Raw genomic sequence first — 122,109 nt, 5'->3', positions numbered from 1 at the left:
TAATATGCAGCATAGGCGACTCTTATGCTTATTTCACAGTCTGTGAAAGGATGGTCGGTCAAAAACTTTAGTAACAGGACAATGTTATATGGAGCCCAATCCCAACCATGAATATGTAAAAAAGTGGCATAGCAATGGATCCCACTTTTGCCACCTCCTCTTTGCAACACAACAGTTCTTCAAGTCAGGGTATATTGTATATTCCTGTCATGTTGTTCTGCAATCACAAACTGGAATTTCATGAACTATGTTATTAGATCAACAAACTATAATAACTGCGAGTTATAAGAACATACCCAATCAGTGAATTAAAAATAGGAGAATTTCGAGTGATGTTTGAATATTGGATAAGTATACATCCCCCTCAAACATCAGACTCTAAATCTTTTCATTTCACATGCTCAGAGGAAGCTGAAGTGGCTTTGTGATGTTTAGAAGTAACTTTAAAAGTCACTTGCTTTCTCACCAGCAAGACCAAAGTAATGTCATACATTATGTCTTCTCTAGCGTCACAAGAGAGTCACATGTGCTTAATTTTCCAAGAAAACTAACTGTCAAAAAAAATTATTCAAAGCCACCTCGTTATTGATTTTCTGAGCTCAACCATCCAGACAGACTATAAATGTCAACTTGTAACTGGTATCATATATCAAATATAGTCATATTACTTTGTTAAACAGAATATGTGATCAACTCTGTTCAGTCAATGATACTTCTCTCTTCTTCTCCACTGAGTAAATGACAGAGATATTAATATTTCTGATCCATATCGTTAGTTTTATGTAAGTTATTACTTGGGTTTCTGTATAAACACAACATCAAAGTTATTTTATGACTTTCCCCCCACACTTTTAACTTTGTGAAGTTCTTACATACTGTTCATTCACAATAGCTACTTTTGGCCTCCATAAACTTAATAGCTTTTGCTTGAATATAAGAGGCGCACTGTGTCCCTAAATTCAAATGTGAGACAGATGCTGTCCCTCCCCACAACCTCATCATCTGCAGAAATAAACTGGCACTCAATTACACTAAAATACACGACAGACATAAATATTCTTCATAACACCATTAAGTTTCTATACAGCACTCTCAAAGCGTGGTTCTTTATGGAATGGAACCTTATAAAAAATAGATTATTTAACACCAAAAAAAGGGTTCTGCTATTGTTACAAACTGAAGAATCATATCTGGTATCATAGACAACCATTTCAGTGTAGAACAAATGTCCGTAGTGAAAACTGGCAGTAAATTTTGACCGCACTCTTAAAAATCAAAGGTGTTTGTGCAGCAATGCCGCTGAACAAACATTTTTGGTTCTCCAAAGAAACCTTAAGTGAACAATTCTTTCCTAGTTTGAAGAATATTTTAGTAATCTAAAGAAACTTTTTTCCCACTCTAATGAACCTTTTCTGCAATAGAAAGATTCCATAGATATTAAAGGTTCTTCATAGAACCATAGATGCCAATAAACCTTTATTTTTAAGAGTGCGTAATGGCAGATGCTTCATAATCTGGACTCATACTTTATGCTCATGCAGTATATCTTACTCTGCATTATCCATTTAATAAACCGTACAAACAGTGACATAAACATGACATGACAAGTCATACAGTAATACATGGAAGAAGGTACATAGATATCATTTAATTTAATGTGGAAATATTTTTCCCAGTAATGATGAAACATTTGTTCGCTTGGTTCTTCCTTTACGTACTTTCAGTTATATTTTTACTTAAAAAAAAAAGAGAACTTCAACCAAAAAAGGAAGAACACTAGTTATAATTTAGAATATGATTTTTTCACAACTAAATGCTTTCACTGCTTGATAGAGAGAGGAATTATCCTGCAAAATGGCACTTTATTTGAGTTTTAATGGGTGGTGGTGATGGCGCAGTGGATAAGACACATGCCTTTGGTGTGAGAGACCCGGGTTCGAATCCACTGTGAGACACCAATGTGTCCCTGAGCAAGACACTTAACCCCTAGTTGCTCCAGAGGCGTGCGACCTCTGACATATATAGCAATTGTAAGTCGCTTTGATAAAAGCGTCAGCTAAATGAATAAATGTAAATGTAAATGTTAATAACGCAGATATAACAGTTGTAGTTATATTGGCAGAAGCGGAGTTCCAGCATATTAATAATAATGAAAAATAGCTGCAACAGCATCTGTACGTCATTCATACTGTATTTTAAAACTCAAAGTTGGTTCGCTGCAATCTGTAAAATTACTTGAGTTTTCTCTTAGTACATTGAACCCAGCGACTGATTTTTTGCCGGTGTGGCTTGACTGGAATTGAGTTTTTTTTTTTTTTGAAAGATCTTCTGCAGAATAATTTTTAAATGATTCCTGAACTTTACGCCAACAAATACATAAAACACAGGGTTCAAGCAACAGTGGGAGAAAGCGATCATTCGGCAAGCAAAATATGCATAGTCGACACTTTTGCTTACTTCACAGTCTGAGAATGGATGGAAGGTCAAAGATTTTAGGAACATGACAATGTTATATGGAGCCCAACCGATAAAAAACACTAGTGCGATGCAGAATATTAGTCTAACAGTCTTGTGTCTCTTATTAGTCCTTGATTTTGTAATAGTCCGAAGCATACTCCCATAGCAATAACCCATGATTACAAATGCAATGAAGAAAAAAGCATTTTGAAAATAAACAATGCCCGATTTCCATTCGACACTGCCATATTCACAGTATTCGCTGCCAGATTCTATCATGACTTTGCTATGAAGTGAACCGAGCAGTGCAGCCGTTCCACTCAGGATCCAAATGATAAAAGGAGATACAGAAAGGGCTCTGCATCTATCCCAGTCGGACAGAGGATGAACCACTGCCATGTAACGCTGAATGGTCATTAGAGTCAAGAACAACACGCTGCTGTAAAAGCCGGCATAGAAGAAAAACTTCACAGCTTTACAGCCAATTTCTCCAAATGTCCAACCCCAGATATAGTACGAGGCCCAAAACGGAAGTCCAAAAGTGAACAGCAGATCTGACAGAGCTAAATTGACGATGAAGACGTTGGTCAGGCATTTGAGGCTCTCATAGAGAGCAAGTATTACCAGGACCAGGATGTTGCCGATGCAGCTCAATACAACCACTGCTGTGAAAAAAATTGGAATAACAATGGATCCAATTTTTACCACCTCCTCTTTGCGACACAACTGGTCGTCATAGTCTGGGACATAGTCGTATGTTATATTCTCATCAGTCATGTTGTTCTGCAACTGCAAACTACCAGATCAGGCTTGTTCCGGTTCAATTCTTTATTCCCTACAAACGTTTTCTGTGTAGAATATACTCCCAACATAAATCTGCCTTTCAATAAGACATAACAAGAAAAAAAGTTATATTAATCAATTTATCTACATTTATTACAGTGTGAATACACTAAATTAGTTTACTAAACATTTAGTTCTTACCTGTTGCTCTTTCCACAGTCAGTTTGCAAGATAATAAACTGTGTCTCTTCGCAAACTAGTCTGATATGAAATATAAACCATTGTCCCCAAAGCTTTTTGAGTTGACCTTCTTGTCTTGTTGACAGCTGATCAGCGATGTGGAACATGCATTTGGGTCGTTCTGAATTTATACTGACAGAAGATTTTGCTTCCTCTTTCTCCTTATAGGAAAATTATGGGGCATATAAAACAAACCAAATGGACCATTTATAACATGTTTCTGCAGTTGTTTTTGAAATACAACCCCTCCTTGTGAAAGATCTGTAATGTTACATATACAGTGGGTACGGAAACTATTCAGACCCCCTTAAATTTTTCACTCTTTGTTATATTGCAGCCATTTGCTAAAATCATTTAAGTTCTTTTTTTTCCCTCATTAATGTACACACAGCACCCCATATTGACAGAAAAACACAGAATTGTTGACATTTTTGCAGATTTATTAAAAAAGAAAAACTGAAATATCACATGGTCCTAAGTATTCAGACCCTGGATCAGAAAGTAATACTGATTTGGCCCGTCAAAGTTTAAATCCGTCTGATAAGTGTGCAATACTTGCTGCCAAACACTTCTTGCTGTTACAAAGTAAACACTTACTTTACAAAAATACTACAACACAATATTGTATTCTGCCCCATTTGACAAGATTGTAAATCTCAGGTGTCCCCAGAATGTGTGTGTGAAGTTTCAGCTCAAAATACCCCACAGATCATTTATTACATCATTTTGAAAATGCCTATTTTGAGTGGAAGCAGAAACAGGCTATTTTAAAAGCAAATGAGCTGCTGCTCCCCGCCCTCTTTCCCAGAACATGGCTGTGGAATTTTAGCTCATATCTCAGATCTCTGCCAAAAAACAGTTGTTTGGTTTTGATTATCATGTATATCCCGCTGAAATCATGCGTTTTAAAGGCATATCAGCTGAAATTTCTGATATATGTTTTTCTGGACGCACACATCTGAAGCACGCAAGCGGTTGCCGCACGCATGTACTAAAAAGTACTAAAAGTTGTCTTTCACACACAAGTTTATGTTAAAAACACGCTTAATTTACAAAAACACAGTCGATATGTCTGTGAAGTTAAACAGCTGGTAAAGAAATCGAATGTCTATAATTAGATCGGTGTATTACGTGACAGCAGCATACAGTACCTATACTGACCGCTGTTTGAATCTACGATGTTAAAGGTGGGGTAAGTGATTTCTGGTAGCCAACGTTGATATTTAAAATAACCAAAACAAACACACCTGTACCCCAAAAAGGTCTCACCCCTATTTTAATAGCTCCGCCACACATATGTACGCATCTCAGGCAACGAGTAGTTCTGTGAAATAAAGCAAAACCAATGTTACGCCCCTATCGAGAAGAAACAAAACAACCTCTGCGTCCAATTGCAGGCCTTCCTGCTCCTTGAGTTCTTGTTACAGGGTAACCTGTTGTACTGCTTAGGCAGCAGCTCCACCTTGTGGAAAACATGGGTATGTTAACATGTAACAGGAAGTCAGCAGTTTTGTGCTATGGGTGCATGTGAGTTCTGCAATATATAAATACTCAGATCTTAACCCGCTGTATGCGTAGCGTCCTTATTCACCAACTTGCAACATGGTGTCAGATAGATTAGGACCCAAAAGTGAGCTTATGTAGCCTTCGCTAACGCAACGCGTTTTGTTTGTTTACTGAAAGTTAAGTTCGCGGCAAACCAGTTAACATTAGCCATAACACTGTGACTGTAAGATGGCGTCGTCCATTCCGCCACTGGAGCCGATGAAGATGACTGGTGACCTGAGCAGCAATTGGGCGAGTTTTCGAGCAGAGTTTGACGATTACTTGCTGGCGACCGGACCTATGTGAGAAAGATGCGGACGTGCAAGCGGCAACACTGAGACGGCTAATGGGCAGTGAGTGCCGACACTTATACAAGCACAACCTGGGCCTCACACAAGACCAGCAGAAAGACGTAAAAACCATACTGGAATCACTTGAAGACTACTTTACACCCACTAAAAATGTCATCTTCGAGAGCTACGTCTTTGGAAATCTTAGACAAGAGGAGGGTGAGACTATTGATGCATTTGTTATGAGACTGAGAGAAAAAGCGGCAACATGTGAATATGGTACCTTAAGAGACCAGCTCATAAGAGACAGGCTTGTTCTTGGAATAACTGATGAGGGCGCGAGACGCCGCCTGCTTAGAGAAAAAAGACCTCACATTGGCAATGGCGGTTGAGATTTGCCGCGCTGCAGAGATTATGGACAGTAAGTTGAAAACTATGGCGCTGGACACCTCTAGGCCTGGGGAAAGCCTTATGTGGCAGAGGGACAGCGACGGCGACCTACCAGCAGGCCATTTGAGCAGACCATCAAACCGGCACAGAGCATGAGAGGGACAGGCGAGTACAGGTACTGTGGAACTCAACACAGACGTGGGCGGGACCAGTGCCCCGCTTTTGGGAAAACATGCTGCTCGTGCGGCACCCCCAATCACTTCGCTAAAGTGTGCATGAAAAGAGGCCAAAACACACGCCAGTTGCACACTATGGACGCCCCCTCTGAAGAGGACCAAGATGATGATGGCGGCAATCTGGGTCAGATCTACACAGCAATGAGCATAGGAGCAGTGAACACACAGGGTAAGAAGTGGTTTGTCAACCTCCCACTGCAGAATGGGCCCCAAAGATGCCAGCTCGACTCTGGAGCAACCTGCAACGTGATGAGCATCAAGGACAAAATGAGACTATCACCCAGGACGGCTCTTCAGCCTAGTCTCACCAGACTGAAACTTTACAACAGTGCTTGGATGAACTCAATGGGTCTGTTCAGTACTCAGTGCATCATTAGAGGCAAGAGACACAAACTTGACTTTGAAATCGTGAAATCCGGCCAGAGGCCACTGCTTTTGGGCTCCACATGCGAGAATCTCGGTCTGATACGCTTCACTATTCCAGAGGAGCTGAATAGTGTAGAGCACATCAAGTTGAGCATGCTGACTAAAGAGAGCTTAATCAGCACGTACTATGATGTCTTCAACGGCCCCATTGACTCTCTGCCTGGCGACCTTCACTTTGAGCTGGACAGCACTGTGGCCCCTGTGCAGTGCGCTCCCAGAAACGTACCAGTGGCCCACAAAGAAGCCGTTAAAGCGCAGTTGGACCAGTATGAAAGGGATGGGCACTTAGTCACAGTCACACAACCCACTGACTGGATAAGTAATCTGGTCATAGTGAAGAAGCCAGAGAAACTTAGGCTCTGTATTGACCCCAGACCCCTGAACCGAGCTCTCAAGCGGTCCCATTACCTTATGCCCACCTTAGATGATGTGCTGTACAAACTGCCAAAAGCACGTATCTTCACGCTGGTGGACGCGCGGGATGCGTTTCTACAGTGCCGCCTGGAGGAGGAGAGCAGCCTGATGACTACATTTTGGACGCCGTGGGGCAGGAAACGCTGGCTGAAACTCCCTTTCGGCGTGTCGGTTGCGCCAGAGCTGTACCAGAGGAAGCAGCACGAGCTCCTGGTGGGCTTGAAAGGAATTGAGCCTATAGCTGACGACATCTTAATTGTGGGCTGTGGTGACACAGAGGAGGAAGCCATTCGAGACCATGATGCAAACCTCACCGCACTGATGGACAGATGCAGGGAAGTAAAATTGAGGCTGAGTCTGAAGAAGCTGCAATTTCGAGTTAAGGAAGTCCGCTTTCACGGCCACGTGCTCTTGGTCGAGGGCCTCAAAGCTGACCCTGACAAGGTCAGAGCAGTTCTGGACATGCCCAACCCCACAGACACTAACGGTGTGCAGCGTTTTGTGGGGTTTGTTAACTAACTATCGCACATGAACAACAGAAGGAGACCATGATGTCACACCCACTACCCACACGTCCCTGGCAGATAGTGAGCATGGACCTGTTCAACCATGCAGGAAAGGATTTCCTGCTCGTGGTGGACCATTACTCTGACTTCTGGGAGGTCGATTTGCTTCCTGACCTCTCAGCTGAAACTACGGTCCTGAGGTGCAAGGCTCAATTTGCACGCCATGGCATACCAGACCGGGTCATTTCTGACTGTGGATGTCAGTTTGCATGTGGAGCTTTCAGGACATTTGCAAAAGAGTGGTCTTTTGAGCATATTACCTCATCGCCAAGACACCCAAAAGCCAATGGCAAAGCAGAGTCGGCAGTAAAGATTGTAAAAAACCTGTGCAGAAGAGCCGCGTTTGCTGGCGAGGACCCATGGAAAGCTATTCTCCATTGGGGAAACACACCCACCGAAGGACTGCACTGCAGTCCTGCACAGCGGCTGATGTCGCGGAGACTGAGGATGCACCTCCCTGTGGCAGACCAGCTCCTGGTGCCCCGGGTCATCAATGAGATACCGGACAAACTGTGTGTGAAACGCCAGGTGGCGAAACTGAGCTATGACAGATCAGCCAAAGATTTACCTGAGCTGAACATCGGCTAGCCCATCAGGATGAGACCACTCCCTGGGGATAGGACTAGCCGGTGGAGAAAAGGGGTGTGCCTGCAGCAGGCGGGCCCCAGGTCCTATGTTGTTAATGTGGAGGGGACAACATACCGTTGCAACAGGGTCGATCTTAGACCTGCGGAGAGAGTCCCCTCGTTCTCATCAGGGCATCTAGATCATTCCCCGGAGCATCCCGGGGATGCACATGCCACAGAGGAGGGCTCTGCGAGTGAGGACAGCAGTGAAGAGACAGGCACCAATCATGGGGGGGCAACCCATTCATCACAAACCAGTTGCACGCCACACCGAGCGGAGCAGGGCCAGGCATACTCCCGGAGTGGCAGGCTAATTAAGCCTCGGGATAGATTGAACCTGTAAGTGGGGCAAACTGAACAAGGAAAGTTAACACTGGAAAACAAGAACACTGCTAATAGCTGTCATATCGGTATTTGTGTTTCAACAGCTGTGTTAGGTAAATTAGGTTTTGTTCTGTTCATGGTAATAGCCTGTTCATAAGTTGGGGTGTTCTTTGCAGAGTTAACAGGTAGAGTTTAATGAAGTTCAGGTTTGTGGGCAATGCCATTTAATGTTTGGATATCTTACAACAGGAAGGGAGATGTTACAGGGTATCCTGTTGTACTGCTTAGGCAGCAGCTCCACCTTGTGGAAAACTTGGGTATGTTAACATGTAACAGGAAGTCAGCAGTTTTGTGCTATGGGTGCATGTGAGTTCTGCAATATATAAATACTCAGATCTTAACCCGCTGTATGCGTAGCGTCCTTATTCACCAACTTGCAACAGTTCTCTCCAGCACTGGATCCGATATTTACATGGGTCCTACTACTTGCCTTATCGTAACACCATGTCGACACTGGACTCGGGCGGCGACACGACAAATCCCTGACAGTAAACCAACAGGAACGAGCGCACATGACCATGAATGAAATTAAATATGCTGTGCTTCTGCCAACTGGCAACTCGGGGTGCCGAAATACAATTGGGTAAACTGGCAGTGGGCGGGTTTCACAAACCAAAACAGAGACTGACATTCTGGGCCAGAACGCACATTTTCAAAGGAGAATAACTGACTGTAGTTGTTTTTCAGATAAACAAGTATGTTAACTTGGCATGTTTCTTAAATATCTGCAAACATATTATGGAATTGTAATGCTTTAGGAGAGTCAAAATCTTACATACAGCACCTTTAAAAGTGTTTGTTTTCAAATAGATGGAAACAATTTGGCATTAAACTATGGTACATTGGCCATGTTATCCCCATGAATTAAAATTAGGAATTTCGGTCTTTTATAAAGTGAATTTTACATAAGAAGCTGTTTTTTTATATAAAAATGTATTTAAAAAAAAATATATATATATTTATAATAAATTATTATAAATAATATATAACATATATATTATGTATTTATAATTCATAAATCATCATAAGGATAATAAATCCTCCAAACACTTCACAAATGTGGAGAGAGAAAAAAAAACATTAATAAACTGAGTAAAAATACATTTGTTTTAAAAAAAAACAATTATTCTGTTACAAAATTACTCTCTGGAGACCCCAAACTGTATGAGTGTAACTCCCAAATGAACAGAGTACAGGGGTTAATTGTTTGATCACTATAGGGACAATTTAGTAGTCGCTGGGTATTGTAAGGACATGCACTTAAATTCCTACTAAAGTCTACACCCTTGAATTAGGTAATGGCTTATTCTTGGTATTCTTTTTTAAAATTCTATTCTATTCTATTCTATTCTATTCTATTCTATTCTATTCTATTCTATTCTTATAGTATTTAATTTTATTATATTATTATAAATTATTAATAAATGATATATTTTAATTATTTTAATTATAAATCATATAAATACAATTAATAAACAATTTATAATATATATGATTTCTTTGCTCGTTTAAGTTCACGCCCTGCGTCCCAATATGCATACTATCCACCCTGTCTGTCCTAAATAGTATTGAAAATTACTAATATAACAGAATTTAGGATGGATAGTATGCTGATTGGGTTGCAGGAAGTTCTCGAAACCAAAAAAGGCGGGGCTATCGCGGTCCAATAAAAAATGTCTTTGGCTCTCAAGCCCGCCGTCTATGGCGAAAATTTCTGTCAATCAAAAATCGTAGCAAGGTTGTTTGACGATGTAAACTAAAAGTGGTGGACCTTCTCGGATCCTTACGAAAGCTAAAGTATGTCAGCTTCTCTTTTTCACTTTCAAGACATTTATCACGCATTTAACAACTTCCAGCTGTAATACATACACGCTAACCTCAGTCTAAAACCGCGTTTATCCGGAATAAACATCCTGCGCGTGACTGGCTGTTTAAGTTACGTTACCCCTGTGAATTGTTGACAGAATTTATACAGTGTAACATCTGTTCCTAATTCTGTAAAAATCCAGTTTCTAGAGCAACAAAAGAACTTTTCATTTGAATTCAAACCAAAGGAATGTGTGGGAGATGTTTGTTTACATTTCAAATACAGCTGTCTCTGCTGTTGTTGTGTAATCGAACAGTAAGTTGAAGTAAATAACGATTCATGTTATTGTTTCTCTCAAAGGTCTTTCTGTTCCACTCGGATGGTTTAGATGTCATGTGTGATCATTTTGTAACTTGATATTTATAATTCTGGGTAACGTTAGTCATAAATTCCCATAAACAAACAGTAGACGCTGAGAATATAATCTTAATTAAGAAGAACTAGTGAAGTTAATACATTTCTATCTATCTATCTATCTATCTATCTATCTATCTATCTATCTATCTATCTATAGACGTTTGCTAAGTAGGCTATATATAAAAAGTTGGTTATTGGTTCTTAGTATTTTTGTTCCTCAGAATCGTCACCAAACCACTTTATAAAGCAGCTGTTAAAATAGATTAGAGAAGTTTATTTGTCTTACCATATTTTAAATTATCTTTAGCTTGCAATTGGTGCAATTTTAGAAGTTCGTTGTAGTTCCTTTATAGCTTTGGTATACACCAGATATAGTATTTCTGCTTAAGAGATGCTTAATTTACCACAGACATTCAAGACAGCCGATACAAGACATCCCTCTGTATTTAAGCATTCACTGCAGTTTTTGTCTTGCCAGCATTACTGTCACTCTACATGATGTTGCACATTGTTTCATTGTAATGAGAAAATAGACATTTTGGCCTTAACTATAGTTATTTGTATGCTAAAACCTTGGTCAGCATCAGAGGGCAATACTGAGATCCTTGTGAATTCAAGCAATGAGCCTGATTATAGCCAATAACCAATATAATCAGCGACAATATTTATCTGTGCTATTTTAAAAATAGGTCATTCATACATTGACCTCCCAGAGTTTGACTTGCATCAGGCTTTAAAACATTATAATGTACAATGAAACTTAAAGGAATAGTTCACCAAAATGGGTGCCGTCAGAAACAGCTGATTAAAAACATCACAGTAATTAACAAGTAATAGACACATCTGCAGTCCATCAAACATCTTGTGACGTGAAAAGCTGCGTCATTAAGATATTTTCAATTTAACACCGTCACTTCCGGCTAAAATACAAGTCCTTTATCCATAAAAGTTTACAAGCGGTCCAAAACATTTCTAAACAAATATGTCGGTGGATTTTGATGTAAGAGGACAACAGGGAATGACAATTAAAATCACTATTATGACTGATACATCATGCTTCTCTATAAATAAATATGTGAGTTATCTGTTGTCACTGTGAATCTTTTACTCAGCAGACTACAGATGACCTCTTGACCCCGTTGGCAGGAAGCTAGTCAGACCATGGCCGCTGGTGCTGCAGTCGGGGAGGGTCAGATCCAACGGATTATCAGAGATCTGCATGGTACGGATGTGCTTTGGCCTTCATGAGAGAGGCAGAGCTATTGTTTAGAGAGTAAAAAGAGGCACGGTGGTCCATGTTGGAGCACGTGCAATTGCGATTCTCAGGGTGATGGCTTTCAACATGGGGGAAAGAGAAATGCAAAACAAGAGAGACCTGCGTGTCAGAGTTCATCCCTCATGTGTGCCATTTCAGTTCCTGAGGTGGATGAAAGGCGCGTGGAGTAAATATAACCAAGATGGGCTAAAGAAGGAGAGAAAAACTTCTTAAACCCTTGAAAAACGTTTTTTTGACTGTGATCATTGTTAATTACAGTATATTACTCTGAAATTGTGTTAAAATGTGATCTACAGTAGGCATTTTTGACTTGCTCTATTCTCATGATCTTTCTTTATAGATGCTGTATCAGAACTGACAAAGGAGTATAAGGAGAACGGCGAGCCCATTACAGATGACAGCTCCAATCTGCACAAGTTCTCCTACAAACTGGAGTACCTGCTTCAGGTCAGAGACACATAGACACAGAAAACATGTGATCACATTGCATATATTGTGTAAACTCTTATGCATCCTGACCAACAAAACAGTACCGCAATACTCACCTGCCAATCAACCATTGTGTTAAAATTAGGATTTAAGCTTTACCATTATGTGTGGGTTTAAAAGAAAAAAAAAGTGTAAAAAGTGAAAAAAAAGGGTTTTTGCTGGTCTTAAAAAGTCTTATGTCGCACTTTCACAAATTAAGGCCTTAAAAGGGCTTTAAATCAGAGCATGCTGCATGCTTTGGAAAAAAAAACATTCTTCTTCAGTATTTTTGTTTTTTAATACAAATATCTAAACATCCTTAAATCCAGACACATTTACTGGTGCAAATGTAAAATGTCTTGGTAAAATTAAATACAATTAATTGAGTTTATGCTTAAAACAAGAATATCAGTCAGTGGGTTATGAAAACTTGTTTTGAGCCCGCTATTTTTTTTCTACTTTTTTGATCAGTTTCACAGAAAACAAGACTTGTATGTTATTTTGCTTCTCACATAAATGTATGTTGATTAAATAATCTATAGATATTTCTACTGGAAAACAAGACAAAACTACTGAGGAAGAACATTTTTTTTGCAGTAATGTAGCATCGGAATTACGCTTTTGCACTGAGATTTGGCAGCAAAAGTGCTTTATTTATGTTTCTGGTGCTTTAATTTTTGTGTATGATGTGCCAGACTGATCTATTTAGTCACATAATGGGAAACCTTGCTTTGATTAAACCCAACCACAAAGTGATCACAGGAGATGCATGTTAATATCAGGTGTAAATGACAGTTGTCTCTGCCGACCACTTGGGATCTGATCACCCGCCACGGATGCTAATACCAAGTGTGAAGCGGGCCATATGGATGTACTCAAAATCCCTAATCATGCAAGATGAGATCTCACGCTGTCCCTAGAGGACTTGAAACTTTTCCACTGAAACCTCTAAGAGTCTGTTTTTGATGTTTCTCAGACATTTATCTGAAGTGTTATGTTGTTATTGTGTTGCTCAGTTCGACCAGAAGGAGAAAACAACATTTTTGGGATCCAGAAAAGACTACTGGGATTATTTCAGTGACTGCCTGGCCAAAATCAAAGGAGCAAATGATGGAATCCGCTTTGTTAAATCAATTCCAGAGGTAAACATCTTCACACTTCTAACAGTAACATGCAACTGAGCAGCATTTTTCTGTGTGACATGCTAAATATTGCATCTAAAACTTTTAAAACTATATTTCTGTTTTTAACCTACTCCTATTTTTGTTTTTATTGTAATAAAATAATTTATTAATAATAACAATAATGTAGTTGTATAATATATAATATGGAAATTTGATATATTAATGTAATAATAAAAATAAAAATATTTATTAATAATAATTCATATAAAGCAAACACCATTTTATAATATAATATAATATATAATATTACTAATAACAATCTTTATTTAAAGCACCTTTGAAAGTAGCATCTCAAAGCACTTTAAATAATAAATCAACATGGTTAACAATAAAAACATTGCAAACTAATGCAAATACATAAACGTAATAAAAAAACATAAATCTGTATCATTCACATTCACTTAATATTAACAATAATAATTCACTAATATTACTAATATTTTGTTATTCATATATACTAGTAATAATAATCATTTATTGTTAAATTTTTTAGTTTTTTAATTAATAGTGATTTATTATTCTTTTTGTTGCATATGCATGAAAAAGCGGTAAATGTCCATGGTAACTACTGTTTTTTTATTATGTGTTGCACAGTATTAGTGGTTATCTCTTACCAAAGCATGTCTGTAGGCACGCACCTTTTGTTTAAACAAACCTTCCTATCAGATTTGTACAGTTATGTTTTCTCACTGAAATACAAACGATTTTAGTGATACTGTTGATCAAGTTGTTCCTTGTCTGTCTGCATGGTACGCGGGTCTAAATGCCATGTTCTTTTTAAAAGTACCACTTCCACATTACCACTGCCTGATATTGTCCAGTGTCAAATTTGTATTTGTGTTGTCTTGATTCTGAACTCTGCTAGAGTTGTGATCAGCTTCCTTCTCTTATTGTGTGGTTACTTTCGATGGCAGCTACCTAACTTTGAACATGTTACTGGTAATAGTCTGTGTATGCGCAAATGTATAAAAAAAACTGCATGTCCTTTACTTTAAATTATCTAAATTATCTAAATTATTATTTATCTAATTTACTGTGTAAATTAGATAAATATTTCTTCTTATTAAAGAGATACTCCACCCTAAAATGAAAATTTTGTCATTAATCACTTACCCCCATGTCGTTCCAAACCTGTAAAAGCTTCGTTCATCCACAGAACACAATTTAAGATATTTTGGATGACAACCGGGAGGCTTGAGACTGTCCCATTGACTGCCAAGTAAATTATACTGTTAAGGTCCAGAAAAGTATAAAAAACAACAAAATAGTCCATCTGCCATCAGTGGTTCAACTGTAATGTTATGAAGCAACAAGAATAATTTTTATACAGAAATAAATAAAAAAGAACGACTTTATTCAACAATTTGGCACCGTAACGTCACTGTAGCGTCACGGTAATTCCATTTTGGAGAGTATCGCTGCACGCAACATGCGTACGCTCTTTCGTGACAGCTGCTACACACAGATATGTTTTCTACGTGGATTTACGCTTTGATTTGAACGCAAACAGCGCATCCCTATGTCACGGCTGGCACGGAACAGCGCACGCATTTTGCGTGCAGTGATACTCTCCAAAATGGCACTACGGTGACATTATGTAGCCGAATTGTTGAATAAAGTCGTTATTTTTGTTTTATTTCTGTACAAAAAGTATTCTCGTAGCTTCATAATGTTACGGTTGAACCACTGATGGCAGATGGTTATTTTGGCGATGTTTTTCATACTTTTCTGGATCTTGACAGTGTAATTTACTGCACATAATTTAATTTGCTTTAATTTAATTTACTGTAATTTGCAGTCAATGGGACAGTCACAAGCCTCCCGGTTTTCATCTAAAATATATTAAATTGTGTTCTGAAGACGAACGAAGATTTTACGGGTTTGAACGACATGGGGGTAAGTGATTAATGACAAAATTTTCATTTTCGAGTGGAGTATCCCTTTAAAGTTACAAAAGTGATTTAGTTAAGAGCAATGAGAGATTTTCTCTGTTTTGTTTTTTTTGATTAACATGAATGACAGACAGCAGGAATATTAGACTGCTGTCACTTTAAGAGATACCCGGATCCAATATTCTGTTACACGTGTTTTCTTCCTCAGCTGTTTGCTTTCACTTAAGACCTAAATTACTGTGTTTACGAGGATACTTTCAAAGATGGGCATTTTTTTTTACACATACAAATGTGTTTATTCAACCCTTAATGGCCCCTAAAGCGGCAAAAATAGCTCCCAAAAATAATGTTCAATACTCCTGCACTCTATGAGCACTGTCTTCACATATACACATCTCTCGGACAGCGCACGGATACAGCGAAATGAGTTTCGCTGCTTATTGCGTTACAGTGGCTTAAAATCACTTGCTTTAAAACAGAAATGCATAAAAACGCTTGCAAACTAAATGTTTTCATGACCACGTAGCATAGCAACGTCACGACATAAGTGTGTAACTGAGAAAATCTCTACCAGTTGACAAATTTCTACCAGTTAATCGTGTCTACCGGTATATCGCCCACCCCTAATATCCATCACTTTAATAGGAAAATAATACTGTTGAAAAAGCATTAGTTAATATATACGTAAAAAGTCCACCCAAAAATAACCACCTAAAATGTCCTTGCAACCACTTGGAACACCTTGGCATCTTCATAAAAAAAAAAATATATTGTCATTCATATTTGTAAAGGGGTCAGTGGGCCACTGTAGATACTTGAGTGGCAGTAAAAGTGTTTTTCTTTTTCTCTCTTAGCTGAAGACATCTCTGGGTAAAGGCAGAGCATTTATCCGTTACTCGCTCGTGCATCAGCGGCTGGCTGACACACTCCAGCAGTGCCTCATGAACCACAGGGTCACCAGGTAACACTTCACTGTCTCCTCATCTGTCATGTTACCCATCTTTTTTCATATGCATGGAATTTAGTATTCTGACCCTAGTCAGTCTTTTGATTGTTCGAGTTCCAAATATTTTATTGAAATGTTGTCCTTATGATATTATTGAATTGTTTTTGTTTTCAAAATGAAACCGTGTATCTGTGCAATATTTTTATATGTAGGTATAATAATGTATAATATGGATTGATACAGTACTTGTCTAAAGTTTGTAAACGTTTCCAAATCAGAAGTCTTTCCAACGCTGCATTTATGTTTTCAAAAATACAGTAAAAAAACAGTAATATTGTGAAATAGAATTACAATTTAAAATAAAAGTTTCTATTGCAATAAAATGTCATTCCTGTGATGCAAAGCTGAATTTTCCACATCATTACTCCAGTCTTCAGTGTCACATTATCCTTCAGAAATCATTCTAAGAAGCTAATTTGCTGCTCAATAATAACATTTCTTATTATTATCAGTGATGAAAATGGTTGTTTTACCATGATATACTACCATTCAAATGTTTGGGGTATGTTTGTTTGTGTGTGTGTGTTTTTTAAAAGAAATTAGCAAAGTACAGGTGCTGGTCATAAAATTAGAATATCATGAAAAAGTTGATTTATTTCAGTAATACCATTCAAAAAGTGAAACTTGTATATTAGATTCATTCATTACACACAGACTGATATATTTCAAATGTTTATTTCCTTTAATTTTGATGATTATAACAAAATAAACCAAATTCAGTATTCCAGAAAATTTGAATATTGTGAAAATGTTAAATATTGAAGACACCTGGTGCCACACTCTAATCAGCTAATTAACTCAAAACACCTGCAAAAGCCTTTAAATGGTCTCTCAGTCTAGTTCTGTAGGCTACACAATCATGGGGAAGACTGCTGACTTGACAGTTTTCGAAAAGACGACCATTGACACCTTGCACAAGGAGGGCAAGACACAAAAGGTCATTGCTAAAGAGGCTGGCTGTTCACAGAGCTCTGTGTCCAAGCACATTAATAGAGAGGTGAAGGGAAGGACAAGATGTGGTAGAAAAAAGTGTACAAGCAATAAGGATAACCGCACCCTGGTGAGGATTGTGAAACAAAACCCATTCAAAAATGTGGGGGAGATTCACAAAGAGTGGACTGCAGCTGGAGTCATTGCTTCAAGAACCACCACGCACAGACGTATGCAAGACATGGGTTTCAGCTGTCGCATTCCTTGTGTCAAGCCACTCTTGAACAAGAGACAGCGTCAGAAGCGTCTTGCCTGGGCTAAAGACAAAAAGGACTGGACTGCTGCTGAGTGGTCCAAAGTTATGTTTTCTGATGAAAGAAAATCAAGGTCCCAGAGTCTGGAGGAAGAGAGGAGAGGCACATAATCCACGTTGCTTGAGGTCCAGTGTAAAGTTTCCACAGTCATTGATGGTTCGGGGTGCCATGTCATCTGCTGGTGTTGGTCCATTGTGTTTTCTGAGGTCCAAGGTCAACGCAGCCGTCTACCAGGAAGTTTTAGAGCACTTCATGCTTCCTGCTGCTGACCAACTTTATGGAGATGCAGATTTCATTTTCCAACAGGACTTGGCACCTGGACACACTGCCAAAGCTACCAGTACCTGGTTTAAGGACCATGGTATCCCTGTTCTTGATTGGCCAGCAAACTCGCCTGACCTTAACCCCATAGAAAACCTATGGGGTATTGTGAAGAGGAAGATGCAATACGCCAGACCCAACAATTCAGAAGAGCTGAAGGCCACTATCAGAGCAACATGTGCTCTCATAACACCTGAGCAGTGCCACAGACTGATCGACTCCATGCCACGCCGCATTGCTGCAGTAATCCAGGCCAAAGGAGCCCCAACTAAATATTGAGTGCTGTACATGCTCATACTTTTCATGTTCATACTTTTCAGTTGGCCAACATTTCTAAAAATAATTTTTTTTTGCATTGGTCTTAATTGATATTCTAATTTTCTGAGATACTGAATTTGGGACTTTCATTTGTTGTCAGTTATAATCATCAAAATTAAAGGAAATAAACATTTGAAATATCAGTCTGTGTGTAACGAATGAATCTAATATACAAGTTTCACTTTTTGAATGGTATTACTGAAATAAATCAACTTTTTCATGATATTCTAATTTTATGACCAGCACCTGTAGTGTGGAAAACTGGAGTAATGGTGCTGAAAATTCGGCATTGCATCACGGAAATAAATTACATGTTAAAAACATATTCAAAAAGAAAACAATTATTTGAAATATAAATATCATCTATATCATCAACTATTACTAAAATTATTTGAATATAAATATAATCTATATCATCAACTATTACTGAACCTTTAAAAGTCGCGTCTTAAAGTACTTTTCATAGTAAAAACAGCCTTAACAATGCAATAAAAAAAAGTGTATATGTACATATGTATATGTTGCAGTGTGTGATTGTATTTTAGACATGGTAGTAAATTATATCTGTTACTTTATAAATCATTTAAAATTTATTTAACTTGATATTCTGTAAGAAGGTTAATCATTTCATCAAATGACCTTAACCTTTTGTAATTCAACATTTGTGTGCTAAACTTTATCAAACATTAATTTCGGCGATTATGGGGAAATGGCACCTCTGCCCTCAGTGTAGACTCACGTTGATGTCCGTGTTCACCATCTAAACCAAAAAAGGCGAAAACTCGTGCATAAGTTACCATTTCCCCATGTTCTATTTACGGTATTTTAACAACACACAGCTTAATTCAGTAGAAACAGTACTGAGCTTCCCACACAGAGTTTTACTTCTTTAAATTCCCTTCCCTGTTTTAAGAAAACACTAGTACTCTTTACTCCAGGTTAATGGGTCTGTACTATGTGTATACAAGCTTAATGCGACCTTCCTTATTTTTAATACTGATCGATTAGGCCTATTTCTTAGACAGTGTTTGTGATGAATACATGGCGAGATTGAATTAATATGGCCAAAACAATGTAATTTGCTTCTTGTAAGCGTGCACTGGCAGTCTTCTTTCAGATGCATGCCTAATAGGTACTTGCGATTAAAGTTAACCTGCGATAAAGCATCCTAGTTCATATGCTTCTACAATGCACTTAAAGTATGTGATTATCCTGGTAATGCTGATGTAGTTGAAGCAAACTAAGTTAACCGAGAACTGTCATAAACTGTTGTGCAAGTGGTTGTTGTAAGTTACATTAGCCAAAAGTGCTTGCATGAATGAACATACATTTTGAAATGCTTTTAAAATACTGTAAAAGTCTTGGGTTTCTGCAAGTCTTAAAAAAAGTTTTAAATCAGAGATGAAAATTGAAGATATGAAGTCTCGTTTTGAACAAAATTGAACAAAATTAAGAGAGCTTAATATGCTTAAAACAAGAATGTGATTTTGCTTTTCAAGTAAATGTATCTAAGTGTGATTTAAGAATCACATTTGCACTGGTAAACAAGAAGCAAATTATGACAAAGAACATCTTTTTTTTGTGATCAGAAGGTACAATAAACATTATTTCCATATCCTAGCTTTATTCAAGGTTAAGATTTTTTTGTAAAATGAATTATAAAGTAGTGGAGATGTGTTGGAAGTTTCATTTTCAAACTTTGAAGCATTGCTAATACAAGACATTTACACTTAGAGTACACATTGAAGTGTTTAATTGGTCTTAAAGTAGAGTTTTAGAGCACCATCATTTATATATCTCATTGGAGAGCTAGACTATGTTTTCCAATTTTTTTATTTTTATTTTTTTTACTGGTGTTCCTTTTTAGTGACTGGTATAATTCCCGGAGTCCATTTCTCAAACCCCATCTCAGTGTGGACATCATTAATTACCTCTATGAGCTGAATGATGTTCAATTTGATGTGGCATCCAGGGGTCATGACCTTGACTCAGATTGGCCCTCTTTTGCAAGGTAAGAGTATGCTGTAATTTTGTGTAATTTATTATATAAATACAACATCAAAAGTAGATTAATACAGACACATTGGTACAGAAATAATGCTACTAATTTATAATCCATTTGCCAGTCCATTTGTAATGACTGATAATAGTATGTGTGTGAATGCATTTGAATAAGCTGACTGATGTTCAGTTAAGTTAATTTTAAATTATTTAAAAAAATGTCTCACAGGAGGACACTGGGAATGACTAGCTCCCCCAGTCACACTTGGAAACCTCCGAGTCGTAGTTCCAGCATCAACAGTCTAGCCAGCACATACTCACAGGTAACAGCACACCTTTAGAAGGTCTCATGTATATTCTAAGCTTACTGTAGAAACATTTACGCTACAGTTTTATGTCCAGTAGATGGCAGTGTTTGTCTCGAATCTGCTCTGATTCAACTTGAAGAAATCTGTCTTTATTCTTTCTGTTTATGTATATTCCCTCTCACAAACATTAATTCTGTCAAACCTTGTAGCAGGCCCATGAGTTCCCTGGGAGTCCAGACTTTGGACCTGGGCTTCTATCAGACATGTCTGTCCTAAACTCCAGTGGACTAAATGATTCTTCCATCAGTGCTATAGATGAGCTCCGTCTGGAGCTGGACCAGTCTGAATTAAAGCAAAGAGATCTCCTCTACCAGGTTCAGCAGTTAGGCAGCGAAGCGGGTGAACTTCGCGGGGTTGTTGTAGAACTCCAAAGGCAGCTGGACGTCTCTCTAGCTGCCCAAGGTAACCATCAGGAGCTCCAGTGGAACCTGGAGGTGCTATCTGAGAGTGAACGAGCACTATCCCGTGAGCTGAAGGTCTTGAGGGGACACGAGACTATCAGGGAAGCCTCCTATAAGGACCTCCAAGACATGTTGACAGCCGCAGAGCGTAAAAATGAGGAATTGATGGCAAGGCTAGATGGAGTATTGGATGAGAAAGGCCAGAGGGCGGCCAGTGACTTCAACTCTGCCCAAAAGATTCACGAGCTGTTAAATGAGTTGAAAGAGGCTGAGAAGCGAAGGATAGATGCTCTGGAAGAAGGAGAAGAAAGGAGGAGGCAGGCAGAACAGCTGGCTGAGAAAGTCAGAAGGAAGGATGAAGCACTCAAGGAGGCTGAAGTAAAAATGGCAGCTTGGATGGTGAAGGGTGAACAACTGCAAATGAGGGCGGAAGAGCACCGTAATGTCATGGACAAACTTCAAGGGGCACTTGCAGTGCGAGAGAAGGAGACCAGCAACCTGCAGAAGCAACTGCAAGATCTCCAGCACTCTCTGGAAACTATGGAAAAGCAGGCCAAAGTGGAGCGGAAGGAAATGCAAGAGGACAAAGAAGAGCTTGAGAAGAAGATGAGTGGTCTGGAAGAGCAGTTGCAAACATTGCGGACACAGCTGAAGGCTAAGGAATCCAGTCTTCTCTCCGCTACCAAGAGAGTACAGTTTTTGGAGAAGGAATCAGAGAAGCTTAAAAGCGACAAGCAGAGTCTGAGAGAAACCATGTCTGAACTGGAGAACAACACCAAAGAGCAGGCCAAAAAGATTGGAGAATACAAAGATAGCTGTGCCAAGCTAATGGAGGAAAACAGTAAGCTCCTCCAGATGTTGAAAAAGAATGAAGAAACTAAGAAGGAGTTGCTTGAAAATAAGTCTTCCCTGGAGAGTGAGCTGGCCGGATTGAAGGCTTCAGAGAAGCAGTTGCGAGCACAAATTGATGATGCCAAAGTGACTGTGGATGAACGAGAGCAGCGGCTCAGAGAGGAGAACAGAAGTCTGGATGAAAGTCTGCATAAGGCCAACATGCAGTTGGAGGAATCCGAAAGGTCAGTTCGCCAACAGAAACTGGAGAACAAGGACCTCATGGAGGTTCAGGTCACTCTTAAAGCATCTCTCACAGCCATGCAGGAGGAGATACGCAACATCAACAGCCAGATTGCTGAACTTGAGAAGAGTCTTGGAGCTGCGAGATGCAATGTGGCAAACCTGACAGCACAGATTAAAGATAAGGATTCCCAGCTTGAGGATCGGGAGAAGCTCTGTGAGGAGCTCCAGGGAAGGGTGGAAGAACTTGAAGGTCACGAGAGGGATTTGGAAGTGGAGAAGACGAAGGCAGAAAAAGCCTTTGCTAAACAAACAGAGATGATTAAGAATCTGGATGCCCAGAGGAAGGCTGCAGAGAAGGTCCAACTTGAGCAGAGTGCATGCCAGGCTAAAGAAACCCAAGTGATTGCTTCAAAAGTGACTCTCCTGGAAGATCAGCTGGGGCTGAATGTGACAGAGGTGTCTAGGCTTCAAGAGGAGGTGCTCAATGTCAGGGCTAAACTCCACAGTGCCGTGGAAGAAAAGGACAAGACCCAAGCAAAGCTGGAGGTCACCGAGGCTTCCTGTGCAGAACTACGAACCTTGACTGAGCAGTTGAAAAAGCAGGCAGAGGAGCAGAATCGACTACATGTGAAAGAGCTGCTGCAGTCTAGCGAACAGGTAGATGCAATAACTTCGCAACTGAATCAGGAGACATCCACATGCAAGAAAACAACTGCCGAACTCACTTCAGCCCAAGAGGAGCTGGCAGAGCTCAAGGCCCAGAATGAAAGGTTGGTTCTGGAAAATGCAGAGACCAGAGAGGGTCTCCATCGGGTCAACACAGAAATGGCAGAGTTGGGAATGACAATTTGCAAGCTCACCGCAGGGCGGGAAGAGGCCCGGGAGCAATGGGCTGCCGAAGTTGCTCAGATCCAAGAACTTCAGCAGCAGGGAGTGAAGGAAACAGAGCGACTTAATGCCAGCTTGGTGGCTCTTCACCAAGAAAACTCTAGTCTACGAGAAGAGCTCCAGCAGACGGAGAAACTTTCAGAAACTGTGCTGGAGCTAAAAGAGCTGCTGGACAAAACTGAGAGTGAACGGGATACTGCTCGAGAAGAGATCACCGCAGTGAAATTTCAGATGAGCACAGAGGGCATGACTCTCAAAAAACAGATAAAGGTAGAATGAGTTCAGAATCATCAATCACTATTACTTCAAAACTATTGTCAAATACTTATGCTGCGTTCATGTCATGGTAGAATTACCGTAATTACAAGTTGACATCTCTACTCTGTACAAGCTCTCTGAAATAATTTGTTTCTATGGAAACAGTCTTAATGCAAAATGCATTAAATGTATGCTGATTTGCATTTTATATATATATCTGCTTACTGTATTAATTACTAATAGTAAAATTTTAAGAAATATAAAACAGAAATATGCAACATATTTCTATCACAGCCTTTTTGGTTGTTTTTACGTCACAGCAGTTAGATAAATTGCTCTCAATTCAGGTTCAACAATGTGAATGCATTTTACAAGGCAGGAGCTCATAATTACAGTAATTCTGACTTGATACGAATGCAACATTTCCAGTAGACTTTAGCAATGTTTTATCTGATTTATTTTGTGATTAAAAGGAATCCAAGTACTTTTCATGTAAAATTGTGACTAATAGTGACTGTTTAAATTTTTTTTTATACTTTATGTATAATTTCTTGATGATATAATAATTTTTTTAACCTAGAGCCTTAATGAAGAGTTTGAGGGCTTGAAAACTCAGTTAGACGTGGAGTTGAAGAAGACATCTGAGCTGGAGGCCAAATTATCAGTGTTAGAGGTATGTAAATGTTAAGCCAGGTGACGATAGACTAACAGCGTCACTTTTAATACTTTCATTTCAATTATCTACATGATCATCAGATTCTTTTTGCATACCAGCATGTGAATGATTATTATTCATCTCTGTTGGCTGATAACACTGATATTAGTAGGTGATGAATGTCTGATCTCTTGCTGCTCCTTTTGTTCCCGTTCATTGGAGACCAACTGTGCGAGACAGTGGAACAGAAGACAAGAGATTGGGGTTAATTGCCAGACAGTGATGAATAATTTATTTCTCATTAAGTCTATAATTAGGAACAATGCAGACTGTTACCTGCAGATATTTGTCAATTAAAGTACAAGTGCCACTGTAATTCTTTTCTAAAATAATGTTCCTCCACTTGTGCAGATTTTTGGAACAATAAAACTTATGCTGTTGTTATTTTTTCACTCTTTTATTTTGTTTTGCATTACTGTTGAGTTAAAATATTTATTTGCAATTATTTCTTTTTGAAAAACGGTCTATTGTACGGTGATGGTATTTGATGGTAAAACCAAGATGCTATATTTACGTGGTATCTAAAAGAATACTACTATACTACTATACACTACTATACCGTGGTATAGTAGTGATTTTAGGTGGTAATACTGTTGTGTCTTAAAATGGGCCATAATGTCAATATTACAGTAATGAGTTAAACATTATATTATATTCCTTGGATAAGGTGAAAGTCGAGATAAGATGAGACAAAGTAACTGTACAAAGCATTGTCAGTGTATGCAAATGTTTGATGTTTCTGTGTACAGATTGTGTTCATGCATTTGGCTGTTTGTTTGTGTGTTTAGGCAGTAAATATTGAATACTCTCATCTGATTGAGGAGAAAGACTCTCACATCACTGACTGTGAGACTCAGATGCGAGAGAGAGAGTGTGAGAGACAGCAACTGCAGGAAAGTGTATCAAGGTGAGCGTTCAAAAACACAATATGAGGTTCAATGCAGCACAGATAATGGATCTGCACTAATGGATTTCCAGATGGATCTTCATGAGGATTTCTTGGGCCCGGGAAGAGATTCAATTTGAGTAATTGTTGGTCATGTTATATTTGTATGCATTATTATGAACTTTTATTTTCTTTTTCTCTCCTTTAGTACCAATGAGGCTCTTAGTGAAGTACAGAAAGAGAAGAAAGAACTAAAGCAGAAATTGGATCAGGTTTTGACAGAGGCTCAGAATCAGCAACTTCGGATGTCTGCTGAGCTGGAGGATCTGGGCCAAACCAAAGTAAATCTGGAGGAACGGCTCATCGAGCTTATTAGGTCTGTATATCGCTTGCACTTCAAGGTTAACTTCTTTTTCCTTACCTAAAAACAAGGTTATTTCATTGTTTATGATTAGCTAGCGTGTTTCATGATTATAGGTATCCGGTTTTCCTAACATCATGTTTAGTCATGGCCGTAAAGCTCTGTCACACCTTGTTTTGCCGCAAAAAAAAAGATTCAGTGCATTTCTATGGACCTATTCATACTGAGGATGATTCATTTCACTCTTACTGTAAATAGAGTTGGTAGAAAAATTGTGATTAATGCGACTCGTTTTGATGCAAAAATATATATTTTTTGTTGTTCTTTTAAAGGTTAGATGTCAAAATCATTTGATTTTTGTGGGAGATTGTTTTTGGTTTATCATTTTGATTTTTTTTTTTCTCGCTTAATTCTTTAATTTTGTTTTAAAATAGTTTTAGAATGAAAATGGTAGAACAATTTTTGCTGGAATTTAAAAAATATTCTATATATTTTTATACATTTTTCTTAATTATGGAAGGCCCTCAATTTCTTTAACTACTTTGGTCTTGCATGTAATCTTGTGCTGCTTGAAATAAAAAGCTCCGGTCACGCTTCATGGAAGAGAAACTAAAAAAAAGACTAAAAACAATTTCACAGATGAAGCTACTTGAATTCTGAATGAGATGTTAAGAAAAACTGATAATGGTGGTGTGAAGTGTCTGTATATCAAAATACAAGAAACACACATAAAACCAGGTCAAGGGCCTGTTCTCGCCTGGTCTCGGTTTGTTATTTGCTCTTTTTAAGTGTATGGATTATGAAGTTCTCAAGGTTTGTAAGGTAAATCTCTTGAATTCTCAACGAGAGCCGGACAGCTGGATAGAAAACCCAATCGAACAAATATAAAGGTGCTGCTGCCACAAAAGTATCTAAGATACTCAGGAACTTACATAAGCATTTATTTTTTTTGATGAAATATGCAGTTCAGTATGAATAAAATTATTCACATAATCAAACAGCGGTAGATGTTAAAAAACTTTGAAAGATGAAATGAAACATGAAAGGTGCTTTAAGACATTGAGGACCCAAGAGACAAAAGAGACACCTCTTCCTTTGTCTCTGTCTTTCAGGGATAAGGATGCTCTGTGGCAGAAATCGGATGCTCTGGAGTTCGAGCAGAAGCTGAGAGCGGAGGAGCAGTGGTGGCTGGTAGATAAAGAGGCCACACATTGTCTGGGCTGCCAGGGCCAGTTCACATGGTGGCTGCGGCGCCATCACTGCAGGTGAGCAATCTCACGAACACCCACTCTGATCTCAAATTAGAAGTGAAGTGAAACGCAAAAGACTGCAGAAAATACATTAAAGTTAAGGAAAGTAGAAGCATTGTACACATTTGTTGAAGAAAGGCTCTTAAAGACTTGGCAATCATGCTTTGTTAGAATATCACACAATGCTAATGCTTTTTGTGAAAAATTTTAATATTTCTTTAAATTAAATGAATATAATGTTAAATAATTTTTAAATGAGTTTTGAGTGTCCAAAAACTTTTTGTTTCATCTGTATGTGCAGGTTTAGCACTGGAGGTTTAAATGAAATTATTATCTTTTTTCTGGGCAAACACAACACATTTTTGGCTGTTTGCTTTGCTACCTGATCTGCATAATGACTTGAGTCAATCTAGCTGAAACAATGCAGACAAAACATGCAAATAAATACCATTACTGAGAGAAATTCATTCTTAGTCAATCCTCACCTCAAGTCTTTTAGACACATCCTGAGGTTTTATTGCAATTCTTTGAGTACATTAAATGACTAGTTCACCCAGAAATGAAAATTTGCTAAAATGTACTCACCCTCATGACATCCAAGATATAGATGAGTTTGTTTCTTCATATATAAGAGCAGATTTGGAGAAATTTAGCATCAATTGCTTACCAGTGGAACCTCTGAAGTGAATGGGTGCCGTCAGAATGAGAGTCCAAAGAGCTGATACAAATATCACAATAATCCATAAGTAATCTACACAACTAATCCACACAACAGAAGCAATGATTTAAATGATGTTAAAACGCTTAAATGATGGTTTTGTTTCTTACTAACACGCACCTTTTTGCTTCACAAGACATTAATTGATGGACTGGAGTTGTGTGGGTTACTTTTGGATTATTGTGATGTTTTTATCTGCTGTTTGGACTCTCATTCTGACGGTAGTTAGAAAGTCTGTTCTGATGAAGAAACAAAATCTACCATCTTTGATGGTACATATTCTGCAAATTTTAATTTTTGACAAACTGTGTCATTAAATAGTGTGCTGTTTTCAGTACTTATGATTATATGACCTTTTTTACAATATGTAAAAATGTAATATAAATCATATTTTAATACCTGATAAATGGTCTGCCAACAATTGTCTGCTACAGAACTATATACATTGAGTCAGAAATGTTCATCAACCTCAGCAAAATATGTTTGGAAATCATAGTACAAGTTCATATTAGTACAGTATTTCAGACTCTATATTAGTGATGCATTGTTTGGTCTAAAAATATGTCCTTTGTGCCAAATATTTGGAGTTCTGTTATTCTGTGTTCCTGGCAGGTTGTGCGGCCGTATCTTCTGCTACTACTGCAGCAATAATTATGTGATGACAAAAAACTCAAAGAAGGAGCGCTGCTGTCGCGAGTGCTACACACAGCACAATGCTGTGGTGGAAAGATTTACAAAGGCTGAACTCAACAGCTCTTCAGAGGATCAACCACCACCTCATGCAAACGCTGCCAGTCAATCACCACCACCTTATATACCCACACCAAGAGTTACAGGTACAGATACAGCCCGAAAACAGACCCTGAAAAATACTTACGAGTTGATTGCATATGAATGCCACCTTAAAGGGGTCATGACTTGAGAAATCAAATTTCCCTTGATCTTCTGGCATATAAGAGGTCTTTGTACCTTTAAAACAGCCTGCAAGTTTCATATCTTAAGATGTCCTCCTCATTATAAACAAAGCATTTATTTAACCAAGCTCCAAAAACGTCTCGTTTTGGATCCAACGGGACAAGGTGACGTCACTTAGCCCATGTCGTTTGCATAAAACACCACCACATCGACACAGACCCCGCCACTGGCATTCAGCCGCTAACGACACTAGATCACGCTGAATGCGAGTGTCACCTTGCATCAAAAGCAAATAGAAATTATAATCACTGCCACTATCTAGTCTACACTGGAAACAGTATACATATATACTGTACGTTGACTTTCTGACAGTCCACGGCACACACTTGATTCTCTCATCAGGACAAATGGAGTGAAAGAACGTTCGCTTTACACAGCTCGTTCACGTCTTTGTACAGATATCAGAAAGAACCCAGCGTAAGGAACAAGTGGATAGTTTATTTTTAATGGCATCCCGGATCACGTCAGAGGATTGGAGTGTCATGGAGAGTGCTAGATCTCACCAGTATGGGTGGTGATGGCGCATTGGACAAGACACATGCCTTTGGTGTGAGAGACCCGGGTTCAAATCCACTGTGAGACACCAATGTGTCCCTGAGCAAGACACTTAACCCCCTAGTTGCTCCAGAAGCGTGCGACCTCTGACATATATAGCAATTGTAAGTCGCTTTGGATAAAAGCGTCAGCTAAATGAATAAATGTAAATGTAGATCTGATCGCAGCTGCATCACGTTGTAAGTAAATGATTTGATAATGCTTTGTCTAGAAACCGTTTTATTTGGATTATGTTATCAAAGCACTCAAAACATGCAACAGCGAGGGGGCGTTGATACTGTTTCCTATGTAATGACGTTAGCCAATCATAACAGCGTCCAATTCCTGAGAAGCCTTAAAGGATATGCCCCTTAAAAACAGCCTGTTTCTGAGAGAAGTTCAGAATGAGGATTGAAAATAATTTTCCCACATATTTATTTTTGTTTTTGTGCAAAAAACTTGATTAACATTATAAGTAAACCTCAGAACATTGTTAAAATAGTAAAAAAAAATTCATGTCATGTCCCCTTTAACAGTTGTAATTATGTTGCAACTGTCAATGTTAGTTTGTATGCAATTTGTTGATGATGAGTAGCCCTAAAACACTACTCATTTGGCTGATTCATGAGAACAGACTTGTGCAATCAACTTGCATTTCCCATGATAGATAAAGCTTAAATTACTCACCAAATGTGCATCCTTTGCTCCTCATTGTGTTGCATTAGTGCTAAAAAGCTTTCTTCCTCTTGACAGTAAAAAAAAAAGAGAAATTTGTCCAAATGTCCATTTTATTCTTTATTATATCATAGTTTCTGTCTTGTGAGTAGGAACTTCCCAGGAGGTCTTGAATGTAAAATTACTTGACTTGTTATTCTTTAAGTTTTAAATTCAGGAAACCTTTTCCATTTAAGAGCACCTCAAAACTCCCTTAGCAAGCATAAAAGTTACTTTTCTTTCCTGTAAACTCTCTAAATAAGTGCTGATAACAAAGGTGCTGTCAATGTCGAGCAGGTTTTTCATTCTGAGTATGTGAATACAGCAGCACGTATGATTGAGAGAACCTTCAAGTCCTTAAATATATTGTTCTGCCTGGCATTCATCTTTTGTGTCTAATGATTGTCTTTATGAATGGATTGAATGGGCAAGAAGTCCATTCTTGAATGCTAAAAGACCAGGATTTTGCTACAGAGAGCTTTGTTTTTAACATGCGTCATTGTAATTGACAGGAAAAGGTCACAAATTTGTCTTGACTAACAAGCAGTCCTGTTATTCATGTATTGGACGGCAAATATTGCTTGTTAATAAATGTTTCTGTAGGTCTTTCTCAAGGGGACGCTTGATGGTTCAAATAGCCAGATTCAATAAAAACCCTGACATTTGAAAGGAGTATAACAGACAAGTTACATATCATGTGACAGCGCCATCTATGTATCATTAGTCATTCAAACCTGAATAATGATCATTAGAAAGCACCACCCAGTATTGTTTTAGTATTATTTATATACTTTTATAGTGAGGCTGATAATGTTCTGTCCTGGTTTGCAGTTACAGATCCTGGTGAGAGACCGGATGATGGAGCATTTGACATCATAACGGAGGAGGAAGTGAACGAGATCTATGACAGCGACTCACGCACCACCACCGGGTCACAGGAGGAAGAAGGAGATGGAGGGCAAACTGGAGACCTGTAAGGACACAAACACACACACAAACAAAAAATCCTAGACAACACCAACTGTAAATACACTAATGTTAGGAAATTTGGGTTCAGTAAGAAAAAAAAAAAAAAAAAGAATACGTTTACTCAGCAAGGATGCATTAAATTGATCAAAAGTGACAGTAAAGACATTTATTTCTGTTTAAAAAAAATGCTGTTCTTTCTGTCTGAGCTTTCTGTCCATCAAAGAATCCTGAAAAGAAAAAGAACAACTGATTTCAACATTGGTAAGAAATGTTTCTTGAGCAGCTAATTAGCATAGTAGAATAATTTCTGAAAGATCATGTGTCACAAGACGGTAGTAATGATGGTGGAAATTCCATTTAAAAAATGTAAAAAAAAAAAAAAATATATATATATATATATATATATATATATATATATATATATTTTTTTTTTTACTGTAGTTTTTGTTCAAATAAATATAGACTTTGTGAGCAAGCATAAAATACTTCAAAAACATTTTTAAAAAATCAGACACCAAACTTTTAAAAGATACTGTATGTGGTGAACCAATTTAGCTCAAACTTTAAACTTGTCTTTCAGATATGCTTCTGCCTTTTGAATAAATGTAAAAGTAAACAAAAATACACTTATGTCACATATACAGTCTGTGTAAAATCTCAGTTTTATAGTACATGCTGCTTAAGATGTGTAGTTTTTGCAAATAAAGATGCTTTTAGGCTTGTTACTGCAATAAGGCTATGTGATGCTAGATGCATATTTTTATTGCAAGACATTTTCCATTCTTTTAACTTTAAAAGAATCATTAAGGGAATAAACAAGAAACCACATTTATTAAATGAAATCAAATAAAGAATTGTTTATTTCTGTATGAGAAGTGTTAAAAAGAAGTGACCAGAGACAATAGATGCGCTAAAACGTTCCCATGTTCACAGTCACACTCAGAATGGTCCAATTTGTAGCAGTGTTATCAAGATTCCCCAGGCTGCATCACCAGGCCTCTGTTTAGAAAATTGTGCTGTGATGCTTCCTCAAATAAGTGTTACAGACAGACAGGAAGTCCTGCCGGGAGACTGATTGCGGGGGAAGATGACTGTCAATTTATGCATTTCATGCCATCTTGCGTACATTTCCTAACATTTGTCACTCTGAGATGAGCACCTGCCTGGCATGTAATTCTAAAGCAACCTCAAAAGATAATTTTCCTGTGGGTGAGTGAGGTTTCTGTAATTAGACCCACTCCCCGGGAAAGGAGAGGGTTTCTATGGTAAGATTTTTATTTTTCATTTATTTTTTTAGTGTTTTTCCCTTATTATTTCTATCAAATACATCATATGTGTGCGCATTAAAAGCCTTTCAGAGCTTGATGCATACACCATTTGTGCATTTGAAGTAAAAATGGTTCTTGCTTGCAGGTTTGCTGTTAGGCCCAATTGAGATTTTGGCTGCTCTATCCTTCAATAACAGTCTCCCTGCAAAGCTACTTTACTTTTCCATAGCAATCAAAACTGAAATGTGCCACACAACCTGATAAGTTCACACTAAAAAAATATGTATAACAGCACAACTGTTGTTTGGATTCAGCATGAATTTGCATACTAGAATGATTTCTGAAGGATCCTGTGACACTAGCTGTGTTTCCATTCATCTATTTTTATGAACATTTTGGGATATCGCATAAAAAATGTTGGATAGAAATGCCAAGATGCGCATAAATTCTAAAAATGTGCATAAAAACTTATATGCTCAGCTAAGTCGGATACATTTCTCATCTGGTAAGAAAACATGCATATAAACTACGATGACAACACTTTTACCGAATCAATTCCTTATTGCGCATCAAAAAAGATGTGTGACTTGAAAAGCAGTGGGACAGCATATAACTGGACCAACCAATGGACTGATCTCACTGCACAGCATCCGAAATGCTAGTTTTGTCATTCTAAAATGCTTGAGCAAAATCTCATCAAAGTGCTTCATTGTAATTAACTGTTCCTAAACAGCAGGCGCCGAAAATAACATAACATGACCGTCTGCACACTCTGAAGCTTGTAATTTAATATATACAAAAAATATACAGTGCCATCTCCTGCAGCAAATTCAAATTTTCTTTGTGAAAGTTAATCAGGAAGTGACGATTTTGTTCTCTTCAACTCAACTGGAAACGGTGCTTTATTCGCAAGTTTTATGCAATATTCCAATTTTGCGCAAAAGTTTAATTCGTAACTTCAGATGGAAACATAGCTACTTGAGACTGGAGTAATGATGCTGAATTTAGCTTTGCATCACAGGAATAAATAACATTTTAACATATTCAAATAGAAAATTATTTTAAATTGTAATAATTATCTACAATTACTGTTTTTACTATTTTTTGATCATATAAATGCAGCCTTATGAGCAAAAAAGACTTTCAGAAATTTTACCGACGCCAAATTTTTGAACAGCAGTGTAAATCTGAGTTCAAATGTATTGATCTGCATTATATAATTAATAATACAGCTGCACACATTCACAAGGACTCATTTTTGCAGCTTAGTTTTTGTATTGGGAAATTTTGAGATTCTCATTCTAAAATAGAATGTTTTAAAAGTTCAATAAACTTATAAAAAAAAAAAAAAAATAGGACAGTTAAATTATTGTGATTTTTTATTTTATTTGTATAGTCAGTTTATACATAAGAGCAGATTTTTCTTTTTGACATCAAGCAACCACATAGCAACTCATTAGCAGCATTCAGACAACTATTTAAAAAAATGTTCCATCTAGTTATGGTTGAGCGTGATTATTGTTTTTTACAGTAGCATAACGAGTGACGTGACCCCTGATGAACAGGAAGAGATGGTCCCTGCTGTACAGGATGCAGAAATCACCCTCCTAAAGTCAGGAGAACTCACGTTAGTATATGCCTACAGAAAACCACATGCACACACATCTGGCTATTATTATTGATGTTGATTGGGTGCATGTCTTTCTGTAGTGCCTCTGTGCCTCTGGATATAGATGAGATTCCTCATTTTGGCGATGGTTCCCGTGATCTGTTTGTCAAGTCCAGTTGCTATAGCGCCATTCCCATCACTGTGGGCGACTGCGGGCCCATCATCAGCTGGGTTTTCTCGTCCGAGCCCAAGAGCATCTCCTTCACTGTGGTGTACAGAGAGACACTTGACACACCTGTTGAGCAGGCCAAGGTAACAAACACACGCATACATGCCCTTCAACACCTGTTTGGTATGCAGAGGTTGCCATGGACAATGTGCACTCATGCTCATTCACATATGCACAAGCACAAGTTGACCGTAAAGCTGTAAAATATGGCCTTGTTAGTGTGCTGCTCGAATGGTTCATGAAAAACCTAGTTATAGGTGTCTCTTTGGGTTTTAAATATCCCAGATTTAAATATTGCACCACTTTTAGTGTTGGAGAGTAACAAATAAATCAGAAGAAAAATACTAATATTATAATTGTCATTATTTATTTTTGACTTGATTCTGTGGAAAAGGAGGTCTTTTTAAATTATATGGAGAAAATCTAAAGAACTTTTTCCAAACAAGAATGGAAAACAAGGATTTCAAGGATCATAAAACCTTTTTAATAGCGAAATAATATTGAGTTAAATACTGTTGTTTTTAAAGAACTGATTGAAAATTCTGTTTATTCATTTAATTTTATTTTTAGTTCAATTTAGTACTATTTGATGTGTGCACTTTATATGCATTCACCTAAATTGAAATTCTTATTGTTTCTCAGTAAGTTAAATTCTTATAAATATTACATTATGAAAAACGCCAGAGAACAATTGTCTTACTAAATAATGCCTGGTTTAATGAATTTGCTACTTTGTGTTTGTTAACTTGTAGTCAGTGTTATTTTAGTATCATTTATAAACCGTTTAGCATTTATTAATATTATGAATTAACTTATATCTATATATTTTCACTTTGCATTTAAATTTTAGTTTAAGTTTTGGTAATTTTGTTCTTTTGTCATTTATATTAGTTGTGTTTTTTAATTTAAACATTGTTTCATTTATTTATATTTCAGTTGTATTTTAGTTTAAGTATTTCATTTTTTATTTTTTTTTTAGTTGTAGTGTTTGAACTTATTTAAGCTGAAGATTTATAGGTTTTCATTGAATACTTAGATTACTTTATTTCAGCTTTATCTCAGTTAATGAAAACTATTTTTAATTGGTAGTGTAGTTTCTCCAACATTGACTGTTTGTTATTTACAGTAAATTGGACAATGTATGATAACTCTATGTTGGATAATAATCAGTTAGGGTCATTCAAACTGCTGCAGGCTGCATGTCTTCACAAACATCACATATACTCGCAGACGTTGCATCAGTTTGCATTATTTCATCTCTTCAGTGTGCCAGCGTCTCAAATGCATCCTTCTTTTCATGTTCTGGAAGCTGTTCTCACTCCTTGAAATGACGAGCATAAATCCTAGCAGCGCTTTTACTTCATAGAGTGCTAAATCTATTTTATGTCCCTGTGGTTCAGGTTCTGATTCCTCTCACACGCTGTAACTCACACAAAGAGACCATACAGGGCCAACTGAAAGTCCGCACTCCGGGAGTCTATACGCTCATCTTTGATAACTCGTTTTCCAGGTACAGTAACACACAGCTGACATTTACACACTCAAGGCAACCTTTCAGAGCTTTTGTGCTTCTCAGAAAATATCTACCCTTTTGACTGATAGTATTTTGCTGATGTTTACTACAGTTTCACATGCAGTGCATTTTACAGGGTTTCCTGCGGGTCTTAAAAATATTGATTCAACCATCCACAAATTAGAGCCTTAAAAAGACAGAAAGTCATAGCATTATATGTTGCATGCACTGCAAAAAATGATGTCCGTCCTCTGTTTTTGTCTCGTTCCAAACATTTTTAAATCAGGATACATTTACTTGAGATTTATAAAGTCTTGTTTTTCTGCGATACTCATCAAAATTAAGTGAGATTTTGCTTAAAACAAGAACAAATAAGGAGTAAAAACTTTGAATTAAGTTGATTTTTGTGATCACATGTATTTTAATCATAAAAAACTCCCTTTACATTCACATTTGGAGAACATACTGACCCCTTGAATTTATTCCTTAAATGCTCTTTACTTGGTCTTAAAAGGGTCTTCAATTTACCTGCAGAAACCTTGATTTTACTTTTCTGCAAAGCCTGTTCCAAAAATGAGTTGAGAAAAATACACTAGTTTAATTTAATACTGAGAAGTATAATTTAAATAAATAAATTGATTTTAAAATATTTTACATAAGATAACATTTTTATGTATTTATCCTTGCAGCATCAAACTCTGTATATTGGAAACAATATCAGTACTATTTATTGAGTTATTGCTTATGCACTAAAATTATAATTACCTTGTTTAGTGCATAGAAAAAAATGGCGTAGAAACAATATTCATTAAGAAATTCTAGTAAATTTGCACACAGTTACTAAAAAAACAGTAAGCAAGACATTGAACCCTTGAAATTTTGAAGTTGAAACATAGAAATAGTCTTTCTTTTCAAACATACTGCAGTAATCATTGTTTTATTTATGTTCAAAAAATCTTTTTTTTTTTTACAGTGTAGTTATTAATAGGAAATATGGAATGCAACAATCACTGTTTCTCCTGTGTTTTCTTTTCTATAGATTTCTCTCCAAGAAGGTCAACTACCACCTGACCATTGAGAAGCCCATCATCTATGATGGCAGTGACTTCCTTTAAATGTTGCTTTGTGGTGTGTAGCGTCCTCGTGTGAACTTGATGTGTTTTATTTTTATCCTTATTCATCTCAGACCTGTTCCTGTGTGCCAATGATTTCTGTTTTAGAATTTGATGGGTTAGTATAGTATTAGTTGTTATGTTTTAATGCTGATAGCATTAAGGTTATCCGTGGTGACCTGAGTTAAGTGTTATGAAGAGGTTTCTACTGCACTTTCTACAGTACTTATTGGAAGATGATTATTTGCTTTTGATTAATCTTTTTCGATGAATCGTTTTATTTTACTTGTGGATTCAGTATTTTAAAATGATTTTTACAAACACTACAGATGAATTTAAAGCACCAGGGTTACAGTGGAAGCTCACATGGGTAAATATGCAAAGAAAGTGAGACAATCGCAAATTAAGCTTTAAAAAATAATTGACTCAAAATTTTAAAACAAAATGCTGAAAATGTACTCACCTTCAGGCCAAGACATTACATTAGTTTCTTCTGCTGAAAAGATTTGGAGAAATTTAGCATCACTTGCTCACCAGTGGGTCCTCTGTAGTGAATGGGTGCCGTCAGAATGAGAGTCCATACAGCTGATGAAAACAAAACAATAATCCACAAGACAGCAGTTCATCAGTTAACTTTTTGTGAAATTAAAAGCTGTGTGTTTGTAATAAACAAATCCGTCATTAAGACATTTTTAACTTTAAACTGCTTCCAGCTAAAATACTGTATGAGTCCTCTATGGATAATATTGCTTTTTCAGAGGAAAACATTGTCTTTTCTGAATCAGGAGAGAAATATGCACAGATCAAGCACCATTTGCAAGCAAAAACTTCTACTCAAATATGTGGGTGGATTTTGATGTGAGAGGACAATGAGAGATGGACTTTTTCACTGCAGGAACTATTACTATGGATTATGGACTCATAATTTGTCCAGAAGCAACAAATTAAAACCTCTTAATGATGGGGTTGTTTCTTATAAGCATGCAGATTTTCAACTGACAAGATGTTACTTGATGGGCTGGAGTGGTGTGGATTACTTGTGATGTTTTTATTAGCTTTTTAGACTCTCATTCTGACGGCACCCATTTACTGCAATGGATTCATTGGTGAGCAAGTGACATAATGCTACATTTCTCCAAATCTGTTCAGATGAAGTAGCAAACTCTTCTATATCCATCTTGAACTGGCCTAAGTTTTCAGTAAATTTTAAATTTTGGGTGAATTATTCCTTTAAAAGATATCACACTACACTTCCACTACAGATGTTTTTGGTATTTTGGGGTATTTTTTTAAAGAAATGCTGCATTAGTATTTTTATAACAAACATGAGAATTTCATACAAGGTACAACTATAGTTCATAAAAGCAATAAGCGTCTCGTGTTTAGATGCGTTTAAAACACTAGTTTTTTTTTTTTTTAACTCAAAGCTGGATGCTAAGATATTGTGTCATAACAGAGTCCTGTAAAAGTATATATTCTTGGGTCATCTACATTGTTTTATATTCACCATATATAAATACACAAATGGCACTTTTTTTATTTAGTCTACTCCATGCAGTACTTTTTGCATACAGTACATTGATTAAAATGGCATATATACTTTATAGTCATTTAACTCTTGCACAGAGTATATTTTTACGAATGTAAGGCTGTCAGTTTTTTGATCTGATAAAATTGGTTTACTGATGCTCAGATACATAATATTTTTTGAGATGTTCAATTCGAATGCCTCCTTTCTGTATATGCATCACTGAATCCTCATCCTGGTAGATCATCAAACATTAGTAATATGAACACTAAGGCTCTTAAATGTGCGTTTAATTAACTGTCTCGCTTTTTTTTTTTTTTTATGCAACAACTAAAGCAAATATGCAAGACACGCATGCTTATTCGGGTGTATGGTTCACATAACTTTCCAGGTGACAAAGCTGAACTAGGCTGCTGCTCTTAAGATGATCTGTTTATATTTATATCTCAAGCTCCTTTTTGAACTATGTGCAATTTTCAATATTTTCCTAATGCGTTCTTTTACAAGAGTTTCTAAATGGTATTTTAAATAAATGGATACTTTTGAACTACTTTTTAAAAGCGGCTGTTCAGGAAATTGTGAATAGGTAATGAATGTCACTGAATTTAATGATATCTGTGAATCTATGCAATCACAGGGCAATGTTTACAAATTGCAGAACCCTTTAAGTGTAATAAAGTTGTATCAGTTAAACATTCAGTGCGAATGTTTTACTTGTTATAAGCAATCACTTCTGTATGCATGCACATGATGAAAGACAGACTGTTTAATCTGGGAAGAGCATGCGATGCGTGTTGCTCTTTAGATCTCTATATAGATCATACTTCTGCTAGTAACTTTTTTTTTTATTTTCGTGACATTGCTGGTCATGTGATGTCAACATGAGGGGGCGACCTTCTCCACATAAAATAAAACCGCATTTTCCAGGGGGTGTATGCATCTCATGCAAGTGTACATAAATCGTTTAATATTTTTCAAAAATGCTGTAAATTTTTTTGTGCAAATGTTTTTATTTACCAAAAAATTGTGAGTCCACCATTTAAGTGCATTTAAAAAGTACATTTACATGCAGTTTTCGCATCAATATTTTTTTTAAGGGAATTTAAATTACTTAGGTAATTAGGAAATTATTTTATCACCTTTTTTTCTTCTTCTCAGAATCTTTTTTCCCCCTCAGAATTCTGAGCTTGCTATGGGAGAATTGCTAGGAAAAAAAGTGTGCAGCAATTCAAAAACAGGTTCTTGTCTGTCTGGTTTGAGGAAAGTGTTGGAATTCCCTGTCTGCAGCAGATATGCAATGGTTTTAAAAGCGACTGCGGGATTATGAATTATGTGCGCGCTCTCCTCTCTCTCTGATTGGTCACATTCAGTCTATAAAGCATTTGATCCAACTACTGCTGTCAGCGCGCGCTGTGGACACGACTGGAGACATGCGCTCGTGGGCTAGTGGGATCCTGTGGTTGTCATCTTTTACAATTGTGAGTACGCACAACCTCATGTATTTATTCACGTATTTACAACTATAGAATGCACTTTTTACAATGCACGTGTGTGAGAAGCATCTTTATAAGTAGATCAGACTTTTAATCGGTTGTTTGTGGTCTAGCAGGAAAATTATTTCACGCGCTAAGAAGGAGACTGAGTTTTGTGTTTTATCCGTAGGCCTATCTCCTGTACTAACTTTTTGTTTTGCTAAATATAATTTTGGCCCCTGTGAGAGTATGATCGCAATCCGTGTGATCTTAATTCATTATATTGCACGTTTGCTCACCAGATGATGCGCTGCTTCAAAGGTGGAGTAAGTGGTTTTTGCACACCTGTTTCACTAAACATCGAACAAGAGAACGGGGAGCCAATTAGAATACCTGGGCAATCAAAAAGGCTCTTTGCGTGTCAATCATTTTACGTGCTGGAGTTTTCTGTCAGCAGGTCGAAAAAGAAAAGAAAAGAAAGGCTACTTGGTTAAATTAGAATACAAGTGTATCATACTGCATAGTACTTTCTGTTGCTTAGCCTACTATTGTAGTTGAAACAGTGTGCATCGAAAATGATTTGCAGTGCAGAACTCTTTTTTATAGGTCTAGGGGAGACCGGGGATGGTTGTAACATTTTTGACATTTGTGTCTGTATCTTGGAGTTCTTTTTATCAAAATGTGATTCAAACTAGTTACAAGTGCATGCTGTTATCTTGCAGCACAAACAGAAAATGCATAGTTTGGTTTCAAACACAAGGAGTGAAATGTTACAATTCACCCCATAGTCCAGGTTAATTACCCTGGGGTGAGATGTAATATTATGATATCCACCAGGGTGAGATGTAACATTATGCAACAAGGATTATGACCAAAAAAAACATTTTCAACATTTACTTTTCAACATAATAAGAGACACCCCTTGGTTTGTCTTTCTCTTCCAAGACCTAGGAAATTCTTACTGAAATTAAAGGGGTCATCGGATGCAAAATTCTCTTTTCAAGTTGTTTGAGCATAAATGTGTGTTGGAAGTATGTACACATCCATCCTATAATTTATAAAAATCCACCCAGTGTTTTTTTTTTTTTTTTTTTAATCCCCATTTTAAAATCCCCTTGAAGAATGAAGTTCTGCACAAGCCCCTCCCACGATAGTTGATTGACAAGGCTGTCTTAGCCCTAAATGGCTACCTTAGCCCTACAGGCTTTCTTGTAGCTCAAATAGTAGAGCATGGTGCTAGCAACGCCAAGGTCATGGGTTCGATTCCCAGGGAAAGCAAGAGCTGATAAAATGTAAAAACTGTAACTTGAATGCAATGTAAGTCACTTTGGATAAAGCGTCTGCTAAATGCATAAATGTAAATGTAAATGAGCTGAGTGAACTGAGTGAGCTGTAAACAGTCCGACCGCCATTGTGTTGACTCCAGTGCAGGGGAAGACAAGATGTCTGAGATTGAGCGATTGAGGTGTTTTGTTGTTGGATGTAATAATGAATATAGCAGTCTTCATTTACTCCCAACATCTGAGCCGCTGAAGACACAGAGGATTAACGTTACTTTCGCTTTGAAGTGAATACGACCATCCTCGATCTGCCTAAATGCATCTATGTTCGGGCGAATCATTCCTGATCCAGCCTCACTTACAGAAGAAGTGAGTATAAGGGTTTTTATGAATCTTTGCAAATCGCCTTTCCTAATAATGTACTAGTTTACCAGTTTCACACCTAAAGTAAACAGTACTGCTCGTCGCCCACGGAAGAGAGGGGCGGGGTCAGCAGAGCTCATTAGCATTTAAAGGAGCATGGACTAAAAACGGCTTGCTGAAAACAGAGCTGATTTTGACAGGCTAAAAAGGGTGCTTTTTTTACTCTACCATTGAGAAATTTCAACCAAAGTATGTTATAGACTTCTAATTAAGACCCTAAAGAATCATATCAACTTGTGCAAACTGGGCATTCAATAACCCCTTTAAAAGAAAACCTATAAATAAAACAAAAACTAAACTGTAAGTTCTAATATGTTTCATTGTTGTTACAACTATCCCAGAGTCTTGCAGCCATAAACTAACTCACCTTACAGCTAACAGCCAAAACATTAGCAGCTTGCATGAAAAATATCTACACAGACACACAATAAGCATAATTTAACTTCAATTAGTTTAACTGCAAAGCAGGGACTCCCATCACAAAAATCAATTAAATATAAAAAGTTGCTTTTTAAACTCAAAATGAGTTTTTCTCCTCTAAAATCTGCCGTGCTTGCCACATAGCTCTGTTTCCTCACATTTTGGAATAAGGACTAAACTGAGAATGTGGGAAGTGAATTAGGTGATTTGTAGCTTATTCCTTATTTGATAATTTTTTTTTAAATTTTTTTTTTGAGAAATTTATTTGAGAAATTGGAAGTGTCACAACTGTCCTGTGTTGCAACCATCCCTGGTCACCGCTACTGCACATTTGGGTAATATAGCGAAATAAATGCACAGCCATCTTTAGAATTTTGTCTTTGAACTTCTGTTTTTAGGGTAGCTCTATCAGAGGTTGTCTGATTGTCAGTTGCTGTTCACGGATACCATAGGAATGAATGACAAGTGCTGTAAGCTGAATCCCAGCTGTCACAAAAAGTCAGTGACTTCTCTTATAAAACAGCATTTTTGTTGTGGTAAACTCTAAAAATAGTTCAATCCAAAAGTATTGTTTAGTGTAAAACATGTTGAAGATTAGCAGATAGGCTGTCGATTCATTAAATGATAAGCCGTTTCCTCTAAAAAGCTGTTTATTCAGCGTGAGGAAGCCTCTCCTCTATTGGCATCCATTAAAAAAAACGGCCTCTGGTCTCCTTTCCCGTGTACTGCCAAAGCGGAAGCGTTAGCTTTAGCCGTTACACTTTTTTTGGCTAAAGGTTGCAGACTTGCCTTCTAGTGGCTTTGGCTTTTAAAGAGTAATTAATTAGCTGGTGAAGTGGATTTACTTATTGTAGAGTTAATGCAATCATGTGCATTATAATGTTTGAAGCAGATGCCGTAATAAATGGGAAGACTTTAAAACGAGTGATCCATTCATAAATTCACTTTACCTTCACGCTGTGGAAATACAGAAAGAAGACATTGAGGGCAGCGCTACATAAATAGCGGTTGTCAGTGTCACAATGATTGAGTTGACCAGTAACATGAAAGCAGGCAGGACTTTACTGTTGACAGAAATGGAAAATGAATTCCAGCGCCATGCTTCAGTTTTTAAGGGTAAAAGAGAGTGAGGTAAGATGTAAGCATCTGTTTTGTGATACAAATGTTAAATGAGCAGTGATGTAAATTACTCAACTTTGTCAAATATTGCCATTTTGAATTGATGTAATTCATAGCTGAATGTGACGAGACTGGAATCATTTTGCAACATATTAGCCATATACGAATCAAAGTGAATGGGTGCATATATTTCTAAGATAAAAATGCTATTTGCTAGTAGTCCAGCTCAAAATGGTTCAAATTGATTATATTACCAAAAATTCTTATCTTTGCTCTTTTACAGCCCCCATGTTCAAGACTTGGTTTATAGAGTGCAACAGTTGGGTTCTGGAAGTAAAAATGGCATTCATTTTCTCCTTAGGGAAACAACTTATAAACATTAAAGACAGACCTACTGTGAGCTCCAAGGTCATTAAGATATATGGTTTTTGTTTGTTTTGTTTTGCTTTTTGAAGCCATCAGCCCACATAATGCAATCTTATGTTTTAAATAATCATGTTTAATATAGCAGAATCCCCGGTGAGAAATTACATTAATTACATACAATTCCACCAATCAGAAAATCACAGCAAGGAAATCGCTTTAGAGCTCCATCCACTCCCATGAAACATTATCAAACGTCCACACTCTCAAAACACTTACATTTTGAAATAATCTTAAACTATATTGTTTCTCAACAACTTTGAATGGATAGTTATTTAAATTGTTATTTGCCATAGTTCATGGGATTGTAGTTCTTTCCCTCATTACAGCGGTAACATACACAGTCTTGTACCTTTGTCTTTTTGTCTGATTTTCACATACATTTTTGCTTCAAATAAAAGTTTGTGATTCACCTCGTAGCAGGTTTGTTTGGTTCATGGCTGATGGGGCTTTAATGAACATTTTTTTTTTTTAAAGAAAATGAATCTGCACCGCTGAGAAAGCGGATAGGCACTGTTACATTGACCTTGTGTAAAGTATCAAAAGCCAGAAAATGCATCCTTTTTTTCCCACCTGTGGCAGCGAATGATCTGCATCCGTGTGTTTTAGCCACTCGAAACCCTAGCACTGATGGAAAACAGAAATTGCAACACTTCTATTGTCAAGGTTGCTATCTGGGGTTGAGCTTAGAGAATACCCTTTGCAGTTTCTAAGAAAAGAGAAAACACTCTTTTGTGGAGTGTTCAATTCTCATTTGTCAGTGTGGGTTTGAGAGTGAGTCAAAATGACTTCAGATATTTTTGGACACATGTCTAATTTAACCTTCTCTCAAAAAAGGGTGTCAGCTGATCTCTGTGTTGGATATTTTGTCTTTTTCTGTGTTTCACAATGACTTTTAGTTTTTGAATGATCCATTACGTCTCCTGCAGCAGCTGGTAAATGCAGGTGTATGTGAATTTCGTCACTAGGAGAAGGCTTTGAAATGATCTCAGGCTTTCTCGCTGTCAAAAATAAGTAAGCACTCAACTTTCCTCTGGTGCATTTGGTTGTGCACTTGTGTGCCCATTTCCTTGACAACTGCACCACAAAACCTCCATATGAAGTAAATGTGGAGGCACAAGCGCCATCTGCGAACTGAACTGGGGGACCCTTGGAAACAGCGCAGTTAATGGATCTGTGTGCTGTCCTGTAGAATGGAGATTAATGTTCTCCAGGGAGGATGCACAGTATAATAGAGCTCTCTGTAAGCGAGGCAGGTGGTTTGATATGGCGCAGGTGTTTTTTTCTGAGTGCCTGCAAAAATAAGTGTTTCCTTTTACATTTTCTTTGCGGAAGTACATTAACATTTCAGCCCTTTGGAATTCATCATTGGAATCAGTAGTTCGGTTGTTGTGACATTTTCAGATTATTTGTTGCATTCATAATACAAAGTTTTATTCAAGATGCATTTGTGATTCTCAGATCGGTATATGCTTATCTTCATTGGTATATCATATAAAGATTTATCAATAAGTGAAATAAAATAAGATATGACACTTATTTCACCTTCATCATTTCTTGTTTTAATTTAGTTTTACTAAAATGACTAAAAACTACAATTAAAACAACTATGGATATATAGTAGTAGTTTATATATAAATTACAAAAAAAAAGACTAAAACTTGAAAATGAAAATGGAGAATATTAAAATATAAATATTAATAAAACCAATAATCATATCTCAGTGATGCCAAAATTACACTCTTATTCTGCAAACTGATGCTTTTCTTAAAATTGTTTTCAACATTAATAATAAATATTTCTTGACAGCAAATCAGCATATTCGAATGATTTCGGAAGGATCATGTGAGTTTTTGAAAACAGAATTGTAATAATATTTCTGTTTTAACAGTATTTTGGATCAAATAAATGCAGCCTTGTTGAGAATAAGAGACTTTAAGTGTATAATTAGGTGAATTTATGACTGAATACTGTGAAGTGCTCAAGATCAAACCCATAAAATAAAAGGCCATAATAGTAGTTAATTGTTTTGATGAAATGCGTTCTTTAATAGCAGGAAGAGAGAAATAAAACCACAGACAGAAGAGCATGCTGGGTAAAATATCCACAGGGTGCAGCTCTGAAATCCACAGAATTCAATTATGAGTGATGTCATAGTAACAGCGTGAATGCATTAATGGGCTCTCTTTTTCTTTCATGCCCAGAGAATCAAAAGCATTAGTGACAAAAGCACCGGCTCTCTTCTATTCTTTTTACACTAATCAAACTGATTGTGGCTTTGAACACGGCGGAGCGTCCGGGTCAAGTTTAGCAACTGCCAGTATTAGATGTAAATGAGCGTGGAACATGTGGGTAGACGTAAATATTTCTTTTGTGTAATGAAGAGGACGTGAGACTTTATGAATGGAAAGAGACCTTAAATATGCTGCTTACACAAATCAGCTCTGACTAATATATTAGAAATACTTTATAGACCCAGAGTCAGTACTGATACAGTTACTGCTTACACTGTCAGTTATTATGAGCAACATCTCAGACAGAGGTTTGATTCATTTCATGCTCGTGCATATATCCGCTCAAAGGATTCCATTAGTTTAAACGGCATGATACTACATGAATGACTCTTAAAAAGAAATGTCACAGTCATATTTCACTTCACATTCAGATTATGTAAGCCTGTTTTTTGGAAGATTTTTTATTCTAACTTTATTTACATGACAATTAAGCAAATTTTCCTTCCAAATTCTTAATACTTTAATAAAAAAACTAATGCATTGTGATGATCATAATACAACCAGAGGCGGACACCCATTAGGCAAAGGCGACTGCCTTGGGCCCCCAAAAGCCAAGGGCCCCCTAAAATGCTTTTCATATACGAGATGTGCATTAACACTGTAAACACTGTTTACTGTGTTTATTACCACGACAGCCGTCTGTGTGTCTGAGTTGAACGTGCTTCTTGTGTATCCTGCTTGTAGCAAATGAAAATATGATGCGTCTGAAGCTGACTGCCGCACGAGCGCGAGGTCTCTCTTTCCCAGCGTGCACACACCTCTATCTCTCTCTCTCTCTGCGTTCAGCGAGTGGCTGAAATGAACTGCGTTTTCAGTTAAAACACAGATATGTTGCTTCTCTAATTTTACATGTAAGTATAGCTGAAATCACAGCACAGCTATTGTCTTTATCTTATTTGATTTTATCAGATGACGGCACGATTATAAATCAGGATTTTTGTGCAGATTAACATCTTGGAAGGGAGAGCTGGTTATGTAGTCTTAATGGGTCGCGTTTCAGTCAATATTTCATATTCATTCCATTGTCTGACAACAAAAACAGTAAAATATACCAATGAAAACTGTTTTATTGAGAATTTAGCTGCATCATAATACAGTATGTGGCACAGAGAGGCAAACAAATCTAATATTAAAAAATAAATGTACATTTTGCATTTTCAGAAGAAGTGAGCTGTCATGTCCTGTGAAAATGTTGCTCAGTGCAAAGAAAGATAAGAGAAACCTAGTATTTCTATGTTCTTTTTTCATGGGTCTAATAGACATAGTTCTTTGAAAAACATCTATGACCTATGAAACATGTCTAGTCTTCATGCTCTATTTTAACTATGGTTTCACTGTACACATATTTTGCATAAAGCATCCATATTTGTCCATGCCCATGTTGATTAGAGTATTAAAAACTTGAAAAGTATTAATTTAAGGTACATTTAGAACAGATAACAATTTTAATTTTACCTGATAAAGTATCATTTATGAGCTGAGCACTGCTTTGTTTACAGCCATTACCGTGGAAACCGCTATATTTCTGATGTTCCAAAAGCACCTCCTACTGGCAGAGAATGAATGTGCATTTTCAATAAAGCAGTCTGCAGTTTTTGTTCAGACCAATGTGAAAATCCACCCACATAAATCCGTTTTAAATAATATAATAATTTATACTTCTGACTCATCCCTTCTCTTAAAAGATGGTTTAAAGGTTCAATTATGAAGTTTATCATTTTGTAATTTATTTATATATATATATATATATATATATATATATATATATATATATATATATCTTTTTTTTTTTTTTTTGTTAAAACTTGTATCTCAACGGTAAATCAATTGCTGTTTTGTGATCTACAACACGAAAGAATAAAGGTGTCTGCTAAATTAATAAATGTAAATGTAAATAATGAAATTAAATAATTCCTTTATAACATGTACATGAAAAATTTAGAAACATTGTACACAACTATGCATCAAGCATCACGACAAAAAAGAAACCTCAAGGTTGATCTAGGTAAATGTATGCAAACGTATAGGGCCCCATTCCTATATTTGCCTGGGGCCCCCAATTCCCCTGAATACAACATTAGAAATCAGCCTGTCTGGACATGGGACATGGGAAACATGAGCAGAACAAATTGTACAACAAACCAAATTCATAATACAATTTTAGATTATTGGATAATTAATGCAAATATGAAACCAAATTAACATGATGTCACAATGCACAAAATATAAGTGCTGAAAAATAAAATGCAAATTGAATGTTATACTAATCAATAAATAATATACAAATTTTATTTATTAACAATGTTACAATGCACAAAATCTAAATGCATTGAAAAAATAGGTTTCATGTACTTAACCTACTGTTTTTGGATTTACTGTAATTTACTGTAATGTATTTTTAATGTGTGTGTATATATGTATGTGTATATATATATATATATATATATACAGTATATATATATATATAATATATATATATATATATATAATAAAAATAAATGCATTTTAATGCATATATATATATATATATATATATATATATATATATATATATATATATATATATATATATATATATATATATATATATTAGACAGAGAGAGAGATACAGAGAATTTAAACATTTTACAATATTTAATATTTTTTTAAAAGTTAATGTACACTTTTAAAGTAGAAATAAATACATTAAAATCTAAAAAAAATCCAAGTGCTCAAAATCTCACAGAATCTAGGTGCTGAAAAAATATTCTTCTTGTTCTTAAAGTAAAATGTGATTTATTGCTTTTTCTTTTGATTTTGGGGGAGAAATATGACCCAGACAGCATTCATGAGCTTCACCCAAATAGTAACCTAATTCTGCTGTTTCCCCACAGATAACGTAACTTTGAAGAAACAACTCGAGGTAACACTCATATAAAAGCACTCAGGGGAGGCCTGTCTCACAAACTCAATTCAAGTCCAGGGCGTTTTGGGATGTTTCTAGTCTTGCTTTCTAAAAATAGTATAAAGCGTCTAATGGTTCCAGAGCTCTGTCTGGATTACTGTTATCAGAGCAGAATTTGGGCAGCTTAGTGAACCTAAAGAGGTGATGTTGGGGGGATAGTGAGTTGAGCTTGACCTGCTTTCATAAGCACTAACAGTACATTGTTTTTCTGCTTTATTTTCACCTTTCCTTTCTGCTAGCAGAGAATGCAGGAAAATATCTGGTGAGGTTACACACCTGACCTGAGAAGTTTGTTACACACACGCACTGACTCACACACGCACAGCAAAACAGTGAGTGTTTCTACGTTTCATCAAATTTTCAACTAGTGTTTCTTCAAGACGTAGAGCAATAGAACAATGTCTAGGATACACTGCCAGTTCAGAAACATGCTGCTGCTGCTGCTGATAATGACATGGATGTGTGGCATATTTTCATTTGGGTTTTGGATAAGGGATGCCAAGAGAAGGAGACAGCAGTGTTCTTCTTCAGAAATCCTCACAGACAAAACCACTATATAACGGCACATTTTTGTAAATGTGAAAATCGAATCTGATCCGAATTTTTTTATGACGGACGAAATTTTCGGAGGCAGTGTGGAAACGTAATTGACACAACATGAGGTCGTATTTATTTTTCAACATGCAAAAATTTCAGATGAAAATTTTGGACTCGGTGTGCAGTGGCCTTTACAGTTCGTTATTCGCGGTAGGGAAATAACAAGAAGAATAAAAAAGTGCAGTAGCTACTATGATGAGACAAATAACCGTTAACTAGATGATGCAGGATTTTCACCAGTGCTGTTGTTTAGCTTCTTGAAGTGGTGGCTAATACGGGTTGACTGGGCTCCTCAGAGGACAGAAGTCCAGAGCTTGGAGATTGAGCTTCATGTAATCTCGCTATGGTTTGAATCATTTTGAAGAGCTCTTCATAGTTTTTCATCATGTGAGATGAATAGAAGAATTAGATTTATTAGGCCGCTGTGGTTTTTAGGGCAGCCTTGTAAAGAATGTTGCAGGACGGGGGTTTTTGATCGTAAGTGCTGCTACTTTGGTTCAAAGCGGGACAGAATGAACTCCTGGTGGAAAGTCACCCTTCAGCGGCTCTCCAAAGCTGTCATCTCTGGAAGACCTCTCAAGAAGCCTCTGCTTCATTTTTATAAACATTAATCATCAGCTTGCTATTTCTCTGCCTGGCTTGTTCTCTCTCAATATTATGTATACACTACCAGTCAAGATAAAGATTTTTTTAAAATGTTTTTTGAAAGAAATCTCTTATGCTCACCAATTTTTTTAAATCAAAAATACAGTAAAAACATTTAATCTGTGAAATTTTATTAAAATTCTAAATGACTGTTTTCTGTGTGAATATATTGTAAAAATGCAATTTATTCCTGTGATGCAAAACTGAATTTTCAGCATCATTACTCACATTCAGAAATCATTCTAATATGCTGATTTGCTCCTTAAGAAATATTTCTGATTATAACTCCTTAAGAAATATATCTGATTATCAATGATGAAAACAGTTTTGCTGCTTAATATTTTTGTGGAAACCATAATTTCATATTTTTGATGACTAGAAAGTTCATAAGAACAGCTTTTATTTGAAATATAATTTTTTATAACATTAAAAATGTCTTTATTGTCATTTTAAACAATTTTATGTGCCCCTCTGAACAACAATATTAATTTCTAAATAAATTCTGTTATGTATTTTTGTCATTTTTAATATTTTTTTTGTTTAATTTTTATATTACTATAGAGTTCGTGTATTTTTATCGCACTTTGTTTTCATTTCAGTTTTCCTTTCAATTTATATTTATTTCACTTAGTAATTTAGGTGCTTCAGCTTAAACATATTTTAGTTAGTTGCCAAGACACCAAGGTGACCTTTTTACATTTGAATTTAGTTTAAGTCTAAAATATCTCTCTCTCTCTCTCTCTCTCTCTCTCTCTCTCTCTCTCTCTCTCTCTCCTCTCTCTCTCTCTCTCTCTCCCTCTCTCTCTCTCTCTCTCTCTCTCTCTCTCTCTCTCTCTCTCTCTCCCTCTCTCTCTCTCTCTCTCTCTCTCTCCTCTCTCTCTCTCTCTCTCTCTCTCTCTCTCTCTGTATGTATGTATAGCTATGTCAGTTTTAGTTTTCTATAATAACCCTGGTTGTATTGTGCAGGAACAGAATTTTTCTAAAAACAATCCACTTTCTCATCCTCCCTCCACTTCTGTTTTCCAACTGTGCTTTATTTCTTCCTTAAGACACTGAAAGTGGCAAGTGATAATATCTGTCTTCCTGCAACTCTAAGGATTGAGGATAAGAAAAAAGCAGATGTAGAGAGATAATTGTCGAGAAAAACCAGCGCATATGAGATGGTTAGAATGAGATAGAGCTTCTGTATGAGACTAAAGAACCTCACCCAGATAGGAACGCACACACACCGTCTGCCTTCGCTGTAGACTTGTTTACAGTCTTGAACGGCTCAGTGTTTTTGAAGACATCTTTTAGTGAACAATACCCAGCCGCTGACCTGTATTTTTCATTCAGTGAAAGCTTCCCCTTGTAGCAGAGAGACGTGATCACTTTGGAGATGATTTAGCTCTAAAGACAGACTATAAGCACGTGCAACCACCTTATCGAGCGGCCTGTGAAGAGCATAGTGTTGAACTCTTACCTTCTCTTGTGTAAAATAGTATTTTTTTTTACTTTTCAGAATGTTATTGGCGAAAACTTATATCAAAGTAAATGTTATATTGGAGTAATTCTCTGGGAATTGTGCCTTTTGTGTGCTATGTGTGTGTCATTGACTTACTATTGATGTGAATACACTGCTGTTCAAGTTTGGGGTCGGTTTTTAACAGCAAAGACATTTACAACATTGCAAAAGATTTTTGTTTCAAATAAATGCTGTTCTTTTGAACCTTCTATTCATCAAAGAGTCCTGAAAAACGTATGAAGCAACAACTGTTTGCAACATTGGTAATTGTTTCATGAGCAGCAAATCAACATATTAGAATTATTTCTGAAGGATCATGTTACACTGAAGACTGGAGTAATGATGCTGAAAATTCAGTTTTGCATCACAGGAATACATTTCTTTTTAAGATATATATATATAAAAACAACATTTATTTAAAATAATAATATTTCACAATATTAAGGTGTTTTTTTTGGATCAAATAAATGTAGCTTTTAAGACTTCTTTCAAAAAAATGTATAAATATGGATATAAAATGATTAATACATGTGCATTTTGAGTAAATATTGTGTAAAATTAGTTCTCTTTTCATTTCAGCAACTGAGTATTATGAACTATTGGTACCACATGTTTAATAGTTTACTAAAGGGCTATTGAAAATGTATATTTGTTAAACAGAGATCTCCCTATGCTGCTTCTGTAATATCTGGACCTGTTACTTTGAGCCTGAGGTGCTGCAATACTAGTTTCTTGAACCTTTTTGAACAATAATAGAAATTTCCCTGAGCGTTTCCTGAGAATAACCCATGAGTCTTTGATTGTGATTGCTTTCAAAAGCTGCTAGAGCTCATAATAACTTTTTAACTCTTAAACTGCATAGATTCACACTGAAGTGTTTGATTGGAGACAATCACTCTGAATCAGCGCTGTAATCACGTTCATAGTTAATGCATGCATATGTTTGTGCATACCGTATGTTGAAATGGTTTTTGACGAGGGCTACTTCATTAACAGCTGCTATAAAAGAAACAATGATTTGAAATGAAACACAGTGTATTTTTTAAATTGCATATCTGATTTCTTTTCACTAACCTCAATATGGCGCAACAGCTATCCATCGAAAAGAAGAAATTTCACCTTTGTGCTAATGCAATCAGAAGTAATGTGCTGTTATTACCATTACAATTTCAATCTATTTTACCTTGCACATAAGCACATGCTCTCTCTGCATCTGGAAAGTGGGTCAGGATTGTGTCCGCAGTTTTTAGAGCGCGAGTTTCTGAAGAGAGATCTTTAAGTGTTGTGTTATAAGGCATTTTTATGCATCACTCACTCATTTAATTTTCTCTCTCTGCAGGTGTTGTCTAGTTTGCATCCTGAATGTGAGTATATCTTTCAGCTGGCAAGAGATGAACAGCGGTGTCTCAGAGAGATCACAGATCTTGGGAACCTCAGCAGCTCTTCAGGTAGAAATAAACAGACGCTCCTGATGAGATGTTGAAGGGGTTTTCCCCACAGAATGTGAGATGCATGCTAATCAGCAATGAGTTTCAATCGAGAGCAAATGGAGACCTGTGTATGGGATTCTACATTTCTGCAATCAAAAGCCAGAGGCTTGAATATGCACTCAAATATTTCTCAGTTTAAGGCTAAATTACACGACCGTTCAAAAGTTTGGTTTCATTAAGATGTTTTTGAAAAGAAGTCTCTCGTACTCACCAAGGCTACATTTATTTGATCACAAATACACTAAATATTATGAAATATTATTACAATGTAAAAGAGCTGTAGTCTATTTGAATATATTTTCAGAATGTAATTTATTCCTGTGATACAATGCTGATTTTCAGCATCATTACTCCAGTCTTCAGTTCTAATATGCTGATTTGTTGCTTAAGAAACATATCTTATAATCAATGTTGGAACAGTTGTGGTGCTTCATATTCTTTGTGTGGAAACCATAATAAAAATTCTTTCAGGATTCTTTGATCAATAGAAAGTTCATAAGAACTGCAGATTTTAAACAGATCTTTACATTATACATGTATATTGTCACTTTTGATCAATTTAATGAATTCTTGTTGAATAAAAGTAAGAAAGTCTTCATTCATTCTTTCAAAAACTGACCCCAAACTTGATAAATTAGAAATATTCAGCTACTATGAAATAATATACTATATTTTTTATTTTTCTGTTATTTCAAAAATGCATTAACATCATCAGTAATTTCTCCTGTCAAGTGTTTTAACGTTTTGACATTTAAACTCTACATTTTTTATTTTAAATGACATGAAAACAGGTCACAAACCCTTGAGATGTCATTTAAAATAAATCACCTCTGCATAGCATTGAAGAGTGCCATAAGCTGTCAGTGGTGACATTCAGAGACAGAGTTTAGTAAGAGATCACACTCATTGTAATGCAGTGCCTTACGTTTGCGTTTCCCAGTGGATCCCAGAAGTGAAGTCGTGTTTGGCAGCAGCTTTGCAGGAGATTCGCATGCACAGATGTACTTGTGTTGATCCAACATGGCAAACTGGACATTGATAGAGCAAACTCTAGCTGTTATGTGCCACAGAAAGCCTTTCGGATACATTGTTTTCTTGATGTTTGGTGCTTGAGTGCATGGGTAAAAACATGCTCTGTGTGTGTGTGTGTGTGTGAAGGTTGTCTGCCAGTATGGGATGCTGTGGTGTGTTGGCCCAGAGCTGCAGTGGGAGAGACGGTCCACTTGCCCTGTCCTGCTGTTTTCTCTCTCTTCAACAACAACACAGGTGCGACACACATACACACCATCCACATCAAACTTGTGCATGATTCAAAACTGAAGTAAAAAATTACAGTTCACTACCTGAATCATGTGAATTAGGTAAAGGTGGCAAACTGGATGCTCAATTGTAATCTGAATTTAAACTGAAATACATAGATAAATAGGATTAATAACCAACATTTGAGAGATATAGTAACATTCATATAACATTGTTTGGCAAATAAATAAAATTAAACATTTAAATTTATCAAATACAACTGATACGTCATTTTTTTGTTTGTACAAACACACACACACACACACACACATATATATATATATATTAGTGCTGTCAAACGATTAATCGCGATTAATCACATTCAAAATGAAAGTTTTTGTTTACATAATAAATGTATGTGTACTGTGCTTATTTATTATGTATATATAAACACACACACACACACACACACATATATATATATATAATATTTGTGTGTGTATCATATTTTATGTATATTTAATTAAGAATGAAATTAAAACTTTGGATTGTATTAGTTATAATTCAAATGCAAACAAATGTATGTACTATATTATTTGATTAATTCAAATGTTATTTTTTTTAATTAAATATCCATCCATGTATGCATGTTATTATTATGTTAATAACCAACATTTCAGATAACAATTCATATAACAATATTTGTTAAATAAAAATATTGCATTATTAATGAAAATATTGCATTATATAATAACCAATTAAATTTGATTAGATGTTTAAATGTGAGTTATCCATGCACATTATTTTATAGCATTAAATTAAAACATTGAATTTTAATAATAGCTGACATTTGAGATGTACCAATTCATATAACAATATTAATTGATAAATTAAATTAAAATATTTTTTCATTATGAATTGTCCATGTATGTTTTGAATTATACAGCATTAAATTAAAATAATGGATTTTTTAATAAGCAACATTTGAGATGGTAACTAGAGAAATTTGTATAAATTTCCCCATATTTAATAATACTTAATTAACTAACTTCAATTTAATGGACTTTTATTAGTTGAAAACTGTTAAAAAGAATGTTGTGGGCATTTTGTGGTGCTATTTGGCAAAATTAAAACATTGTTTTGACTTCAATTAACACTTGAAAGTACTTAATGAATTACAGTAATAGTAGCATAATTGGGCAAATTATGTGCTTATTTTTGTTTTGATAAACCGTAACTCAAAATGTCTGGGACAGAATGTCAAAGAGACTTATTGTTTGACTCTTTGGATTCAAAAAATTGAAATGTTTCTGTCTAATGAATCGAAAGAGTGTTTGCTCAACCTTGCTCCATACATGCATTTCCACATTAACAGCTTCTGCGAGCAAACCAGTTTGTCTGTGAGCTTTAACAATAGACGCATCTACCTTGAGAATATAAATGGAATCCACAAAAGGTAAAATGCACTGCCTCAATTTCAAGGCTTTGTAAGTTTGGACCAAAGAAAGCAGGTTTTCATATTTGCCACTGTAATAACGTCTCAGAGTCTCCACAGATCAAACTAAACCCGGTCCGAGCCTGGCCAAACACTGCATTCAAATCTGAAAGCTCTCAAATGAAACTGTGCTGCTGCAGTTTCGTCTGATGGCGACTAAAGCAGCACTCCATCATTGTTTCTTTGTGTCGTGTAGAAAAGGATACAGACCTCATTTCACATTCAGCTTTAGCACAAGCCAATTTTATGCATTGCATCTCATTCTCTAGAGAAAAAGTCAATGCAAATTGCATGAAATGCCAACTTGAGTTTATTAATTTATTTTCAAGAACCTTTTTTATTTTAAAAAAACCTTTTTTGAAAAGCTTGCAGAGATTGTTTTGAATTCTTGTCATTGACCTTTGACCTTTAATTCATTACTGTAGGTATAGTGAGTCGTAACTGCTCGGCTGGCGGCTGGTCACATCCGTTCCCTCCTTACCACGAGGCCTGCATTGTTGAGGATGAAATCCCCGAGGTCAGACATATTCTGAAATTCATATTTGCATATATTTGATAATCATTTCCTATTTATCCATACGCTTTTGCTTAAATCCCCCGCTTCCAAGGTTGTTCTTCCGAGTAAAAAACCCCAGTAATCTCACATGAGCCTTGTAGCAAATTAGCCCAAAGTGAGATGAACATAATTAATCATAACGGGCTGTTATCAATTTAATATTCATCTTCAGGAATTATAGCATTAATAGTACAATAAGATGGTTTGTTTTTACGCAGTACGGACAGTTTTAATCGTCTATTGACTCTAACGAAAATTATTTCTCTGGCCACGAACAATAATTTCCCTAATACATTGCTCATAGAGGATGTAACAAAACCGGAACGTTGAAGTGACCTCATTCTGTGAGCAGCAGACACAGACACCCAAGCGTGAATACATATGGATGTTTATTAAACTACACTACAGGGGGGAACATGCAACATCGAACTGGACACAAACATACACACATTAAACATAGATGCCAACGCAAGGAAGGCATGGAGAGAGAGAGAGCGAGAGAGCGCTTGCGTGCAAGAGAGTAATGTAATAGCAGGTAAACACATCAGCTAAACACAACCTATTAGAACCATCGGAGAATCACATCACCTTAATTAAAAGGGGTCGAAGCCTAGAAGCGCATCTAAATAGTTAACAAGCGCTTACTTGCATATTGGTTTTGTTGGTGCTGAGTAAAGTGTCCTGTTGCATGTATAATGCATAGATTCTTGATGAATTCCTTTAGGAGTGAAAGCTTCGTCATTCCAGCCACGGGTTGACTGGTCCGAAGTGAATCGACAAAGTTACTGGACTTAAAACTGCCAGAAGCTCGGACTCCCCCCGAAAGGGGAGCCGCGAGATTTCCAAGGTGATATGTGTCTCCAGGGCACTGAAAATAAAGAGAAGACCTCACCTTTTGGGTGTATGAGAAGTTTTATCTGGTTTTATCTGGTTTACCAATAACAAGGCACATAGTTTCAGCGGGAAAGTGTTTCTTTGTCCCACTTGACACCTCATTTGCATGTTTTATGAGTGTTCTGGCGAATCGGTGTAAATTTTCTCACAGTACAGTAAAAATAGTATGATGCATATCACATAGTGTACATCATTGTTTGAGAAATAAAGAGCAGATCATTTTGATATCAAGAAAGAAACATCTAATAGATATTCAACCAGAGATACGCCTGAATATGAGTGTTTAGAGCTTACTAATATGAATAACGAGTGGTAACTAGGCTAATATAATAAGAAAACATACAAACAACACATGCATATACCAGATACCTTTCTGACTGATTAATTATGGTCTAAATAAAGAAAATGTCTCTATGTGTGTGTGTGTGTTATGTATCTTGTAATCGTGGGGGGTAGCCCACTGGTCAGCCAGGTCTGGTACTGAGGGTCTCTTTGGGATGTGTTTGAAGTCTGATGGAGAGGAAAGACAGGCAGTCAGTCTGTTTAGCATCTTTTGACAGTGGGGGGGACAACCATTGGCAATTTAGCACCCATATAACGGTCGAATGTGGAGCCAGGTCTGTGAATTATATGCAAACGTCAAAAGGCTAAAAGGGGTCTCTTAAGACATAAAGTCCCAGCGACCATCAAGGATCATAAGCAGATGTTACAGCCTCCTCTAATTTCAGAAGAGATCTCAACGACTTCTCAGACTGTGCTTAGATTTGTAAAGACAGTGAACTCAAACATTTCACATCAAATTACTCCAAGACCAATAGCTCTATAGTCGTACTGTATTTCAACAATTGTATTTTTTTGTTTACAGTTTTAGACATCTGAGACAATTGAAACTTAAATGAAACATAATTAAGATCTTCATTAATAATAATATCCATATGCATACAGTATAATTCTCACTCGGAAACGTACTTATAAATGGCTTATTGTTTTAAAAAGTTTTTGAAAGTTTTTCATTTTATGATGAAATAATTTTTTGTTAATGTACAGTAAATAAATTAATACATTAAGAAGTATTTAAATTTACAAAATAATTGTATTGACTAAATTTATATCAAGTAACATTCCTTAATTAAAAAAAATATTTTATTATATTTAATATTTATATTCATGTAATATTATTTAATATTTCTTTCTTTCTTTCTAAAGATTCAAAAATTATATCAAATGTTAGTACATATATTTGAATTCTTATTTTTCAGATTCTTACTTTTCTAATTTTTCTTATTTTAGGCTTTCACAATCATGTCTGTCTGCCATAATTATAGTTGGCTCATAGTTCAAAAAGTTTTCAATTTTATTATGAAATAAATAAATTCATTCATTATAAAGTAACTAAAATTACAAAAAAAAAATATTATTTTTTTTTTTTACATTTATAAAGTTATTTAATATTTAGCATTTTTACTAAAAATGTTAACAAATACATAATATTTTAGTATGCTTATTTTGAGGCTTTGAACTTTCACAGCCAGTCTGTCTGAACTGGTAATTCAATTAAATCAAACATTTTTTCATTCATTCATCATTTCATCAAATGTTGGATTTATTGGCTGACTGATGTGCAGATTGAGGAATGTTTATTATATTTGAACAGACTCTCTGAACTGAACATGGTTATTCCGATGTAATTGATTTCTGCTCGTTTGTCCCTCAGGAGTCATATTTTGCCACTGTAAAACTGATCTACACTGTTGGTTACGGAGCATCACTGCTGTCGCTCTCTGTTGCCGTGGTAATACTGCTGCTCTTCAGGTAGGCTACTGCACTTTACAATGCTTTCTTACTGATGGACTAAAAAAAACAACTCTCAGATCTAACACGCGTCACTGATAGAACCTAAGTTATTAGAAATAATTGCTTTAATATAGTTAGAATTATGTGAGTACCCTTTAGCATAGCTACCTTTTTACACAAACTTGTCACCTTTACCGTGTTAAATAAGCTTGTAGCTTGGAAACTATTTTTACTGCAACACTGGACAAAGGCTCAACTGTTGTTTGTATTCTATAGGCGATTACACTGCGCTCGAAACTACATCCACATGCAGCTGTTTTTCACCTTCATCCTGAAATCGGTGGCTGTGTTTGTCAAAGATGCTGTGCTGTTCTCCAGTGACGACACAGATCACTGCACACTCTCTACAGTGAGTCCATCAACGCCTCTGATCTAACAGCCTTTAAATATAGTTTCCTATGAAAAGAACAAAACACATGCTGCTTGTGACCTCAATGACTCATGGAGGTGTGACAGAATTTATTTTTTTAATATATATTTTTAACTGTATTTATATTTGACATTTCTCCTGACTGCATTCACTGTCTTAGATGATTTTTGTCAGTAGTCACAATGCATTCTGGGATTGGAGTCTTCAGGAATGAAAAATGCGATGCTGTGCATCTAAACCAGGCACAATGTGACAACAACAAAATCACAGCCAATCAGAAGACTATGTTTAGTGACAGAATAATAAAAAAAATATATTAACTGAATTTAAATCTCTTGCAAAGATGTTCAAAAGTTTGGGGTCTGTAAGTTTTTTTTAAATGTTTTTGAAAGAAGTAAAAAAAAAAAAAACCGAAAATACCAAGGATCGGGGCCGTACGTAGGTTTTTATAAATACCGAGGTCCCAAAATGGAGATTGGTAGGTTTTTTTTTTATTTTCCTGACCTACATGTGTGCATTTTAAGATGTTGTAAGGCTCATAAATTGGATAATAATATAGGTTTAAAACCAAGTCAGTGGGCAGTAGTAGCATAAATAATTTTTAAAGATTCTTAAACATGAGAATCAGATTAAATGTTGCACATCGTTGAAACAACAATTACTGTATTATAGCAGACACTATATAACGCACAACCCTGCTGAGGCATCTCAGATGAGAAGATCTGTTATCTTGGCTTTTTATCCTTGCAGCACCAACGCAGAATTAATATGAGGTAATTATTTTACATCTTCTGATATTGGAAAAATACCTAGGTCCAGACCTCGGGGACTTCAATGGTGGGTACGGCCCTGCCAAGGATGTATTTATGTGATTAAAAATACAGTAAAAACATTAATATTGTGAAATATTATAACAATAAAAAAAAAAACAGTTTTCTTTCTGAATATATTTTAGAATGTCTGAATTTTCAGCATCATTACTCCAGGTGATCCTTCAGAAATTATTATAATATGCTGATTTGCTGCTCAAGAAACATTTCTGATTATTATCAGTGCTGAACACAGTGGTGCTGCTTCACATTTTTCACATTCAGGATTCTTTAGCGACTACTAAGTTTAAAAGAACAGCTTTATTTAAAATAAATCTTTTGTAAGATTATAAATATCTTTTAGTGTCACTTTTTACAAATTGAATAAATTCTTGTTGAAAAAAGTATAAATTCTTTATTAAATCAAAATTCTTTATATATACATACATATATATATATATATATATATATATATATATATATATATATATATATATATATATATATATATATACATACATTTTTGTGGAATAAAAGTATGAATTACTTATTAACCCCAAACCTTTGAATGGATTAGACGCAGTGGTTCTCAAACCTGTCCTGGGGACCCCCAACCACAGCATATTTTGTATTTCTCCCTCATTTAACACACTTGTTTCAACTCATCAGCTCATTAGTAGAGTCTGCAAGACTTGAAATGAGTGTGGACTATGAGAGAGACATACAAAATGTGTGGTGGCTGGGGGTCCATAGGACAGGTTTGAGAACCACTGGATTAGAGCTTAATCACCTCTGAAAAACTCAGAGAAAACACACACACACACACACACCCACCTACTAAAAAAGAAACATTTCAGAACCTATTTTCAAGGAAAGCTGCATTAACTTTTAAATAGAAATTTTCACCTTCCTTTGTTTCCTGTTGAGTTTCTACTTTCTCCATCTGCTTATGTCTTCCTCTCTTGTTTTTTTGCCGTCATGCCCTGTTTATCATTCTCAGCATCTCTCTCTTTTTCTTCCTCTCTCTCCGCAGGCGGCCTGCAAGGCGTCAGTGGTGTTTTGTCATTATTGCGTCATAACTAATTTCTTCTGGTTGCTGGTTGAAGCTGTGTATCTGAACTCTCTGCTGGTCTCGGCCTCCCCGCGCAGCCGCCGCTGTCTCTGGAGTTTCGCTCTGCTGGGCTGGGGTGAGACGCTCATATCTCTGTTCCTAGAGCCATCCGGCCCTGTCCTCTCTCACGCTCTTTCCTCTGGCCATCACAAATGAGGTTTATTTAGTGTAGACTATGTGAGGTTTTGAAGGAACAAAAACAGAAAAACTGAAATTTAGATATTAGTTTGTAGTCCTGACATGATTTCTTGACTGAAGGTTCATTCACCCCAAGAACGATAATTATAAAGGCAACTATATTAGTGTTAACATTGTTTATTATAAGCACATTAATATACATTGAATAATATACGCTAAAATACACTGCATTTTTGTCTTCTGTCCCTTTAAATGGTCAAGCTCTTTTAAAGCAGGATGGATTCTGATTGGCTGTGAATGTTGTTATTGTTCCTCAGTGGGGAAAAAATTATTTTTAAGTGATTTTAAGTGATTTAAGTGATTAAGTGATTCCAACTATACTGTTGTCAAGCCTCTGGAGTCTGGGCTGTCTCTGTGTGTTTTTCTCCCCATGTGCTCTCCGTGACCCAGTTTCTCCCTTGTTTGATTGCGTTCATTGGGTTCAGGTGTGTCTCATTAATTACCCTTGTTTAGTCTTGTATATAAATCAGAATCAGAATCAGCTTTATTCGCCAAGTGTGCGCAAGCACACGAGGAACTTGTTGTGGTTTTTAAGAAGCTCTTTGTACATACATACATACATACATACATACATATCTGACATGAGAACATAAATATTTAAATAAGACTTAACAATAATAATAATGTGTAAGGATCTGGAACAGAAGATTTATGTACAGATGTGTGCCTCATTTACTCTGTATATACAGCTGTTTAGAAAAATATGCATATATGTTTACAAAGTACGAGGAAGAGAGTCAATAATTAGATATGGGGAATGAATTACAGGCATGCATTACAGAACACAGGTAATAATTCCTGTGTTAATTGTTTAGGCTGGAGATGGCATGGGGGAAAAACTGTTTTTATGCCTGGATTTTCTAGAGCACAGAGATCTGTAGCGTCTGCCTGAGGGGAGAAGCGCAGACAGGTCGTATACAGGGTGAGAAGGGTCTGTGATGATTTTACCTGCCCATTTCTTCACTCTGGAGTAGTACAAGTCTGGAAGGCTGGGCAGGTGGACACCAATGAAACTTTTTGCTGACCTAACAGTCCGCTGCAGTCTTCTTATATCTGGTTTGTTGGCTGACCCAAACCATACAGTTACAGAAGAGCACAGGAACGACTCAATAACAGCAGAGTAAAACTGTGTCATGTGCGCCAGTGGCAGGTTGAACTTTTTCAGTTGACGAAGAAAGTATAATCTCTACTGAGCCTTTTTCACGATGGAGTCGATGTGAGTATCCAACTTCAGGTCCTGGGACATGGTGGCGCCCAGTAACCTGAATGACTCCACTGCAGCCACAGTGTTGTCCATGATGGTAAGTGGGGGGAGTGCAGGGGGGTTTCTCCTGAAGTCCACTATCATCTCTACAGTTTTGAGCGCGTTCAGCTCCAGGTTGTTGTGACTGCACCAGACAGCTAGCTGATCAACCTCCTGTCTGTAAGCAGACTTGTCACCGTCCTGGATGAGGCCGATGACTGTAGTGTCATCTGCAAACTTCAGAAGTTTGACAGAGGGGTCTTTAGAGGTGCAGTCATTCGTGTAGAGGGAGAAGAGCAGTGGGGAGAGAACGCAGCCCTGAGGAGCTCCAGAGCTGATGGTGCAGATGTTGGATGTGAGTTTTCCCAGCCTCACTAGCTGCTGCCTGTCTGTCAGGAAGCTGGTGATCCACTGACAGATGGAGGTGGGGACGGAGAGCTGTGTCAGTTTATTCTGAAGGGTGTCCGGGATGATGGTGTTGAAGGCGGAGCTGAAGTACACAAACAGGATCCTTGCATAAATCCCTGGTCTGTCCAGATGTTGGAGGATGAAGTGCAGTCCCATGTAGACTGCATCATCCACAGACCTGTTTGATCGGTAAGCAAACTGCAGGGGGTCCAGCAAGGGACCAGTAAAGTCCTTCAAGTGAGCCAACACGAGCCTCTCAAATGACTTCATCACCACAGATGTTAGAGCAACAGGTCTGTAGTCATTAAGTGCTGTGGTTTTTGGTTTCTTGGGTACAGGGATGATGGTGGAGCGTTTGAAGCAGGAGGGGACTTCACACAGCTCCAGCGATCTGTTGAAGATCAATGTGAAGATGGATGATAGCTGGACAGCACACACTTTGAGGCAGGCAGGAGAGACACCATCTGGGCCTTTGGCTTTCCTTATCTTCTGTTTCCTGAAGACTTTGCTTACATCTTCTTCACAGATCTTGATTACAGGCTGAGAAACAGTAGGGGGGAGGGAGGGGGATGGTGTTGATGGCTCTGTTGTGAGACGGTCAGAGTGGGTGTGGGGTGTCAGACCAGGCTTTTCCCCCATTGATCCCTTCAACCCCTTATCCCGTCCTGGATACCTCCTCGTCCTGCTGAAGCAGGGGAAAAGATTGGTCGAGGGCCATACCAGACTGTTCCTGGATATGGCTTATTTTACCAGATAACTGGACGACGCACTCTGCACATTCTATGATGTTAGCATGAACCCTGCGTTCAGAGCGCCATCGTCCGAAAATGGCTCTCGAGAGGATTTTGTCGCCTTTGTGGAGTGGATACTGGCAAGAAACGGATCGCCGTTCACTGTCTGTTCTGAGGATGATCTCACCAGCTCCACTCCAGACCCAGAGCCCAGCCCACCATCACCTTGCTGCACGGAGCCTATGCCCAAGTCCTCCGATGATGGAGAGCCCACGCCTGCCGTGACCGACGAGCCATCGCCATATGGGGCGTCAGAGCTGAGGGTCGCCGCGGAGCCAGAGCTGCTTATGACGTCAGAACAGGTGAGAGAGCCGTTTTACAACACCCGCCATGAGGAAAAGAGCCGTGGACAGTGAAATCACAGAGAGGAGCTCCGCCCACTGCACCATGGCTGAGAGTGAGCATATTGTGGATCTGGGAATGTGGAAAGCTGAAGGGGATCCTGAATTGGATTTATGGGCCAACCTGCCCCCTCTGTAAGTCCTGTTACCACGTCTGGCCCAGGGATGTCCTCAGTTCCCGAATCTAGCCCAGAGAGGGCTCCTGTTTCCATGTCCAGCCCAGAGAGGGCTGCAGTTTCCACATATGGCCCAGGGAGGGCCTCAGTTCCCGAGTTCAGCCCAGAGAGGGCTCCTGTTCCCATGTCCCGCCTAGAGAGGGCTCCTGCCCCCACGTCAAGCCCTGAGAAGGATCCTGTTCCCACATCCCGCCCAGAGAGGGCTCTCGTTACCGAGTATAGCCCAGAGTGTGCTTCAGTCCCCGAGCCTGGCCTGGAGAGGGTTTTTTTTCCCGAGTTCGGCCCGGAGAGGGCTTATGTTCCCAAGGGCAGCCCAGGGAGGGCTTTTGTTCTGGAGTGCAGCCCTGAGAGCCCGGAGGCTCACAAATGCCCAACCAACCACCCGCCCGCCCGCTCCTGCCTTCTTCCACCATCCCCCTTCCCCGCTGTCATCTGGCAGCCCCTCTGCTCAACCTCAGCCCACCATCTGTGCAGTGGGATCACCGCAGGTCTGCGAGTCTCCATCAGCGTCATGGCTGGTGGATCCCCTGTCTCCGCCACCAGCCTCTGAATCCAGGACTCCGCCTTGGCCTGTCGACCCAACGGCTCCACCATGGCTCCTAGCTCCCTACTCTCCGCCGTGGTCCAGCAGTCCACTGGCTCTGCCGGGCTCCCTCGTCCCTCCAGCTCCACCTTGGTCTGTCGTCGACTGGGCGATATGTCACACCTCTGGACTGTCTGTGTGTTTTTCTCCCCGTGACCCAGTTTCTCCCTTGTTTGATTGCATTCATTTGGTTCAAGTGTGTCTCGTAAATTACCCTTGTTTATTCTTGTATATAAAGTGTTGTCCTGGTTTCCTTTGTCCGGTGTTACGTCTACATTCATGTGCTAAGTGTGTCTCCTGCCTGCCTGGAGTTACTCTTGTTGTGGACTATTAAAGACTGTTATACTGAATTTTCCTGTCTCTGCGCTCCTTGCCTCCTCATAGTAGCACCCTGACAACTGTTTTTCTGTGTCAGTATCGTTACAGTTGTGTGACAAAAAACTGAGCAAAAACTAAATTAAATAGCTAAAATAATGACTAACACATCCCATCTGCCATTGGTCAGATTAACATGTAGTCCCGCCCCAAACTCGCGCTATTGGTTAAGTGATTGTTGCTGTGTCAGTGTTTATAATTTTTGGTGGAATTGACCTACATGTATTTTATAAAATGGGACGAAGTCTTTCACAAAGTCTTTTCACTGCCATTGAAATGCATGATTTTCTTTTTTTGAAAAAAATATTACTTTCATTCAGCAAGGATGCATTAAATTGATCAAAAGTGTCAGTAAAGACTTTTATAATGTCAATATGTCTATGAAAAATTCTGTTAATTTATCAAAGAATCCTGCAAAAGTTATGGTTTCCACAAAAATATGAAACCGCACAACTCTTTGGAACATTGATTATAAGAAATGTTTATTGAGTATAAAATCAGCATATAAGAAAGATTTCTGAAGGATCATGTGACACTGAAGACTGGTGTAATGATGCTGAAAATTCAGCTTCGCATCATAGGAATAAATTCCATTTTAAAATATATTAAAACAGAAAACAGCTATTTTAAATTGCAATAATATTTCACATTATTACTGTTTTTACTGTATGTTTGATCACATAAATGCAGGCTTGGATAGCATAAGAGACTTCTTTTAAAAACATTAAAACATCTTACCAAATCTAATCCTTTGAATAGTAGCATATGTATGTAAAGAATAATGCACATACTTTGTGTCACGTCGTGAGCAGCTCCTCTAGGGTTTATTTTTGCAGTAATGTCCAATTTATTACTGACTACATTATGATCTTTATTCCTGAAACCTATTATTTTTCTCATGTTAGCAGCTATTACAGTCTCACTGACTCCAATCAGTGAGGTACAGCATGATCCTTTTGTTGCTCTGTTACTCAATTTCCATTTATAATCTCTCTCTCTCTCTCTCTCTCTCGCTCTCTCTCTCTTGCTCTCTGTTACCCTGGGAGGGCTGAGGAGTGTCAGAACAATTCTTGTGATTGGCCTCTCTATCGTCTCTGATTTGAGCAGACAATTGATAGAACAAACAGTTCAAATCACATTGTAGATGCAGTTCTCATCACAGAGATGTGCAAATCACTGTTCTCGTTCGTTTACATGTTCCTGGTTTTATCGTGAACAGTGCATCATAATTATTTTTAGTTTTAACCTTTTATTAAAACTGAGATATTCTGGTATATAATGCTTTTCAGTACATATCTAATTATGTCCTGAAGGATTAAATTAAGGCCCAATCCCAATTTTTTTTTTATACCCCTTCTCATACCCCTCTGCCTACCCCTTCCCCATGTCCCAGAGGCAGAGTGTCAAGGAGTAGGGGTGAAAATATTCCCCTAAGATTTGGGAGACCACTGCTATACCGTCACGTCATCATACGTCGTCTAGCTCCTACAATACCCACACCTATATTGGTGTGCATTACAGCCTTACCATTCTATATTAATGCGCTGCTTACTGACTGTTACGAGATGCTGATGTAGGAAGGCAGGAAGACGAGGGATTCTGAATAATCGGGGGGGCGCCCTGGAGGCTGGAGCAGGGCCAGGACAGGGAGGAGACAAGGGAAGCCTCCAGGGCGGATCAGGAGACTCGGGAGGCCATGGCGGGACAGGAGACCCAGGGAGCCATGGCGGATCCGGGGGCTCGGGAGGCCATGGCGGATCAGGGAGCTCTGTGGCCTTGGCCCTTGGCCTTGCCACACAGGCCATGACTATATGGCCCCCCCAAAAAAATTTATTGGGGAGGTTCCCCTCTGGGAACAATTTAGGAGAAGCGGACTCTTGGGGGCGCTCAGGCAGCGCGGAGCTGGGCGGGACCAGCGGAGACATAGGAGGGCGCTCTGGAAGCACGGACACTTGGGGGCGCTCGGGCAGCGCGGAGCTGGATGGGACCAGCGGGGACATAGGAGGGCGCTCTGGAAGCACGGACACTTGGGGGTGCTCGGGCAGTGCGGAGCTGGACGGGGCCAGCGGAGACATAGGAGGGCGCTCTGGAGGCGCGGACACTTGAGAGGCTCTCGGGCAGCGCCATGCTGGACGGGACCAGCGGAGACATAGGAAGGCGCTCTGGTAGCGCGGACACTTGGGGGCGCTCAGGCAGCGCAAAGCTGGACGGGACCAGCGGAGACGTAGGAGACCCAGGAGGACTGGACGGGTCCAGCGGAGACGCAGGAGGGCTGGACGGGACCAGCGGAGACGCAAGAGACGCAGGAGAGCTGGACGGGACCAGCGGATTCATAGGAGGGCTCAGGCGAGGAGCAGGCACTGGAGGGCACTTGCGAGGAGCAGTCTCCTGCGGCCGCTCGGCCTGCGTGGATTTCTGGGGGCGTTCTGTCAGCACTTTCACAGGAGGGAATGGCCCTGGAGAAGCGGGCACTGGAGAGACTGGCCCTGGAGAAGCGGGCACTGGAGGGACTGGCCCTGGAGAAGCAGGCACTGGGTAATGCTGACGAGGAGCGGGCACAGGAGGGCACTGTCGAGGAGCGGGCACAGGAGTCCAAGTCATCCCCTCATAGACTACGAGTACCCCCAAAGGCACGTTGAGTGTCCGTGTGCGACCTTGCCTTACTCTCTGGCGGCGGGCTTGGTTTCTCCTAGAACGGCGGTGGCACAATCATCGCCGTGGGCTGCGGCACAAACCTCGCCGCGGGCGGCAGCATAAACATCGCTGCGGGCAGCGGTTCAAACTTCGATGCGGGCGGCAATTGGCTGATGGCCAACCTTACGGGGAACTAATCTCAGCCTCCTCATCTTGTCGGTAAGGTCGTGTCTTCTGTTACGCGATGTTGATGTAGGAAGGCAAGAAGACAAGGGATTCTGAATAATCAGGTTCTTTAATGAAGTAAACGTATTCAACAACAGGATAAACAGCGTAAACATAACTTTAAGACACGACGAAGATGACTACCGAACTCAAGGCTTATAAAGAACACAAACTAATGAAGAAACAGGATGATTAATACAAGACAGGTGAATGGAATAAACGATGATTAACTAATGACAGGAAACCAACCAAATAAGGACAAACAGGAACTAAACAGAAACCAAACCGTGACACTGACACACACGCGCACACACACACACACACACACACACATCGGAGATCGTGCAGGTCACACATCCAGGTCCTCACTGCAGAACACAAGATTCAGGGAGCGAGGTTGGATCCAGATCCAACTCCTCCCACCTTACATATACCTAAACCCACCCATCTCCACCCCCTAGATGTGATCCAACCCTGCCCCCTGGATCTTTGTTCTGCAGTGGTCCCGAAAAAACTTAGTTTGCTGGCCCTTCCCCTTCCCCCTACCTCTCCAGCCAAAAGAGAATAGAGACACCCCTACCCCTTCACGTGAACGTGCGAAACGGAGGGGTTGGAGAAAGGGGAAAGGGAAAGGGGAAGGGGAAGGGGGAGGGCTAAGGGGTAGAAATGGGATTGGGCCTAAATCCCATCCTACATTTTTTTTCTCATTAACTCTTTCTCTGCCATTGACAGAATTTTCTGGCTTTCTATTTTTTCACTGTTATATGGCAGGAGGAGCTATTACACATCTTCTGAAACAGAATGTCTGGATCAAAACACAGCGAAGAAGCAGATGCACATATGTGAAAGAACACAATCATAAAACCTTAAACAGCATATAAATCAAAACAGCCAAATAATACAGGGTGAAATGTCGAGCCAGGAAGTGGTTTAGGACTGCGCAAGATGATGGAAGCGATCTACTCCATCTGTGTTTTGAATTTGATCTGGATATAATCTTCGACAAAAATGCAATTTAAAAAAATAAATAAAAAATGTATGAACCTTACCCACATTCAATTGTTGATAAAAAAATAATGCATGAAGCCATATTTGTTTTTTTTTTGTTTTTTTGTAATAAATCAAAGGCTCTGTTCTTGTTTTTGTCATAGTGCATATTCAGATATTCATACAACAAAATATTCCAGGGGCCAAGAAAATTTTGTGAAAATGATCAAAAATGCTGGTGGTGTTTGGCAACTGTTTTTACTGGCGGGGAAAGAGTTAACTATTCTGCTTCACATACTTTTGCCTCACATTAGGAAAATTATGGAACGTTTTATATATATAGAAAGCTCTTGAAACTGGACATTTTCTTGTTTCTCGTGCAAATATGTTTAATACTTAATGAACACTCTCTAAGTGCTGTCCAATTTTCATAAACATATAAGCTTATTTTCATAATTGCTTAAATTATTAATTTTGGATTTTGTCAAATTTTGGTAATTTAACTAAAAGGCACTTAATATTTCATACAACATAGCTCTGATTCTTTTAATGTGCTTCTATCTGGGTATCCCTGCTTCAGATTCTACATTTAGTGACATTATCATGATCATCACTGATAATAATAGCTTCTAAGTTTATTATCCCTGCTCTTTTTTAACAGAGTTGCATTGAACACTCTCTGCAAGATTCCCTTTCACTAACAGCATAACCTTTTTTGCCTGTCTCTTTTCTTTTCTCGCAGGCTTTCCGCTGGTCTGCATCGTCCTCTGGATCTGCTCCAGACTCTATTTTGAGGACACAGAGTAAGTGCACATTTTTCCCTACCTTATTTAGTGGTGCTTGTTCATACTAGGGTTAGGGATTCAAGCAAGCCCCTAAAGCCAAGTGCACACATCAGAACTCAATCTCATTGCCTTTGATGTTTTCAGTCCAAGATTGACACCCATGTGATGAATGACAGCCCTATGATAAAGCAACGACTTTTGTCATTTGCTGCTTTATTGTAAATTACTGGTTAGGACATTGAGGGTGTCCATCTAAAAACCAGAATATCACAAGACTTGGGTTAGTAAGCAATGACCCAGAACACCCTAGCAGAACTCCACATAGAACACAATAATTTCAATAATAAGACAGGAAATTAGTCTTTTAATGGATTGTGAGAGCATAAAAGGTGCAGATTTTAATCAGCTCTGTCTCATCCAGGCTTTTGGGTTTTTTCCAGGTGCTGGGACATAAATGAAGACTCTCCTTATTGGTGGATCATCAAGGGTCCCATTGTAGTTTCCATAGGGGTGAGATAAAGCACGAGGACATGGATGAATGAGTTTGGCTCGAGCATGCTTATTTTCAGCTCATATTTTCCTGTTTTCCTGCCCAACCAGGTGAACTTCCTTCTCTTTATGAACATAATCAGGATTCTGGTGCAGAAACTGAACCCTCGCTTGATCCAGTTCAACAATTCAACTCAATACAGGTACAGAAAACAAGACAACACCACAATCCCATGAGCAGGGCTATCAGAAACGGGACAGGAACGGCATGTGTCCTCAGTCGTGGCGATGAGTGGGTGCTTTCAATTCATTCTCCGTGGGAGCTGAGCCGCAGGTCTGTGTGGGGAATTGTGGGATTGATAGTGTGGCTCAAAGAATGAGAGCTTTAAAATAACTTTATTAAATGCATTAGGTGTTATGAACTGAAAGGCAATATTAGTTTATAAATATACATATTCAGCTTAGTGCCTAATGTTACAGAGTGAAATGTCAATTCAGAAATTGGTAAAGGCCTGTGCAAGCTTTGAGAGTAGGTCTACTGATGGAAGCCACCTACTGTGTCTTTGCTTCGATAATATTACTGAATATGATCCAGAAGTAGTATTGGGTAAAAATGCAATTTTCTTTTGGCTAAAAATGTTGCTTCTTTTATTAAACCTACCTACTGTCACATGTTGGTTTCCGTTTAGTTCCTGTTTGCCCTTATTTGGTTTGTTTCCTGTCATTAGTTAATTATCGTTCAGTCTCATCACGAGTTTTATTAATCATCTCGTTTGCTCATTAGTTTGTCTGTCTTTATAAGCCCTCTGTTTCTGTTCAGTCTTTGTCTGCTGTTATATGTCATTCAGATGTGTTTACCTGTGTTCCTGTGTTATTCCTTGCCTTGAGTCATTAAAGACGGTGTTATTTAAGTTGATCTCCACGTCTCCTCGTTCCGTGCTTGGTGCACCGTGACAGAACAGCAGACCAAACAAGATAACAGTGGCTAAAGACAGGCTATGGTGTCTACGGCAGGGTGGTTGGGAGTTGGTGAGGTATGTGGAGGACTTTCTTGAAATCACTAACCAGGTGAGCTGGATCAATGCCACGCTCGGTGTCTGTTTTCGGTTGGGGCTGGATGATGACATAATCAGCTGCGATCTGCCCACGTCCAGTTTCTTCCTGATCAAGTTGGTTAATCATGTCCTCTATTTAAATGGTATAAGTCTCGAAGTAGAAGTGATTCCGAACGATCATCATCCAACCCCTCCTGAAAACCACCTGGCCTCGCCAGCTCACCCCTCGCCAGGACCCTCCACATGCCCAACCAAATGTTCCGACCACCCATCCCTTCCCAGCACCGTCTCTGTCCTCAGCCCAGAAACGCCGCCGTCCGCCTGCCGTTCGCGGGAAGCCAAGCCCGCCTGCCAGCGCTGTCTCAAGCCCGCCGTCTGCGGGGAAATCGGCGATATATTATTGAATAATAAGATTTCTCTCGCTTTCTTATACTATGTATATACACTGGCAACCAAAAGTTTGGAATAATTAAGATTTAAAAAAATATATTTTTTTAAAAGAAGTCGCTTATTCTCACAAATGGTGCATTTAATTAATAAAAAATACAGTAAAAACAGTAATATTGTGCCATTTAAAATAACTGTTCTAAATTTGATTATTTTGTAAATGTAACGTATTCCTATGAAGGCAAAGCTGAATTATAAGCTAATAAACTAATTTGTGGCTCAGTTATTATTGATGCTCAATTTTTAATGATGGTTCTTATGTTGAACACAGTTTTTGTGGATTTTTTTTTCCAGGATTCTTTAATGAATACAAAGTACAGTGAACCACCTTTATTTGAATAAAAAAAAAAAAAAAAAAAAAATATATATATATATATATATATATATATATATATATATATAAATGTCTTTGCTGTCACTTGTGATCAATTTAATGAATCCTTGCTGAATAAAAGTATTGATTTTTTATTATTTCATATTTACCTCAAACTTTTGAATGGTATTGTATCATGTTTTTTCTTCCATGAAAATATTAAGCAGTTTTAGTTGTAGTAACTTTAGTACTATTTCAACTAATTGCCAAAACATACGTTTTTAAATTAAAAACAAAAAGTAATATTTAAACTTTCAATGAATTAAATAATAATTAACAAAAAATAATACAGCCCACAACAAACCCAAACAGGACCATCTCAATACCATGGTTGTCTTTTAAATATTTTGTTGTACCCTATAAATACCATAGTATTATGAAAAAATGTCCATGGCATTACCATATCATGTGGGTATTGTATCATGGCAATTCATGGTATTCTTTTAATTACTCTGGTATACGATTATGGTAATCAACTGAAAACGTTTTCATAATGACAGTAATCAAAATAAACAGTTCTTCTGCCAGTTCCTATAGTCAAACTGTAGGCTGTTGCCAAGCAACATAATCAAATTTCAATACTGTTTTTATATCCATGTGTCAGAGGATGATTTCTAGTACATTTCTGCCTGGAACAGCTCGTGTTTAAGAGCACTGAATGACCGTACACAATATTTGGAGGGAGATGTGTGTATGTGTTTGGTTATGTGTCCCGTTAATGGTGTTATCACGAAGAGACTCTTTGTTTTTGCCAAAAATGAGTGTTTGCTGCTGTTACGTTTATATTCATACTCATACATATGCATATTTCACACAGGTCTGTGAATGACAGCTACGCTCTGTGTTTTTAAGAGTTTCTGTCAAGATTATTTGATGGTTTTGCATAAAAACTGTGTGCAGTGGTGCTAATATAGTAAAACACCGCGAGTTCATTGATCTGTGAGTGATTTTAATTTTGAATTTTAATACATTAAACAATGAGGGACCTCAAAGTAAAGGAATAGCTCACCCAATATGAAAAAAAGTTTTTGGCATCAAAACTCATTGAATAAACTTTCAATTTCACACAAAGTTGACTTCAGAAGACTTGGAATATAGAGTACAAGTTATATAGACTATACCTTTATACTACAGTCCTTGATACAGATTGGTTTTATGAAAAAATCAACTAAACCACTCCATACTGCATTCATCCATCATTGATGGCAAAACAAAATGCTTTCTTGCAAATAGTGTGATCAGTTTGAATGTGCAGGATTTTCCACACAATAAAATAAAGCCTACAAGTCAAATAGACTACTTTAATGATTCTTTTATAATGCTTTCTGCTCCTTTCTGGAGTCTTCACAGCGCCTGTCCCCATTCACGTTCTTTGTACATGGAAAAAATAACAGCATGCAGGTTAGGAATGACAGGGTGAGTAATATTGACAGTATTTTGATTTTTTCGTGAACTATTCCTTTACGGTGTTGTCTGAAGTCATACCTTATCATGTTCTTACTCGTTTGAATCCATAAAGTCCACTCACCAGAATCTCTCAGCACTAATCTGCCCAGTAACACTCTTACCGTTCCTCCTCTTCATCCTTTATCTCTCCTCCCCTCAGGCGACTGACCAAGTCCACCCTCCTCCTCATCCCTCTCTTCGGCACTCATTACATGGTCTTCAACTTCCTCCCAGACTACTTCAACGTGAGCCTGCGGCTTTGCATCGAGCTGTGTCTGGGCTCCTTCCAGGTTATTCAGCCTGCTATCAGCACAACACAGCTTAAACACAAACACAGCACACAGCCCAGATTTTGCCCAGATAGACATGTTGATGCTAGTTGGCAAAAAACAGAAGCAGTCGGCACTTGGAGTTCATGGATTTAGTGTGTGATTCACAAACAAATGACTCTTTCTGATTAGCTGTTGTTAGTGAATCAGAAACATGCAGCACAAACAGTTATAGTCCAATTCATGAACAAATTAATATTTTCAGTCTGTTCTTTTTATTGAATCAAAAACTTCCAGAAACCAGTGTAGGCTGATTAACTAACATATGTTTCTTTTAAAACGGTTCTCTTCAGTGAATCAAAAACATGAAAAGCAACCTGTGTAGTTCACAAAGAAATGGTTAAGACCAGTTCTTTTTATTAAATCAAAACACACTTAGTTCATTCAATTAATTAACAAATGACTCTTTTAAAATAGTTGTTTTTAGTGAATCAGAAACATATGCTAGTCACATGCTAACAATGAGCCGCATATTTCTGCAAGAGTTTGTGGTCGGTGTGCTATCCCCAGTCGTTTAGTATATGATGGCCAGTTTTTCTCCATTTTCAACCATTTACAAAATCCAAAAGTGTGTGATGCCTAGTATTCTGTTCAGATTCATGTATTCCTGTCTTCAAGTGAGCTGAGATCAAAACAACCTCAGAGCAGACCTCATTCTCACCTTTGATCTGCTGAGACAGGAGATGGACATTGGGGCTTTAGAGATATTACTTAGTTAGATGGAACACTAATTGAGTTTCCTGAAGGGCCGGTGACTAATTTTAAAGATTAATTTCATGCAGGAGTTCAAGAAACATAACAGGAAGGCTGTTACCTTCTTGTAAAGGTTTAATATGATGTCCGTGATGTGCGTTTTTTAGTGCTAATTACTTTCTGTGAAGGCTAAAATTGAAGAAAGACTTTGTCAATTATCTTGACTAGTCAGACATGTCAACTCACTCCGAATGTGTAAAAATGACTGACAGGCAGAGAGACACCTCAAGTTTTCAGATTACTATTTGCTGTTTACAGAGCCTACGGCGGTCCTTGTGACAGGTTTGATATCTTAGGACATCTATTTTAGTGTTCTCAGTTATAGCCTGTATATATAGTATTGGTGTGTGTGTGTGTGTGCTGGAGATTGACATGTCAGACTGCTCAAAAAGAGCAATATTTAGATTTAGCTGCCTTCAAGGCTATCACTCACTGATCCTAGGACATTTGAAATCACCTCTATAGCAGCATTTATCTGCCATTGCACCAGCAGGCACACTGTAAAAGAAAAAAAAAGTGGAGCCAACTTAAAATTTTAAGGCAACCAGCTAATCAAATATTGACGTCAACCCGATTTTCAACCAAAATGCAACATCTGCCTGACGTCATGTCCAACGTCAACCTGATGTTATGTAGACATCTGGTGCCTGCTGGTTGATCTGGCAGTACAGGGATAGTTCACCTGAAAATGATAATTGTGGCATTATTTACTAATCCTCATGAATTAATGAACGATTCCTATCAGGTTTATATTCAGAGTAACACTTGCAGAATATTGAAAACCACAGATACATCCATGATTGTGCATGAATGGTGTACTATGGGCCTGCAAAACAGCATAAAATTGTTTTGTCTCCTAACACTGAGATGAAAGGGAGAGGAAGACAGATGGATTTATAATATTTCTAGATATCTGATCTGAGGAACATTTTATTCAATTTGCAGAAACTGACTTTCTCTTCATTGATTTTCTTAAGGGCCTCATTGTGGCAGTTCTCTACTGTTTCCTGAACCAGGAGGTGAGTGATTATTATGTGGCAGCTCTCACACACCATAAAAATACAAAATATACACCAACAAATAATGTGCTGAAAGCTAGATTCCAAAAGTGCAATGCCCTTATGCTTTTACCAACTGCAAAAATGCATGCAAGTCCGATATCTGGACTAACCAGCTTGTTTACTGTTGATTCTGCAAGTCAGGTTTGTTTTTGAATGGAGAGAATCAGCGTTCTCATGTGCCTGAACAAGATTTGAACTCAAAATCTGGCCCAATAAAATCCTTAACAAACATGTTTGCCAGTCTTTGTTAATTTGATTAAAAAACAGACTGGATAATTAACAAGAGGACTGCTTAAAGGCCAATACGCAATTAAGGACGAATAATAATAATGCATTGCATTTCAGTCTTGTATTTAATGAAAATAATTTTTAACAAAGCCAATATATTAAAGGCACAGTTAACTCAAAAATAAAAATTCGCTGAAAATGCACTCACCCTCAGGCCATCCAAGATGTATATGTGTTTGTTCCTTCATTTGATTTATAGAAATTTAGCATTATATCACTTTGCAGTGAATGGGTGCCGTCACAATGAAAGTCCAAACAGCTGAAGAATATAAAATATATACATACATTTATAACATATGTTAGATTTAGGTTTGATCAAAGTCTCTCCTGAGATTTTGTGTTTATATATTATACAGTACATGTGTTTGTCTGTCAGGTTCAGAAAGAAATACGCCTACGTTGGATGCGATATCAAGAAGGGAGTTACATTGTCGTCCCTGTTGGAGCCAAAGGAAGTCAGATGGACACTCCATTCTAGAGTCATTAAAACTCACCAGTGCCTCTAACACCTCCAGAAAACATGAACATCTGAATAAAACACAGTTTGATTAAATGCAGATTGTATTGCTCAGTTGATATGACAACAAATGGCTTAAAGAGCCAGAATATACAGTATTTGGGCTGCAGTATATCTGGTAAAAATTTGTGAATACTGGAATTCATCATAGCAAAACTGCTGCTTTTGGGGGGGATTCTGGGTGGGTTTAATCAAAGTATGTATATATCTTTTTATTTCACAAGTTGTTTTGTGTTTCATAACTATTGCTGTGTATATTTAGCTGAAACGCCTGTTTAATGGCAAGTTCCCATAGTGTGACAACATGCCCTGCAATTTGCTCATCATATATCTTTTTTTCCCTGCCAGTAATGTTCAAAAGCATCTTTGTAGCAAAGACTGAAAGGTATGTATTTATAAAGACACTGACTTTCAAACTAAACTCACTCTCAAAATTATTATTTTGAGCTAAAATTGTAACAACTAGCCCCGGTTTCTCCTTTCTGCTTGTTGATTCTTTTCTTTTTACAACTTCAAAATGAATTAAGTATTGAAATGAATTAAGTATTGAACCATTTGTTATACTTTTAGTTATTTATTTACCTGTAGTGACCATGAACAGAAGTCTGGTTCATTTAAAGATAGCTTATTTCGCATTTTAAAACAGAGCAGAGATTGAAATGCCAAATGCATTTAACAGTGGCATGGTTTAATGTGTCCAAAGACTGCTTTATATGTAGCCTTCTCTTCTAATTCTCACCAAATGTGCATTTATACTCTATTGCCTATAAACAGCTTGTAAAATCATTTCAACTTTTTTTAAATATTGTATTATACTGTATATTTTCTAGCTGTAATACATTATTTATTTATCTGTCTGTTTTCACATGCTCTTTGAGTGGCCTTAAGTGTATTAATGCATCAAATCAGAGTGCTCAGAGATGGAAATATCTGTAATGGATTTTATCCATTTTTTTAAGATTTAATAGTGCAATTAAGCTGCTGTCGTCACTCATGTGCTTGCTATTATGTTTGTGCATGTATGTAAACTGGCCCAATGTGTACGTGTACCTATTTTTGAGCTCAAGTCTTGATTTTTCTGCATTAATGTCTATAATATAATTACATTTTTAAAAACAGGAAAAATTAATACATAAAATGGATTTAATAAACACTGACCCCTGCTGGTCAATACATCACACTACTTACTCACAATAATTATTTTAATGAGATTTGAGTCATGTTTAAGGTTTTGGAAGTCCTGTTTTTTTTCTTTCTATATTTATTTTTGCTAATAATTAGAACCAAATTGAGTTGCAGACAAAAATGGTCCTCCTTCGTTTATTTATTTGTTTATTTTTATTTTTGAATATTTTCACAAACATTTTCATCTAATCTGGCACGAAATGTTAACCCAACTTAATAAATTTTGCCAAGTAATTAATACATTTTGCCAAGTAATTGCTTGGACGTCCAATTCATTTTAGCGAATCGATACTTTCAGATAATCCAATGAATCGATTCACCGCGAGTCATCGCTTAATTTTATTCCGCTTTATTTGTATTGTTAAAATATTTATTTTTGGATTAGTTTATGTGTGTTTTAACAATTCTAACAGTATTTCTACCGTCATTCCAAAAGTTTTAGTCTAAAACAAAGTCACATATAATCAGGAAAAGTACAAATATGTATATGAAATCATTTCAGCATTAGTTTGTTAATAATAACAACGCTAATAATTATTAGTAACAATTCTACAATATTGCTCCCCCTTCTTTTTTCAGCGATTTCTGAATCGCTTTGCGAATCGGTTCGACAGAATCATTCAAAAGAATCGATTCGTTCGCGAGCATGACTTCAGCGCTGAAGCATTATGATGGCGAGGCGTGGCGTTTACAAACTCCTGTGTAATGATTGGCGTGCCAAAGTAAAAGACATTTTCCTTTTTTCCGATAAAAAAAAATATAGTTAAGAAAGGAAAGTGTCTTGAGAAAACATGGCGGAGTAAGAGAAAGAAACTTTACCGATGCTTCTTCAAAAAGCGAGAAACTCTCCCACCGCAGGACATGTAGCGCGATACTTTAAAGCTCTTCAAATCTGAAAGTAAGGCAAGTTATGAGTTTGATTTCGTTTCTCTTCGGCATTATTTTGTTTGTGCCTGAACAGCTTCTCCTTTCCTGAACTATTCTGTGTTGCATAGTACTTCCTTGTCTTTTTAAGAAAGTTATTTTTTTTTTACTTCTATGGCAATTTCACGAAAAAATGACTTTCTACTAGTCAAAATTATCTTTACAGTTTATCTCCAAGACAAGCCAGTATATGCTGACCATGCCATAGTAGTATCAAAACATCTCCAACGTTATATTAGAAAAAAATAGTATCAAAAAAGGTGCTATTGTGCTATTATTAAGCACATTTTTATTGTCCATTAATGTAAGCCCCTAAAAATAAAGATATATTTACATTTTAATGTATTTATACCTATAGGCCTGCTTTAATATAAAGTAATATATAGAATTGTATTCTATGGCTATTTTAATTGTCATTTTTAGTTTATTTTTTCCTTTGGTGATGTTCATCAATGAGACTCATTGACATGAGAATTACAATAATTAGTAAATAAAATTAAAATAAGACTTGAGTATGTTCCTAATTCTTTTGAAAACGTGTAAGTTAAGCTGCTTGGGATTTTATGAGAAACACCTGGAAAGGTTCCGGACACAGCAGCTCTTGTGTTTGTGTGCTTGAATCTTTTAATGAATTGCAGGCGTTTACAGTGTACAAGCTGCACCTTTGTGTTTTATTCTGTTCACAAAGCTATTGTCACTCGTGTAGAGCCTTTGAATAAGTGGCTCAATGACTCTGGAACTGTTAGCATAAAGAAAACATGAACTGAAATGATGGTGCAGTTGTTTCTTTGTGATTTTGTATCAGGTTAAATATTCCGGCCATGATTGTTTAGTGAAATTACCCTGCAAAGGAAGTTGATATGTCAAACAAAAAGGAAAATTCATAGAGCGTGTCTTTATCACATGCTTGAGTAAACATATGGTTGGACACTGCCTGGGCTTTGCTGGACCAACTGGCTCAGGACTTTAGGAAAGGAGCCACAAAACCACCGTGTTTGGCCTATTGTGGTCTAAAATAGGGAAGTGTTTACAATTTTGTTAGCTCAAGACATTGCAGAGATGAAGGTCGCAGCCCTTTCCTGAGTATTCAGATTGTTGGTTGATCCAGTTTTGAATGTGAACAATGCTTTTAGATTTCTGCTCAATACAAGGAATTCCTGAAGTACAAACAAATATGATTTATGTTGTGTTTTCCCACTGTTGTGTTTCTGATCAGGATAAAGTTCATTCAAAGATGAAAGTTTTGTCATTGTTAACTCACACTCTTGCTTTCCCAAACTTAGGATGCTCTCCTGTGCAGTGTTATTTTAGTATTGTTTATACATTTACTATTGAATAATTGAATTAGCTTTTATTTTTATACTTCTTGTTTTTCATTTTAGTTAAAATTTTAGCAATTTTGTTGTTTTATTAGTTTTTTAAAAATCTTATTTTTTAGTTTTTCAGCTTAAGCATATTTTATAGTAATTGCCAAGATAACGTTTCTAGTTTTCATGTGTTTTTTTTTGTTTTGTTTACATTTTTAATTGAATATTTATATTTTAGATTTATTACAAAATTATTTAAACTTTAATTCAGTTAACAAACTAATAATAATATTTATTAAATCATCTTAGTTTGTTAACAATGACATGGCTGCGTCTGTGGAATGCAAAAGGAAATATTTTACATATGTCAGTCATCAAAAATGATGATAAAGATCATGCACCTCAAGCATTTTGAAGTCACGTGTGAGCAAAACATTGAAATATAAGTATTTATTTTCTCAAAAAGCTCCCTTTTACCATATTTAATTTGCACAAAAGCATAGCCATATTCAAACATGTTGCATGAAGAAGCATCGCACCAGGTTTAACATCAGCAGGACCAAGTGGCATTGAATCCTTGGGTTTTTCCTCACACAAACCTATCATATGACTTCAAAAGATTTGGAATGGTTTGTGAGTCATATGGACTTTTTATAATGCTTTTTTGTCAACTTTGTAGCTGGACAGGTTCTTGCCACTGAAACGTTTTTGAAAATGTCTCCACTTGTGTTTCTTGGAACAAATGAACTCGTATGGGTGGGCCTGAAATGGCGTAAGGGTGAGTAAATGGTATCTAATGTGTCGGCGTCCCTTCAGATGAAAGCATTAATCAAGATTATAGATGGTGCTGTTGGTCTCAGTCTTCATTTTAAATTGAAAACCCTTTGTTTTTCCTCATGCACTGGCTTATCCGACACTTGCCTGGGTCACGTCAAACAGCCACCGCAATGCAACAACTTTTCATCCTGGAAAAAAGTGTCTTTTGATGATCGGATGGTTGCTCACGAGGAAGTCAAGAGACTTCCTCATGTTCACCCATCCACATGAGATGCAACATGATACATACTAAGTCAGAATTAGGTTGTAGGGTGGAAGTGTTGCATGTTGTGATTAATCAGTCATTGACTGTTTTCTTAGTGAGAGCATTAGTTACTTACACCTCGGTGTGTGTGAGTGTGTGTGTGGGAGAGAGAGGCTCAAATTACTTAGACTCTTTCTTTAGTGTCGCTCGCCTGTCAGATGGCGACGGTTCAGATCCAGTGAAAGCATGGACATCTTCGCTCTTTATGTTTGTCTTTTGTTGTGATGACATGATCTTAGATTTATTTCCAAATCTGCATGTTTGCTGTTGGGTTTTTGTTTTAAACTTGGACTTTTACTATGAATTTAAATGGATGTGATCACAAAAGATGAGGATCAAGCGTTTCATGTTCGCTCCAGGTAGGAGAAAACACCTGTCTTACCATATGTTAACTTGTTTAACATTGCATCCGTTCTCTTCTACCTCTATCTTTATCTGGTTTAAGCAACCAAAAGACTTCAAATGTCGTCAAATAGGTCGTTTAGCGCTAGAGTTTGTCATTCTTTAGCAGATGTGATCCATTGACGTGTACTTGTTTTTCCATCAGATAAACGGGGTTTGAAATGTAATACAGTGTGCGGGTGGAGGCGAGTGAATGAGGGCTCAGGTTTGTCGAGAGATCTCCTGTGTGTACATTTTTAATAGGCGTATTTAAAAATTAAAAGGGAGGGTCAGCAGTTGTTGCACTATTTTGTCTCTTTTATTGCTGTCGGACATCCAGAAATACTGCAGGAGCATCTCACACTGGACCTGAAAGATGAGTCAAGGGCCTGTGTTCCTTTCCACACATACAGCTGTTACAGAAAATTTTGGAGAGAGCGGGAAATGGGACTGAATTTGGCAGGATTTGGAGCACATGCACAAGCCACTAGGCCATGGCCCCAACAAGCCTTGACGTTTGGATGGGATGGTTCATCTAAACTTGAACTTTTCTGTTAATTTCTTGATCATTTGCTCACCTTTATATAATTGCAAACCTTTCTTTTGTACAGAAAAGGAGATCTTTGAAAAGATGTTCATGATGGTTCCGAAAATTTTTACAGTGAACTGTCCCTTTAAAGTCGGAGTTTTAGAAATGAACAGAAATAACGAGCAACATATGCCTGGCGTTTCAGTAAGTATCAGTGAAATTCATGACTTCATCAAAAGTATGAGTTAATATACGGTGCGAATTAGTCATTTGTATCGGTCAGTGGAGAAATCTCGTCAGCCGTTCGGCCCGCGTCCCACCACCTCGCTGAGGATAAAGAAATTAGAACATGCGAACGCCGCCAGCCTTCCCCTGAGGACACTCTGGGCAAAGCATGGGATTTAACTCGGTCTAATGGATTTTCCCAGCGTGGCCTTGGTTACCTGAGTGTTTCTCTGGCTGGAGTCGATTCGTTCTTCACGATAACGTCTCGCTCTACTTCAGCAGAAGATTAATCAATTCTGGCAGGTTTTCTTGGATTGCTTTATTCCTTCACAGCTCTAAAGCCTTCCTACCTTCTCTTTCACCTACCTTCTAGATATTTACATATTCTGAAGAACATTGTGCACTTGTTTGCTTACTGGCCCAAGCCAAAAGCCTAGACTCTCATGCCTAGTTATGTTTTAGGTCCCTCATTCAGTGTACTGTAGATTCATGTTTTTTAGGCTTTATTTATCTTCTAAATGCATATATCTAAATGTATTGTATTATGAATGTTTAAACTATCCTCAACAAGCTACATGATTTGATGTATCATTTATGTCAGTTGCTGAAATGGTGCAGGACTAGCTAAGTGTCAAAGCTTAATTCGTAGGGTTATGGGATTGTTCTAATCCTTAACCTTCAGTATGAGTAAGTAATAGTAATGCATGACTTAGCAAGCAAAACAAAGTAATTACACTAAATAAAGGTTCCAAAGGGGGGTTTCACAGTTCTTAAAAGAACCTTTTCTTTCTTAGTTTGAAGAACAAAGTTTGTACAATGAAAAGATTCCATAATTGTTCAAGATTCTTCATTGAACCATTGCCATTAAAGACCCTTCATTTTTGAAAAAACTTATGCAGCAATGCCATGGAAGAACAATTTTTGGTTCCCCAAATAACCTTTTTCAGTGAACAGTTCTTAAAAGAACCGTTTTTTTCATAGTGTGAAGAACTTTAAAAAAAATCGAAAGAACATTTTTCCATCATAAAGAACTTTTTGTGTAATGGAAAGTTCCATAAATGTTAAAGGTTCTTCATGGAACCATAGATACCCACAAAGAACCTTTATTTTTAAGTTTGTAAGTGGAAACATTTCAGAAGCTGCATTGCATTTTTTACTGAAGTTGACCCATCCAACTGGAATAACGGGTTTAGGAGCTGTTACTCTCTTTCCTCCTTTACGCGTGATAATCTCCATGTGTCCTCTCACTGATAATTGGAACTGACGCTTGCCATCGGGTGTCCGTAGATGACACTGACATGTCACACTGTTGCATCTGTTATCAGGAGGCTTACCGCTGACCCTCCGTTTATGTGTGCGAGACCCAGCATAACCTGTCGCCGCATGTCAACAAGAAAACATTTTCAAGGCTAAAGCCTGGTTTGGTTATGCAGAGGCTTGGGGAAGGTCTCACAGACGGGGTTGTCTTGGAATTCAGGGTGTCTTTTGGCAGAGGTCAGTCCGTTTCGGGATGTGTCTGAGAGGGTTGAAACCGTGGGTCCCATGCTGCACCCTGTGGAGAATTAAACGTGTCTATCACACCGGAGGAGAGAAAGTCATGAAAAAGATTAAGATGTTTAGATGGTGCGCTGAAAGTTCCAAAAAGGAAAAAAGGTGAGGTTTGTGAGTTTTCCTGCGCACAGTTGGAGGTGATTGCTTGTCGGTTTGAAAATCCATTCAGACATTTGGGGTCAGTAACATCGTTTTTTTGAAAGCTACTAATATTTTTGTGACAGTAAAAGTGACAGTAAAGATATACATTATAATGTTACAAAAGATTACATGTTTCAAATAAATGTTATGCATCACAGTTTCCACAAAAATATTAAGCAGCATAACTGATTTCATCGTTGATTAATAATAATAATAAATGTTTCTGGAGTAGCAAATGATCATATATGAAGGATAACGTGACACTGGAGTAATGATGCTGAATATTCAGCTTTGAACATATATATATTAAATTACATTTGACAATATATTTGAATAAAAAAACGGTTATGTTTTGATGGGGACCAAGATGTACTTTTTTTTTCTTACAAAAACATGGAAAAATACTCCGCAATAACAAACAGAAGTCTTTGTATGCAAATACAACATACATGTTTATATTTTGTCATACTTTAGACAGTTTCCGAGCATTCAAGTCAGCCTTCTGGTTGCTGGTTCATGGAAGCGTTTTCAGATGAGATTCTTAGTCACTCTGTGAAACTCTTTAAACTGTTCATAAGGGAGTCATCATGTTTTTAGTGCGTCAGCCAAAAATACCTTTTCAAGAACTTGTGTAGACAAAGACCTAATGATGTTGGTGTTGTAGTATTTCTTCTAGATTTTGCTAGCATGTCTGTGGAGTGCTGTTGTTTGCCACAGACAAATATTTGAACTTGCTGTCACTTGGTGTGTATAAATGAATACTAAATGCATCTACAGTAAATAGACTTAAAAGAAAGCGGTTACGATGATCTGGGCACTCGTTTTTCCTCATCTGTAAGGCCTCTTAAAAAGGTCTGTGTATGTAAATATAAAAGTACAGTGTCTGACTAATGCTAGAATATGCTTAAACAATTACTAAACTGCTTAATAGGTTTAAGTTGCTCCTAGTTGTTCTTTTCTTATTAGAGTGTATATCGTTTGATATATCGATATTTATTATTTCAGTCCCCACTACTTTTGTTGTGTCTCTGTGCTCATCCTAGTTAGAAAATAGACATTTGGTTGAAAATCAACCAAGTTTGACTGTTTGTTTATGTAATTAAGTATTTTATTCATTCATTTATTTATTTAAAATTGAGCTAATATTTATTCATTTTATTTATTTAATTGCATTTTTATGTATTATTATTATTTACTTATAATTGATCTTATTTATTTATTACTTATGTTTATTTATATATTTAACCATTTATTTTATGCATTTAATTTTTCTTCATTAATTCTTCATTTATTTTTATTTTATTTTTTATTTTACTTGGTTTCTTTCTATTTGTTTCATTATTCATTATAAAAAAATTATCAATTGATTTATTTAATTGAGTTTGTTATTTTTTCATATTGCATTTATTTTGCATTTTAAACTATTTATTTTTTCATGTTTTTATACATATATATATATATATATATATATATATATATATATATATATATATATATATATATATATATATATATATATATATATATATAATTTTTTTTTTTTCTAAGATAAATAACCTAATAATCCCATTTTGTCCTAATCTTGCTCTTTGCTCACCTCTCTACTGTCCCGTGCAGGATGGAGGCCTCGTGTCTGGAACTGGCACTGGAAGGTGAGCGTCTGTGTAAAGTGGGAGATTACCATGCGGGTGTCTCCTTTTTTGAGTCGGCCATCCAGGTGGGCACAGAAGACCTGCAGATTTTGAGTGCTATCTACAGTCAGCTGGGCAATGCCTACTTCCACCTGCATGACTACAACAAGGCTCTGGAATACCATCGGCACGACCTCACGCTCACCAGGTCTTGATCTGGAAGCTTATGTCACTGTTTCAAAAGCTGGTAGGATTATGTTCTTATCTAATATAAGATGTTTTGTTATTCTGACTCTTTCAGAACTATCGGAGATCAGCTGGGGGAAGCTAAAGCCAGTGGTAACCTTGGAAACACATTGAAGGTTTTGGGTCGCTATGATGAAGCAGCAGTTTGTTGCCAAAGACATCTGGACATTTCCAGGATGCTCCATGATAAGGTGAGGTGTTTAACACAACCAAAGAGCCTTTTAATCCAATAGCCGAACCCAAAAGGAAGCTTCAACCATCATTAATCATTTGTAGCGCAATATAAGGTATTTTAAAGAATCTACAGTATGATTCTCTTGAACCAGTGGCATTCTGTATAGACCCTTTTAGGGCCGACGTCACGATTACGTCACAGCGCTAGCTGGAGGCAAAACAAAGGGAAAACTGGAGGCGGCCCATTCAAACCAGCGCAGATTCGGCTACATTTAGGATCTTAAAATATCATCTTGTTGTGATGTTGGCTGCCCGAATCGATGTTGTAGAGGCTCCAATTTAAAATTAAGGCATACCTGATGCCACTGCCAGACAAAACACCGACGACAGCTGTGGTTAAACGCGACAAAACGAGTGGACTGGACAGAAGCGATCATCAAAAATGCTTGCATTTGCAGCGCACACTTCTTATCAGAAAAGGTTCAATAAAGTTTTGTCTTTTGTTGTTATGGGTTCGTCTAAAGATGACTTATGCATCACAACTTATATAAAATTGGAATTTCTCTAGTTATTATTAAAAAACAAGCTAAACAGACTTCATAGCTAGCGTTAGTGAAGGGGTCAGGGGAATCTCTCTGCCACAGCTAAGCTCCGCCCACAGAAAAATGTCACAATATTTACTACTAAGGGTCTATTGATGTCAAACTTGGCGTGGCAAGGCACAGTGCACATACATGCATGTGTTTGTGTGAATATGATCTGACCGCGATCATATGGCATCATCAGGCTGAGAGTATCATGTATTGACTTTTTATCCTTTTTTGGAGCTTGACAGCTCCTCGTCACAGTATGCTTGCAGAATCAAAGAAAACGTCCAAGTAAAAAGAAACGAGCCTCATTGCTTGATATAATAAGTTAAATTCAAATTGACTGATTTTATTTATTTATTGACTGATTTTATTTATTTATTGATGTAAGCAATACTATTTATTTATTTATTGCTAAATTGTTTGAATATAAATAAATGAAATGGTTTGTATTTACAGTATTTTTTTATCAAATAACTTTTAAAATAAGATCTTTAAATAGATAAATAAAATAGTAATCATTTGTGATAAAATAACTGATAAAATAAAACTGACTATTCAAGCAAATAAATAGTAATAGGACTTTTTATTCATTTTGAATTTAATCACTTTTCCATCAAGTATGTTTATATATTGTTATCAACTAAAATGAAAAACAAAAACATGTTTGTAATAAAATGTTCAACTAAAAAAAAATAAGTCAAGCAGATGTCATAAAAAGCAAAAATAGTCAATAAGTGTATTTATTGACTGGAAATATTGATTTAGTAATGTAAATGAAATGTGAATAAATAAAATAATACAAATAAAACTTACTGTTAAATATAATTTTCTTTTTGCTAATGTAATTTGATCATTGTCTGAAAAAGATGTAAAACAGAAATAATAAAAAGCTAAAATGGTCATGTATTTATTGACTGATAATCCTTTTTTGTAAAGTAAATAATAAATAAATAAAACAGATAAATGACATAGCATTTATATATTGATAAAAATGAAAGATAAACAAACTGATGGGAGTAGTTTGGACATTGTCATAAGGATACATTCTTCATATTTTGAAACACTTTTTGTGTAAAAATGTGTGTTGATGATATACATTTTTAAGATTACGATGGTCTATTTTTTTTTATATCTCCCATGTTTAAGGGTGAGTACATGACGACAAAATCTTTCTATTCCTTTAAACTCTGTTTTGAACAGTTGATGGCCATGTTTTTGGAAGTCCTGTTATCCCGAGACACCACTTGATCTATTTTAACAGACCATAAACATAGTTTAAATGCAAGCCGTCGATCCGTTTTAGGTGTGTAATGAGTGGTGCGTGTGGACTGACTGTTGCATGTGCGTGTCTGTGTGTGGTTTTGTTAGGTGGGGCAGGCCCGAGCGCTGTATAATTATGGGAATGTGTACCACGCCAAGGGGAAGAACATATGCTGGAGCGGTATGGACCCTGGAGACTTTCCCGAGGAGGCACGCATCGCTCTGAAGAAAGCAACAGAGTACTACGAGTGAGCCAGCCAGCATTTGTTGTTTTCATTCTTTTGAACACCCAAACCAGTGTGTAGACGACACACATGTGCCAAAAGACAAAATATTTCATTCCTGAAGGAACATTGCAGAGACTGCAGCAATGTTTTCCAAAGGCATGCTAAAGCTTTTCTTGTTTTATCCCCGCCACTGTATCTAATATTGCACCTCTCGGTTTGAAGAGCGAATCTGGCCATTGTGAAAGAGTTGGGGGACAGAGCAGCACAGGGCAGGACCTACGGTAACCTTGGCAACTCGCACTATTTGCTTGGAAACTTCCAGGATGCGGTTCTGGCTCACGAACAGGTATTTCATACAGAGCGTTTCTTAAGTGAACAAGCCTGTGATTAAAAATGTACAAACTGATAAATGTTGGATTACTGTACAGAAAAGGTCTGTATTATGTTTACAGTTTTATGTGTATTATTACGAGATATACAATATATAATAACAATGCAGAAACTTGCAGCATTGTACTCGGTGCAGATGAACAAGTCAGCAGGGTTTATGTTTCATGAATTAGGCTTCATGTCAAAATAAATAAAATTTTAGTTTGTTTGTTTTTTACAGCGTCTCCTTATTGCAAAGGAGTTTGGAGACAGAGCTGCAGAGCGGAGAGCATATTGCAACCTTGGAAATGCATACATATTCCTTGGACAATTTGAAGTTGCAGCTGAACATTACAAGTCAGTTTTGATTTGTTTTATATTTTATTCCAAGTTTTTAAGTTAATATTCAAAGCAAGGAATATGAACAAAAGCATCAACCGTGATCATTTTTAAAATGATTTTTATTTTGTAAGTCAGTTTGCTTTTTATTTATTTTTTTACAAATTATAATTAATTTACTTTCTACTTTCCTATTTAGTTTATTATAGACATTATATTATAGCCTTTATAATAATATTCATTGTAATTTTTCTGCTTGCAAGACAGCAACTGTGACTATTTCTTTTTTTTGACATTATTGTTTTTTTTTATTATAATTAATTTACAAATGATAATTGATTTCCTTTCCACTTTCTTATTTATTTAATTGCTATTAAAATAGACATTATATTATAGCCATTATTATAGCCATGTTTATTGTAAAAAAAACTTTATTTATCGAAACCTTCGACCTAAACCAACGTTTAGCATATATAGACATTTGAATAGACTGGGATCAGATATACTGGGAGCCTCATTCATGGACTGCAGGCTCCCAGGTTTCTTCAGCAGTCTTATATCCAAGTACAATGGCTCAACGTTTCATGCCTAATATATGATGTTACCATGGTACAAGTCCAAAAAACATGTACGTCTGTACTTTGCTGTCAGATGAGCTGGTGTCGTATGTTGAGGTGATTGTGGTGTGTTTTTCCTGCAGGCGGACGCTGCAGTTGTCGCGGCAGCTGAAGGACAGGGCCGTGGAGGCTCAGGCCTGCTACAGTCTGGGCAACACCTACACGCTGCTGCAGGACTATGAGAGAGCCATAGATTATCACCTCAAACATCTCATCATCGCTCAGGACCTCAAGGACAGGTACACTGTCAATGGCACTTCCTGTCTGTGCTGCTGCTCTTTCTGACGTCTAACGTTGTTTCTGTCTGTCTGTGTGTGTGTAGGATCGGAGAAGGGAGAGCGTGCTGGAGTTTAGGGAATGCCTACACCGCACTGGGAAACCATGAGCAGGCCATGAGCTTCGCTGAAAAACATCTGGAGATCTCCAAAGAGGTGTGTGTGTGAGTGTGTGTGTGTGCGCGCACTGAGATAACGCCAACACACTTCCTGTCTGCACAGTAAAGCCCACGGGGTGAATCTCAAGGAAAAGAACGATCAAAAGTAAAAAGAAACAATAGCAAGAAATTATATTTTAAATTGGAAAAAAAGAAGCTTGTGGTTTTAGTATCATTACTATACTATTATAATTTTAGTTCATATTTTGAATTCAAATTTTAATTTTCTATTTTCTGCTTACATTTTTAAGTTTTAAAGTTTTTCTCTCTCTACAGTTTTAGTTTGTATGTTTAGTTTATTTAGTTTTAGTAATTTAACGAAATGTTGCCTTGGCAGCTAGCTTTTTTGTATATTATTTCAGCTAATGGTTGTTTTATTTCAAGTAATAACATGTAAAAACAATAGTAACTAAAATCGTGACTTTTTTTTTATGACAATTATAATCTTTTTCACCCTAAATTCTCAGTTCTTAAAATCAAGTTCCCATTTTTCCTAATTTCTGTCTCTGATACATTTATTTTATTTAATCAGCATACATTTTTCAGTTTGTACGACACACTTTAGTGATTAAAAACACATTTAACATCAAAATTGAACAGATTTCTTTTCTTAATGCACATTCCTGATCTTATTGTGAATGATTTGTCATTGTTATTCCACTGAAATCTCTAAATAATTTCTTCTAAAGTGACTTTCGTTATTTTCTGCTTATGTGGCATTAGACCTGTTTTTTGTTTTTACCATTTCGCTATTGAGAATTGTGGAAAATGTTTACATTTATGCATTAGCAGAGTTTTTTGTCCAAAGTTAGTTACAATAGAAGGAAATCTAGCAAATCAGAGCCATCAATATTAATAAGATACAAAGTCAGCTTTATTAGGACACTAGATTAGGAAACAAGTTAGAGCAGAGGTGAAATGCAAAAAAAGCAGACGAGGACTTTTTGTGCTTAATTGTCATAAAAATAATGGGAGGGTAAATATTCTTATTTCTTTCATTTGATTTTGAGGTGAAATGTGACTTAAGCAGGCTTCATGTGTTTGTTCGTGATTGAATTGAATGTGTGTTTTCTGGAGAAGCACTTCCAGTCATGTTTTTTCCTTCCTGTGTGTGTGCATGCTGCTCAGATTGGAGACCGTGGTGGGGAGCTGACGGCTCGAATGAACGTATCTGATCTGCAGGTAGTTTTGGGTCTGAAGCAGAACAATTCAAACACTAACAGCTCTGCCTTCGTCGAGAGTCCGCCCGGTGACAGCAGTCTGCCTGGTAACAACACACACAACTTTCCTCAAACTTTAAAACCACCACAAATGGCTGTTACATTTAAGTACTTAGTAATATTATTTAACACATTTACATATTATTTATTATTATTTATGATTTAACTATATATTTTTTAATGATATATATAGAGTGCTGGAGAAACGGCAATAAAATAATAATACCAAAAAAATACTAAATTAAATTCAGATAAATGGGAGGTAATTATGAAAAAAAATGGGAAATATAAATAATCATGTTAATACAATAAACCACTAAATTGTACAAACCTAGATAAACAAAATGATATTTGTGATGAGTGCAAACCACAAAGTTTTATTTTATTTTGTTTATCAAAAATAGTGCTTTCATATTAATATTGAGAATGTAATAAATTTAAAACAAAAAGTATATTCAGAATATGAAATATATTCAGAAGTTTGAAATACAACTGTTAAAATTGTCTTATTTTCAAATCATTTCAATAATGCAAAAAATTGCAATACAAGTGTTAAAATGCTATTTCTTAAAATGTGCAGTTTATGCTGTATTTTGGCATAGTTTGAGAGTACCATGTTTGGTGATGGTGCCACCTACTGGATGAAAGCTGTACATTTTGTTTAAACTCGAATTAATTGAATATCCTCCTTGAGCTGTTCTTTTTTTTTTATCACAAACAAATATATACACTTAAAATGTACAAAATTACTTTGTGCATGATTAATATGCTTGGCAGAAACAAATACTAGTACGTTTATGCAATATATGCTTTCAGCACAACTGATCTACAGAATGAGTCAGAGTCACAGCTTCTTTCTGGTTTTGTAGATGGAAGAGCCAGAGGAAGCAGGAGACACAGCATGGAGAACATGGAGCTCATGAAACTCAGCTCTGACAAAAATATGGTGAGACATTCGCCTTGGTGCTTTTATTAGTATGCTTAACACTGGCCCTAACAAAGAAAAATAAAAACAACCAAAAACCCTTTGGAGTCAAAGTCAGTGTCAAAATTCAGACTTCATAATGAGTAACAAAAGTGTTCAATGCCTCATCTGTCCAGGGCCAGGCCTGCGAGGAGTCTACAACCCCTCAGCAAACCAAATCATCCGTAGCCAAGACATCTTCTAAACTTCTCTTCATCAATCGCTTCAGGAGCAAAAAACACAGGCTGAATGGGTCAAACTCCAGTCCGCCTGCTGAGAACCACAGCAGCAGCAGCCCACCTTCAGTCCGTCTGGACAAACAGGTCAAATACTAATCTTTTCTGAATGACACATGACACATTTTAAATGATAAAAAACAAATTTAATAAAATATTTATTATGAATGTTATAATTTCCTTGAATGGCTTGATTTTCCCACAGTATGCCCCAGTAACTCTGGGTGACGACGGCTTTTTTGATCTTCTGAGTCGTTTTCAAGGCAACCGCATGGATGACCAAAGGTGCTCGTTACAGGACGGCCTAAGCCCTTCCGTTCCCTGTGAAACCCCACCTGTAGCCTTGAAGAATCGTGAGTCTTCCTCCCTCTCTGACCTGGGCAAACTATACTTGTATATGAAGGTGCAAAATCATTGAAGGTGCATTCACACTGATGGTGATTTAAAGCAGAAAAGTAGAAGCAGGTGATTTCAGTGTACAGAAGTCATGCATTGTGAGCAGAAATGAACTTTCTGCAAAGAACAAGCCTACTAGCAACTAATAGACAGTGACAATGTGAACGCACCTTTAGTTTATACCAGCGTACTGCAGGGCATACAGTGACAAGGAACGAGTAAACACTAGAGTATTGTCACATGACAAAATCACAGCCAATTATAAGATACTTGATGTTTCAAATAGGTGTTAGAAACAGAAAGCAAAATGTCCTGTTGTTTGTGCCTGTTTATGTGCAGAATGTCAAACTTCTATTATTGCACATTCAAAAATAAATAAATCAAATGTTATTTTTTAACAAAAGTTGTTTTTGAAAGAGGTCTCATACTCAAGGCTGCATTTATTTGATCAAAAATACAGTAAAAACTAATAATGTTGCTATTTAAAATAACTGTTTGTCTATTGTAATATATTTTAAAATGTAACTTATTCCCATGATGCAAAGCTGAATTTTCAGCATCATTACTCCAGTCTTCAGTGTCACATGATCCTTCAGAAATCATTCTAATCATTTGCTGCTTGAGAAACATTTCTTATTATCAGTATTGAAAAAAAAAAAGTTGTGCTGCTTAATATTTTTGTGGAAATGGTGGTAATTTTTTTCAGGTCTCTTGATGAATAGTTAAAAAAGAACATAATTTATTTGAAATGGATTAAATTTTTTGTTATATTATAAATGTCTTTACTGACACTTTTGACCATTTGACCAATTTATTGTTTTCTTGCTGAATAAAAGTATAAATTTTTGTTAAAAAACAAAACTTGAACAGTTGTAGTGTTTGTGTATTTTATCAGTGTTTAAATGGACCACGTTGCTCTGTTTTTAACCTTGTTCAGCTATTTCCACACCCGGAGCGGAGGCCTCGGCACAGCCTGGCCATTTCCTAGACCTGCTGGCCAGCTCACAGAGCCGTCGGCTGGACGAGCAGCGGACCAGTGTGGACAATCTCCCGGGTCTCCGGTTGGACCAGCGCCACAGCCAGGACGTTCTTAGCAAACTCATGGCCTCGGCCGATAACAAAGAACCAGATGAAGACTTCTTCGACATGCTGATTAAGTGCCAGGTTAATGTTGTTTATTATATGGGTGCATGGAACTACAGTATTAACTCTTTCTGAACGCATATGTTCAATAGCTGTTTTTGGCTTGTACAGAGATCCAGACTGGATGATCAGAGATGTGCTCCTCCACCTCCTCCCACCAGAGGCCCTACAGTCCCAGACGAAGACTTCTTCAGCCTCATCCTTCGCTCCCAGGCCAAACGGATAGATGAGCAGAGAGTCATCTTACCCTCAGAAACGAGACCCCTTCAGAACAATCTTGAATAACGTTCTTTATGAAGCCAGAATACTATTTTAGGACCTTACAAACTCACTGAAGTCTTACTCATGAATCATTGCCTTGTTGAAAATCAGAGCCTATAAGATGATTTCTCTTCTCACTTAAGATTTTTGAAGGAGGAGCTGCATGAAGTTCTTCTACTGAAGTTCGCTACTTCCATGATCTGAACTGGATTCAGACATTTCTGTGCAGAATATGCTTATATTCAGACCAAGACTGCAGGCTCTTTCTCAGGGATTCAGTATAATGCACTGAATGCATTTCATTTACCTGGATAACTGGATGGACTTTAACCAGTGGTAGATTATGTCAGACCATTTTATATATATTTTTAACACTAAACATAGTATCAGTTATGGTTTGATTCTTTATTTGACTTGACATGATTTATTTTATCTTTTAATACCAGCGAAGCAATGCTCTATATTAATATTTTGAGGTTTTAGAAGCAGTCTGCAAAAGTTTGGATTTATGTAAATATAAAATATAAAAGTATATAAGACAAGAATGTATTACTAAATTTAAATGACAAGAGGGGAATAAAGCATCATTTTAATAGATCCTGCTCAATTACACATCACAAACTGACACAGTTTAGTATGCTGGAAATATTTTATTTGAAGCTGAAGCTACACAGGACAGAGTAACACACACCAAGAAACAATTACTTGAGTTTCCAAATGAGAAAAAAAGTTGGTTAATGACTGTTTAGAATGACATTTGCAATCTCTCAGACTCATAAATGCCAATTCCCCCCCCCCAAAAAGTGCACTTCTCAGAAGAACCTAATCAATGAAAGTAGAAGGAAAATTTAGAGAGGAATGAATCACAGAAGCAACACCGACCTTCATCACTAGTATAAGCTCCATGGTGTTGAGAGCTGAACCGGATGTTTTAAGAGACATGCATGTGGTTTTACCAAGTGGGTGTTTGTAGAGGTTTGTGATGTCTATACGTTGATCTGAGCCGACAGCCTTGGTGCTGATGCAGTGTCCTACTACATCCTTCTCAACGTGGACAACACCAAATGTACCATCACATTTCCTCTGCCAGTAAACTTTATCATTATTCACCTAGAACACAGAGAGACAAACAGGAATCATAAGTCATATGTCATTATAATCGCTGACACACAATGGTAAATTTAAGGAATTTACTTACTTCGGCGAAAAGGAAGGGTGCATTATGCTTCAGGAAGACCTGCCCGCTGCGGATCGCAGAAACAGAGGTAGGGCCACAGCGGAAGAGGCCCTGGCTGGTCAGTTGAGGAGTGGAATCAAGCACCTGCCAACCTCCAAAACCAGATGGCAGATCAGTTCGAGTCATCCAGGCCTCATTCCACACATGGTAGTTCCTACATGGAAGAGAACATGAAAGAAATACAAACACAATACACATTCAGAGGAACTCTTTTGGACATCACAAACGGTAATGACACTTACCAGATTGAATCACGGTTCATGTGATCGATCAGCTGGAATTTCTCATCCAAATAGACATCAGATGTCAAACAAACATCAGTGTCATGAGCAGAACAGAAGTTTGAAACTGGGCGAGCAGGAATTCCCAAACACCTCAACACTATGAGAAAGAGAAGAACAAAAGTGCATTACATCTACAATCATATTCTCACAACTTTTTCTCCTCCAGTCTGCAGGAACTCTTGCGTGTGTTGGTGACTCCAGCAAAGGCTAAGCTCTGTCCATATTTGACAGGTATTCCTCCACATTTGTAGTATTGTTTCAGGATAGCACTGCTGCTGCACCAGGATGTCGGAGCAGTTCCATCTCCATAGCAGTTTGACCAGTTACCCTCCAGCACACCACAGTCTTTGTTGGCAATAACCTGACAAGAAGAGATGATTAAAACTATATAGAAACCACACTCAGAAGAGAACAAATTGGACCATTATAAAGGCTCTCCAACATGAAATCAGGGTATTTATATGAAGAAAATGAAGACTCACCATGTTAGACAGCACTCTGGAAATGTTAATGGGGTTTCCCCATCCTGAGCAAGGTGTACAGCTCTTCTCCAACACATACATACACGCAGACAAGATTCCCTCATCAAACTACAAATCAGACAAAGGAGAGAGGAAATTGGAAATTGACAAATTCGCCATGCTGTCTCTTGTAGAGTAGAGCTTATTCTGTAGAATTATATCTCTATATGCTTCAAGAGAAATGGAACGTGTATAGACATTTCCAGCAGACACCCCAATAGGTTCCAACACTTTTAATGCACACCCTTGTTATTTATGGGGTTACTTAGACACTAGATTTTCTTGTGACACACTATTCCCACTGAAATCAGTAGATTCACAGCGGCTCTCTGACATAATGTTAACTCACGTGTAAGCACTTTTGTAATATATGAGTTAAAAGTCTGGCTCTTACTTGACCAAAGTGCCATGATTTGCAGGCAATCTGCTGCTTAGTTCCATAGCACATTCTGCCCATGTCATTCAGCACATACTCAGCTCTCTCCGCCTCATCACTCAGGTACACACAGTCATCTGATAAAGAGAACATTGCACTTTAAGCAAATATTCAGGTTCATGATTATTTTAAAGTCTAATGAAACGCACACCTTTACACCAGGGGTTGAACAGCATGTAAATTTCATTTTCAGGAACACAAGGTAAAGTGAATCTGCCTCCTGGACAGTGTGTCACGACACTGAGATGGTATCGGCCAACGCAAGCAGTCGGAACAGAGTGCACACACAGTCTGTTTTGTACTCGTTCCACAATCTTTGCCCCCCAGCAGTCTTTCTTGAATTCTTCCACTATTGGAACGATCACATATGTGCCGTCCCGGATGGATGGGATGTGACCTGTAAAACACACAGAAGAACAAGAGATTTCAATGAGGGTAGAAATGTTGGTTCAGCTGTTCCTCCTGTACATGTTATTTCTTGGCATGTTTCCACATGCTGTTGGCCATAACCAACCTAGATTGAGCTCCAGGTGAAGCTTGTCACAGCTGGGATTGAAAGGACGGCATAGATCAAGCCACATATTGAAAGACTGTCCTCTGCGGACGATGAGACGATCATCGTGGAAATAATGTGTGTGGTGCTCCTGACGATTCAGTCCAGTCCTGCATTTGAGAAGGTCAACCTTACTCACCCGGAGGACAGCACCAAATGGAAAAAGCAGAAAACAGGTAATTTATTATCAAACAAATAATTAATTGAGTTATGAGTAAGAATAACACATTTCCCATCATGCACTGCAGAACAAAGAAGCAGAAAACACAAAGACTCTTACTCTCTACTCCAGTGACTAGTGTGCCTGTGCAATCATCCACATATTCCTTGACGACAACTTCCTTTTTCGCATATTCATGGCACGTAGCGACAGAGCTGCTAGGATTAGTGTATGGAGTAACGAAAGGAGTAGCACAAGGGTTGACATATGGGTCAACATAAGAGTTAACATATGGGTGCGCATAAGAGATAGCGCCAGCATTAACATATGAGTTAACATATGGGTTATCATATGAGTGAGCATAAGGGATGGTGCATGGGTTAATGCAAGGGTTGTTGTAAACCGGTGTGTAGCATGCTCCTTTCCTGCAGTAATCCTCATGCAGTTTAATGGCTGGGAAACGGCCGGTGGTGCAGAGGTTTCTGTATGGGTTGTATGCAAAAGGCATGCTGGGCAAAAATGAAAGAAATGAGAGACATGAGTATGATCTGTAAGTTTTTTTTTGAGCTCTTTTTACTGGACAGCAAAAACATATCATCCTAACATTAGTTTTGTTTCTTGAGAACATTAGGCTGTTCCCAAAAGGCAATTTTTTTTAACTATATAACCATAACTATATAATCATACCAGAAAAGGAAGGTCTTCAGAAATAATAATCTGCTAAAGATGTTGTTTTGATGTTTTAAAGATGTTAACTCTTTATGCACAAAAGCAGCCTATGAACTCTAGATGTCAGCTTTCTAATAGCAATTCATAACAAGTTTCAAACAATGTCTGAGAAGATTACTTGCATGGTTTTAGTCCTTGTCTGTTCAAGAGAAACTGAACTGTAAACTTGAAGTGCTGCAGTAAGTGAACAGTAAGTCCAGCTTTAACCAGCTCGTTGCTCGTTTGTCTCCACAGCAGACGGGATATTTATACTACATCTCCACCCCATCCACAGCTCATAACTAAAGAGTGTGAGTAATTGTCCTCTTAAGAAAGAGATGAAAGGATTTTGAGTCGTGAATTGTTACTAATTAATGGGACAAATTAACATCTTAGTTTAATTGTTCTGAACTTTTAAACTTTGAGTCATTTTCTAATACTTTTTTCAGACCAATACCTTGTCTACACCAGACGTGAGCAAAGTGATTAAGATGAGACAACAGTAGTAAAACTAATACAATAATGTAATAAACATTCTCAATTTTCTTTAGTCATTCTTACAGTATATCTTTGATTGGAATGTGTGTGTATATATATCAGAATCAGAAAGAGCTTTATTGCCAAGTGTGTTTGCACACACAAGGTATTTGTCTTGGTGTTAGGAGCTTCCAGTACAGAAAGTACAAACATAGTGCAGACAACATATAATTAAGGTGATAAAGAACACTAATAATGAAGAGAATAGACAATAATTAAGAATAACATTAGTAATAAAGAATAAAAATATACAGAAAGGAGACATGCCCATAGACAGAACTGTGAATGTGCATGTGTCCTATGTACAGATGAAGGTTTGATAAGTTATTTACAGATGCACAGTACCGGGGTGTGTTATGTAAACACAAACACAACACACACACACACACACACACACACACACACACACACACATATATATATATATATATATATATATATACACTCACCTAAAGGATTATTAGGAACACCATACTAATACTGTGTTTGACCCCCTTTCGCCTTCAGAACTGCCTTAATTCTACGTGGCATTGATTCAACAAGGTGCTGAAAGCATTCTTTAGAAATGTTGGCCCATATTGATAGGATAGCATCTTGCAGTTGATGGAGATTTGTGGGATGCACATCCAGGGCACGAAGCTCCCGTTCCACCACATCCCAAAGATGCTCTATTGGGTTGAGATCTGGTGACTGTGGGGGCCATTTTAGTACAGTGAACTCATTGTCATGTTCAAGAAACCAATTTGAAATGATTCGAGCTTTGTGACATGGTGCATTATCCTGCTGGAAGTAACCATCAGAGGATGGGTACATGGTGGTCATAAAGGGATGGACATGGTAAGAAACAATGCTCAGGTAGGCCGTGGCCAATTGGCACTAAGGGGCCTAAAGTGTACCAAGAAAACATCCCCCACACCATTACACCACCACCATCAGCCTGCACAGTGGTAACAAGGCATGATGGATCCATGTTCTCATTCTGTTTACGCCAAATTCTGACTCTACCATCTGAATGTCTCAACAGAAATCGAGACTCATCAGACCAGGCAACATTTTTCCAGTCTTCAACCGTCCAATTTTGGTGAGCTCGTGCAAATTGTAGCCTCTTTTTCCTATTTGTAGTGGAGATGAGTGGTACCCGGTGGGGTCTTCTGCTTTTGTAGCCCATCCGCCTCAAGGTTGTGCGTGTTGTGGCTTCACAAATGGCTTTGCTGCATACCTCGGTTGTAACGAGTGGTTATTTCAGTCAAAGTTGCTCTTCTATCAGCTTGAATCAGTCGGCCCATTCTCCTCTGACCTCTAGCATCAACAAGGCATTTTCGCCCACAGGACTGCCGCATACTGGATGTTTTTCCCTTTTCACACCATTCTTTGTAAATCCTAGAAATGGTTGTGCGTGAAAATCCCAGTAACTGAGCAGATTGTGAAATACTCAGACCGGCCCGTCTGGCACTAACAACCATGCCACGCTCAAAATTGCTTAAATCACCTTTCTTTCCCATTCTGACAATCAGTTTGGAGTTCAGGAGATTGTCTTGACCAGGACCACACCCCTAAATGCATTGAAGCAACTGCCATGTGATTGGTTGATTAGATAATTGCATTAATGAGAAATTGAACAGGTGTTCCTAATAATCCTTTAGGTGAGTGTGTGTATATATATATATATATATATATATATATATATATATATATATATACATATATTAGTATTCTCCCAAAGATATCATAAACATCCTGTAAGTAAAGTATGTCTGTTTATTTCTTACTGACCCTGTTTGTTAATCGTGTTATATTAAGAGATGCAAGGCAGAAAATCTTTTTTTATTATTATTTTATTCTATAATATACATTTGAAAGAACAGAGCTCCTTTCAATATAGAGATTAAATAAGAGGTTTAAAGCAAAATTAGCTCTGATACATACAGTAATAGTGGATTATTGGATTATAGTTAAAAGTCCATTATTCTTACATTTATTTCTCATGATTTTCAGAACAAGGATGACTTTGATATTTGACTGTGAGTCAGTTATTAAATAGAATGACTCATAAAGTTGAAAAGCAGAGTATGAAAATTCACATGCAAGAGAATTAATGAAAAACATTTTTTCTATAAAATAAGAAATTCAATTTACAAGCATATTCAGCTTTAAAATAAACAATTATACCAATAATAACATCTATGCAAGGTTAACATTAGTGCTATCAATCGCTTGCGCAGTTTTTATGTAATTAATTGCTTAATAATATATTTATCATATTTTCACAGTGAACCTCCAAATTAATGTAGAAACAACATAAAGATGGCATATTTTAAATACGGTTTAATAGCATTTTGTTACTAGGTAGCCTACAATTAATGAAGGCCAGTATCATACCAATAATCTCTAAATTAATTTCCCCTCAATTTTAGCCATTAATTTATAGCCATATAATTGAAAGCCATTATTTTTAACACATAATAGGCTCTGAAAAAAATATGACTTTTAATTTAAGTGAACTTAAAACAGTATAAATTGTATATGTATAAACTATGAAATTAATTCAAATTACAAAAGTTTATCAGCGACTAGAACAGAGTGATTTCTCCTTTTTCTTTTGTTCTTTGATTTCCATCAGTGACAGACTTAAACACTAAAGCGACACTCAGCGAAAAAGCAACACGATCCCATTCATTTCAATGGAGAGCTGGCAATTTCCGTCGACACGAGCGATAGCGACCGTTGGTGACCGGATGGGGCGTGTCCAGCCATGCACAACTCATAATATAAACTGGATTCTGAACTTTAAGTAGCCTACTTTTAATCATTTTTTTTCCTTTGCATTTTTTTTTTTTTTACTATTTGAGCTTACTGAAGACGCTTTTGCCAGCTAGTCACTAATAATAATAATCCATGTGCCTTTGCTATAAATTGCTGTGCTGACTTACGAATATGGAGGATAAAGAAGAAACTCTCCTTGCTGTGCATTGAAGCATTTGAATGAAAAAACTGAGGAACTGGAAAAGAAACTCGTAAGATTGGAGAAAGACAACGTCGAACTTCGTGATAACTATAATGATCTGGATGCTTACAAGAGAAGATGGAATCTTCGCGTCGCTGGTATTCCGGAGAAAGCAGGAGAGAATGTAAAGCAGATGATCGTCGACCTCTTCAGCCAGGTCTCCCCGAGCATCGCTGCAGATCTACCCCGTGGAGTTGATATCGCTCATAGGCTGGGACCTCGTTCTGCTGCGGAAAGAACCTCTCATCGCATAATTGTCTTATTTTTGTCGCGGTCCCAGCGGGACAAAGTTTGGAGAGATGCCAAAACGTCCATCCTTCTCAGGGAAAAGAAGATCAAGATCTTCGAGGATCTTTCGCAGAAAGACATGGTTGCGAGATCTCTCATGTGGCCAACGGTAGAGAAGGCAAGACGGGAAGGAAAGAGAGCTGGCTTTCACGGTCCATTTGCTGTGATTGAGAGTAAAAGAGTGACCGCTAAAGATGTAGCCAACACTTAAAATGTTGGCAATGCTTATTCAACAAGTAACTTTGCTCTTTTTGGAGGATGGTGATTTTGAGTTCAACTCTTTTGGTTCACTCAAACTTTGTTCTTTTCTTTTCTTGTTTCTTTTCTATATTGTTCGTGGTTAATGTCATTGTCTTTAATATCCTTTAAGGCCAGGGGCCTCAGGGATCCTGTCAAACGAAAAGCTCTTTTTTTGTTTGCTAAAAAACACAAATCTGATTTCTGTTTTCTTCAGGAATGTCATTCGACTATTGATGATTGCAAATGGTGGAAATCTCAGTGGGGCAACGATATTTGGAGTTCACATGGCACCGAACACTCAGCTGGTCTAAGCATTTTGAGAAACAAATTTGGTGGGGATATATTAGGGTCAGAATCGGATAGCTTAGGTCATTTTCATTTATTAGTAATTTCACTTAACCAACAAACTGTAATTCTCAGAAATATATATATGGGTACAATAATTTTTTGGGTAATTTTTTTTTTTTAACAAATTAGATGAGAAGCTTACATATTGGTCTAATAAATTTCCTAATGCATTTTTCATTCTAGGAGGAGACTTTAATGTGTCACTTAATAATTTTCTGGACAGATGTCCACCAAAAAGGACCGCTTGTTCTAGTCCTGCACTATTAGACCTAATAGACAAGTCTGAATTGGTGGACATTTGGAGAGAGATATTCCCTAACAATTTAGAGTTTACTTGGGCAAATAAAAGTGGTTCAAGACAATCTCGTATTGATTATTGGCTCATATCAAAATGTATGTCAAATTTTGATCTGAATGTCGGCATTCAATGTACCCCGTTGACCGACCACAAAACTATCTTTATTAATACCCCTTTAATGGTAGATTATGTAACAGGCCGATGCAGAGCTTCTTTGTGGAAACTTAACAGTTCACTTTTAGAATTACCAGATATAAAGGATAAAATTAAAGAATTAATTGCTAGCTATTGGAAAGCAGCCACAATTCACAATTCCGACATATAATGAATAATATTAGATTAGTTTTAGATTTATTAGATTATAGTGATTTGCTGGAACATAATAGTTTTACTCTTTTCCTGGATTTTTATAAAGCTTTTGATTCAGTTGAACAGAAATTTATATTTAAATCAGGGGAAAAATTTGGTTTTGGTGAATATTTTTGTAAGGCGGTAAGAACTCTATATTACAACTGTAGTAGCACAATTAAATTCAAATATGGTACTTCTCCTAGATTTTACTTGTCACGTGGTATTAGGCAAGGGTGTCCATTATCCCCTTATTTATTGTTACTAGTTTCCCAGATATTCGCTTCTTATATTTCTAATAGTGGTTTTCATGGTATCTCTATTGCTGACAAACCGATACTCATCAGTCAGCTGGCTGATGATACCACTCTTTTTTTGCAAGATACTAATCAAGTTCCTTTAGCACTAATGTATATCCAGCAATTCTCCAAAGCATCAGGCCTGTTCTTGAACCTCTCAAAGTGTGAACTGATGTCCATCAAAGAATGTAATTGGTCAGAAATACAGTCAGGTCCATAAATATTGGGACATCGACACAATTCTAACAATTTTGGCTCTATACACCACCACAATGGATTTCAAATGAAACGAACAAGATGTGCTTTAACTGCAGACTGTCAGCTTTAATTTGAGGGTATTTACATCCAAATCAGGTGAACGGTGTAGGAATTACAACAGTTTGCATATGTGCCTCCCACTTGTTAAGGGACCAAAAGTAATGGGACAATTGACTTCTCAGCTGTTCCATGGCCAGGTGTGTGTTATTCCCTCATTATCCCAATTACAATGAGCAGATAAAAGGTCCAGAGTTCATTTCAAGTGTGCTATTTGCATTTGGAATCTGTTGCTGTCAACTGTCAAGATGAGATCCAAAGAGCTGTCACTATCAGTGAAGCAAGCCATCATTAGGCTGAAAAAACAAAACAAACCCATCAGAGAGATAGCAAAAACATTAGGCGTGGCCAAAACAACTGTTTGGAACATTCTTAAAAAGAAGGAACGCACCGGTGAGCTCAGCAACACCAAAAGACCCGGAAGACCACGGAAAACAACTGTGGTGGATGACCGAAGAATTCTTTCCCTGGTGAAGAAAACACCCTTCACAACAGTTGGCCAGATCAAGAACACTCTCCAGGAGGTAGGTGTATGTGTGTCAAAGTCAATAATCAAGAGAAGACTTCACCAGAGTAAATACAGAGGGTTCACCACAAGATGTAAACCATTGGTGAGCCTCAAAAACAGGAAGGCCAGATTAGAGTTTGCCAAACGACATCTAAAAAAGCCTTCACAGTTCTGGAACAACATCCTATGGACAGATGAGACCAAGATCAACTTGTACCAGAGTGATGGGAAGAGAAGAGTATGGAGAAGGAAAGGAACTGCTCATGATCCTAAGCATACCACCTCATCAGTGAAGCATGGTAGTGTCATGGCGTGGGCATGTATGGCTGCCAGTGGAACTGGTTCTCTTGTATTTATTGATGATGTGACTGCTGACAAAAGCAGCAGGATGAATTCTGAAGTGTTTCGGGCAATATTATCTGCTCATATTCAGCCAAATGCTTCAGAACTCACTGGACGGCGCTTCACAGTGCAGATGGACATAACACAGTCTCATCCCAACTCGTCACATATTGACGCTTGGTTTTTGCGTCGCTTTTTGACGCTCAAGGTACCCCTTTCGCGTCACTTTTCGACGTGAAGGGAAGGTAATTTTTTTAAATAGGAAACACTTAGCGTATATTAATCATTTTTAAATAAATTATGCCAGTACTTGCATCTGCCTCCTATATCTTGCGTTTTCTTCGCAGATGGTAGGTTTAGGGGCAGGGGTTGGGTAAGTCACTATTTTGACCGTTTACATTCAAAAATCACACCTCTACATACATGCAATAATGGCAACCTTATTGTGACGATAAAATTCCCAATAGCGCGTTAGCATATCGACGCCGAAAAATTACGCTTCCCTTCACGTCGAAAAGTGACGCTAAAGGGGTACCTTGAGCGTCAAAAAGCGACGCCAAACCAAAGCGTCAATATGTGACGACTTGGGATGAGACCGGGTTGATGGACAATGACCCAAAGCATACTGCAAGAGCAACCAAAGAGTTTTTGAAGGGAAAGAAGTGGACTGTTATGCAATGGCCAAGTCAATCACCTGACCTGAATCCGATTGAGCATGCATTTCACTTGCTGAAGACAAAACTGAAGGGAAAATGCCCCATGAACAAGCAGGAACCGAAGACGGTTACAGTAGAGGCCTGGCAGAGCATCACCAGGGATGAAACCCAGCGTCTGGTGATGTCTATGCGTTCCAGACTTCAGGCTGTAATTGACTGCAAAGGATTTGCAACCAAGTATTAAAAAGTGAAAGTTTGATTTATGATTATTATTCTGTCCCATTACTTTTGGTCCCTTAACAAGTGGGAGGCACATATGCAAACTGTTGTAATTCCTACACCGTTCACCTGATTTGGATGTAAATGCCCTCAAATTAAAGCAGACAGTCTGCAGTTAAAGCACATCTTGTTCGTTTAATTTGAAATCCATTGTGGTGGTGTATAGAGCCAAAAATTTTAGAATTGTGTCGATGTCCCAATATTTATGGACCTGACTGTATGTAATATTCAAATCAAAGATCAAGTATCTTATTTAGGTGTTATTATAACAAAAAATAAATTGGAAAGATGCTCCTTAAATTTTAATCCATTAATTGAGAGTACTTGAGAGATTGCGGTGGAATGTAGACATTCTCGAGAATGAACGAGCAGAACTCTCGCGGCGAATAGAACGGCTTGCAGTTAATGAAGTGCGTTTCTAGATCTGAACAGCACATCTTCTTTAACACAGTTACATCTGTACACCACCTCTCATTGATGTAAAAGCACGTCCCGCCACCGCGCGATTTCCCCGTTGATTCCGCGTCGCGATCTGCTCTGATCAGCTTGAAATTAGGCAGATGTAACACGCTGTCCAGTATGTCGTCATTTAGCCAGATTTCCGTGAAACACAGAGCAGCAGAGCTGCACAAACACTGATGAGCAATGCACAATAGCGCCAATCTTTCTATCAGGTTTCACTTTAAAAGCAGCGCTATCTCTTTAAAACCTGATGCACATGACGCTCTGACAAGCACTTTCGCTTTTCTCCTGTCATTTAGGAGAGTTTCGCTGCAGCCTACAAGATCCAGGGGGCGTGGTTGGATCCAGATCCAACTCCTCCCACCTTACATATAAGGTGTGTTCGACTTCATGCAGCGCCGCACAGACCTATCGGAGAGAGGGGGAGGAGGATATACAGCTAAATTATTAAACCACGACGCTCAAAATTTCATTAATAACCGTCCCGTCCATAAACATTGACTAATTGAGAGTTTTGTTGTTTTTGTGGGAATTTATAAAAATTACATTTATCTTTGATACAAAGATATCAGATGATCTGCACTACAGATTAAAATATCTGCAAATATTCAATGTTGGTCTACAGGAGACAAATGAATGTTTAAAAAAACAAATTATCATTAAACATTTAATTAGTGAATTAAAAACTTTATTATATACATATTTGGATCAAATGGACAATGTAATGGTACATGATCTACTGTAGCCTATATATTCAGGTTTTCATACAGGAGATGGAGTGATATACATGTTGTTGTGAATTTATATATAAAGTTACATTCAGATATTAACCATATTCAGCCCATCAGACTTACAGTGTAATCATATGAACCATCAATTAATTATTTAATATTTATTTATGCTTTAGTATTCACTATTGGTTGTCATACAGCTACAGAACAGTGTCATACAAAGCATTTTATAAAGACAAACACAATTCACCCCTTTCTAAAATTCCAAGGGCCATTTAGCCATCTGAGAAGAAAAAGACAACATTTTTGTGTACAACAATCTTATTTATTAACAACATTTATTAAAAACATGAACTAGGATGACTCCGGTTGACGACTCTCTTTTAATTGTTCAGTCCTCCCGTCAAAATGCTCCCAAAACAAATAGCATAACGTTACGTGCAAATGTTACTATTTATCTGACCCTCAATAAGTACATTTTAGACCTATCTATTAACATATTGAAACTAATCGACATCAACTCTTTGCAAATCATTTAACTTTAAATGTTGCAACGTTGCACAGTTGCTGAACAATAATAATTTTAGAGATTATTTTACATACCTCTTTATTCGTGTTGCTTCTAGACTTAGTCTGTTCTGATGGCTCATACTGTACAGCCTCCCCCTACTAGACGCATCAGGAACAACAGGGACGTAAATCTGCCTAGGCCGTAGATCTATGGAGCTTATAATATGACAAAACGATTTGAATTGTGTAAATTTGAATTATTGACATAATTATATGCTGCGGTATCTTTTTCCTTTCTTTCTGTATTTATTTTTGTCTGAAGTGCTCTTCAAATTCTGCAACACTTTTTTTTTTGTCTTCTGCATGCAAGAGGTCATTTTAGCCCAATTAAACCCTGCAGGATTCAGTTAAAAAAAGAATGTTCTTACTGCTTCCCATCCTGCCTCAATGTTTTCTTGAGATTTACCTACCCTGGTTTCAGCATTTTATGTTAATCTTTTTTGATCGATGTTGCTTAGGTTGACATTAAATATCATTGCTCCATCCAGTGGATGCAAAGTGTAGATCTTCTACAAGCGCTGAAGAAATTGCCAAACTTTCTGTGGCTGCTTGTATAGTTTTGACCATTTGTAAACATGCTGTGGAGTAGCTGGCTGATATGTTCTTTATGGAACAAAAATTCTTTACCACCATTTTTACAGTGCAAGTTCATTGTTCACCATTCTCATACTCCTTCATCCTTCTGTTCTTGACAATTACAGGAACAAGTCTAACCTTAAAGTTGTCCTTTTGTAATTTCAGCATATGTGTTGATTTCTGTATCGTTGTCATCAGAGCTGCCTGAAGGTTTTGATTCCGCTCATTTGGGGCCTAATTTATAAAATGTTGCGCAGAAAGCATCTTAAAATTGATCTTCCGATCATCTCTCAAATATGCATGCGGGTAATTCATAAAATGAACACGCACAGAAACACGTCTCTTTCAGATGTGAAATCTATGAATCGCAAAAGATCTTGAACTTGTGCGCAAATGAATGGTTTCAGCTCTCTGCTTGTAAACGACTCCTAATTAATGTCATCAACATGTAAAAGATCACCCGTCATCATCCAAATTCTTTAAGTTAGAACAACGAGCTTCAAGAACAGCTTACATTTTCAAAAACCTGCAGTACTCGAACAAGAAAAAGTGCTTACATCTGCTCAGACACTGATGTGACACTAAGCACTTTTCCATATCAAAGCCAGTTTTTACAAATATGAGTGTTGGTGGGGATTTGAGCATACGCACACTCTGATCAAATCTGACCATATGCACGCTTTATAAATGAAGCTCCTGGAGAGCAAAGTTAGCAAATTGTTCTCATTTAACAGTCTTCCTTTGTCCTTCTTTACAATCTGCAATTGTTCAGTCGGTTACCGAACCTTTGCTCTCTCTGCTGTCTTCTCAAGATGTAATTTGCCAGTAATTTGTAATTTTTTATTGTTTTTTTAGCAAAGTTTAAAGTTTCATTACTTTATGTTGTATTCTTCTAGCCCAGTTAGAACATTTATTTCAGACTAAAATAGTGGCTGCTGAATTAGCACCCAGTTAAGAATTCTACATTTTTGCATCAATGTCAGTTCCAATGCTTTCCATGGCTCCTACAGTCTTTGGATGAATAGACAAATTTTTTTTTTTTTTTTTTAAACAATTCCTATAGACTCAAAGATAAAGGACCAAGCCTCTGCTTCTACAATCTCTTGATGAAACTAATTTTTTTCTTTAAAAATTCCTACAGACTCCAGAGAACAGGACTAAGCCTAGGATTATATATCTACAGGCTCATGAGAACGCAATACACCTCTGTACAATTGTACACTGAGACTACTGTCTGTGAGACCAGACCTTTACAAACACCCCATGGAGAGCCAATAATAGTATAACCTCATGATGACCTGATAAGACCTCTCCCATAGAGAGCCCATGATACATTGACCTAATTGTGACCTAACAGGCTAATTATATGGGCCATTTGGGTCACACTTTTTTAAACAGAGTTTCTGTTGATTGCATCTGAGGCACAGTCACAATGTAAATGCATCTGACTTGAAGTACACATTTCAAGACAAATAAAGAATCTGACAGATGTTATCTTTTAATACCAGCAAAGCAATGGTCTAGATTAATGTTTTGAGGAGTCTGCAAAAGTTTAGATTTATGTGAATATAAAATTCCAGGTTCTGGAAATTGTATGAGACAAGAACATATTACTAATTTTAAATGACAAGAGGAAGGATCCTTGTTTTTATAGATCCTGCTCAATTACACATCACAAAATGACACCGTTTAGTATGCAGGAAATACTTTATTTGAAGCTGAAGCTACAGTACACAGGACAGTGGAACCAACACCATGAAACAATTACTTGAGTTTCCAAATGAGAAAAAAGGTTAATGACTGATTCAGAATGACATCTGTAATCTTTCAAATTCATAAATACCAACCCCCCCCCCCCCCCCCCCCCCCCCAAAAAAAGAGAAAAGATGAAAAGACAACAGTGTCTTGCATAAAGCATAAGTGCACTTGTCCTACATCATGACTAAATGCACCATAAAAATGTTAAGGTTTACAGGTTGTAGGTTAAGAGAAACTAAATGTTGTTATCTTATTTTGCAAATCAATTCAGTGTGAGCACTTTCTTTTCAATGGAGCCATGATGTTTCCTCAATTTTAGTTATTTGTTTGGTTTAACAGTGCTGTTTGACAACAATGTTGGCGAATCCATGCACCTGAGTGAGCTGAGGACAATCAAATGATGCTAGAAGTTTATGTGGGCCGTGACACTTGGGAATAAACTTCTCCGTCAGGCATACCGTGGCATGCCCTGCAATGTCACTGTGAAAGAAAGACATATTATTTAATACTATTGTGATTATTACATTTAACTTTTTTGGATTAAATAATCACAGTTTGAATTGAGCAATCATAATTTATAGAATTAAGTGAAAATTAAACATAATAATGTAACATTTATTATTTAAAAAAAATAATTAAATTTTACCCATAGTTGACAACTCTGGCATGCTGCAGTCCAAGTCCCACAAAGCGGAATACAGTGTTCTTCAGGACACAAGACAGTGGATTCTGGAAAGTGATTTTGACTGGCACTTCTTGACCCACAACAGTGTCGCATACAGGCTGAAAATAACCACATAGAAGACAATTTAGCATGAAATGATTTCAGACGATCAAAAGATTTATCAGTTGAAACATAACTTTGAACTCACAGCGATAACAAGGTCTGGTGTGCGCAGTCTGAAGTTGTACTGGGTGGCCAGAACTTGCTTAGTCTGAGTCACATGTCCAAAGAGGTTGAGCATCAGTGAGGCGTGATCCACCAGGTGTTCCTTATACTCGTCATAACTCAGGGTCCATTCCAGAGGTCTGCCTATTGTGGGGAAAAGTGACAAATGTTAAATGAATACTCAATTCTCTTTACCCACAGGCTACATTGTACCTACTGTTTTGTCTCATGTATTGCAACTCTTTGATTTTAGACTTTATAATTTCTCACATTCAGAGGGCTTGAGCTCAATGCATGTCTGGTCTCTCTTCAGGAAGGTCTTCTTGACTCCAGTGTAGTACATGGCTGCAGCTTGGCTGTAGAGGGTCACGCTTCGAGGTGAGGTGCATTTGTTTTTTAGATTGATACAAAGCACAGCATCTTTGCCCACACATGGCTCATCCCCTTTCAGGTTAACTTCACAGACAACATCCTCAGCACAAGGCAGTGGGTATGTGCATCTTCTCAAGCCATGACGAAGAGCAGTTTCCAAGGCAGTGCACTTCTCAGATGAACCTAATCAATGAAAGAAAGAGTAAAATTTACATAGGGATGAGTCACAAGAGAAACACCAAGATTCATCATTAGTTTAAGCACCATGGTTCAAAGTGTTGAGGGCTAGAATAGATGAAAATGCATGTGGTTTTTACCGAGTGGGTGTTTGTAGAGATTTGTGATATCCACACGTTGATCTGAGCCGACAGCCTTGGTGCTGATGCAGTGACCTACTGCATCCTTCTCAACGTGGACAACACCAAATGTACCATCACATTTCCTCTGCCAGTAAACTTTATCATTATTCACCTAGAACACAAAGGGACAAACATATAATCGTAAGTCATATGTCATTATAATTGCTGTATGACACAATGGTAAATTAAAGGAATTAACGCACTTCAGCGAAAAGGAAGGGCACATCATGCTTCAGGAAGACCTGCCCGCTGCGGATCGCAGAAACAGAGGTAGGGCCACAGCGGAAGAAGCCCTGGCTGGTCAGTTGAGGAGTGGAATCAAGCACCTGCCAACCTCCGAAACCAGATGGCAGATCAGTTCGGGTCATCCAGGCCTCATTCCACACATGGTAGTTCCTACATGGAAGAAAGAAGTAGAAGCACTTCATGCACATTCAGAGGAGCACTTTATGACATCACAAATGGCAGTGACACTTACCAGATTGAGTCACGGTTCATGTGATCGATCAGCTGGAATTTCTCATCCAAATAGACGTCAGATGTCAAACAAACATCAGTGTCATGAGCAGAACAGAAGTTTGATACCGGACGAGCAGGAATTCCCAAACACCTCAACACTTCAAGAAAGAGAAGACAAATATAAGTGCATTACATCTACAATCACTTTCTCAAAACTTTTTCTCCTCGTCCAGTCTGCAGGAACTCTTACGTGTGTTGGTGACTCCAGCAAAGGCTAAGCTCTGTCCATATTTGACAGGTATTCCTCCACATTTGTGGTATTGTTTCAGGATGGCACTGCTGCTGCACCAGGATGTCGGAGCGGTTCCATCTCCATAGCAGTTTGACCAGTTACCCACCAGCACACCACAGTCTTTATTGGCAATAACCTGACAAGGAGAGATGATTGGAAATATTATAGAAGTACTGGATTCAGAAGAGAACAAATCAGACCATTGTGTCAGGCTTTCAAACATGAAATCAGGGTAGTGATAAGAAGAAAACGAAGACTCACCATGTTAGACACCACTCTGGAAATGTTAATGGGGTTTCCCCATCCTGAGCAAGGTGTACAGCTCTTCTCCAACACATACATACACGCAGACAAGATTCCCTTCTCAAACTAAGAATCACAGATCAGAGAGGAAAAATTGTTAAACAACCTTCATGCTATTTTATGCACTTTTTCTGTGGAATTATAACTCAGATATGGGAAGGTTAGGAAAAACTGTCCAGGGGGCCAGAAACTGTAGCGGTGCCTTAATCTCTGGCATATCTTAACTCAAACTTTTGTGTAATATTAATTAAATTTTTGGCTCTTACTTGACCAAAGTTCCATGTTTTGCAGGCAATCTGCTGCTTAGTTCCATAGTAGATTCTTCCCATGTCATTCAGCACATACTCAGCTCTCTCTGCCTCATCACTCAGGTGCACACAGTCATCTGATGAAGAGAACATTGCACTTTAAATATAAAAGCTTCATTAAGTTTTAATAGTGCTCACTTTACTCATTCTATTACATTTTCATATTTATGTTTTACCTTTACACCAGGGGTTGAACAACATGTAAATTTCATTTTCAGGAACACAAGGTAAAGTGAATCTTCCTCCTGGACAGTGCGTCACGACACTGAGCTGGTATCGGCCAACGCAAGCAGTCGGAACAGAGTGCACACACAGTTTCATTCTGTTTTGTCCTTGTTCCACAATCTTTGCCCCCCAGCAGTCTTTCTTGAATTCTTCCACTATTGGAACGATCACATATGTGCCGTCCCGGATGGATGGGATGTGACCTGTAAAACACACAGAAGAACAAGAGATTTCAATGAGGGTAGAAATGTTGGTTCAGCTCCTCACATGTACATGTTATATTTCTTGGCATGTTTCCACATGCTGTTGGTCATAACTAACCTAGTTTGAGCTCCAGGTGAAGCTTGTCACAGCTGGGATTGAAAGGACGGCACAGATCTACCCACATATGGAAAGACTGTCCTCTGCGGACAATGAGATGATCATCAAGGAAACAATGTGTGTGGTGCTCCTGACGATTCAGTCCAGTCCTGCATTTGAGAAGGTCAACTTTACACACCTGGAGGACAGCATCTGAGAAATGAAAAAAGCAGAAAACAGGTAATTCATCTTCAAACATTGAGTTATTACGAGTAAGGATAATTCCCATCATGCATTGCAGGACAAAGATAAAAAAGACAAAGTCCCCTACCCTCGCCTCCACAGACTCTCTTGTTTGTACAATCCTCCACATATTCTTTGACGACGACTTCCTTTGTCTCATAATCACGGCATGGAGGGACAAAGTCGCAAGGATTAGGGTATGGAGTAGCACAAGGGTTAACACAGGGGTTGACGTATGGGTTAACACAGGGGTTGATATATGGGTTAACACAAGGGTTAACATATGGGTGAGCATAAGGGATATTGCAAGCGTTTGCCCAAGGGTTTACATAAGGTTTAGAGGAAGGGTTAACACAAGGGTTTACATCAAGTTTGACACAAGGATTTGCACATGGGTTGACACAAGGATTGTTGTAAACCGGTGTGTAGCATGCTGCTTTCCTGCAGTCATCCTCCCGCAGTTTAATGGCTGGGAAACGGCCAACGGTGCAGAGGTTTTTGTATGGGTTGTATGCAAAAGGCATGCTGAGCAAAAAAAGAAAGAAATGAGAGACATAAGTGTCATCTGTAATTGGTCAGTAGATGGTTAATAATTCATAAATAAGAAATCTCTTATAAATCAGATCTCCAGTTTCTTTTAAGTTTGGTTTCTTGACACCAGGCTGTTCCCAAAAGGCCAAAATAATTAATATAACTATATAAACTAGATCCATTTTAAACCAACTCTTGGTGACCTATGAATTCTAGATGTCAGTTTTCTAATAGCAATTCATAATAAGTTTCAAACAATGTCTGAGAAGATTACTTACATGGTTTTAGTCCTTGTTTGTTCAAGAGAAACTGAGCTGAAAACTTGAAGGGCTGTAGCAAGTGAACCAGCTCGTCGCTCGTACTGTTGTTTGTCTCCACAGCAGACGGGATATTTATACTACATCTCCACCTCATAGCTTAAGAGTAATTGTCCTCTTAAGAAAGGGATACAAGGATTTTTGAGTCATGTTAATTTTTTATTAATTAATGGGACAAATTAACGAGTCATTTTCAGACTAACACCTTGTTTCCACTGAACATTAGCGGCGCGACACGACATGACTAAAGACAATAGAATCCATTAAAATCAGTGTGATGCTGTCTATACTGAATTCTCTCAGAGATATTAAGAAATCAGAATAATTCTATAAGCAAAGTATGTCTATATATTTCTTAATGACACTATTTGTTCATTTTGCTCTATTGAGAGAGCAGTGAGTAGCACAGTGATTTATGCATTTTATGCCATGCCGAAAATTATTTATTTTACATACATTTGAAGGAACTGAGCTGCTTTCAACAAAGAGATTAGATATTTTAAGTCAAAATTAGCTCTGATACATACAGTAATAGTGCATGTTTATATTAAATTAAACTGCAGTATTAAATAGCAGTAAGAGTCTATAATTTTTTACATTTATCTCAAGGACGACTTTGATATATGACTGTTAGTCAGTTATTAAAGAGAATGACTCATAAAATTGGAAAGCAGAGAAAATTCAATGATGAAAATTCTCATGAAAGAGAATCTATGAGCAAAAAAAAAAAATCACCCATTTTCCTGACAGGCCCTGTGAATACACAACAGCAGCCCCTAGAGTGATGAAGGAAGAGATGTCTCTTAGATTCAAGATTTTATTTGTCTCACTCACACAATTATACAGAGTATAACCAGCAGTAGGTCAGGTCCGCTCCAAGGACAGTGCAATTATAAAGTATACAAATATTAAGAAAAAGAAAAGTAGAAAAAATAAAATAAAATAAAAGATAAAAAATATAAATATAAATGTGCAGGTCAGTATGTTGTTGACTTAAATAGTAATAAAGAGGAATGTGCATAAAGAATGTGCAAAAAGTTGTACAGGGTATTTAAATAGCAGCAATATGAGGTAGAAAAAATTATGAATAGCTTATTGATATGGTGATATTTACGTGGAGTCATGTGATGTTATGCCTTACTTGACGAGTGGAAGTGGAAGCAAGGAATCTGATTTCATATCTTTAAATCAGTATGTACCTTTGGATTTATCAACTATATTACAGAAGGCATTGTCAAGTATGGCATGATTTTTTTTTACTGAGACAACATAATTGTTCATCTTCCCCAACCTGAACGTTATGCTCCACCCAGAAGGCGCATGAGAAAATAAGGAGAAAAAGCCTTTAATATGACCAATTAAATCAAAATGACCCCAAAACATCCATAACTCAACAGTTCAGCACATTATTAAAAGACCAATAGGCTTCAGATAATTATGACATAATTATAGTCTGTCTAGTAATTCTGGTCCAACTTGACAGAAAACAATGAAAGGGACAATATACATTAATTCAGTATTTGTTTCATCGTTCCATCCATGCATCTATATGTGGGTCATTCCTGGGACTCGGTAACTTTTTTTTTTTGATTGATTGATTGATTGATTGAAAATTTAGAATTGTTTATTGCGAACATGTAAATAAATATAGTCAAAACAATACAACACAAGACAAAATAATTTTAATTTATACGTGTCCAAAAAGGAGTAGGAAGAAGCATAAGCTTATTAATCCTATCCCTTCTCCACTCCACGTTGATAATAATAATCAATAACAATAATCATCAAATTAACTTCATAACCCTGTCATCTCATCCTTGTCTTAATACACACTTTTGACTTTCCTACATATATTTACAGTATATATACAAACAAAACCTAAATAAAAACTATAACTAAATAATCTGTATGAACACCTAATCAAATCCGTTCCCTTTCAGTCGGTCACTACGCGCCACGCCGGGTGACCGACAAATTGGGATCTCGCTTAGAGAGTGTATCTAAATGAGCCAATGCACATTGGTATGCGATTATTGCATCTAGCTGCCGCTGATCACAGCGTGAGTATAAGTAGGCAGCAGGTGCAGGGCATATTCAGCTTTTCGCTTCAGAGCCGAGCGGTTCATCGTTCTACTCATGACAAGTCTTTCGACTACGGTGTCCGCGAGTCAAGCACGCTCTCCGGAGGTCTCTCGTTCTGGTGTCACGGCGCTTCAGCGGCGGTGGTTCCTTCCTTTTGAGTGGATTGCACACATCAGATTGCACTACCCTCTGATTGTGTTGCAAGCGGCCATCTCCCCTGTGCACTTCAGCACACTAAAAGAGTAATTTCTCTGAAAGAGCATTCACGAGTGGAACGTCTTTTTAAAGACACGTCTTTTTAAAGATGCCCTTCCACCCGTGCGTTTCTGGGTGCGGTCGTACCTGGCGCCGGGTGATGGTCACGATCGCTGCCTCTCGTGTCTGGGCATTAAGCACGCTGAGGCGGCCTTCGTGGACATTGGCATTGGCTCTGGCTTGAATCATGCTCCCATTGTGGGAAAATGACTGTCGTGGAGTTGCGGACCAGACTCCATTTCCTGCAAAGGGGCGGGGTACTGGATTCAGAAGAGACCTCTGCCTAGATCTAGGCACTGTGCTACATCTAGCAGTAGCACACTGGTCTTACGGTGATGGCGAGGAATTCCGCTCCGAGGAACCAACCTCCGAGTGCTCCTCCTTCCGCCGGCACTTCGCAGCCTGTGGAGCTGCCGAGGGAACAGGCTGGACCCTATCGTGGGGTACCACTTGTATCCTCGCTTCAGCGGGCATATGGAGATCCCGCCGGTGGAGCGGTCGGTTGCGATGCAATTGTGTTCAAATACCACTGCCACCTGGTGTGGGAATCCGTTGCTCCCCTCCCGGGCCTGTAGGTACTCATCTGTCCTGACTGCCAGTGCTTATACGGCCTGTAGCGAAGCTGCTTCCACCCTACATGCTATGGCGTTGTTGCAGTAGTACCCTCCCTGACTATAATTTGCCTCAAAAATATGAATAATATGTGTGATACTACTAAACATTTTTTGCACCACTATTAAAGAGATCTGAATGATATCCTTTCTGGTCAATGATGTCACATGTGAGTGGAGTCTAAATTATTATGGGCGTAGATTGACGTTGACGGGGTTGAGTTCAGACTGAGAGACGAAACTTTAAAGTCTGTTTTTTTTAAATAAAATATTATGCTTTTTTTTTTTTTTTAGAAAAATATTTTTCACGAGAAAGAAACACAAATAAATGTTTACATTTATTGCCAAAAAAATTGTTAACAATTTTCTAAGTACAAATGCCTCAGGGACATGACAAAATGCTTGTTTAAGAAAAACAATGAGAACTAATTATATAACCAATTAGATGGTAACACAGTGCATATCCCATTCCATTGTGTTAATCACAAACCAAAATCATTTAGTTCAGTTAGAAATCAATGTAATATAGGGCGGTGTGGCAAGCTGATGAAAATGTTGGGTGGAAACCAAACTAGCAAATGAAAAACTCTCAAGAAGTGCCTAATGAGCTTTCATCACTGTATTTTGAAAACAGGGTTGCTCTGAAACGACAGTTTAGTGTAAAGCATTTTATAATCTCCTAAATTGCACTATTATGTATTAAAGACAATTATTATAATGCTTTAGTCAGTCTTACCCATAATTAATCTGACATGCTACATGTTAGAAGTCCATCAATACAGAAAAAATCCAAGACTGCAGGAACCACACAGGACAGTTTTGCTGGTCACTGCATTTGTCTAGGAAAAGAAAAACATGTATTTTGGAAAGTTTTGGGCATTTTCTCCTATTTAGCTACATCAAAGAAACTAGTAGACTTTTCATGATCTGGTGCCATTCTGTATCACTTCTCAGAGACTCAAAGCTCTTAATTGTTGTGTGGAGTTAAGTACTCAAGTCAAGTCACCAGTCACTAGTCACTATTATTTGTATAGCGCTTTTAACAATGCAAATTGTGTCAAAGCAGCTTTAAATCAGCTTGATATAAGGTGCTGATCCACCATCTGATCTGGATACGGATTGGATCCGGGTGGCTGCAGTGACCATCTGAGCTGGATACAGTCTGGATCTGGGTGGCTACGGTGACCTTGGAATAAAAAAAAAAAACAGACTAATATTAGCATAGATGCCATTCTTCTAAGGCTGTAACAGGTACATTGGGTGTTTTGGGAAGTGTTCCCGATTCCGGTTGTTAATTAATGCAGCCTAACAATCCTTTAATGAATTTGAATTATAGAAATGCGATAGTGTATTATGTGCAAGCCAGGTTAAAGAGATGGGTCTTTAATCTAGATTTAAACTGGCAGAGTGTGTCTGCTTCCTGAACAGTGTTAGGTAGATTGTTCCAGAGTTTGGGGACTATAAAGGAAAACGATCTCCCGCCCGCAGTTGATTTTGATATTCTAGGTATTATCAAATGGCCAGAGTTTTGAGATCGCAGCGAACATGAAGTACTATAGTGTGATAAGAGCTCTCTCAAACACTGAGGTGCTACAATTCCCATCATCCATTGCACTAACGACACACAGCTGTCACCAATCTCACATTGCTCTGATCACACAGCTGACTGCACTGATTTCACACGCTTTATAAGCCTTGAACTTCCTCTCTGTCTTTGCCGAGTATTGTTCTGCGTATAGCACTCCCCAAGTGTTAGCTGCCTTACCGAGCCATTCTGTGTTTATGTGTAGCTCTGAGTCTGGTTCTGCATTTAGCCCTCTCCAAGTGTTAGCTGCCTTACCGAGCTATTCTGTGTTCTCTAAGTCTAAGTTTAGTTTATTTTGTTTATAGTCTCGTTTCCTGTTTCCCGCCCTTGTATCGTGGATTTACCCTTGTCTCACTGTTTCGGACTCTGTGTTTACCTCGTTTGGATTATTCCTCAGGTTATCGGACTACCCCTCTTCGCAAGCCCTCTAGATATTGTTCACCGATCGAGGACCCACAGAGAGATGGTAGTTCACGTTGTGTCAGAATTATTGATTTATTACCCTCATAAAAATTCCACCCCCCTCCCATAACTGGACACCTGTTTGGACACCTGTTTGTACACCCCTAGCCCCCACCGTCTCTAAGCGGCCATTTTATTGACCTTATGGTGAACTTAAGAATTTATGACTGTGTGTGTGTGTGTGTGTGTGTGTGTGGGACCAATGTTATGTGCTTTAAACTTTAAATGATGAATTTGTGTTAAATGGGTAAAGGGATATTTTATTAAAGTGTTTTCACATACACATCAAGAAAAAAAAAACATCAAACATGTACGTAAAACGTACAAAGACTGTTTATTTCCCTACAAGTGTAGACTTAAAACAGGAAAAACGTAGAAAATAAAACCAAAAAAGCATTAGATACTATCTTTCCTATCTTAAACTAGTTGTTTGACAAAGTTAAATAGAAGAAGTGAGCGCGTTCGTTTAAACCTATTTTGCGGTTTTAAAAAGTTGTGAGTTTATAACAGATACAAAGTTAAATAATATAGATTCGTTTTTATCTTACGATGGTACGTATGTTTTTCCCTTACAAGTGGACACTAGTCTTGTTAAAACAGTTTTAGGAAAAACTAAAACAAATAAAAAAGCATTAGATACGCTATTTCCTATCATTAGAATTTAAAACTAGATCGTTTGACAAAGTTAAATAAATAGAAGAGTTGAGAGCACGTTCGTTTATCTATAACAAAAAAGAATCGGATGCGTTAGTTAAAACAATAAGATATTTATCAAAAAACTACGTCTTGCTTTAAAAAAATAGTTTGACTTTATAACAGACATAAAGTTAAATAATATAGAGACGAGTTCTCTTACCGTGAAGTGAAATAAAAAATATCAGACCGTTAAAACACCAGCATAAGATAGCTGTAAAATCTTCTCACATTACAATTGAAAACCTAGTCTTTGTCCCAACTTAGAAAAGTTAAACAAATGTCTATCTTACGCAGCGTCCGTTTACACAACCTCACGCTTCTGTGTCAAAACTGAGAATGAGCTGCGGGCCGCTGTCAGGACACACCCACAGCACCGCCCTCTAACGCTGTAAGGAGAGTCTGAAGATTTGCATGTTAAAGAAATTAAAGTAATGTTTTAACATTAGAACAAAGTTATTTATAAATATTTTACATTTCTCAATTAATGAAACCGTTCACCATTCATCATAAAGCTTTTCACTTTTGAAATTAGGTTAATCTATACAACTTTTCTTTTAAACATTCACCTCTAGGACACAGGGGAAAAATGTTGTTTTCAAAAACATTGTTTGAAAAATGTTCTTATTTTATTTAAGCGTCTTAATTCCTATAATAGACCTTTGATATCTGTCAAGCTTCTGCCGTGGTATAACCCAGACTTTTTTTCGTTTTAAAAATGAGGTTACACAAGCTTCTTCTAAACATTCACCTCTAACCCAGGAAAGTGTTGTTTTATTTTATTTTATTTTAGTTATTTACACTTAACACCTTTTATTTATTTACTCTTTGATATTGTCAATCTTAAAACTTCTAGTGTGCTATGTCGGTTAAAATACACATGTGTGAGGACAAACTGAAATGTATACAGAGTAATAAAATCAGCACACCTCTCTGATTTTCTTGCCGTAAGACTTGTTATCAGTTGAAACAGACGTACAACCTCTAAACATTTACATCAACACACAATATGCAAAATATCACCGCTCATGCACCACGATGAAACGAGAGAAGTTTGAAGATGGCGCGCAGAATCCTTGACGCTGTGCTATATCAGTTGCACGCGCAAATATCAGAATGAAAAGTGGTAAGAGAGGATTACACTTTGATTTTCTCACCGTAACACTTGCGTGTGTTATCTATCAATTGAAACAGAAGTGCGTAATTAAACCTCTAAAGTTTTACAACATGCACCTGCGAGCGCGCAGGGTCTGATGCGAACTTTGCCTAAAGTTCACTGATCAAAGCATCTCTATGGCATCTATTTTATGACGTGCACCTGCGTGTGTGAACTCTGTCGAAGGTTTAGGAAAAAGTTCACTGTCCGGTCAAAGAAACTGTGACCTATTGAACCTTTTCATGACACATATCTGGTGAAGTTAGGTGTACTTGAGAATTGAGTATTTATAATGTATTTATAATCTATTCGAATGGTGGGGTTTAAATTAACGTTCAGGAAGTGATGAGATAGAAAAAGAAGGCGATAACCACAAACTTAAATACATGTCCCACAAAGATGACGATTTTAATAAGACGGTGCTGTAGGAAAACATTCTTTAATTTACTTCATTCACCTATTATTTCTTTGTTTCACTCATATATTTTTCAACCGTCAACACACACACACACACACACACACACACAAACATTCAACATATCTACATGTAAACATCCACATAAACAACCATACAGTTAAATATTTAAACTTTTATGATGTCTCATACAAACCTTTTTTAAAGAACGTTTAGAATCACGCTGGGTATCTTTACAAGATGATGAAAAGCAGCATGATTAAACAATGATATAACTTTTGTTTTAACAAATAAGTTTAATCTAAACTTATAACAAACCTAAAATCATGATCCTTTAGACCAGAGCAAGGATTAGAAGCCAAACGATCCTCTGAGTAAAGCAAGACACTTACAGAGATTTTTCTTTAGGAATCGGACCTAAATTAGATAGATAAAGAAAACACACACACACACACGCAAATCTGAGTATGCTAAATTTTAAATACGAGCAAAATCATATATGTTGTTTTTATTTAAGAAATGTTTTCATTTTAATCTACACTGTAGATAGTATGTGTACTGTAAAAGAACAAATATACATTTCACTTAAAACTTCAGTAAAATAATTACACCGGCAGTTTTAAACATGATTAAAAAGTTTTAAACACTTTGTGTGTCACTAAAGTAAGTCATGATGTCAATTGTCTTTAAATTAAACTTTAGTTTTATTCTTCAATTTCTTTAAAATAGCCTGATGATAATGCGTCCCAAATGGTTTTCTCACGAGTAGATAACTCTTTGGATGTCTTTGTGACAAACATAATTTTTTACTTCAGAAAAGTTTTCGAAACGTATGACTGAACTTTTACTCATTTGACAGACCTACGTTTCAAATTATTTACCCGAGGTGTTTAACAGCCAGAGGGGTTACATGTTATTTTCTAACGTTCGTGGGAACCTTTATTGGTGTAAATTTCTCACCTAGAACGCAAAACTTGTAAATCTTTTGGATTGTGTATGTTTTTAGGTGAAGACAGCACTTTGCGAAAGACACCTCTTTAAGTCTTGCTGTTTTAACCTTAAACCTATTACAGCTGAAGCAAATCAAACTATTGCACTGAAAGCTGCACATTCATTCAAGTTTGAACATGTTAAAATGTCCGCACTCTTGTAAAGACACATAAAACACACACACACACACACACACACACACACACACTAAAACAAAACCCTATACAGTTAAACATTTAGACTATTATGATGTGTATTTATGTTTTC

The 122,109-nt window shown here is 37.5% G+C and overlaps 6 protein-coding genes across 9 annotated transcripts; 3 read left to right on the top strand and 3 right to left on the bottom strand.

The window, feature by feature from the left end:
• Positions 1–1,079: 1,079 nt before the first annotated feature.
• LOC306859594 (chemokine XC receptor 1-like) lies at positions 1,080–3,561 on the bottom strand. The gene is made up of 2 exons (XM_079400704.1): positions 3,429–3,561; positions 1,080–3,319 (listed from the first exon to the last, which is right to left on the bottom strand). The coding sequence occupies exon 2, from the start codon at positions 3,232–3,234 to the stop codon at positions 2,248–2,250; it is 987 nt and encodes a 328-aa protein (XP_079256830.1). The 5' UTR covers positions 3,235–3,319; positions 3,429–3,561; the 3' UTR covers positions 1,080–2,247.
• A 6,515-nt stretch (positions 3,562–10,076) lies between these two features.
• Positions 10,077–38,364, top strand: LOC306859292 (FYVE and coiled-coil domain-containing protein 1-like). Of its 2 annotated transcripts, none has more exons than XM_079400258.1 (18): positions 10,077–10,154; positions 11,694–11,803; positions 12,198–12,304; positions 13,342–13,467; positions 16,256–16,362; positions 20,158–20,301; positions 20,521–20,614; positions 20,809–23,295; positions 23,864–23,956; positions 24,787–24,905; positions 25,093–25,260; positions 26,358–26,510; positions 27,826–28,049; positions 30,268–30,409; positions 33,205–33,300; positions 33,384–33,594; positions 34,912–35,021; positions 36,064–38,364. In XM_079400258.1, exons 2-18 carry the CDS (start codon positions 11,743–11,745, stop codon positions 36,137–36,139), a joined length of 4,518 nt encoding a protein of 1,505 aa, XP_079256384.1. In that variant the 5' UTR covers positions 10,077–10,154; positions 11,694–11,742; the 3' UTR covers positions 36,140–38,364. The 2 variants fall into 2 exon arrangements, with proteins under 2 accessions (XP_079256384.1, XP_079256385.1); XM_079400259.1 differs by having other exon boundaries at positions 10,095–10,154; positions 11,697–11,803.
• Positions 38,365–39,071: 707 nt separating this feature from the next.
• LOC306859820 (growth hormone-releasing hormone receptor-like) lies at positions 39,072–76,750 on the top strand. Its single transcript, XM_079401124.1, has 13 exons — positions 39,072–39,142; positions 52,125–52,233; positions 53,434–53,541; positions 55,435–55,526; positions 58,174–58,271; positions 58,530–58,662; positions 60,526–60,679; positions 69,307–69,367; positions 69,790–69,859; positions 69,950–70,041; positions 73,320–73,449; positions 75,219–75,260; positions 75,967–76,750. The coding sequence occupies exons 1-13, from the start codon at positions 39,095–39,097 to the stop codon at positions 76,066–76,068; spliced, it is 1,239 nt and encodes a 412-aa protein (XP_079257250.1). The 5' UTR covers positions 39,072–39,094; the 3' UTR covers positions 76,069–76,750.
• Positions 76,751–77,946: 1,196 nt separating this feature from the next.
• LOC306859819 (G-protein-signaling modulator 2-like) lies at positions 77,947–109,585 on the top strand. Of its 3 annotated transcripts, none has more exons than XM_079401122.1 (15): positions 77,947–78,190; positions 85,049–85,270; positions 85,364–85,499; positions 87,441–87,580; positions 87,782–87,905; positions 88,170–88,285; positions 88,968–89,123; positions 89,207–89,315; positions 90,446–90,584; positions 91,407–91,483; positions 91,639–91,824; positions 91,943–92,090; positions 93,071–93,297; positions 93,388–94,340; positions 109,117–109,585. In XM_079401122.1, the coding sequence occupies exons 2-14, from the start codon at positions 85,050–85,052 to the stop codon at positions 93,559–93,561; spliced, it is 1,953 nt and encodes a 650-aa protein (XP_079257248.1). In that variant the 5' UTR covers positions 77,947–78,190; position 85,049; the 3' UTR covers positions 93,562–94,340; positions 109,117–109,585. The 3 variants fall into 3 exon arrangements, with proteins under 3 accessions (XP_079257248.1, XP_079257249.1, XP_079257247.1); XM_079401123.1 differs by having other exon boundaries at positions 77,966–78,195; XM_079401121.1 differs by lacking the exon at positions 77,947–78,190 and adding an exon at positions 80,744–80,963.
• LOC306859389 (protein-glutamine gamma-glutamyltransferase K-like) lies at positions 94,360–97,236 on the bottom strand (the record flags this gene model as incomplete). Its single annotated transcript, XM_079400403.1, has 9 exons — positions 94,360–94,647; positions 94,736–94,928; positions 95,017–95,155; positions 95,236–95,419; positions 95,541–95,648; positions 95,974–96,092; positions 96,167–96,412; positions 96,530–96,727; positions 96,849–97,236. The coding sequence occupies 9 exons, from the start codon at positions 97,234–97,236 to the stop codon at positions 94,360–94,362; spliced, it is 1,863 nt and encodes a 620-aa protein (XP_079256529.1).
• On the bottom strand, positions 109,328–116,119 carry LOC306859388 (protein-glutamine gamma-glutamyltransferase K-like; the record flags this gene model as incomplete). The annotated part of the gene is made up of 15 exons (XM_079400402.1): positions 109,328–109,475; positions 109,642–109,778; positions 109,868–110,028; positions 110,155–110,439; positions 110,574–110,727; positions 110,819–111,011; positions 111,094–111,232; positions 111,325–111,502; positions 111,628–111,735; positions 111,936–112,054; positions 112,154–112,405; positions 112,524–112,715; positions 112,834–113,270; positions 114,329–114,369; positions 116,018–116,119. The coding sequence occupies 15 exons, from the start codon at positions 116,117–116,119 to the stop codon at positions 109,328–109,330; spliced, it is 2,646 nt and encodes an 881-aa protein (XP_079256528.1).
• Positions 116,120–122,109: the final 5,990 nt, after the last annotated feature.

The sequence above is a fragment of the Barbus barbus genome (genome assembly GCF_936440315.1).
Source record: "Barbus barbus genome assembly, chromosome: 40".
Lineage (NCBI taxonomy): Eukaryota > Metazoa > Chordata > Actinopteri > Cypriniformes > Cyprinidae > Barbus > Barbus barbus.
The sequence above is the reverse complement of the archived record's forward strand: the minus strand, read 5'-3'. Positions and strand labels throughout refer to the sequence as shown.

Bases quoted from the DNA above. Each gene is read 5' to 3' on its own strand.
- LOC306859594 (XM_079400704.1), bottom strand. From the start codon at position 3,234: ATGACTGATGAGAATATAACATACGACTATGTCCCAGACTATGACGAC.
- LOC306859292 (XM_079400258.1), top strand. From the start codon at position 11,743: ATGGCCGCTGGTGCTGCAGTCGGGGAGGGTCAGATCCAACGGATTATC. The intron at 13,468-16,255 runs GTAAACATCTTC...TTTCTCTCTTAG, and splicing joins TTGTTAAATCAATTCCAGAG to CTGAAGACATCTCTGGGTAA. The intron at 28,050-30,267 runs GTACAGATACAG...CCTGGTTTGCAG, and splicing joins ACCCACACCAAGAGTTACAG to TTACAGATCCTGGTGAGAGA.
- LOC306859820 (XM_079401124.1), top strand. From the start codon at position 39,095: ATGCGCTCGTGGGCTAGTGGGATCCTGTGGTTGTCATCTTTTACAATT. The intron at 53,542-55,434 runs GTGCGACACACA...TCATTACTGTAG, and splicing joins TCTCTTCAACAACAACACAG to GTATAGTGAGTCGTAACTGC. The intron at 70,042-73,319 runs GTACAGAAAACA...TCCTCCCCTCAG, and splicing joins AACAATTCAACTCAATACAG to GCGACTGACCAAGTCCACCC.
- LOC306859819 (XM_079401121.1), top strand. From the start codon at position 80,914: ATGGATGTGATCACAAAAGATGAGGATCAAGCGTTTCATGTTCGCTCC. The intron at 92,091-93,070 runs GTGAGTCTTCCT...AACCTTGTTCAG, and splicing joins ACCTGTAGCCTTGAAGAATC to CTATTTCCACACCCGGAGCG. The intron at 93,298-93,387 runs GTTAATGTTGTT...TGGCTTGTACAG, and splicing joins ACATGCTGATTAAGTGCCAG to AGATCCAGACTGGATGATCA.